Raw genomic sequence first — 113,977 nt, 5'->3', positions numbered from 1 at the left:
TTCCATTGCATCTCCGGGAGAGACATGAGCATCGAGAGGCGGCCGTACCATAAGAATTGCAAGTGCGCTCTGCACAAGGATAATAGGGTTAAACACTGCACACACGCATCTCCAACCAATAGCGTCTCCTTTCCGATTAGGAGGACGTGGAGCGAGAGTTTGAATGCCTCCTCTCCGACTACCTTCGCCTCCGCCGCTGCGCAGGGGAATTTCACAAGGACGCGTACGCATTTGGATTTGGTGCTCTACCAGGACGTTGATGATGATCACGAGGTCGATTAGTTTTTCTTTTTCTTTTTTTCTTTTCTTAACATTTTAGGGATAAATTGTCCACAAAATACTGCTATTATTATTATTATTCCATATTTAACCTCTTTTTAGTAGGAGTATGGTGAAAGAAATTGTTTGATTCAGCTACTGATATAATTTTGAATTGATCATATATTTAAGATCGTCTATTGTTTTTAGCATTTTCAATCTTATTTTAGATTTTAATTTACTCCACAACCATGGTTAAAGATCGATCTTTTCAGCTAACAGTTAGCCTAATAGTTGGCTAAATTAAAGTTTTTACCTCTGGCAATTCAAGTTTTTTATTCACTTATTAAAATTAGGATTCGGAGCTTCACTTTTTATAAATCATTTGTCCAACAAAAGTAAAGAATTCAAGAACGAGACAAGTTTTAGTGTGAAATATAAATTTTAATTGAAATTGATAAAAATATGTAAAAGATGGAAATAAAAAAACTAATTATATTATTATTAATGGAAAATAAAATTCTCTGCTCATAAAAAAAACTTATCAAAATGAAATACGTATGACTAACTTTAAAGGGAACTATTAATTCATATGAAAAAAACTTGTATGTAACTCATACTGTTTCAATACTAGTATTAGTACTTAACTTTTATTGTCAATTCGTGATTGGTTAAGGGTTTTGATCACATTATATTTATTACGGAGCAGATCATTGTGGTATATGCATTTTTTTAAACCGATTTCTTTTTAGGGATAAATAATGAATTAAAGTTGATTACGGACTCATAATAAGCCAGATATAAAAGAGCTACGAGAAAATCAAGAGATTAACAAATAATGTATTTGATCTTCCCACATTAGTTTTGAGAGCATCACTAAAATATGTACGTACTTAATAGACTTAATTATTCCATGTAATAATTAAAATGAACAAAGAGGGGTCGCAGAGCTCACACGCGCACTGCCCTCCCTACCTCGCCAAGGCCGACGTTGTGTGCACCCCGTGCCCCGGGGGCGGGGTCGTACCTCGTGCGTCTTGCGGCTTGGACTTGGACTTGGACTTAGCAATTGAGATTTATCCGAGTCAAATTTAAACCTTTTAGACCACCAACCCAATCTAAGCCAACATTACGTGACGAAGCAAACATGGATGACACGTTGGATGTCCACATCCATAGACGAACATGGACCTGAGGCATGTCCAAATACATCTGTCCAGGTTCAACCTTTAGCTCCAGCGCTGCCACATATGTAACCCCTCGGCAGTTACACTCCAACAATAATAACAAAATTAATGTTTGCGTTGAGTCTAACCCTACTCCACTAACAAGTAACATGCATTCTATATGCATCATAAGCTTTTTCTCTCAACTTTGTTTTTTATATTAAAGTCGTCATCATTCAGTTTGTCGAAGCTTTGCTGCTAGCAGTGTTGCTACTTTAAAAACGAAATCATTACAGTTTTAGGGACGACACGTCATTCCGAGAGCACTATTGGGACGTATCTCGTCTTGTCAAAATAAGATTCATCAACTCAGTTTGTTTCATTACGTTCAATTTGTATTTCAATTTCAGATTACTTTCTATACTCAGCCCCTTATTTTGGATTGTATTAAATCCTGCTAATTTTTTTTTTTTTGTACTGGAGTAATTTTTTACAACAAATTTCATCTGAAATCAAAAATTTTCAGCTAAGGTCCACATTTATGATTCATTGCTATTCGCTAAGGTCCACACTTGCTCGAGAATCTTGTTTTCAAGCTTCTATACACCAATATATGCGGCATTTATTATGAAATAAACCAAACAAATATCTATCATCCAAAAGTGTCGACATTAACTTTTTGTTACTTCTATATTAAATTAACATCATTTTACTTCAAAATTTCACCTTTTGAATTATTTTCCATTAGCCTTCGAATTTAAAATGCATGATTCGTTGACTGCAAAAGTTAAAAACTAGCGCAATCAAGGGAGATCGATCCAAAAAATGGGGATGTACATTCATTCATATCACAATCATGAACCTATTTTATTAATTTATTAACTAATTCTGTGGTGGGAACTTTTGGGAGGGGAGATGTTACCCTCTACAAACAAAATGTTGTATCGAATTAGTTAATAAATAATAAAATATGGAATTCTAAGATAGAATTCTAAGCTCATACCTAATTACAATATATTTGTAACAACAAATACTAATAAAACAGAAAATATGGCATCCAACGAGTAAGATTTTGGACTCATTTTATAATGAGTTAAAATGACACAAATTTTGGTGCTGATTTCTTATACATGTAGCCATTTTTCAAGTATAATAAGATCCAGAAATCTTAACTTTACGTACATAAGTGATCATGATTGAATTAAAAATAGAAAATTTATTATGGCAAGAAGAATCTTGAGAGATGGCGAACATGGGCCTCGCCTATTTTCTCATGTGCTAGTCACGTAATTATTCTAATTTTAGCCGTAATTATTTGTTCTTATGTCGGCAACCATGATTAGTAACAATTCCATATTTATCTTAAGAATGTGATGATTCCAACTTAGTGGTAGGTTTAGATCGTGACGATAGTTATCCTTGTCGCCCGGTCATAGGCATTTTAATTTGTGGAGTAGTAGTAATAACTAAACTAATAGGCTGTGATATGTTTATGTCTATATTTTTGTAAGTGAGAACTATTGAAAAGGTTGTTACACAATTGGATTGTAACGTTTTCGATCATTAGACAATTTTATTAATACCGTTAGTCCTTGGACATATAGATATAGTAGTAAAATCAGTTGGAAGGACTTTTGCACTATTCCCGGGCATTTTTACCCTTTTAGCTACTGTTTGAGTTGATGGCAAAGTTGTGCGTGACTACATACTAACATACCCATTAATATGTACAACTAAAATAGTAACTGAAACGATATTAAATACTTTATCGGATATACCTTCTTTATGATATTTGTTTATGTTATTTTTTACCTTTTTTTTCTTATTTTTTCTCCCTTTTATCATTGTTTCTTAAAAATATGAATTTGAAATCAAATTAATTTTAATGATAATAAAATATCAATCGTGGTAAATCCAAATATACGATTGTGCTATTATTATTTTATATACCTATGAATCTAATATAGTATAAAACAAACGGGTGAGTATTTGATCGATAAAATACTCAATAAATAATTATATCATATTAACAATGATATCATAATAAAAATAAATGTAAAAAGTACTTTCAACACAATTAAAATCCATGCATAAAATAAAAGGACATGAATTAATTAGTGTCGGTTCACTTATTTATTAGTCATCATTTTTAGTTAAATCATGCCTTTCTATTTTTCATGTATAGATTTTACTTGCGTTGATAAATATTTTTTATATTTACTTTTATTATGATATTATTGTCAGATACAATTATTTTTGAGTATTTTATTAATATATTGAAACTTCAAAATAATTTTTTGTACAAATCAAATAGTTTAGGATTTAATTTAATAATCACTTGCTTATTTGTATTTGGGCTGGGCCGAGCCAGGCCTAGCAAAATTAATAAAAAGTTCAGCCCAGCCAGTCTGCCTCAGGCATGAGATTGAGCCGGGCTGGGCCTCAGCCCACTCGAGAACTCTATCCGTAATTGTGCAAGTAAACAAAAATGAAATCTAACAAAAGATGAGGATGAGAAAAAACATTGACGTTGGATGTGAGAGGATAAACATGGATGTGAAGAATGAGAGAGAAAAACAAGAGAGAAAGTTGAAAAAAGAAAGTTTTTTTTTTTAATTATCAAGGGTATTCGTTAGCGAACGTAGGGACTATTCCCCATACTAATTTGTACGCATCTCAATAGATGACTCAAGGAATTAAAGCTACTCTATAAAAGAAGTTTTTAATGCCAGTGAAAAGTTCATTTGGAAGAAGATAAATCGATAATAAAAGAAATAATATTATGGGACGGAATAGTATATTTATATTAATGTGAGAGGGAGCTTTTTCTTAAAAAGGAAATGTGACATCTTTTTGTGGGACAAACTAAAAAGGAAAGTGTGACTTATATTATGGGATGGAGGGAGTATTATTTCATACTTCCTCTGTCCATAAAAAATAGAATAATTGATGTATGGCCAGTGGCGGAGCCAGGAATTTTATCATGGGGGGGTCCAAAATTAAACTAAAAAAAATTATAAATTAAATTGTAAGGTTTAAAATGTAAAAGTTAAATGTAATCACATCATAACATTTGTCTTCTATTCTTCATCTTCTGAAATCGGTGCATAATAATTTTATTAGTAATTAACTTTAACAAACACATCTTTTTCGATGTAAGGAACTAAGCAATCATTCAATAGTTGGTCTCTCATGCTATTACGTAAAGAAGTCTTTATGATCTTCATTGCTGAAAATGCTCTTTCTACTGATGCAATGGCAACAGGTAAGATCAATGACAACTTAACTAATAAATAAACCATTGAAAAATATTTGATATTTCTATACTAAGAATAGCAAAATATAAATTATACACAAAAAGGATAAAGTTCATATTATATACTTCACAACTAAAACAATAAAGAGTAACCAAAATATACAGTCTGCTCAAATCTAAAAAGTTGCAGTTACGAACAATAATTAATAAAAATAGTATAAAACTATTAACACATACACATCAAATAAAGAATTGGGGTTAAAGAATTCCAACGACAGAACCGCCATAGCCATTGAATTACATAAGCTTATCTTCTTTCTCCTTCTTTGAATTTTATGTGTACCGATTTAGAGCTTGAAATATGATTATTTAGGCCTCAATTTACATAATTATTGCCGTCGAACAAAGAAACAACATATGCAGCTAGAAAAATCAATTGAATTATATTTAGATTTGAAATATACCTAGTTCTAGATAATCAGATTTCAGATTACAGACTTATAGAATGGCAAAAGGAGAATTCAGATTACACATAAAACGGCAAAAGGAGAAAAGCTAAATTAAAAGGAAATGATTCATATAAATTTTATTGAGAGGAAACCGTTATACAAATTTTGCTGAAACATATATTTAATAATATATATATTATAAATTATAATTAATGTGAAATTACTAAAATACCCCTAGCTTTTTTTAAGATTGGTGGGGGGACCATGAGCCCCCTGGCCCCACCCTCCCTCCGCCCGTGTGTATGGCACGGGTTTTAATGTGAATTGGTAAGTAAGAGAAAAGGGAAAAAACTAAGAGAGAAAGAGAACAAGTAAGTGACTAGTACTTTTAGTGGAATGATGTGTAGGGTTATTATTTGTTGAAAACTTTATAAATAAATGTGTTCTATTTTTTGTGGACGTTCTATTTTTTATGGACGGATGGAGTAAAAAAAATAAAAGAAGAACCGAAGTGACTGACGTTGAATAACAAATCTCATTTATTTGGAAAAAAAAATCAAATTTACCCGTCATATAACGGCTGACGCTCTGCAAAAAAAAATTCACCCTTATTACATAATAGCAAAAAAATGGTCATAATTTGTGATGTTCATGTGTTTTGATGTAAAATTTGATTTTCTAGACATGGATACTAGTTAGTTCATAATAGTAAAAAAATTGTCCTAATTAGTTCACTCTAAAAATAAATAAAGTCATTTTACTACTTCTTTAATTTTATTAACAAATTCATAATGACATTGTTATCAAAGTCCCTTTTATATATGTACAGATAATATGGATTTGAACAATTGTACAAAAATGTATATTTGAACAAAATGTTCCACTCATTTTTATAAACATAAAAGTTTTTGTAATTGAGTCACACAATATTACTTGGTAGATGCGTAACCTAAATACAATCCACACGTATTTTACAAATTTACATGTAGGGAGACATGGCGGGAAACTCAGGTCAAGCCTTCCCAGTTGGAAAACAGAGCAGCAGCAGGCATATATATGCAAGCATCCCCCTTTTCCTCTGTCTCTGCACCAAACCTCCATCCCTCTCTGCAACATACTTAGCCATATATTCCACCACACCCTACCAAAACATAACCATTCCATAAATTAGTACTCCTATATCTATATCTATATCATGACACAACATAACAACCATAACATACCTGCGCCCCCGATTCCGTGATCTTCATCGGTGGAACTTGAAGAGGCGTTTGATCAGCGCGCAGGTTCCTCAACCTCGACAACAATCTAAAGGAATCCGGCAAAACTCTTATTTGATTGTCGCAGATGTCGAGATCCTCCAGCATCTTTAGATTCCCAATGGATTCGGGGAGTGCTCTTAGGTCTGCGAAGTTCTTCCCCACATTCAGTTTTTCCAGGCTGACCGCATCACACAGCGCCTCGGGTATCATCTCAAGTTCGTTGAAGCTTGCATCCAGCTCCTTCAAACAGGTGAGACTTCCCATTGTCGATGGCAATCTCCTTACATGGTTAAAGTGCAGAGTTAGAATCTCAAGGCGCTCAAGCTTCCCAATCCCTTCCGGAAGAGCTTTCAGCTTGTTGAAATCCAATCTCAGCTCCACTAGAGACGAGCATGACCCGATTGTGTAGGGAAGCTCCTCGAGGTCGTTTGTTTCCACATTTAGCTTCTGTAAAGAGCACAGATCGCCAACGATAGTGGGCAGCTTTGAGAAGCGGTTTAAACTCAGATCGAGATTGATCAAGAGCTTCAAGTTCCCGAAAGAGTCGGGCAGAGACTTCAGCAGGTTGCCGGAGAGGTCAAGATCCGTCAGGCTGTGCATTTCACCGAACAAACATGGGAGGTTTATGAGCTGGTTTCCGTGGACATCGAGCTTCGTTAAGGTCTTGAGAGTGGCTATGGAATTTGGAAGGGCCATGATTCTGTTTTCAGATATGTTTAACTCAGAGAGAGTTGATAGCTTCCCTAGAGTGAAAGGAAGCCATTCGACCTTGTCCATCAGTTTTCCTTGAAGATCTAAGACGGTCGCCCCTGTTTTGGAGGAGTCCTCGATGGCTGCAGCGACGTCCATCAGATTCAGCTTCTCTGATCCTCCATCTCTAGGGAATGCAGCTGAAACACAAGCAGATCGCTCAAACTCAAATGCTAAATATCATGCATTCAACATACTATGTTCGAAGCTCATCACACAAGTTGAGACCTGAATTTATTTTGAGTTAAAACTTTCAGCGAAATAGGCATTTTTCCTTCCAAAACTAGCTTTACCAATAGGGTGGGTCGGTACAGTACCGAGAACGTCATACCATATACCGTACTGCGGTATGACAAAATATCATATCGATACCACATTGAATTATCAGTATACCGCAATCTGATATACCGAAGATTCGCTATGGTTAATTTTTGATACATTTACCTTACTGTTATTGGTATGCTGAAGTACCGTTATGCAAAAAAATTCTATTTTATACACAAAATATTTAAAAATATGATTTTTGGATTTTTTTAAAATTCTATTTTATATATAAATATATTAAATATAAGAAGTGATATAGGACAACCATTACTTAAATGCATAACAAGAGAACACAAATTTAGTTCAGTATAAGAGCGATTTAGTTCACAACACGAATTTGAAAACACGGAGTGAACCAAAACATCATTATCATTCATAGTGGACTAAATATTTCACGGTGTAAATACTTCACTATAAATTCTAATGAACTAAATTGTTTTTATAGTGAACTAAAATCGGTCTTATAGTGAATTATATTTGTGTTCTCTAGTTATACATTTAAGATTAGTTATATTTTGATCATCTTCTTATTAAATATAATAATATTTATATAATATTTCAACATATAACGATTTTTCGGTATGTTTGGTATACCACGGTATATGAAAATTGATATCGTTAACGTACCGGAATCTCATACCGTACCGAAAAATCGATATTTTTTATATTTTTTCGGTACTATAATAGCATTATTTCAATATCCCCCCCCCCCAGAGTTGTCAGTATGAATTTTGAAAATAGCAAGAAATAACAAGGTCCCGACCAAATTAGACACCACGTATTGGCAACAATTGACTCTTGGTCTTATCCAAAATAGATAGGTATTCCACATAATAAAATCGGAAAGAGTAAACAATCATAGAAAAAGTCTACAACAATACTGCTAGTGCTATCAATAAGATAAAATCATAATAAAATCGAAATTGAATAAGTTTGAAACATATTAGGCGAATAAATGATTGAATTGAAGAAAAGCAAGCAAGGATTGAACGCAAACCTGCAGCTAGAGCAACAATTTTTGAAGAAGGAGCAGTAATTGGATATATACTACGGCTGGGCACATCATCATCGTCGTCATCATCATCATCAGTAGAATCCACACTCTTTTCCTCAACGATCTCGCCCTCTCCACAGTCATCACCATCATCACCATCTTTTCCATCTCCCTCCAGAAAGGGGCAGCCAGAGACTAGCGATGAAGCCTTCCGAATCAATTCATCAAACACCTGGAGAATCCGATCGAGCTCCACAAGCTCCGCCGCCTCTTTGCGCTGCTGGTGGCTCCGGAATGACACCGTCGCCTTCTTCACCTCCTGCAGCACGGAGAAGAGCTCCGGCGGCACGCCCTGCGGCTGCGGCTGCTTCGAGATCTCCTCTAGCTGGAGGCGCTGCTCGGTTTCCACGGTCTGGAGCACGGAATTCGCCGCCGCGACTTGCTCGATGGACGGCCGCGGCGGCAGGGATTTGTAGATTGAGGTGATTTCCTCCACTGCTGCGGCGTAGCTTGCTGCCATGGCGGAGGGGTAGATGGGATTCGGTGGGCGAATTGTGACCTTTTATAAAACTAAGTTCATTTCAAATCAACGATTACGTTGCTAACTTTTCTTTTCTCTTCTTTCGGCTTATAGTAGTATTGAATAATATCATCAATAGTGACTATTAACACTCTTTATTGTATTAATGACTTCACGAGAGAGTTAATTATTAGACCAAAGAGATTAATATAGGAAATATGATTCTTATTAGAATGGTTCCTTTCTGTATATTCAACCGTCAACTATATTTTACTATCTCCTTTATGCTTTATAGAAAGATGCTACTAGACTAAGTTCTATGTGGTGGTATTATGGAAAAATGACAATCTAATTTAATCAGATATTCCCTTCCTCCAATACGGCTTAATGATGTGTGACTTTCGTTATACGGCATTGACCAGTGATTAATAAAAGAAATACATTATCAAAATTCAGTTTCTTTTGTAATTAAGAATCAAATTCTTCCTTCGGAATAAAAGGCAAGAGCAATTGAAATTACTTAAAGATAAATGCAATAGATGAGCCATATCAGTCAACCGTTTGTGGATGAAATCCTCCAAGAAGAGTTAGAATGGCAGTTCCTGCTCCTTGGGAGGTCTCAAACAAATGACTACTTGAATCAGGGTTTTGAGCATAAAGATTCCACTGACCTGAAAAAAGTGGGTCTAACCCTTGGGGTGCCTAGGTATCCACCGTAAGCCTTTCCTCGTTTGAACCTCGCCCTTAGAAATTAGAAATAAGGCTATGTCATCCTAAGGTGCTGCTAAATGGATGGATCTTATCAACGTCCATGAATGATAAATCATAGATCGAACCGCCGAATCGGAAAAATTGGGTTTAGGTTTTTTAGACTAGGGTTAATACCTTTCTATCATAATGCTATATAGACTACGATTCCATACCTTACAAATTCTCATAATTCTTTCCGGCTTTAGAGTATTATACTTTTCTTATGATACTCTTAGAGCATCTCCAACCATTTGCACTAAACTCAAACTTGTTTTAGTGTGAATGTCACGTCAAATATGATTTTACTCCAACAATTTACACTAAACTCAAACTTAAAAGAATATTCTCTATATTATATCTTTTTTATTCATAAAATTTGAAAAACTTTTAAATTTTGGTTTAGTGTAAATTAAAAGATAGATATTGTAATGTATCATGAAAATACTACTACTACAAGTGTAATATATAGTACACGCATATTTTTTCTATACAGATACATTGAATGAATATAAACATTTCGCTGTAGAACAATTAATATTCCTAGCAAAGGAACATGGAGTATAATATATGAAAATTCAATTAGTTTCAACAATGTTTTTATTTATCATTTCTAGTTGCATATTATTTAGAACTATTTCACTTACCTCCAAAGCAATTGTTTACATTTTCTCGTTTAACTCATCGGTAAAATCATACTCCACAACCAACTCGCTAGATCTTGAAGTAACACTTGATTGCGTCTCCATCAAGCCAAATATGACATCGATATCACCCTGAAAGGCTAAGAAACAAAGAGTTTCCGTGGAACACTTAAAAGAGAAGAGATCTATCCCAAGTCTATTAGTATAAGACATTAACAATAAAGACTTGATTTTCAATTTCATTTTTCCTTAGTCATATCGAGCTTAAATTACTTAAAAAAACATAAAACAAAAATAACCTAAAATACTAAATTTTATTAGAAAATTATTGTGTTTATATGCAATTCAGATTCTTAAACAATATTGTACATTTTGCTACAACCAGGGATCCACGTCTTTAGCAATTTGGCTTTTGGACATTCCCACCACATTGTATATTGTAGTACTCCCTCTGTTCCCGATTAAGAGTCACACTTTGACTGGGCACGAGTTTTAAGAAATGTAAAGAAAAGTTGATTGAAAAAGTTAGTGAAATGTGAAACCACTTTTTTATATTGGTTTTATAATAAAATGTGAGTGAAGTGAGTTAGTGGAATGAGAGATCTACTTACCATTTATGGTAAAAATGAAGTGTGACTCTTATTTGAGGACGGACTGAAATGGATAAGTGTGACTCTTATCGGGGACGGAGGGAGTAATATTCATTGCTTATTTTATCTTTAACAATTTCGTGTAACGCATGGGATATATGTTATACTCCTTTTAACAATTTCATGTAACGCATGGGATCTAATATAGTATACGTAGTCCGCCGGCCAACCCTTTTATGCATTTACAAGTGTAAAGCATGATTATCTTAATCTCATCGAGGTTATCGTCACATGATGTTGTGTTCTAACTCGACTATATTAATTATTTGATTATATCAAATAAAATTGAAAAAAAATATTAAACTATAACAAATAAATTATAGAGAAAGTAATGAATTTAGGGTGCTAGGTCATAGACTACTAATCTACTATGTAGATTTTCCTTCTCTCAAGTCTCTCCTGTGAATAAAAAACGTCTTGAGTTCAGCACGATCATTTCAATGCAGGTTTATTGTGGCCAACATATAGAATGTTTGTTTGTGGAAGAAAATATTAAATACGAAAAATCAATTTAGAAAACATAAGCTTGGTCATGGTCAACTAATTGACAACGTAACACATACACTAAAGATATGTCACACGTCTGTGTGCCACATTATGATCCGGTCACATAAATCTTTTATTCGATCACAAACTTATAATTTACTAAAACGTAAAGTATTTTATTTAATCACTATTATGTTAAAACATACTCCATTCGTTCACCAATAAATGTCATAGTTAACTGACTTGGATTTTAAGAAAATTGTTTAGCTTTGTAAAGAAAAATAGATGTAAAAAGTTAGTGGAAGGTGAATCCTACTTTTATATATTAATTTTAAAATAAAATATTAATGAAATAAGTTATTGAAATATAGATCCACCTACCAAAAATAGTAAAAGTGAATTGAGCATTTATTAATAGATGGATAAAAAAGAAAAAATGGAACATTTAATAGCAGACGGAAGAAGTACTACTTTATGATTATAGATAACAAAAGTTAGACTATCAACTATCAAGTGATATTTAACTACTCTCGTGTCCTCAAAATATAGACAAATTTGTGTATAGCGCGAGTCTCGATGTGCAATTGATAAAGTATGATGGAAGGAGAAAAGGTAGTGGAAAGAGTGTTAGACTGATAGTGGATTATGAGGTCTACATTATTTGTGTTGTGTAATTTGTGAAAAACTTTTCATATTTAAATTTGGTCTAATTTTATAGACCGTCTAGAATGATAAAACTAGTCTATTTATTTGAGGACAAGATGGAGTATTAAATAAATCCTTACCGCTACTTTTTATAATTTTGGATATTTCTTAAAAAATTCAAATTTGGTTAGAAGAGAATAAATCCTTTCTGCTACTTTTATATATTTGGATATTTCTTAATAAATTCAAACTTGGCCAGAAGAGAAGTAGAGAAAGAAGATTTCTCAAGCGCAAAGGGCCCCACTTTTCTTGGGCAGAAAGAGAAGCCTGTGAAATTAGCCGCCTTTAACAAAATATAGGAAACTTCATTCGGGAAATAAGCCATGCAGGTCGTCATCTGTCATTGTTGAGATTACATAGACTTAGAGGAGACTGGGGGTGGCGAAACGGGTTACCCGCGGGTGTTCACACCCGGCATGTCGGGTACCCGTATCTGATTTTGCCAAATTTGTTATCCCAATACCCACCCCGCGACATACCGGGATTACCCGATACCCGTGTCGGGTATTTCGTACCCGACATTGCGGGTACTCGTACTCGACCCGAAATCCTAATAAAAAATTTGAAAACCATAATAACCGTCAATATTCCCTAATTTATTTATAATATCGATGGTAAACTTTGAATAAATTGAGAATAAAAGTGAATGGACACTTTATAGCTAGTTCGATTGAGTTTTCTATTGTATGGTCGTTGGAATATAAAAATGTTTCAAAAGAACTATTATATTATAAAGTACTCCCACTGTTCCGCCTTAACAGAGGTATTTCATTTTCTTCATTAATTTTGGAAAAAAGAACCCTTCTCTACAATATTATCTGTCTTAATTTATTTTTTCTTCATTCTAACTATTTATTTTTAATTTTTCAAAATGAGTGCGTATATGACTATTATTATTTAACTATTTATTTTTTTTCTCCACTTTAACTATTTGAAACGCCTCTTTAATATGGAAGGGGGGTATTAGAAAATGGTATATGACTAATACTAATAATAGCGGGTATTATCGGGACTAACGGGTATACATGCTCGGGTAATAGGTATACCCGCTACCCGCAAAACTCTAAAACACACTACCCGATCCCGCCCCGTTTCCCGTTATCGTTGGGTAACGGGTACCCGATATCCGGTGGGTAGCGGGTCGAGTTGGGAATTACCCATTAGCCGCTACCCATTTTGCCACCCCTAGAGGAGACTGTTGGGCTGGACCAGCCCGGCCCAGCTCGGCACAGGTCTGGCTCATTAGTGAAATAAAACGAGCTTGGGTTGGGCTCATTAGGTGAGATGAGTTTTAATTGGGCCATTTTGTAAACCCAGGCTCGGCCCAGGCCCAGATCCATCCCCAGCGTAGGCTCGGGACCAGCTCAAGACCGGTCCAAGCCCAAGCACATCAGAGGCCCACCTATATAATTAGTTTTTTTTATGTAATTAGGTGATTAATTGCTAATAATAATATATTTCTCTATTTATGCATGTCATCTTGTGCACGAGATATGTTAATTTGTTTATATCATTCCAATTTTTTGGATATCTCCGAACGGACTCAAACAGTATGATATTGATCCATGTAGATTGAGATTCATTAACCCAAGATTTATATCCTTAGATGATGTTTGATCTTTGAATGAACACAAAACACAAAAAGCAACAAAAGGATAGGGTGGATCTAGCCCTCAAAACTAGATCTAAAATGATTTGATGGAAGATGAGAAATGAAGAAGTCTAAATTTGATACTCCCTCCGTCCCGCTTTAGCAGTCCCAGTTACTTTTGAGCACTCGTTTTGTAAAAATAATACTCCCTACGTTGCATAGTAATAGAGTCATTTTGCTATTTTGGTACATTCCATAGTAATAGAGCCATTTTCTTTTTTAATAAAATCAACGCATTTTTTCACATCTACTTTACTCTCTCTTACTTTTTTTTTCTCTTCATCTCTCTGTCTTTTTCATTTTCTACTTTATTTTTCTTTACTTGACTCATCTAACACAATTTTTCTTAATATCTGTGTCGAAAAATAACGCCTCCATTACTATGAAACAGAGAGAGTACATAGTTAAAGTGGAGAAATGGTAAAGTATTCTCTCTCGCACAAGGGCGTCTATATGTAACAAGCGAAACCCGCCATTAATTTTCTTTGCTATTTGCAAAACTCAGATTCATCGATTCATTTCTCCAACCCAAGAAAAAAAAAAGGAAAAAACCTTGATCGATTCCCATTCCGTCGCGGTGAGTTCAAGTTGAAGCATGGAGATCCACCACCGTGCCATTGATCACGAGGAGATGAATCTCCGGCAGCAGGAGAAAGACCCGAGGAGAATTGCTAGAGGGTAACCTTTCTTTTTCCAAATAAATATACTATTTTAGTTTGTTTTTTTTTTTTTAATTTCTGATTAATTTGAATTTCTCAAAATTAATGTCCAGCCCTTACCAAGCTAATGTAATTGATCGAGGACTAGATTGTCCGACGTAGATTACGTAGAAGGGCTAATAAACTGAATGAGAGAATCGGAAATTTGCAGAGAAATTAGTCATTTTGGGGATGAAGAAGACCAAATAGTACTATTATTAGTATAGTTGTATAGCACTACCTTGGCTGTTGACTTTTCCTTACAAAATCAGTAAAACTTTATAAGAAATTATTTATTCTCTAATCAATTAGGTGGATTAAAACATTTTAAGTTTAAAAAATCTCATACATTCGCAAAATTGAATAATGGATGGTTTGTGTTTGTGATTTTTTTTATCATAAAAAATACATTCCGTGTCTCTTAAAAATTATCTTTATGGGGGACAGATTTAATGCGCAGTTGAGAATGTTATCAAATAGAAAAATAGTAGAAATAGTGTTTGAATCAAAATTATTTATATGGCTAATGTTTTACGAAATTTTTTCCAAAAATATAGTAAGTGGCGAATCGTGGTGTATGAATCAAAATGGAATATGAAGAACATATAGTAGAGCCTTGAAAACAATTTTGTAAGGGAAAGTTATAGTTCCGATTATTTTGTTTAGGTCCAACAATTGCTTCGCTTAAGTTGGTCTGGAAACGTACTTTTGATCCTATCTTTGTCATTGTGTGTGAATACGTGAATTTTGTAATCCAAGATTGTTGAGTGGGCCCGAAAGTGGTGTCTTGAGGAGAAAGTCTTTTACTAGGAGTAGTAGATAAGTACTCCATGTGAAGTTGTGTTGTGTTTGACACATAAGAATTGAAAGTATCTTGTAATTAATATTATAGTACTTGGATCAATGCTATTTTAATTAAATTTCAGTTTTTTGGTTTAACAAAATTAAATAATTATATTTTGAATTCATATTTTTTGTTTAGTAAATGAAAAATTAATCAATATTTGATAGTATTAATTTTAGTTGAATATATTTTGTTATTTTTATAGTATAAATTATAGTAGTAGTATAACTTTATATCGTTTTCTATATATTTCATAATTGTGTGTGCGATTGTGTGCAGGATATGTAATTTATCTTTGGGTGATATCCAAATTTATAATCATTTAAAATTTTAAATATTTCTTTTGGCTATAGAACTCAAATCACAAGATTTGGAGAGTACAAACATTTTTGTGGTATTAAAATATTGATTAGAAATTGAAATCTTCAAATTCTTAAATCTAAATGACAATCCACGGCGCCGAACACACTCCAATAGTAATTAAATTTAATAACTTGGGGGTTCTATAAAGTATATGGAAAATAAGTTAATGTATATGGAAAAGAGATTGGACTTTAAGAATAACAAATAATTTATTATTAATTTAAAATAAATTATAATAGATAAAATTACAGTCATATACTTAGAAAATGGTAAATCAAATATAAAAAGAATCTAAATATAGTAAAATGAAATATAATTGTCACTGAAGATGATGGTGTCTTGAATCAAATTCTACTATTGAGTTATTTTTGGACTAAAGTTTATTAAAATTCTAGCTCAGGTGTTAAATGCTTCAGCAAACGTCTTGCCAATTAAAATATGCTTCACGGTCTATTGCTATTATATCAAATTTATAAATATTAAATGAATAACTGATTAAATGATTGCATGCATAATGTAGGTACCAGATGGAACTATGTAAGAAAGCATTAGAGGAAAACATCATCGTGTGTTTGGGAACAGGTGCTGGAAAAACTCATATAGCTGTTCTAGTAATATATGAGATGAGACACCTTTTTAAGAAGCCCCAAGACAGTGTGTGCATTTTTCTTGCACCCATAACTGCTTTGGTTCAACAGGTTTGTTTTCTGCACCACCAAATTTGGTATATATAGTATTGTTAGAAATATAGAGAGAGAAAAAAGTTGCGTAGACAATACTCTATTTATTACGATCAAAGATAGGAACAAAATAAATGAAATAGAAATAAAAATAAAAACAAAATATATAAAACTAATTGTAAGTCAAGTTGAGAAAATCTTCTGTATGCAAGATGAATGACACCTCGGTCGGTGCTCTTGGATGGACTTATTGTCCCACGAGATAAAACAGCCTCCTCCTAGCAGGTAGATGTACCTTAAAACTCGCTAGAGACTAACAAATTTGATGGAGTTTCAAGAATTGCGAAAATAATGTTTTTACATGGTCTAACAATGTAATGGATGCATGTGATGCAAATGTTTGTAAATCTTTGACTAAAGAGATTTGTTGCGCGTAAAAATAATACTATGATGTAAGTTTATCTCGTCGGAAGCTCACAAATATATATAACAACGATGGAGGATTTGAAAAGGCTCAACCATATTGCCCCTGATCAACACATTGACGGTTACAACAGCAGAAAGACCAAAAAGTTCGACAACCAAAAGGCTAAAAGCTATGGACATTTGCAACAAAATTCATTGAAAACCCCCCATATTAAATATGCATATGGAGAATATTAACTCAGTTCTCAAGAAATAATATTGCATTTCGAACGGTAGTTTAAGGTTTTGAGTCTACCTTACTTAATACTACCGAGTAAATTGGTGTCTTGGTGGTCTAACAGACATGTTGCCTTGAACCATTCCCCTCTAGTGTATACTAAGACAATAGCATTGACACAATATTATTTTTAAACCCACCAGTTCTCACGTTTGTGTCAGTTTTGGCAATGAACCACCACGTGGATTCATAACTGACTCACACGTTAATACAAGTCTTACTTCTCTTTCATAAGTATCATGCCATACTTCACCTTTTATAGGTTTCCAATAATCATTAAAGTCAAGATTTCCTCTGACCACGTGTAGCTTACAACAATAAATATTTTCTAACTAAGGATCAAATAGTAAAATCGTTCGAGCATACAACTAGGTTCATAAAAGCTTCATTTCCCCTACTAAAACAAAGCTTATAAATTTCCAATTATCATGATTGAGTTACCACTGTAATTTTAGATGTGATTGTCAACACTTTTTCTTCTAGGAACTTAAATATTTGATCACAACTTAATCCTCGATAAACGAATTTGCCAAATTATCTATTGACCTCATGTAGTTAGTGAGATAACACTGCATGTGATCATTTTCTTACGATATTGCATTACCAACAGATATGTCAAAACTTGCCTTTTACAAGTTATTGTATGCTCTGCATGAGTTGCTTGGCTATCATATTATATCAGTACTGTGTGTACTAACTTCTTCAACAAGGATTTCATAGTGGATCGGGCTATATACATTTGTTTCGTTGACTTACAAGATATAACATTGCCCATTGAACACATACCCAATCGTTTCAAATGAAGGTCACGAATATGAGATCCAATTTATATTATAGTACCCTTAAAGTACTTGGGGATATCGTGTGTAATGCACTCTAAGGTAAAGAATATACTTCAAATATCTCAAAACTATACGCATTACTTTCTAATATTCTTTGCTTGAATTGCTCGTAAACTAGTTCAACTTGTCCACGAGAAACCATCTTCAACATCAACCATCAAACTTATTTTAATCCTTATATATTTTTTAATAATTTTAATCTATATTTTAAAAATAATAATTTTATCCTAAATAATAGTTGTGGGAAGTGAATAAACTTATTATTTACAACTAAAAGTATGACGGTGTTTAGCGGAGGTAGAAGTGTCACATTCGAAATAAGTTGAAATTAGCCCTAAAATAGTAAAGTGTCACCATCTGACTCTTTTAGCATGCCTTTCAACATCTTTGGGATTTAACCTATGTTTTCATATGATTAGAATTAGTGGCTCCATCCACCATTAAATCATTATAACGACCTTCTTGCCTCTTACAAGGATAAACATTATCAAAGAATACAATTTTTTTACTTAGTTGTTGATTTTTTTGTTGAGTGACGTCCACACAGACGCACACTTGGCTAAATGGTTTTGGGAACAACTTCCACTCAAAGACTCAATGGTTCACGGGATTCTCATTCAACAGTGATATGTATGTCTTACCTATGGATTAGGAAACAATAGACATTATTATTGAGTGCATATCCAATAAAAATACAATCTATTGTTTTAGGGCCAAGTTATCTTATTTGGAACACTTCTACCTCCGCTGAACACCATCATACTTTTAGTAGAAATAATAGGTTTATTCACTTCCCACAACTCACATGGAGTTGCATCATTACTTTTTATGTGTGATCTTATTTAGGAAAAAAATTGTTGTTACCCATCAACATGTTTTGGCTAACCGTTAATTAATCAATATAACATTTGTCATCACCTTAAGTGTTCGATTTTTACGTCCATCAACGTCATTCGGCTGGGAGAATAAGGAGTCATGGCCTGGTGAATTATACCAATTACGTAACATAATTTTGCTAACATTGTTGCCTACTTGCCAAATGAAGATATCAATACTTTATGTAATCATCAATATATGTGATGTCATGCTTTTTACCTCCTCTAACATGCAAATTTTTAAATCACAAACATATATGTGGGATTCAACTGGAGCTTTGGTGTTCCACTCTTCACTCTAAAGAGTGAAGCAATAGCTTAGCCATTTAGGCTTCAACATAGATTCCACATCCTTCATGTTCCAAAACACTCTATAGGTGAGGGGTTAGGGATACCAACAATATGTATATATCAAGAATCATAAATCAAGAGATTCGTACATATGACAAGCCCAAAAAAGAAATTAAGGAATATGAGGTTAGTTAAACGTATGAGCCGCTTCTTGAGAGTGCACTATACACCAACGTTCGCTTCCTAAGAACCACTCCTTATCAGTGTCTATGCACCGACGATCACTCTCTATTTTTGCTTTAGTATGAACGATGGTGTGACGTTTAATTGACTAAGGTTAAATTTGCATCATTACATTTGTTTTCCCTTTTCTAGGAGAAATCTTCATTTACATTTTTCAGTAATTATTGGTATGTGCTTATAGTTTTTTTTTTTTTTTTTTTTTTTGTTATTGAATTCACATAGATAATTTTTCTTTCATTTGTTATTTCTCTAACTCCAAAGCAAGCCAAGGTGATAGAAGAATCAATTGATGTCAAAGTCGGGATCTATGGTGGGCGTAGGACTCATGCACGAAGCCATGAAGACTGGGAAAAAGTAATTAAGGAATACGAGGTTAGTTAAAAGTTAAAACCCAAAATTAAAATGATGGTTTAATTAAGATTTTTTAAAATATGATAAGAGTTTAAGTTTTAGTGAAAATTCCACACAAAATGTATTTTGCCCAGCTCTCGAATGGCGGGCGCGGGAATCCATATGGTTTGATGGAAACGTCGATTCAACTCCTCCTTCTTCGCCATTTGACGACAGATTGTGTTTGATTTGCAACAGGTGCTTGTTATGACGCCTGAGCTAATGTTGCACTATCTAGCTCACTGCTTCATCAAGATGGAACAGATTGCTCTCCTCATTTTTGATGAATGCCATCATGCTCAAGGAGATTCCAATCATCAGTATGCTCAAATCATGAAGGTCATTACTTAGAATCATTCGTCGATTAGGTTACTCAATTTCTCCCCCTTCTATGTATCAATTTTTGAATTACTATGTCCAGATCTTCTATCCAGTGGATCTCGTCAAATGCCCTCGTATTTTTGGCATGACTGCATCACCGAAGTTGGGGAAAGGTAATTTCATGTTTTACTGTGCTTTATTTGAGTCTGCTTGGTGCAAAAAGTAAACGGAGTTATAGGCGTGAATCTGATCAACTCGCTCACTTGTACCATGTTTATCATGTGCATCAATTTCCTTATGAGATAATCCTCTTAATGGAGTGCTCACTCCTCTTAACGGAAACTACAAAGTGCTCACTCCTCATGACCTATTTTTATGTGGCTCAAGTGTAAGCAATTATTATATGATACACTTTTGTTCCACACATGGTGTTAAATTCTCCAAATCCCTGTCCCACATCGGCTTGGTGATGATCCTAGCTTCTCTACATAAGTGTGGATAACCCTCCCCCTCATGAAGCCTTTTAAGGGGTGAGTGGCCCATTTCTAATATGGTATCAGAGCGGGCCGAAGTCGATGATGGTTTTCTCTTTATCTCTTATCTACCTCACGAGTGGAAGACCGATGTCCTTTCCGGCCCACATCAATGATGGTTCTCTTATCTCTAGCATTGCCTACCCACGTGATGGAAGACCGATGTCCTTTCCGGCCCACACGTGAGGGGTCCGGCCCACATCAATGATGGTTCTCTTATCTCTAGCATTGCCTACCCACGTGATGGAAGACCGATGTCCTTTCCGGCCCACACGTGAGGGGGCGTGTTAAAACTCTCTAAATTCTGTCCCACATCGACTTGGTGATGATCCAATCTAATCTATATAAGTGTGGATAACCCTCCCCCTTATGAGGCCTGATCCAATCTAATCTATATAAGTGTGGATAACCCTCCCCCTTATGAGGCCTTTTAAGGGGTGAGTGGCCCATTTCTAATACATGGTGAGGTGAAATTTGTGAATCCTTTTGTTCAAGTGTCGTGCTGCCCTGACTCCTAATTAGTAGTGGTTGAGAATATTAACTCGCCATCTCATTGAGGAAAAGAGCTTTTTTTTCACCACATAAAACATTGGCAAGGGGGCGATAATTTGGAGCAAGGGGATTATTGTTACACAATTACTCTACCATTACAGGAACAATTTATATATTGTTTCACCTCCATGTTCCTCCTGTTGGGTTTTCTTGTATTCATCTAATGAGCGCAACGGAAATTGCATACAAGAATACAGATCTAGATTCATAATCATATTGCAAGTTGAGCATGTAAAACACAACGGAACTAAATCTTACTTGTTGTGTTGTTTTCTTCTGCGATTGAATCCTGCAAGTTGAATCCACTACTATCGAGGTCCACGTGCAATCCAATCCGATGCAGGAACTATCCCGGTACAATTGCTCCGTAGAAGAATGCTAGGAATTCTCTCTACAAAGCTTTACGTATTTTCTCTCTAATGTTACGCTATTTCTCATGTCCCACAATGGAGAATAAATAACCATTATATAGATGAAGAGTCACTAGGGTTTCATGATTGTTGGGCTTATGAACTAATATAATTATAGCCCAACTATAATTAATTAATCCATATTAATCTAATTCTAGCCCATTTCCTTTCAATCTCCCACTTGGACTAGCATTAGATATAATACGCAGTTCCAACTTTGTACCCTTGAGCGGATCAAAATACACTTATAGTGTGACCCTTTAGGCCCTCATTATCGACGACGATCTAATCGAAGTCTGCACAAAACTCCTACACTGCGTTGGCAGCGTAGCTCGACATATGAAGGACGTTTACGTGAATTCGGTAAACAAGCCTCTACATAAAGTTTATAGTAATATCCTTTCATTCACGAACCACCCGATTGAGCCTAAGATTTGCTATGTGTCATCCAAATAGCTCAATCACTTTATCTCATCTTTATTAAATGACCCATTCGATCATATTCAATTACTTTAATCGAATATATATTTGCATTGGCCAATGACTTAGTGGTCAAGTAATATAGAGAATTTGAGTGTTCTCTCGAAATTCTAATCGAGGAATGAATCTCATTCTTGGCTCAACTACCATTTTCATTTATCTTATGATATACCCAATACATGTCCGTGTCTCAATCCTCCTTTGGGAGGCAAAGCGTTGGACAAGATCAAAGCACACCACTCAACAAACAAAATGTGTAATGACCTCAGATCCAAGGACTATTACATACTTTATGCACTAATAAACTGTAGACACTTAACAAAACAGTTTAATAGTAGGGTATACCAATACTCTCCAAAGTATACCATGGGTCCATCACGAATATCAAATATCTCATAGCTGTGAGAACAACTACATTCTCGAAGAATGTGATGCAAACCCCATGCTAACCTATAACATATCATCAATATCCCATTCTTGATGATCATTGGTTAGGGCTATTTTAGAATTATACTATATCATTAATATCTCACCCCATTAACGACAGTCACAATTCAAGGGAACAAATATTTAGAATAAAGACAAACATTTAAACAATTATTCCAATAAGTGCACAAAACCCATAGAAAATAAAATTTTCATAGAATGTGATCAAGTAATAATGTCTCAATACAAAATGTTTCTAAGACATATAAAACTTCAACTCCCACTGATTCAAAGCCATCTACCAACATGCTTAACACCTAAGCTCTCAAAGTGCTTGTTGTGTTTTGCTATACATAACGGTTTAGTGAAAGGATCAGCTAAATTATCATCAGTGGGTACTCTTTCTAATTTTATGTCGCCTCTTTCAATTATTTCTCTGATCAGATGATATCTTCTAGGAACATGCTTGTTCCTGTTCGTAGCTCTGGGTTCTTTTGCTTGCGCAACAGCACCAGTGTTGTCACAGTACAAAGGTATTGCACTACTGGCACTCGGAACAACACCCAGTTCCTTAACGAACTCTAACAAAGCAACAGCTTCTTTGGCAGCTTCAGATGCAGCAATATACTCGGCTTCGGTGGTGGAATCGGCAGTTGTACCTTGTTTGGAACTATTCCAACTCACTGCTCCACCATTGAGGATAAAAACATATCCAGACCGAGACTTATAGTCGTCATGGTCTGTTTGGAAACTAGCATCAGTATACCCAGTAACTGATAACTCTGGTTGTCCACCATAGACTAAGAAATATTCTTTAGTCCTTCTAAGGTACTTAAGAATACTCTTAACAGTTTTCCAATGTTCCTCACCGGGATTTTGCTGAAATCTGCCTGTCATGCTAAGCGCATAAGCCACATCTGGCCTAGTAGATATCATGGCATACATAATAGATCCTATAGCCGAAGCATATGGGATCCTTTTCATGTTGTCTCTTTCTTTGTCATTAGAAGGACAATCCTTCTTTGACAACACAATGCCATGTCCCATAGGAAGAAAACCTTTCTTAGAATTCTCCATTGAGAAGCGCCTTAACAACTTGTCTATGTATGTGGATTGTGATAATCCCAACATCCTATTTGGTCTATCTCGATAGATCTTAATTCCAAGGATATAGGAAGCATCACCCAGATCCTTCATCATAAAGGATCTAGACAACCACTCTTTCACGGATTGCATCATGGAACGATCGTTTCCCATAATCAAGATGTCATCAACATATATGATAAGGTATACGACGTTTCCATTTTCGCGTTTACTATAAACACATGGATCCTCTTTGCTTCTGACAAAACCAAACGATTTGATTGTTCTGTCAAAACAAATATTCCAACTCCTCGAAGCTTGCTTAAGTCCATAAATGGACTTCTTTAGCTTGCACACTGCATTCGGCCTTTCTTTCGATACAAAACCTTCGGGTTGTGTCATATAGACATCGCCTTCTAATTCTCCATTGAGAAATGCGGTTTTGACATCCATTTGCCAAATATCAAAATTGTAGTATGCAGCAATTGCAAGTAATATCCTAATGGACTTGATCTTAGCAACTGGCGAAAAGGTTTCATCATAGTCAATGCCTTCGCGCTGACTATAACCCTTTGCCACTAACCTAGCCTTGTAGGTTTGTACTTTGCCATCTGCATCTCTCTTCTTTTTGAAGATCCATTTGCAGCCTATGGGGTAAACCCCATCTGGCAAGTCAACTAGTTCCCAGACTAAGTTGAAGTACATCGAGTCCATTTCAGATATCAAGGCTTCTAGCCACTTCTCTCGATCGGTGTCTGACACCGCCTCAGCATAGGTCTTAGGCTCATCGTCATCTAAATCAACTTCATCATCTTGGTTCTCAACCATTAGATTCAGTCTCTCAGGTGGACGACGAGTCCTTCTAGGCCTATTGAGTTGGTTTTGCTCTGGTTCAGGCTGTTCATTCTGTATGTGAGAAGGTTCAGGAATATCACTATGATCTTCTTGAGGTGGAGGTGATGCAACTATTGCATTATCTTGTCTTTGATGCATCTCATTGTCTTGAGGTGGTCCCTCGAGAGTCTCTCTAAGGTCCTCTCTAAGAGTAATTTCCCCTCCCAATAGATCATCAAAAACTTCCACTGAGTTATTGTCCAATCCAGTGGATAATCCCTCATCCTCAATGTTATCTTGTGGTTCTTGAATTTCTTCAAGATCTACTATATTTTGACCTTGTTCCTTGGAGACGTAACTGTCTTCAAGAAACGTCACATTCCTAGAGATTATCACCTTGTGATCTCCAGGGCAGTAGAACTCATATCCTTTAGTTTCTTTAGGATATCCCACAAAATAACATTTCTCACTTTTAGTTTCCAATTTATCAGTCATCATTTTCTTAACAAAAGCTGGACAACCCCAGGTCCGAATATGGTTAAGACTTGCTTTCTTGCCACACCATAACTCATATGGTGTTTTCTCGACTGATTTAGAAGGAACCCTATTTAGAATGTAAATAGCCGTTAGTAAGGCATGACCCCATAGGAATAAAGGGAGACTGGCAAAGCTCATCATGGATCGAACCATATCTAATAATGTTCGATTTCTCCTTTCAGATACTCCATTCATTTGAGGTGTACCAGGAGGTGTCCAGTCTGACTGGATTCCATGTGACTTCAAGTAATCAAGAAATTCCCGGCTCAAGTATTCCCCTCCTCGATCTGATCGAAGAGTCTTGATACTTTTCCCAAGTTGTTTCTCAACTTCACACTTAAACTCTTTAAATTTCTCGAAGGCCTCAGATTTATGTTTCATAAGATACACATATCCATACCTTGATAAATCATCAGTAAAAGTTATGAAGTACGAATAACCACCTCTTGCTTGAGTTGGAAACGGTCCACACACATCTGTGTGAATTAACTCTAGCAAATCCTTAGCACGCACCCCTTTCCCAGAAAATGGTTTACTTGTCATTTTTCCTTTGAGACAAAATTCACAAGCTCCATATGATTCTAAATCAAATGAAGTGAGATAGTCTAACTTTCTCAATCTTGCTATTCTTTTCTCATTAATATGACCAAGTCTGCAATGCCATAGATAAGTTGCATTATTCGTATTACATAGCTTAGGTCTTTTGTTTTGCACATTGAGGATATTTCGTTTGTATTCAAGCATATATAATCCATTTTCAAGAGCGGCATTTCCATAAAACAATCCATTAAAAGAAAACGAGCATCTGCTGTTTGCAAAATGGAAGGAAAAACCTTCAATGTCTAACATCGGAATGGAAATAATATTCTTAGAAATAACTGGAACGAAATAACAATTGAACAATTCTAGTCTATGTCCTGAGGGAAGATCCAATCTGTAAGTCCCCACGCATTCGGCAGCAACTCTTGCTCCATTCCCAACACGCAAATCAACTTCCCCAGGCCTCACTTTCCTGCAGTCACTTAGACCCTGCACATTATTACAAATGTGTGAGCCACAAGCTGTATCTAATACCCAAGATTGTGATTTATTCATAGACATATTTATCTCAATGACAAACATACCTGAGCTCCCACTTTCTGCACCTTGTGCCTTGAATTTTGGGCAGTCTCTCTTCCAGTGTCCCTTTTCATGACAGAAAAGACACTCATCCTTTGATAACTTCGACTTCTTCTTAGCCCCTCCACTCTTAGGCTTTAGAACAGCATCCTTAGATGCTTTCTTCTTCTGTTGCTGCTTATTCTTCCCTTTGGAAGACTTTGCAGAAGAGCTCACCATGAGCACAGATTTTACCTTAGTAGTGGAAGACTCATAAGTCTTAAGCATGTTGTGCAACTCTGGCAGCCCAACCTTCGTGTTGTTCATGTTGAAATTCACAATGAAATTCTCAAAACTACTAGGAAGAGACTGAAGAATTAGATTTGTTGAGACATTTGCAGGAAGCACCGTTCTAATCGATGCTAACCTCTCAATCAAACCAATCATTTTCAGCACATGCTCAGAAACCTTGCCTCCATCATGAAGCTTGCACTTGAAGAGATCGCGAAGTATCTCATACTCCATAGTTTGAGCTTGTGAAGCATACAAACTCTCCAAGTGTTTAACCATCTCATATGGAAGCATGTGCTCATGTTGTCTTTGAAGTTCCAAACTCATGGATGACAGCATGATGCACTGAGCATCATTTGCATTTTCAACATGTTTCTCATGAGCAGCTGCGTCAAACGTAGCAAACTCAGAAGATTCCTTACTAGGAACGACACCAATTGGTTTGTCCAAGACATAATCAATTTTGTCATGCCTTAGCACCAAGCGCAAACAACGGAGCCAATCCGTGAAATTTGACCCAGTCAACTTGTGTGTTTCCATCAAACACTTGTAAGTCAAGTTTGACATTTTATCTGAACAGAAAAATACAATGAAAAGTAAATTAGAAAAGCATATAAAGATCACATTCGTATCTCTAATCAAACAAGGGTTTATTGTATTGATTAGCTCCCACTAATTTAACATATATTATGTCCCCCAAACATAAAATACGAATTTATATCAAATATAAATTTTAGTGGTCCAAGATCCAAGTCCATATCATCGCAGCCCCTGCTTTGGCTGATCACTACAATAATATTACAAGGTAGGCCTCTAAGCCAATTGCAACAACTATTTTGCAATTCTTGGTTTATTAATCCAATTAATATGCATCCATAAACTATTTAGGTCGCTTTGGCTTTACTAAACAATTTAAGCAAGTCAACCCCATCACATGATGCCAACTATGCATCTATGAATGAGCCTAGACCTTGTGGATTTAGAGTAAACGCTTTGGCGTAAAACTCGTGGTCAAAAAGGCTAGGAACATCAAACAATTATGATGGACGATGCATTTGTTTCAAAAACAAGACTTATATTTTATGGGGATAAGTGTGATACTAGTTATGTGAATATAATATCCAATATTAAATTTCAAACAATTACTGAGCGCCGCCTACCCAGACATAGTATAACACGGACTACAAATACTGGGCGCCGCCTACCCAGACATAGTATAACACGGACTACACATACTGGGCGCCGCCTACCCAGACAATAAAACGGTCTCTAACTACTATAGTTAAAATAAATAAGCATAAATCAAATAGCATGCTTATCACATAGGATATCAAATAATGCTCAATAAATAAAATCAAATTTTATTCTCTAATTAAATGTGGATTTAATAAATTATACTGATTCTAAATTAATATAATATATATTTAGTATTAATTCAAAACTAATATTAAATGCTTATGTACTGTTATCATTACCAAGGTGATAAACGCAGTACGACTTACTAATCAAATTAATAAGCTCATTTATGTAATTGGGATTTTATTACTATTAGTTCTAAACTAATAAAATATTAAAACTTACGGCCCATCGAAATAGGCACAATATTTAAAATTAGGTTATTAGAAAATTGAAATCGTGGCCAAGCCACTTTCGTTATCTTCTTCCACACGTTACCCAGTAACGTAGAGCATCCCTACACTGTCTCACCATCGTGTTACTGCCTAGCAGCAGCGTGCCAGAGGGTTTTTCACTCCCATGTCTCCCAGTAACATCTCCGGGATGCTACTCACGCCGTCACGGTGTTATGCCAAGCAAAATCGGTGTCGGCGCATTTGCGCAGCTAATGAGAATAACCCAACGCCCAGCCATTGAGCGCAGATAAGACGTGTAGAGGAAGTCAGGAAGATGAAGTTTGAATTTTGGATTTTTAAACATAAATTTTCGAGAACACTGAGAAGAGATTTCGGTATCTAAAACTCCCAACAAATTTATGATTTTGAAAAACATTGACAAATCATGGTTTGAAAGGATTTAACATTGATATCTATTTAGACTTTCTTTTCCAAAAAATTCGAAAAATTTGAAATCAAACTCCAAAATCAGTTTGCAATTTTCGGTAATTTTCACAAAATACTTTTGAAGGAATTGAAATCTAATTTCAATTTCCAAACAATTTCGGAACCAGTTTCTTAAAGTTTTGAAATCAAATTTCAAAACAGACCAATCACATAATTCGGATTTCTAAAATTATTCCACGATTAATTAGATTACAAAATTAATTAAGAATCGAGCCCTGGGCTCTGATACCACTGTTGGGTTTTCTTGTATTCATCTAATGAGCGCAGCGGAAATTGCATATAAGAATACAGATCTAGATTCATAATCATATTGGAAGTTGAGCATGTAAAACACAACGGAACTAAATCTTACTTGTTGTGTTGTTTTCTTCTGCGATTGAATCCTGCAAGTTGAATCCACTACTATCGAGGTCCACGTGCAATCCAATCCAATGCAGGAACTATCCCGGTACAATTGCTCCGTAGAAGAATGCTAGGAATTCTCTCTACAAAGCTTTACGTATTTTCTCTCTAATGTTACGCTATTTCTCATGTCCCACAATGGAGAATAAATAACCATTATATAGATGAAGAGTCAATAGGGTTTCATGATTGTTGGGCTTATGAACTAATATAATTATAGCCCAACTATAATTAATTAATCCATATTAATCTAATTCTAGCCCATTTCCTTTCACCTCCAGAGTAGTGGATGCGTGCAGTCCCATAAACTCAAGCTTTATTATACAACCAATCTTTCTGTATGCTATTTCATTTTTTCCACATTTGGTTTTTGTCTGTGATATTATTGTCTTAACATATACTAGCATATATGTCGTCTTGAGATAATTCGGTGGCTGTTGCAATATTATTTCGTCGTATTGATGGACTAATGGTCTTTCTTGTTTCTTTCAGGAGGTTCAGTTGATGGTCTCGAGGCAATAATGCACTCAAAGGTATGTTTGGAGGATGGAATTTGGGACCTATTTATGCTCTAGATATAAAACAATGCTGGATAAATTGGATAAAGCTAGAAAGTGTAGAGTAGTAGTAGGTGATTAAAACGCTAGTTGTCAACATCTCTTTCTGTTAATAGCTATCAACATAGCTTTGTCTACCTATCCTTCATTATTGAATATTTTCTTGTTAACAGGTGTGTACTATTGAAGATAAGGATGATGTGGAACAATTTGTTACATCCCCTAAATCAATTGCGTACGAGTACGGTTCTACTGAGAAGAGCCTCTTGTACCCTTACATGGTTTACACTACAAAACTTGAGGAGATAAAAGACAAGGTATTGTGAAACTGTTTGACTTAATTAATTATTTTTGTTCTACATGAAATGTTATATGAATCCCTCTGTGACATTCTAGTGTATGTTGGCACTTGGGGACACCGAGGTTGATCAGAATACCAGGAAGTTGCTCCAAAAGCTGCATTCGGATGTAATATATTTTCTGAAAAATCTTGGAATTCGAGGAGCATTGCAGGTAAGAATTGTAATATGAACCTCCACAACCATTTGACTTCTTGTAGTTTACTTATATACTGTTGCTTATTTTCCTCTGCTTTGTTGTTTATTTTCTGCTATAATTTTAGACAATTGCTATTTTTCTACATGCTTTGTTATTATTCTTTTTAGTTTTCACCCTTTTGGCTGTTATACACTTGATACAAATCTAGTTGAGGCAGCATATATATTTTAGTATGTTACCAGAAAAAAAGAAGTTTATATTAAGTATTATGAGTCTAAAAAGCTTTGTGCCAGAAAATCATGTACTTTTATTCACCTTTATTTTCTCATCCATTGAAGATATGCTATAAACAACTATTGAGTCACCATGGCTTGTTACTGAATTTCTAAACTGAATTGTTTTTTTCACCCTGAAGGTAACATACATTTCTCTAGCTGGTGACAATAATGAGACTGCTGAACTGGTGGATGCGCAATACAGCTGCAGTGATTGTGACTTACGGAAAAATTATTTGCATGAAGTTTCCTCTATCCTAGATGATTGCATTAGAGGTTCTTAATAAATATGGTCCCTAGAAGCTCCAGTCCATTTTTAATATTTTGCCTTTCCTGCATGTTCCTTGATGTTAAAGCAATATTGATATCCTATATAGCCTAGAACTATAAGGTGGACTATTTCCGTTAATAAGTTGTTCAGTTAAATTTATGAATTCTTAATTGCTTATTTACTTTTCTGTAATTCACACAGGTGGCTTGGAAGCTGATATTACTTGTACTGAGGTTTTAGAGGAGCCGTTTTTCTCAGAAAAGATATTACGGCTTATTGAAATACTCTCCAGATTTAGGTTTGTATCTTGCTTGCTTTTTGAAAATTTTATCGACACTAATTTTCTCATCTCTGTCTTCCTCCTTGGGTGGGGCAGATTCACGAATGAATCTATTTTCCTATCTAGTTTGAGTAACAGTTGAACTTGATATAAACCTATACCTACACAACTTGCCTGTTGCAATGCAAGGTATTAAGTTGGTTTAGGGGTTTATCTTTAGGGTACTTGCATACAGATCAGCTAGCTATCTTTGTACGGCTTATTCGGTTGCAGTCATCAACCATGAACTATACTTATTAATTTTCTTTCTCTCTTTGCCTCTCTGGATATTCAAGTGTAAATCCCCTTTTTTTATTTTTAATCTATTTATCTATGCTTAGTTACAATGTAACCGTATTTATCAATTTATACAGCTAAGGCTAAACCTTATGCCTCATAAATTCTTGCTTGACTTTGCAAGATCCCACCGTTCTTTTTAATAAAAGTTATCCTTTGAGCTTGAACTTTATTTTGAGCTTAGATAACCCTTTGACCTGGAATTTCATTGGGGATCTTTTCATATAAGATCACTTATGGCAGTTCATCACCATTTCTTACATTAGCATGATATGTTTTATTTTTTACAGGTTACAGCCAAATATGAACTGCATAATATTTGTCAATAGAATTGTCACTGCAAGATCCCTCTCTGGGATCCTTCAAAATCTAAAGATTTTATCTTCTTGGAAGTGTGATTTCCTCGTAGGAATTCGCTCAGGACACATGTCACAAAAGCATATGGATATCATTCTTGAGAAGTTCCGTTCTGGTCAGGTAACTCTTTTTACATGGTGATATTTTGTTTATTCATTAATTGGCTATAAAAAGTTGTTTAATTGAACATTTTGTTGTACAACTTGCAACATTCTCTTTCAGAATACAAATCTAACTGTCCTCGAAGAATTATTTTTAAGACTTTTACTATAACTGTTTTATTTATGTTACCCTTATTTATTATTGTGACAGCTAAACCTATTGGTTGCTACCAAAGTGGGTGAAGAGGGACTTGATATTCACACCTGTTCTCTTGTAATACGGTTTGATCTTCCAGAGACACTTGCTAGCTTTATACAATCAAGAGGCCGTGCCCGCATGCCCCAGTCTGAGTATGCATTTTTAGTGGACAGGTGCTTTCACTAAAAGTTTGCTCTAGTGAATCCGTTTTTGTTTTTCCAATTCAGCAGAATTTTATACTATACTAACGTCACTACAGGAGCAACCTTAATGAAGTCAAATTAATTCAGCAGTTTGTGAAAGAGGAAGCTCTGATGAACTTAGAAATTTCCTGCCGACAATCTCGTGTGCAAGTAACCAATTTCAGGGAGAGAACCTATAAAGTGGAAGCCACTGGTGCAACTATCAGTTCTGTAATGAGTGTTCCCTTGCTGCATAGCTATTGCTCATCGCTTCCACATGACGAGTATGGTCCCATTTCTGGTTAATATGTTCTTATTGTGTTGGGGAAAGTGATATAGACCGACCCTAAGTAGGGTGGGGGGTAGCAAATTTGTCCTAAAATCTTTAAAATCATTCAATTTCAGCCGTTTTTGTCCTACTTTCAATCCTTACGATTTTTTCATGCAATTTTTTAATTTAAAAAAAATAAAATTTATCACTTCAATTTTCTCATGAAAAATTGATGGCTTTTTACAATTTCCATAAGAACGTTAGAAATCTCTAAATTTTCAGTTTACCAACCAGGAAAAGTGAAACTAGGTTAAAAAAAGCACTGGCATCACTTAATATATAATGTTTTTTGGAGTAAATTATGACCTATGAGTTATGGCTTAATACTACCCCCATAGTTGTGGAATAAAAAATGCATTTACCTGCTCCATTGTTTCTGCAGTGTACTTACTATAAACTTATCCTTGATGGTATTTTTATCTTTGTTAGGTATTCCAATCCAAAGCTACAGTTCTTCTACCATGATCATCCAGATGGAAATATTTGCACCTTAGTTCTCCCAGCCAATGCTCCATTTCACCAGATTGGCAGCGCACCACAACCTTCAAAGGAGGCAGCTAAGAGAGATGCATGCCTAAAAGCGTGCCAAGCATTGCATGAAGTTGGAGCACTGACTGATTATCTATTGCCAGAGCAAGATGTTAATTATGAGGATCTGGACTTAACTGATTCTGACAATGAGGATTGTCAGTGCACATCACTAGCTGTATATTCACAATCATTACAATAAGAACATTATAGTAAAATTTCAATGTATTGCAGGTGTGGAATCACAGTTTGAACTCCATCAGATGCTTGTTCCTGCTGCACTCAGAGTACCATGGGGACAAGTGGACAATTTCTGTACTTTTAGTTGCTATTACGTAAAGTTCAATCCTATTCCAGCAGATAGGACATACAGAAAGTTTGGTCTTTTTGTGAAAGAGTCACTTCCAGAAGAGGCTGGTAATTTGAGCTTTGATCTTTGTCTGGATAAGGGTAGAACGGTGAAGACACAGCTTATTCCTTCTGGAGGTTCTACATTTGATAAAGCTGAGGTGAAGTTGTCTTTTATTTTATATCCACAGTGGTTCAGAAATTATCTGTCTTCAGAATCTGATGTTTGAACTTAACAGATTGCATTAGCAGAGACATTCCAGAAGCTATTTCTCAAGGTTCTTGTGGACCGGCACGAATTTAAAGAAAAATATGTGTCTCTAGAAGATAATAATGTCCCCGAGTCTAACTTGACAACCTTCTACCTATTGCTTCCTGTTGTGGAGCACGAGAACGAAAGATTTTCCGTAGACTGGACACTGATAAGTAGATGTTTGTCTTCACTGATTTTCAAACATGTGGGAAGTGATGTGAAAGATAATGTCTGTGAAGTTTCAGGTTACTTGCATCTTGCCAGTGGCTCCACAAGTTTCAATGCTACTTTGAGTAGTTTGGTGTATCTGCCATGCAAAGATACATTTTTCTTTGTTTCAGATATCTTGACAGAGAAAAATGCGTATGATTCATATAGTGACTCAGAAAATCATGTGGAGCACTATTCGGCATTGTAAGTTCTTCAGCTACTAGTTCCACATAAAGCCAATCAATGTATGGGCTGGTTTAGAACTGCAGGAATCATAGGTTATGTGTATAAAAAACTCTTAGCTTTTACTGCAGGGATAGGAGTTGTTCTCCCAAAGAAGTCTAACGTTCTTTTATATATTCCAAAAATGGTTTTACAGATGGCAGTAAATTGCAAAAGTGTTCCCACAGTAGCTTCATCATGGTTTATAAAATTCTAACTTCATAAATATGAACATTATAAAAGTTGCAAGATTTTTCTAAAATTTTCAAACAATTAGGTAAAAACTCTTTCCAAGGTTATGGTATGGACAATCTGTTATGTTTTAATTGGAAATTTCCTTTAATCAACTTAGGCGGCAAGCCATGATCTCCAGTTTCTTAGTTACCTGAATTAGGAACTCAAGTTAGGCCTCTTACAACAGGCAATGTAACTTTGTAAATTTTTTCTAGTTAGTTAGTCCAAGTCTTTACCTGTCCGCATGCATTGACTTTCCATGTCTTAATGCTAGTGTTAAATCATGCTAACAGTGAATATGATTTGATATCTTTTAACTCACTTTCTTTTGATATGAAAGTTCCAAGACTTAGTTTTGTATAAATCTTTCTATGTTGCTTTATACATATCAAATGACTTGTTCATGATATGAGAGCATTATGGGGCTGTGATTTCATTTTCAGCTCTTTGTGATAATATTTTTTTTATAGGTATGATATTCATCTAAAGTATCCACATCAACCTCTTTTAAAAGCAAAACCACTTTTTACCTTGAAGAATTTGCTGAGGAAGAAAAATCGATCAGGTATATTTTACTTACAAACATGATTCACCGAGTAGAATCTGTATAGCGAGACAGGGAACTTGTAATCTGGTACATTATTTAATACATTGTAGGAAGCCAGTCAACAATTTCCTTCTTCCTCATAAGCATTCTTCATTTTATTAGCCTGCATAGAGAGATAGTTTCCTTGTAAATGGATACTTCATCTGTTGGGGCTTGCTGATATTTGGTTTAGTTCCTTCTAATCTTCCAATTATATATTAGACAATTAGATTACTTACAAATATTTGTACTTCAGGAGAATGGCGAGAAAAAGAGGAATATGTTGTCCACTTGCCTCCTGAACTTTGTGAGTTGAAAATTGTTGGTTTTTCTAAAGATATCGGAAGCTCATTGTCCCTATTACCATCAATCATGCACCGACTTGAAAGCTTTCTTGTGGCCAATGAACTGAAGGAAAAGTTAAGCGCTTCATTCCCTGAGGGGGCAGAAGTAACTACGGATAGAGTAAGTGCTATCTTAAAATCGGTATGCTGTATGGATTTTATTAGATCTCCTTTGTTCACCATTAAGGTCTTACATTGTATTTGATCCCGTTTTTCATAGTTAAGGTATTGTTAATAGTTCATTTATAATTGGATGCAGATTCTTGAAGCTATAACGAGTGAAGGATGTAATGAGAACTTTTCTCTTGAAAGGCTGGAATTGCTTGGTGATGCATTTCTCAAGTTCGCAGTTGGTAGATATCTTTTTCTTAAGCATGATGCTCTAGATGAGGGCCAGCTAACAAGAAAGCGGTCAAAACTAACAACCAATCATAATTTATTCAAGCTAGCAAAGCTGAAAAATTTACAGGTAAATAGCGTATATCTGTTTTTCATTCTTTTTCCCTAGATGCAAATTATTTTGATGTATTCTGGCATAACCCTTTCCACACATGCATCCTTAGAACGGATGTATATATGAATTTCCTCGCGCAAGCCATAGTGAGAATCAAATGATCATTAATGCTTACCATACGAGCCATAAAGGTGCCCACATACTCATCAACCATCCCAACCTGCTTAGTTTTGGCCAAGGACTCATAAAGGAATTTTCCATGGGATTGTCCCATATTTACGACTAATCATAATTCACTTGTTTCTGCGTCATATATACGTAACAAACACTCTACAATTCATTCTATGATTGATAGCACCAACTGTTATGAGTTGTTATATGGATAGACCATCCTAATTTGACCATGTTCAATAAGATCTAATTTATTATCATCCTTGCGAACAATGATTTCTTGCATCTATTGCATGTTATTGTTATCGAAGATATTAGTTGCATCCTTAGAATGGATGTATATATGAAATTTCCTCGCGCAAGCCATAGTGAGAATCAAATGATCGTCAACGTTTGCCATACGTTTAAGGCTGCAAGGGAAGCCTGGTGGGCCAATTTTCGGTTATAATTTTTTAAATCCTAAAACGTTTCTTTTTTCTTGATTTGGATCAACCCACCGTTTTGGAATGAATTGACTTCCCTAAGAATCATAGTCAATGTGGGTGAAAAAGGAAAAAGAGAAAATGCAATTAAGTATAGCAATCAACATACTTGATCGTTGCACTTGTATGTTGAAGGTGTGGAGAATACCACTAGGCTGCCTGGTCCTTTTATTAAATCTTTTATAAAAATACTTCTTTTCTATACATATAAGATGGCACCTAGGTGCTGTGCTGCCTTCTCGGGTTAATTGCTTTCACCCTTTGACTGCCTTACTAGCACCTAACAATTTTCTGAACATTGCTGTGAATGAAGGAAAAAAATGAAGCAAATAATAAATCTGACACTTTGTTTGAATCCTCAGAGAACTTGGCCTTTCAAAAAAAGCATGACTAGCTACCAAAAAGGAAAATCTAATTATGGCGAAAAATAACTATCTGCCACAAATCATTTAAATAGACATAGACAACTGTCAGAAATCTTCTCTACGTATTTGTTTTTTCGTAGATATTAGCATTGTATTTCATTTCCTAAAGAGTTTATGTCCATCAGAGTGCTTATGCATTCATCAGACTTACTTTTAATACTATGTTTCTATGAAAAAAAATCAAATGTGGTATTACTATTTGAAGTGCATCTTCTAGTAAGTTAATAATTTGACGCTCCTTCTCGAGGTATATTTAAGATACTTATTTACGTTTCCTTTCGGATTCACGCATCATTGGGTTTAAACTGCTCAGGTTTCAGACCAAAAGCTGGATCAAACAAAATGATACAACGTTATTCATGATTTCATCTCCTTATTATCATGGCTTTACGTGCAAGTATTTTATGCACCCAAGCTGCACATTGGATGTATCTTTGTTGTTCTGATGCTGAAATGATTTATTTTGTGCAAAAATGTGGCTCAGGTATATATACGTGATCAAACACTTGAGCCTTGCAATTTTTTTGCATTTGGTCGTCCTTGCCCACTAACTTGCAATAAGAAGACTGAGGAAAGTATACACTGTCAATTTAGTGTCAAGAAAAATGGGGCCAAATTCAAAGTTAGATGCAGCAAATTTCATCACTGGTTGCGTAAGAAGACAATTGCAGATGTTGTTGAGTCACTCACTGGAGCCTTTATCGTTGATAGTGGCTTCAAGGCAGCAATTGCATTTCTTAATTGGATAGGAATAAAAGTAGATCTTTCACCTTCACAAATGGATGCAATCTGCTCTATGAGTAGGGCCTTTCTGCCTCTTGCGAATTTGCGTGATGTCGATGTAATAGAAAAATTTTTGGGACATGAGTTTACCCACAAAGGGCTGCTCATTCAGGCCTTTGTACATCCGTCTTTCAATAATTTTGGAGGTTGCTATCAGGTAAGGACTCATTTGTGCACCAATGTTAAAATTCATTTATTCCAATTTCTTTTTCCAAGACATATTTTACTTTTGATACCAGAGACTTGAATATCTTGGCGATGCCGTGTTGGATTATGTGGTCACATCATACCTGTATACGACATATCCAGAATTGAAACCTGGTCAGTTAACTGATTTGAGATCTATGTCAGTGAGCAACCTTTCCTTCGCTTATGTAGCGGGGCGCCTGTCCATGAACAAATTTGTTATATGCGACTCTAGTGCTCTCCGTGAATCAATGAGTAAATTTGTCAATGAAATTGGGAATTTCTCATCTGAGGCAGAGGATATAGAAGAGAGAACTTACCCAAAGGTAAGCTTTCTGCATTCATGCACAAATTTTCTCTACCCGGCACTGGTTATTTATAATATAAATTTTACCTTCCAGAAAGGAGAAAACTATAAATTCCCTTGGCGCAAATTTTGAAATTGTTATGCTATATTTGTTACTACTCAAACCGAATCTCAAATGAGTGGTCATGTAGATGTAAAGAAATTGTGAATCAAGATATTTTTTTTTGTAAAATTATCATATTTTGATGGTTTAAGTGGTTAATGATTGTGTAAGTAACTACTCATCTTTCTTGTAGCAGCAATGCAAATTTAACTTGTAGTTGTCCTAATCGGTGCAGGTTCTTGGTGACTTGGTGGAGTCCTGTGTGGGTGCAATATTTCTTGACACGGGGTTTGATTTGAACTCTTCGTGGAAGATTGTGTTGTCTCTCCTTGATCCTGTTGTTAACACTTCCAGGATGCAGTTCAATCCCCTTAGGGAACTTATAGATCTTTGTCAATTATATAACTTGGATTTACATTTTTCTAAAGTGAAGAAAAATGGTGAATTCGTGGTTGAAGCTAAAGTTGACAATGCTGAAGTTTCTGAAACTGCTTGTGCATCTAATGTAAGTGGGAAAACAGCAAAGAAAATTGCTGCAAGAGAAATGATAAGACGTTTGAAGGTAAAATTCATACTTAATCCACTGTCATTATTTTGTTTATAGTGTCACCCCTCATCTTAGGAATTTTTTTTATCCAAATCGTGTTTCATCTTGTATTCTATTATTAGTGCCCACATATGCACAATAAGACATAGATATGCACAATAACGACATAGTTGTATGCATAAAATGTACAATAATGACATAGTTATGCACATAAGATGCACAATAATGACATAGTTATGCACATAATATGCACAAATGCGCTGAACTGAGAAATGAAATGTTTTTTGTTTTAATGATAGAGGATGTATAGAAACTGTAAAGGAAGTATGATTTCTTGAGAACTGATTGAGAACGTAGTCATTTTTCTTATAATAAACCATGGTTCTTCAGGCACTTGGTTACAGCTCGAAGTCAAAACCACTGAAAGATGTGGTTAGAGATAGTAGGAGGCTGGAAGCAAAGTTGATTGGATACGATGAAGTTCCTTCAATACCTAAATTGGTGGAAGTGCCTTCAACGCCTAAACTGGTGGAAGTGCCTCTTGCACTGGAGCTTCATCCCCAAGACAAAGGATGCGGCACGGATTCTCCTGCTATCACTGTATATAATGGCTCAGGCAGCACTACTTCATCTGTAAATGCGAGGTCTTATCTCAACAACATATGTGCCGCTAAGCACTGGAGCACCCCTGTTTTTGATTGCATCAAAGAAACAGGACCGCACCATATAAAACAGTAAGTTATCGGATTACCCAGTTATATTTCTTCATGACTTTGATCTTTTATTATTTTCTTCTCGTCTTTTTATTCAACATAAATCTTTCAGGTTTGTGTACAAGGTCCAGCTGCAAATTGTGGGAAAGCTGAACGAAGAGCTTGAGTGTATCGGAGAACCGCGGTTAAAAAAGAAAGATGCCGCTGAGAGCGCAGCAGAAGGGGCCCTGTGGTACCTTAAAAGCAAAGGGCATATACGATAGCTGTAGATGATTAAATGTGTATACATTAGCACAGCCCATTCTTTTGTTGTGGAGTATAAATTTTGTTTTAGACAAATTCGATAATTTAATAGATGTCCTCAATTATAGTTGTAAGAAAAGTTTGCAATGTTTGTGCAAATCTTGTGTGCAGTGAAGCAAGTTAAAGAAGAGAGAAGCAGCAAAGAATGTTTTATAAATGACTTCCATCCAATTCTTTATCATGACATAAAACGAAAGAAACAGATGAATATCTATATCTGGTGTCCGTCACTTCTTCGATCTGTATCGTTTCATAAAGCTGACTCTTCACACAGTATAGTGTTGCTGGATGGTTTCGATGTCCAATCCCTTGAGCTTCACCATTGATTCAACATGTCCCTTGAGAGTGTGGATTTCCCTCAGCCTGTAAAAAAGGAAAGTGATGATGATGAAGGTGACAGGATTGAAGAAATCATATACAGTGATGTGTTCCAGCAACAGGTACCTTGCAACTTCAGCTCTTCTCCTTGCCTGCTCTGCAATTGCAGATATCTCGATGTGATCCTTGTCGCTGTCTGATGCAGTCGACAAGCCACGGAGAGTACGTTGAGCCACGGCCCATTGCGCCTCCCTCTCTCCCTTGCCATAGTCCTTCTTGGTAGTGAAAGCGGTTTTATTCTGAATCATGGAATCCCAAGCTTTGCCGGACAATGCAAGGCCAATGATGAATTTGAGGATGTCGAGTGGGAAATAAGTGATGATGCTGTAGATCCAGATCACTCCAGCCCACCCCCATCCAATGCCTTTGATTCTTGCAAATTCCCAGTTGGCATAAACAGCAATCACCGTGGCCACCTGAATAAACATACATAAATGAATAAAATGATATCACATGCACCAATGAATGAATCACATACAAAACTCACCAACTGTGCTGCGAAGAAAGCAAAAACAAGCAAGAGACCGGGGCGTTCGACGAAAGACCAGCTTCGTGACCTCGTCACGAAGATGAGTGCTTGACTGATGATGCTCACTTGAAGATAGAGAGCAGCTGTAAGCTCATCTGGACTTTCCCTCAAAGACTTCACTTTGAAAATCGCCTTAAACCAATAAAAAAGACGGATCAATGAATGAATGAATCATCATAGTTTTTTGTTGTTGTTTGAGTTGAGTTCATGAGTTGAATTACAGAGAGATAGTCGGTATCAGCTGCGAGGTAGAAGAAGATGGCGGTCATGACAGCCATGTAAGTCCCAAGAACAATGCCGGTGGCGAAAATCTCATTGAGCTTCCATGAGTCGGGCATGGGAGACGGCTTGACTTTGTCCTTGGCGATGGTCATGATGGTTCCGTCGTTGAGGATGGCGATGATGAGAACCATGAAGGGCGAGAAGTCGAACTTCCAGATCAGGGCGATCAGCATGAATCCTAGAACGATACGGATGGTGATTGAAACTGCGTAGATGGTGTAGTTCTTCATCCTCTGGAAGATGGCGCGGCTCGTCAGCACTGCGCTCACGATCACGCTCAGACCCGGCTCCGTCAGCACGATGTCCGATGCGCTCCTCGCAGCATCTGTTGCGTCAGCAACCGCAATGCCGATGTCGGCCTTCTTCAGGGCCGGGGCATCGTTCACTCCATCCCCAGTCATGCCGCATATGTGTTTTCTCTCTTGCAGTTTCTTCACGATCTCGTATTTGTGTTCTGCAAAATCAGTTTTTATTACTGCTTCTGTTTCCTAAAAATAAGAAACTCTCCATTTTAGGAAATGGACCCCACAATCCACTAACATTAGTTCAGCTACTTTTTCTACTTATCACTCTTGTTTTACCAATTTTGCATTAAAACTCTTGTTGTTTCCAAAGATTCTATTTTTGGTTTCGTTACCTGGGAAAACTCCAGCGAATCCATCGGCTTTCTCGATGAGTTCCTCAATGGGAATGGAAGCAATGGACTCATCCTTACTCTGTCCAAGAAGGGATGAAGATGGGTACATGTTGGTGCCCATGCCTAGCCTCCGCCCGGTCTCCTTACCGATGGCAAGCTGATCGCCCGTGATCATCTTGACGTTGACGCCCAGCTCCAGGGCTCTCCTGATGGTCTCTGCGCTGTCATGTCTCGGAGGATCAAACAGAGGCAGCAGTCCCACAAATTCCCATGGCTCACCGCTGCTCTCCTTCGATTTCTCCGAGATTGTCTGTAACATACATAACACCATCACTATAATGCATAATGAGTAAAACAAAAGATATGCATGCATGCATCACCTGTCGTGCAACGCCAAGAGCACGAAGGCCGCGGTTGGCAAAGTTGTCAATGATCTCTTGTGCCTTCTTCAAGGTTTCCCCTTTGAGGCCACAGAGCTCAATAATCTAACATGGTGAAAAGGATGAAGTATTTAAATGGAAACACATGAATGAAGATTGTGAATATATGGTTTAGTATAATTATTACTTGCTCGGGAGCACCCTTGCTAGATCTGTGCCAATCTCCATTAGAGTCATAATAGGTGATTGCAGTGCGCTTTTGGACAGGATTAAATGGCAAGAAATGCACTTCAGTGATCCCGGCTCTCGCCTCCTTAGGGTCAGCGAGCGTGTTGACAATCGAAGCATCGATGGCGTCCTGGTTCTCCACCCTAGAAGCCCGGGCCGCGTGCAACATGAGAGTATCCGGACTCATCTTCTTGGGGAACACCTCAATCAGAGCCTTGTCAACGGTGAGCTTGTTGAGCGTGAGCGTTCCCGTCTTGTCACTGCAGAGAACATCCATGCCGGCCATTTCCTCAATGGCCGTCATCCTCTTGGTGATGGCCCCTTGCTCCGAGAGCCTGTGGGACCCGATAGCCATGGTCACAGACAGCACGGTTGGCATGGCAATCGGAATCCCTCCAATCAGCAGCACGAGCAGGTTGTCGATCCCGTCTCTGTACTTCCTCTGCTGGATGGGGAACATCACAATAATCTCAATGATCATTCCCACACCGATTGAGCAGATGCAGAAGTTGCCAATAGCCGTCAACACCTAACCAAAAACAATCATCAATATTTTCTAAAAAAACAAAAAAACAAAAATGGGGCTGTTACGAACAAGTGTGTGGTATATAGACTAAATGAGCTTTCTCTCCTAACATGCTAGTCTTTTGGACTGAGTTTTCCTGTTTGTTTTGTATCAGACGCATTGCTAGTTACCTTCTGGAAGTGTCCCACATTGTTGGTGCTATCAACAAGATGAGCAGCCTTTCCAAAGAAGGTGTGAACTCCAGTTGCAATGACAACCGCCTCAATCTCGCCTTGCTTGCAGGTGGACCCGGAGAAGACCTCATCACCGGGGTGCCTGGTCACAGGGAGGGACTCACCGGTGAGGGCCGACTGATCGATTTTTAAAGGATCTCCCTCCAAGAGACGAGCATCAGCCGGAATAATATCACCAAGCTTGACACTGATCAAGTCTCCCGGAACAAGGATAGAGGCATCATGCTCGCACCACTTTCCGTCTCTCAAGACCTTGCATTTCGGGGCAAGGCCAGCCATGAGAGCGGAGGCAGCGTTTCCAGCATTGTTCTCCTCGATGAAACTGATGGTCGAGTTGATGATGAGAAGCACCATAATCCCAACAAAGTCCTGCCAGTCCGGAGGCTTCCCCTGTATCATAAAAACGTGATCGTTGGAGTCGAATAACACGAAACACGAAAGGAGGTTATGAAAGGAAACAATGATCATACGCCTCCGTTTGCCAAAGCAATAGCCATGATAGCAGCAAGCTCCATCACCCAAGAAAGAGGATTCCACATGAAGCCTAAAAATTTGAGGAACTTGCTATCCTTCTTCTCCTCCAGCTTATTAGGCCCGAAAATATGGAGGCGCGTTTCGCCCTCGGCTGAGGTCAATCCCTCCCTTGTGCATTTCAACGCTGCGAACACTTCCTCAACGGGGATCTTCTCCTGTTACACAACAACAAGAAACGATATTTATACGATCATTCTTCAACAAAACTTGCAATGCAATACTTACAAGATCAGCTGTTTCATTTCTTATATCTTCTAAGGAAATGCCGGAAGCCATGGTTTATTATTTATGGTTCAAGTGGAAAGAGATAAAAGTTTGTATCTCTTTCCTTATTGCTTAACAGTGTGTGCCTGCCAAGCAATAACTTGATGGTGAGCACAATGAACACACCGTTTTTTGTCACACCTAATGTTCCTTTTATACTAGTTTGTTTTAGCTATGCGAAAACAATGCGCCATCCAACACTTTTTCTCTATCGGTTTCCATAATTAGTTTTTTCAATAGTGAAAGGCTGACTTGCGAGTTTTCACCTTCAAATGTGGACTGCCAATCAAAACAAGTTTCTATATTAGAAGGACTATATTTTATCAAAATATACTCAAAAGAAAATATGAGACAATATTAAATTCAAGTAAGAGATGAGACAAAAATATCATGCATTATCAAATTTCTATAAAACACTTGAATTGAACTATTAAGAGCAAATTGGAATCAGCTAAAATTGACAGTAGATCAATTCACTACTAAATATATGAAAATGAAATATAAGCGCATTGCTAGCAGACGAGAAGTCCATCAGAACCTTAGTATGCACAAGTTTAGAAAAATGAGTTTATGAGAGGTATAAACTCATCCACAAACCATTGTACGTTAGCTGAGTCTTAAACCATTTTTTACTTACAAAACAACACTCACAACTTATCATTCTTTTTTTACACTATTCATAGTCTCACTTTTAATTTTTTATTCAATTATGTATTATGTATTATATTTAAAGTAACTATGCATTTTCATTAAAAATAGAAAATTTATAAAAATTTAAAAATTACTGCTATATAATTTAAATCCTAAAATTACATATTATTAAAACAAAAATTACATAATCTAATCATAGTACTCCACTACTCCCCCGTCTCTAATAATTTGTCACCATTTGATTCAGCACAAGTTTTAAGATATAAATGAGTTGAAAAAGTTAGTAGTATGTGAGTCCTACTTTTATTTATTAGTTTTATAATAAAATGTGAGTGGGAATAAGTTAATGGAATTTGGGGTCCATATCAAAAATAATAAAAATGAATGTGACAAATTTTTAGAGACGAATAAAAATGAAAATAAGTACTAACAAATTATCAGGGAGGAGGGAGGGAGTAATAATTAGCTAGCATTTCGACTGGGTCATGTTCAAGTCGATTGTGGGTAACCACATTAGGATACCTTAGGTATCGTAATGATTGCAATGCACTAGGCTAAGTTGTACCACCCAATTGCAGTTAAATTATAGATCAATAAAAATGCATTAGAGCATTAGCATAGCAGTGGTGACCTTCTCTCCGGAGCTCATCTCAGGGGCCTATCTCCATTTTCTCCTACCTCATCAACAGGCCTATCTCAGAGTCTATCTCTCTGCAATGAGAGCGCATCTTAGAGCTCATCTCATTTCTACATCATTATTATTTTATTTCAATGTCTAAATATTTTAAATTAAAATATACATAATAAATTAATTCTTTGTTGTAGTATTACAATATTGGAAAAAGAATACAACGAGAAGCAAATTTCAACAAAATTAAAAAAGCCAAAATAAAACATCATTAAAAAAACAAGAGAGGAGTACAATTGAGATTGAGATTGCAGAGGGATGAATGTGAATTGAAGGGGAGTGATAAAAGATAAATTAATTTTTTTTAAAAAAGAAAAGAAAAGAGGGAGATCGGTTGAGCCGTTCCATCGGCCTCTGGGAGTAGCCCATGGTGAGTGGCCATCGCCCTTGCTCCACAATGGAGACCTTCCGGAGCCCATGGGGGGTCGATCGCTCAGCCCTTGCGATCGGCTCCCATTGCTAATGCTCATAGTCCATAAGACATTTTTCCCAATGTCGCACACCAAACAATATACAGCTTTTTGGTGATTATTTACGTAGGTCAGAATTCATTGCGTATTATGATTCCATGGTACATATCAAATACTCTCTCTGCTCCTTAAAAATATGTAATGTACTAGTATTTTTTTTAATTTGCCCCTTAAATTATGAAAGTTCTGAATTAGCCCAACTAAACACACTTCTAATAATATGCAGCTCACTATCCACTAAAAGTGATACTATAGATTATGATTATGAAATATATTAAAGAGAAAATAAAAGATTGGTCGAAATTTTAAAAATAAAGTCGCTATAATTATTTATCGTACCCCGAATCAAAAATCCTGGATTCGCATATGCTACATGCATCAGTCATCAAGTTCTACACTTCATGACCGAATCTACCTCCGAAAATTACAACATGTCTCCATGTTACATCTATCGTGTACACATTCTTGTCTATTTTAATCTTATAAAAAAAAACTGCTACGAAAGACCTAACTCAAAATTCAATCTTAATAAGGAGTTCATAGCTAAACTGAAAAAGGATCGACAAATTGCAATTCCATAATTTGTTACGTCCAAATTGATACCAAGAATTCAATTGCATTAAAAATGAGTGCATAATTGAATTGAAAAAGGGTGAACAAACTGGGGTTTTGATTTGATGGTTGTGCGTGTGTGTGTGTGAGTGTATGTGCGTGTGCGCGTGCGTGTGTGTGTGCGTGCGTGCGTGTGTGCCTGTGTCTGTGTGCGCGCGCGTGTGTGTGTTTTCTTGTGTGTGTGTGTGCGCGTGCATGCGCGTGTTGTGTGTGAAGGTAAATGCTTGATTGCGAAACTATGATTTACGAAATTGCGCACTAAGGTAATTTAGGGTTTTCAAGTACGATTTGATGATTTTGATGGACGAATCGAGTATATTTTGAAAAAGGAACGATTAGGTCATGCATGGTTGTTCGATTGGTTTCTTAAAAACTAAATTAGCTTTATACGCGATTGTATTATCAAAGGTGTTGTGCGTAGGTGATTGTGAAAGACCAAGGAATCCGTGAACCAAGCTAATATGGTGGACTTTTGTGAACCAAAACTCTTTTACACTTTCAAATATTGAATATGGTGTTATTTATAAGGGTGGTTTAAATGTTATTTGGCTATCTTAATTGTGTTTTGAATAAGCTAAAGTAGTGAAATCTTATCCCTGTAATTCCTTTGTTTCAACTATTTTCTCAATCAATCTAATCATTGTTTTCATTTAATTGTTTTATTTACTTATCCAATTGCTTTAATTAGTTTATAATACAGCCAAACCCTGTTTTCCCAAATAATATATGAAGGTGGGTATGTGGTAGACGGTCTGTGAAATTATTCCATGTTGCGATACCATGTGCTTACTTTAGTTTATTATTCTGTCTTGTATACTTGCAAGTAGTTCGATACCGAGCTCTATGTAAAGTTCCCCCAGGCCCCTAGTAGACCCAAAGATCTCGTCTTCGCTCCAGGACTTGTTGTGCGACACAAACTCGTAATTGGAGATGAAGGATTCGAGCTTTACTTCTTTGGGTGCCTTTTAGAGTTATTGAAATTGTAGAAATTGTCATTTTGGGCGAAGGCCTTGTCGGGGTTGTCTTCATTGTTGTTGATACGTTGTCTTCGTCATCGTCGTAATCGATGGTGGTGCTTCTGTAAGCGTAGAAATTGGGGTTTTTCATCAGCTTAGGGTTCTGATTTGAGATTGAAGGGAATTGCGGGAAGGGAACAAAATGGAACTCCTGTTGCAGCCACTAGGGGTCATTACAGGGGTGGCAAATCGTGCGTGTTGTGTCGTTATCGTGTCGACACGATAACGACACGACACGATAACAACAAACACGAACACGATCCGCTACCCTCAGACACGAACCCTACACGAACCCATTAATGACACGAACCACTTCGGGTCAACACGACACGATAACAACACATATATGACACGACACAATAATGACACTATAATAATATTATTATAATATATAAATATTATTTCTAATATTAAATTTAATTTTTAATTTTGAAATTTTAAATTTAAAATAATAATAATAATAATATAATATATTAATATTATTTCTTAACATGTAACACAAACACGATACGAAGTTTCCGTGTCGTTGTCGTGTCGACACGATAAGGACACGAACCCAATAAGCTTTGACACATACCCATTAATTTCGTGCGGATTCGTGTCGTGTTATCGTGTTGTGCCAAAAATTGTCACCCCTAGTTGTAATCAGTATTGTAAATGAAATTTGGGTTTGAATTGATCGGATCAGCGAATTGAACAGATTCTTGGAAGAGAAAAAGTGTGGCGACTGAGTGGTGTGTGACATGTGGCAAATATTTTAATAGATATAATTAATACTCTATCCGTTCCATGTTAATAGTGACATATCTTTTCGGTATAGAGATTAAAAAATAAATATTTAATATATGAAGTGAAGAGAATAAAGTAAGACAGAAGATAAAGTAAGAGAGATGAAGAGAGAATAAAGTATAAGAGAGTGTGTATTGTTTTTTTTACCAAATATAGAAATTACTCTATTATGTTGGAACATCCCAAAAAGGAATATGAGTCTATTAATATGGAACGGAGGGAGTATGAAATAGTGATTTGAAATATTAATTGACATGTGGAATAAAATTAAATAAAATATTAAAATTAAACTTCAAATGATATAAAATATGAAGTTTAATATTGATAAGGCTCGTTTCATGCATCTATTTTTGGATGAAATTCTACAATTTTTTGGGAACTAATGAATGAATTTGAGCCAGGTGTGTAGAGAAATCGGCTGAACAGGAACTGCATGAAGGAAATAAGTGGACGACGGATAAATGAGAAAATGGAGCATTTTTACACCTGCTGCGAACTGATCAAGTGAGCGGAGAGTGGAGGCAGCAAAAGGAGAGGAAGCATATTTTAAATATTCTTAGGCGAGGGTCGAAACTGACATTTTGGAAGAGAAGTACCCTAGGGATTAGAGCCTCAAGCCTCCCTATAAATAGGGAAGGGAAGGAAGATTGAGGCAACACTTATCATCGGCTCTCTCCTGAGCTGACTCTCGAGCTCACAGTCACTCTCCATTTCTATCTATCATTGTTCTATACACTTGGCGAAGGGTTTTTCATGGCTGGTGGTGGTAGTTTTTAGTTTCTAGTTAGTTGTATTTATATTTCACCGTCCAAGAAGGGCGAAGATACAATTGTTTAATTTCTGTTGCTACAACTTAATTTCGAAGTTTTCCTTAGTCTAGAACTACGTGTTTTGTGAGGCAACTTTTGAATTAGTAAATCTGCATCTGAAGTTCGAAGTGTTTCACTGTTCTATTCATCTTATGTGTGGCATCTTCGTTTTGAGTTAAATCTGTTGATTTGTCAATGTTTAAGTCATGAATGTTTCAAGGAGTTTGTTGGTTTACATTTCGAACAGCTTTTTTAAAATCTGATTGGATGCTTTTCGCAATTGATAATGTATGAGGTTAAGATCTTAGTAAGTTACGTTCAGATTCCTAGATCTACTTGATTGTGTTTGGATTCCTGGGGATCGATGTTGAATTACGTACATCTAGAGTTGTGTGTTCTGAGTTGCATGGTTTATGGTTTCCGTCGTTCACACTCTGTTTTCAGTTTCAGGTGATCAAGTAGTTTAGAAATATTAGGCATGGTTGAGTTTACTCTTAAGATCCGCATTGCAGTCATTTAATTGTTCTGGATATTCAAGTTTTGAGTTGTGTGCTGGTTTTGGACCGATGCGATGAAGAAGATGGAGTGGTTAGAAATTCAGATCTAGAATTGCAGCTTTATTTCTTTTACCTTCTGCAGCATTTCCGATGCCTATTAGTTAAGGGATTTGGTCCCCACTTTAATGTTATTCTTGTTTAGCCGAATCAGGAAAGTCAATTATGAGTCTCTCAATTTAGGTCATTAGATTTCTAAGTTGATCAGTTGAAAGATAGGAGTAAGTAGTAAGTTCAAGATGCCGTCTAGTTTAAATTGATCTGTTAGATAGTAGTAAGTTCAAGTCATTCAGTCCAGTAGTTTATAAACTTAACCCACTTTGAAGTGTGGCAGCAGCCAAATCCAAATGTCAACAACAAATGTGAAAATCCTTCATCTATGTGGGATCGATCCTTACTTCGCTATACTAGTTCATAGTATTGTGGGTTAAGGTCTTGAAAGAGGAGTGAGTTTCGTTCGTGTGCATTCCCAACGACAAGTTAGATTGGCTAAGAGTTGTCTTGATCAGTCGATCAACATCTCTCAATCAGTCTGTGCTATTCTCTTTTGCTAAAATTGTGTAAACAAATACGAACATTAACACTCAACTCACTTCTGCTTTTCAAATATCCATTTTGAAACAAATTAAAGTTTAGTACTCTTTCTGTCCGCCATTATGAGTCCCAGTTTACCATTTTACCGTCCGCCATTATGAGTCCCGATTTACTTTTACTATAAATGCTAGGTAGACCCAACATTACACTAACTCATTCTACTCACATTCTATTATAAAACTAATGTATATTAAATGAGTCTCACATTCCACTATCGTTTTCCATCCACTTTCCTTTATATTTTTAAATCCCACTTAACTCAAATGGGACCCCTAATCGCGGACGAAGAGAATAACCAATTTGATACAAATATAGTTTAGTGACCAAGGATGTAATCAAATTCAAACTCTAAATTTTGTACAAACTCCAAACTATGATCTTGCACTGTTAGAAAATGTCAACCGATGACAAAATGATATCAACCAAAAATGTCAATATAGTATCAACGGTTGATGTTGTATTGACACTGTGTTGACATTTTCTAACGGTTCATATCATAATTTGTAGTTTGTACGGTATTTAGAGTTTGCATTTTATCACTATCTTTAGTGACCATTTATGAAATTTACATGAACAAACTGCAGCTCCATAATTTGTACCCCAAATTCAATTACTTTAGAAAGGAGTTTATAACTGAATTGAAAAAGGGTCAATATACCCCCTCCATCCACGAAAAATAGTCTCATTTTGTCATTTTGGGATATTCACAAAAAATAGTCCCATTTCTTAAAAATCTCTCTCATACTTTAATTATTTTTTCTTCTCTCTCATACTTTACCTACATTTTCTCTCTTTATATCTTACTTTATCCATTCTTTTTCTTATCTCTCTTACTTTATCAATTTCTCATTAAAACTCGTATCGTTGACAAATGAGACTATTTTTTATAAATTGAGGGAGTATAATTTACTGCGCCACTGAAAATTTGAAAACCAAATAAATCATACTCCCTCCGTCCCAAGGAAGATGACCCCTTTCTTGGGCAGCACGGGATTTTATGCAACTTTATTTTGTGTGTTAAATGGAGAGAGTAAAGTAAGAGAGAGGATAAAGTAGAGATAAAAGGGTTTCCATTTTAAGTAATGAGTCATCTTGATTGGGACAAACCAAAAAGGAAAGTGGGTCATCTTTAATGGGACGGAAGGAGTAAAACCCTAGCTTAGTTTTCTTATTCCGGCCCAGCACCAAAACTGCAACTAAACGATACATAATGGTATTGGGCTTTATAATTGGATCGGGGCCCTTTTCTGGCCCATTGGTGCAGGGCTGTTTGTGTCAAAATGTTTCGAAACTTGTCTGGCAATAGGGAAGTGGGTGTGGCAGTAGCATCCAGCACAACCGTAGCTTCTTCTTCCTCGAAAACCCGAGGCTTCTACATTCACGTCCCCTCTGAAAAACTATATATAATCCCCGTCTACACCCAAACAATCCTCTCCTTAAACCAAACTCATTTTTCATTCAACAATTTACCAAATTCTCAACGAAATTGCGGCAAATATGACTCGCGCCTCCAAGAGAAAATCTGACAATCAAACCTCTTCCCCTATCAAAACTGCCCGCGTCGACTCTGTTCGTTCCGGTATATAATCGGCTGCGCAGTTTTTTCATTGATTATGTATCTATTCTGTGATGATTTCTAATCTATGAAATATCTTTTACTTGCATACTTTTCGGTGGCATTGAATGTATGTTTTCGTTGTTGGTTATAGTCATTCTGTGTGGTTGGGATTGATGAGCAATGCATTTGGTTTTGTATTGATTGGATGATTTATTAGGTTTTTGATTGGATTAAAGTATTAGTCAACAGATTCAATTGACCACCAATTTTGTTTTGAGATATGTTAGGTCCTTTCTTTTGATGATTTGGAATTCAAGTTAGTTAAGTGTATTTTGTTGTTTTGATTTTGTGAGGGGTCCATTGTTCAACTTCCAGGGGATATGCATCCTTTTAAAGAATAAATCAGTTTTTGTCTCTTTTCTGCATGATGTATATGGTTTAATGGATAGCCTTTTCAAGAATCAATTATCAATGTACCAGTGAATATGTGTAGTTACTATGGTCTACACTCTAAAATGCTCCGAATTAGTGAATTTCCTTGTGGGAACATAAGCTGGTGCATTGGCTCATACTTTTTTCGGTTTACCTCAGTATATGTATTGTAAATAGTTATACATGGCACATTCTAAGTAGATATACTAGTTTTCTTTAGAATACATTTTCTATATCGTTTGACTTAATTTTGTTTTGTTCTATTTTCCAGCATCCAGCAGAGCTGGAAAGAAAGTGGACGAACGTATTGATGAACTTTACACAAAATATGTTAATCAGTCATCGTGTGTGATCGAGTGAGTGTTCTTTTGTACTGCCTTTACCCACTTACTTGCATGAAAATGATCAATGCTTTTGTTATACATGCCTTGCGGTTTACTTATACAGTTACATTTGTGTGTGACATTGATTGAACTATTGAAGACACCTTTGTAAAGCACATCATACTCAGTTCAAGTAGGCTAACCTCAGCAATAACCCTTACAATTTGTTAAAATTAGTTTTTTTCTAAGTTCTATCCTATTCATGGAATCTGTGAAAGCTTAATTTGATTGATATTGTCCATGAATGATAATATATATTTATATTTTATAGAAAATTGTACTGCAGTTCATTTATGGTAGCTCATTCCTATATCTATATGTATTGAAAATTAGTTGTGCAGCCTAGTGTGGGATGACATTGTGTTTTAAACTTTTTTGCTGATTAACTTATGATTTTTTTAAAGTAAATTGCTAATGGTTCAATATTTTATTTTCCCTTGTTTTCCTTCCAACAAATTTCAAAAGCGATCTGTGTGCAATTTCTGGGATTTTGAGATTTTGGCTTTGGGGCATTAGTAGATAGATCATTTTGGATGAATTTTAACTACGACTGTATGTAAGCTGTAGAATATCAAGAGAATTTTTCACCTCTATAAATGAAATTGATTGTTGTATTGGTAATTTTGTACACTTCAAGTAGTAGAGATCAACAAAAGAGAGAAACGGTAGCTGGAAATTCCTTACTTGTTGTAGTTTTAATCATGATTGCTATAGTAATTTTCCTTGAGTAACTAAGCTTTTGCACTGCTACTCTCTTTGTTTAGTTTTTAACATATTAATTCTAAGTAAACCTGGATTCATCATGCCTCTTTGAATGACAAGAGTTACTAACAAAATAATGATACCTTATAATGATTTGTTGCACAGTCCAGAAGGGGTTGAAGCATTATGCTCTGATTTAAAGGTGGACTGTACGGATGTTAGGATATTGATGCTAGCTTGGTAAGTTATTTGTTGAAGAAAGATCTCACCAAATTATTTTTTTCTGTAAACATGTAACTTGTATATTCTATTGCCTGAGCCTGGATATGTTTTACTTGTTATAAGGAAAATGGATGCACAGAAGCAGGGATATTTTACTCAGGTGAGCCTCTATTGTTGTTTAATATATCAGTTCTTTCTTTATAGCCTTAACAAAAAAAAAAATATCTCGCATGAGGTTGTTTCCTTTTTCCTTTCCATCCTTTCCCTATTGTGATTAACTAAGAAGCACTAGGATGATGCGAATATGATATTATACGAGGATGAAAATATGTCAATTTCCAAAAACCAAGATTCAATACGTCTAAAGTAGGTTTAAATGTCTGTAAGTTCTAATAATATTTAACACGAAAAAATAGAGAAAATAACTACTAAGCATCCAAGTTCATCTGAGCCGGATGAACTTGGGGTGGACATGGGTTAATCCTAAGAGCAGAGGCGGCGTTTTAGGAACAGAGAAGCAAGTCTTGAACTGATAACTAGTGTGAACAGAGAAGCAGGGGGCTAGAACGTATTGGGCTTGGCTACAACGTATTAAGCTTGGCCTAAAACGTATTCAGGACGTATTTTTTAAATATCAAAATTTATTAATGTATTTTAGGTGTGTATTGAAAAGTATTTTGTAGCATATGCGTCCTAGAACAGCGATGCCAGCCTTCTGCTCGTACCAGTGCTTCTTAGGTGATTGACATACGTATTCTTCTGTTTTCCACTTCCATCATTAACCAGTGTGGTTTACTTGTGGTTTATCCCCTTTCCCTTTTCCCTTTACCCTCTTCCCTTTGGCCATTAATTGGGCCTTCTTGACTTCACCCGAGCCCCGTACACATGATTTCTCTATTTGGTGTTTTTTTGGTGACTATGTGACAGCAAATCATGTTACTTGTTTGAATATTCCTCTTATCTATAGGCCCAATGTTTGAACTTGAGAGTTACATTGGAAAAATTTAGCATTTCACATTTTGCTCATGAAGCGTTATTCTCAATTTTATTGTTTCATGGTGCTTCAGTTTTCATTTCTAGACACCAGCTAACGTTGCTGATAATAAAATGATCTAGTTTCAGCTCTGATTTGAAATATAAAGTAAAACTGTATGCTCACTTTGTGCTACACAATGTTGTCATGTCTGTCAACATTTGTTCATACATTGCGTTTTTTCCTTGGGTTTGATTTTCATTGTGTCCTTGATCCATCAGGATGAGTGGCGAAGAGGCTTGAAAGCTCTTAAGGTTGACACAATACCTAAACTGAAGAAGTCATTGCCAGAACTTGAGAAAGAGGTAGCTAAGCCTCTGTAGCAAATGCTCATTGAATTGATGTTTTAGCCTCTCTGAGAACATAGCACTAACGAATTCATGTTTGTTAATTGGAAGGCCTTGAAGTCAGAGAATTTTGTTAGTTTCTACAGATATGCCTTCCGTTACTGCCTAACAGGTAAGCAATGATGTACAGCTGCAATCTCTGTGCCGATATATGTGTGTTCTCTTTCCAATGTAACTCTGGCCTGTTGATTTGTTGCAGAGGATAATAAAAAGTGTCTAGACATTGAGACCGCATGTGTATTATTACAACTCGTTTTAGGGGTCCAATATCAGGCCCAGGTAGATTCATTCATTACATTTCTTAAGGTAAGTAGTGATTACTATATATGAATATTCATTCCCCTTTAAGCTTTGAAATATAATCCTCTGACTCTAAAATGCTTCGACCTTAAGTAGTCTGATGTTTATGAGTGCTCTATTTAAGTAACATGTACATAAGTGTGACCATTATTTAATAATTCCACTTTCCTGATTGATATGGTAAGTTGTTTTCTCTTCAGAGTCAAAGTGAGTATAAGGTAATAAATATGGATCAGTGGACGAATTTCTTTCGATTTTGCCAAGAGGTATGTACTTCTCAGTTAATTTTTCGATTGTTTCTTGTCTGGCACCATCCTTGTCCGTTTGTAAACTGTTTATTTACTTTGACAGATAAGCTTCCCGGACCTGAATAATTATGATTCAGATGAAGCTTGGCCTTTAATTCTGGATAATTATGTTGACTGGACGAAACGACAAGACAATGTGGCGACGACTGCATAAATCTGGTAATCATGCTTGGAAAATCATACATGTCGTTGATTGGAATTCCTGAATATACTTGACATGTAATGTTGGCTGTATAATACGCCATTCTTTCGAAAAAGTTTACTTCTGCATCTGCTTCTTGTTTTTGTATTTTTTCCTTGTCCTGTTCTGATCAATCATATTTTTACTTATAATGACAAGTTTAGAATCGTCATTTTGGCTTTTATTAATACTGCTTATCTATGATTTAGTTATATGAATTTTCAGACTTGACATATGTGAGCTGCGTTCCAGTTTGATTCTTTAATTATGGTTTGACAGGGGATTTTTTTTTTCTCCTAAGATGGACAAACAAATTAAGCACATATATTCTTCATAGTGATAATACGAAAACAGCGGAGTTTGAAGATGGTTAATCAGTTGTCGTTAATTATCAAGGGACTAAGTAAAAAAGTTGGATTACGACGAAGTTCGTCGATATTTAGTATTTGTAGTTTAACTAATCTTACACTCTGTGTTCAAAAATATCCCAAAATTTGCAATAATTAATGGTCCAATAAATGTGTACTTTGAATAATAAACTTGAGATTTATGAATAGAAAAAGAGTTTATGAACATATAGGTGAAACCAACGGTAGAGGAGTCAAATCTGCATCGTTTGGCCGAAATAACTAAGGTTGACGGTTGCCTTGGCTGGCCTTCCCTCATATACTAGTAGCACCACCGTTGCCTCTTGGTGGACTGGTGACCGACGACGACGTGAAGAAAGTAGGAGAGGGGAGGTATTTCGTTTTATGGCTCAAGTGTGGCGACGCCTCCACACCTGGCCGGATTCACGTATCTCATCCAGCAGCGGTTCATCGACTTCCCGACAAACTGTGTGAAGTTAACCTTTTGTTTTCTAAGTTTCAAAACTAAGGGCTAACTTGGTATGACGGAATAGAATGGTATTTCTACCTCCATTCATTTGCTTAGTATTTTTTTTTCCTTAGAAATCATCATTATATTTGGAGTCACCATTCCCTTTGGAATAATCATTCCTTTCATTTAGTGTCATTCCATTCATTCTACTTTCTTCTTATTTTAGATTAACAAAATCATACAATATATTATATTATATTCCCTCTGTCCCCCATTATGTGTTATAGTTTTCTATTTTGGTACATCCCTAATTGATTGTCTCACTTCACTTTACTACTTTTGATAATGGACCTCACATTCCACTAACTCAATTTCACTCACATTTTATTACCCCATTTGTCCCATAATAAGAGTCTTATTTTGCCATTTCCTTTGTCCAACAATAACAGTCCTATTTACTTTTACCATAAATGGTAAGTAGACCTCATATTCTACCAACTCATTCCAATCACATTTTATTATAAAACTAATATATATATAAGTGAGACTCGCATTTCACTAATTTATTCAACTCACTTTTCTTTACATTTCTTTACCTCCCTTCATTTGTTTGGTATTTTTTTTCCCTTAGAAATCACCATTATATTGGCAATAGCTTCATCGGTTCGACTAGTGATTAAATCGGTCCGACCGGTTAAATCATGAACCGATAGGTCGGGTTTTTAAAACATTAGACTTTTGGGGGAATTTGTCCTCAATGAATGTATTTATAGAGACTTTGAGATGTTTGAATAATAGTCCAAATTTCCGTCATGTTCGAAACCTCAATTTTTTAATTAGTGAACTGATTATTTTGTAGTTAATCAAGTTCTTAGATTGAAAAACAAAGTTACATACGGCCTTGTACGTCATCTACAATATAATGTGATACATTGTATAAGCTGAGATTAATTTTCAAACTTTATAAAATATCACTCAAAATCGAGATTAAAAATACTCCATGCATCCGATAAAAATAGAAACTTTGGGGAAGACACGGTTTTTAATGTGAAATTGGTAAAGTAAGAGAGATGTGAAAAGAAAAGTGATTGAAGTATTGTTAGTGGAGAGATGTGGAAAGAAAAAGTGATTGAAGTATTATTAGTGGAGAATGAAATTCACCTTATAAAAAACTTGCCAAAAATAGAAATGAGTTATTTTTATGAACGGATCAAATAGAAAAAGAAGGTTGTTTTTATACGACGGAAGGAGTAATGAAATAAAAATGGAAGTCAAAAAGATTGATATTAAAATCTGGGTCAATCAAGTTTATGGTCATATTTGTTCACCCTTTATATGGGCTGCGTTTACAATGGTTAAATTAATTTATTTTGGTAATATAGATAAGCTCTATATGAGAAAGGAGATGGGGGGCTAGCTAAATACAGAAAATATACTCCTCCGTTCCATAATAATTGAAGTGTTTCATTTTTGCCACGCGATTTAAGAAAAGTTGTGTTAAGTGGATTAAGTAAAGGAAGAATAAAGTAGAAAGTGAAAAAGGTAGAGAGATGAAGAAAGAATAAAGTAAGTGAGAAGAAATAGACTGACATTTACTAAAACGAGATATGACTATACTATTATGGAACGTACCAAAATAACAAAAATGACTCCACTATTATAGAACGGAGGGAGTATCTGTTAGTACTGCATTGAACTAGAAGGGAGTTTGAAGTGAGAGTGGTTTCGTCAAAATAGATTGCTCTAAATTTTAAACAATGTAATTAAAAAAGCAGGAAACTAACAAATATATATACATAGTAGTTATATATTTATGAATGGGAAATATTGAATCATCCTGGAGGCTGATGCGGAATCAATCATCAATTACAATCCCATGCTGTCGAAGCTGTAAGCAAAAGGTTTACAGACACCATCAGTCTAGCTCTGTGTGCACAGACCTAATTCTGTTTTCAAAATATTACTCCCTCCGTTTTTGAAACTTTTTAATATTTAAAGTAGCCTCATTTATAGACAGAAAAATATTCCAAACAAAAAATGAAAAGAGTTAGTATTTTGAGAAAACGAGTGGAGAATGGAGTAATAAGTAGGAGTATTTGGGTACCTGCTTTAGCAAGTTCCCAGTGGCTATCAAAGCCAAGCGCCCAGAAAAAGTAGCCCCCAAGCCCCTGGGCCTTTGCGAATTTGACCTTGTATTCAACAGAAATAGCATCGTCGTATCCCACCCAATCCGTCCCCGCATACGAGTACGCCGAAACGGTGTCGTTGTCGAAAACCACCGTGGCATTACTCTCCTCATTAAACTCCACTATACCCGAATAATTCATCACTCCAAGAGTCTCCTGCTGCCAGATTCCAGCCGCCGGAGCTCCGATCCCGTGCATCCCCGGATCCTCGAGCGTCCACGCCCTTCCATAAGCCGGCATCCCCATCACTATCTTCTCCGCCGCAACGCCGCTCCCCTTCCACGTGCCGATCCCGTAGCTCGTGCTCACGTTGCTGCTCCCGTCGTAGAGCAACGCGTGGGCCCCGGTGAAGTTCGGCTGCCACGCGCCGGCGTAGTCGTAGCACATGGGGCTCACAAAGTCGACGTACCGTCCGATAGCGTCCGCGGGATACGTCCGCGGGACGTCACCCGGGAGAAAGAAGCTGGACGCGAAGTAGACAGCGCTGGAAATTAGCAGGGGAGGCCTGGCCGAGGCTAGCGAGTCCTGATGGACGGCCTCGCGCCACTCCCGGTAGAGGGACGCGAGGTCGGCCATCTGCCCGGGGTCGGCCGGGTGCTCCCAGTCGAGGTCGAGGCCGTCGAAACTATAGGCTCTTGCTGTGCGGATGGAGGACTGGATGAATGCGGCCCGGTTGTCGGGGCTGCGGGACATGCTGGAGAAGATTCGGGAGTCCGCGGCTTGGCCGCCGATGGAGAGGATGGCCTTGGCGGGGGAGACGGAGGAGGTGAAGGCCGGCATGAGGAGGTGGTCGGGCGGGGTGAGGAGGAGCTGGAAAGTTGTGGGGTCGAGTTGGAGGAAGGCGTAGAATAAGTGGGTGAAGTAGGAAGTGGGTATGGCTGATGGTGGAAGTGGTGAAGATGAAGGCCAGTACGCACCTTTTATGCCGGATGAGGCTGTAGTAGCGGAAGAGATTAGTATGAGAGGTATGCAAAGGGAAAAGATTTTGGGGACACCCATTGTGTGGGGGATTTTCAAGGATTGTGAGAGCTTAAATATGTGCCTGGCCACCAACGAGGAACCTCAGTTTCATCGATGATTTTCTGTTTTTGTTTATACTTAGATCAATGTTTCTGTTTTATTTGTACTGATTTATCTTCGTTTTGCCGACCTTCTGACTATTTTCTTTGTTCTGAGTAATATCGTTCATTATCCCTCATGCCCACCCAAAAATTTCTCAATCGCATCATCTGCCAACCTCACAGTCCTGCTAGAAGCTTTCCAATTTAAGTCATTTTAATAGTTGGTGTTTATTAAATACTCTCTCCATCTCACAATAAAAGTCTTATTTGGTTTACATGAATTTTAAGAAATTTAAAAAAAAAAAATTTAAAAAAAATAGATTGAATAAGTTAGTGGAATGTGAATCTCATTTACGTATATAATAAAATGTGAAGAGATAAATTGGTGGAATGTGGACCTACTTACCATTATGGTGTAAGTGAAATATGACTCTTATTGTGGGACGAACGAAAATGTCGAAATAAGACTCTTATTGAGGAACATGGGAAGTAGTAAAAAATGAAGTGCAATCAGTTGTATATATAGAGTTGAAATAAAAAATTAAAAAACAATAAAATTTTGAAAAATTCTGGACAGCTCCCGCTCGGCGTGCAATAGGGGCCGAGAGAGCGTCGTCCCGCTCCCGGCCATGCCCATCCCGTCGGCGCCCGCGGACCGCCGTCCCATGGCTTAAGGCGCGCAAAAGGAACCGTCGCACCGTTGTCGCACAGTGGTGGAACGACTCCCTATTGTGAATGCTCGTGGACCATGTTTATCGGTTAGATGTAGCAAACTGCTACAATCATATGCTAAGTTTTAAAAAAAATTGAAACCAATGGTCTCTCACTCTTCTCTCGTTCCACTTGAGGGCAACCGACAGACAACCTAATTTTCCTCCACATTTATTACATCAACGAATGAGATTGTGCAAAATGGTATACAGTCTCATTGGTTAATAAATATTTTTTTCTTAATTTTAAGTATCTTTTATATATTATATAATGACATTATAAATATTATACTAAAATTTCTCCCTTTGTTCCTTCATAGTTGAGGCGAAATTTTTCGTCACATAGTTAAAGAAAGGAATGTTGAATGTGTTAAATAAATAAATAAAAAAGTAAGAAAGAGAAAAAAGTAGAGAAAATAAGTAAGAGACTGTAAGGTAAGAAAGAGAAAAAAGTTAATATGGACTTGACTCAACTATGAGGGAACTTCCCGAAATGAAAAAATGATTCAACTATGAGGGAACAGATGGAGTATAATTTTTCATCCTTTATAAATAAAAATAACATTTGCTATAGTTTTGCATAAAAAAATCATCTTTTCTCCTCCTATAGTCCTACTTTTTTTATACAATTTCATACTCCCCCTTGTCCGTAGAAATAAAAAAAAAAATGTGTTAAGTGAGTTAAGTAAATGAAGAATAAAGTAGGAAATGAAAAAGATTAAGAGATGAAGAAATAAAAAAAGGAAAGAGAGAGTAGATTAAATGAGTAAAAATGTGTTTGACTTTTAAAAAAAAGGGAAATGACTCCACCACTATGGAACTTACTAAAATGACAAAATGATTCCACTTTACTATAGTTTTGCACCAATTATATATTCGTATTTTAATTATTATATATTTATTTTTTTATTTGTTTATTTTTATAATATTTAGTTTGTTATTTACTGTATTTTTTTTTATAAATTCTACTACCCCCATCTCCCAAAATTTGCTACATTTTGACCCGACACGGGTTTTAAGAAATGTAATGGAAAGTGAGTTGAAAAAGTTGGTGGGATGTGGGTCCTACTTTTAAAATATTAGTTTTATAATAAAATGTGAGTAGGAATGAGTTAGTGGAATATGAGGTCCACTACCAAAAATGGTAAAAGTGAAGTGTATCAAATTTTTAAGGACGGACCAAAATAGTAAGCTGTATCAAATTTTCAGGGATGGAGATAGTATTGTGTAATAATAAATATTTTTATGTATTACTCCTACTATTATTTTTTTAAACTAGTACCTTTAATGAATTGGGACCCGAGGGCGTGGATTATGTTTCTAGTTACTACCTCTGTCCCTGAAAATTTGATACATATTATCATTTCGGTCCGTCCCTGAAAATTTGATACACTTCACTTTTACCATTTTTGGTAGTGGACCTCATATTCCACTAACTCATTCCTACTCACATTTTATTATAAAACTAATACTTTAAAAGTAGGACCCACATCCTACCAACTTTTTCAACTCACTTTCCATTACATTTCTTAAAATCTGTGTCGGATCAAAGTGTAGCAAATTTTGGGGGACGGAGGTAGTAATCGCTAACAGACTCAATTTTTTTTCGTTAGAAATTTCCTACTTTTTTTTTAGGCAAATTTGTGAGCGACATTTAGTAAACACTGTTTTTTTGGTTAGAAATACATAGACGACGATCTCAGCCATGGCTTCTAGGAGACAAGCCAATCGAGGCGGGAGGAATAATTCTAAGCAGAACTGGACTGTTAAACCCCGTCCAACCTCTTCATCTTCTGCTCAATCCTGCCAAAATCAACCTGATTTTAATTCGCTCCCCAACAACCAACAAAATCAGGGTGTTAACTCAGAATCTCAACTTGCTTCAAATTCTGTCGGTGTGGATGCAAAACAACAGGCTTCTGCATCTGCTGGGAATCAAAGAGCCGTAGAGGGGAATTCGAGTTCCCACAGTGATGAGATTGATGAGGATCTCATTGTTAAACGATTAGAGGAGCTCAGGTTTAGCGCGCAAGAGCCTGAATTGACTGAGGAGCTTCTTAGCATCAATAAACAGCTGCAGGAGGATGAGGTGTTACTTAATTTTCTTCACTTGTTTCCTTCCTCACATGATTTTTTTAGTTTTTCAGTTGTGGTGGCTAATTTAAGTAGTAATTCATTTCAACCATACTTATGATGATTTTTTCATCTTCAATTTTTGACTTAGGAATCGTGTTCATTGGATATATTCAGTAGAATATGTAATTTAAATTAATGTGATTGATCTCTACTTATTGTAATTTTAACTATCAATTTCTTCTCAGTGTTCATAAGTTCAAGTATTGTTTCCATTGGCTGACTATCTCTTGCTGCTATTCAGCTACTAGCTGTGGAATCTATTTATGGAGATAAAATTGTTGTTCTAGAGAACCAGAGTGGCATGAAATGTTTCCAGGTAGTAAAGCAACTGATGATGTTAGTAGCATTATATAGATATACTATGTTAACATTCATTATGCCGTGCAGGCTCTCATTCATGTTGAAGTGCCCAAAGACCTTCGTGTCACTGCAAAGTTTAACTCGTCTGCTTCTCATCAGAACGGAGATGGTAATTCTTCAGATTTTTCATACTCTTTCCAAGTCGAGTATCTGCCGCCAATTGTATTGACATGCTTATTACCTAAGTCGTACCCAAGCGACTGCCCTCCGTACTTTACTATATCTGTGCAGTGGTTGGGATCTGCTAAAATTTCTGATCTTTGCTCCAAGCTTGATTCAATATGGTTAGAGCAGGCTGGACAGGAGGTTATATACCAATGGTTGGAGTGGTTACATGGTTGTACCCTTTCTTATCTTGGTTTTGACAGTGATATCATTCTTGGACCCTACGGTGTAAAAAACAATGGCGATAGGAGGGCGATTTCTGGAAGTGTCTCCCCTGATGTTGATATACCTACAATAAAGAGTTACAATGATGAAGAGTGCCACGAAAATTTCTGCAAAAACTTTCAAGAATGTAGCATCTGTTTAAGCGAGTTTCCTGGTAAGTTTATATATTTATTACATTTAGATTCAATGAACGCTTTCGAATCAAGTGAATGTCTCAAGCATAAGAAACTTGATCTTCAGTTATAAATATTCAAATTTAAAAGTAATAGATGAACTCTGCAAGGAATACTTTAAAATTCATATTTCTAGTGCCTCGACACGAGCTTCCATTGTCGTCATTTCTTTTCACGTTCACTCCACCGATTTATTAGAGAAAAGAAGCGAGTGGAAAAGACAATAGTATTGGCTGAACTCAAATAAAATGGAATATGGAATAGATATTGATAAACAATACTCTAACGACGTCCTTTGGTAAATTACCGTCCTTATACTAAACTCAAGATTCAACATCCCTCTCAAAAAGGGAGTTATTTATAGGTGTCTCAAAAGACTAAGGAAATAAGGATGATATTAAAAGGTAGACTTATAGACTTCTAATGTTTAAAGATGGACTTCTACACTTTTAGCTCTTGATGTGTATCACGAAGGAACTAGATTTGAAATTTTTAAACAGCTAGATTTGTACCAGTAAAGCAGTCAGACAACATTGTATAAGTTGAGTTCCATAAATCTTCTTTGATGTTTCAGTTACAAACCTGAGGATGTGTATCAACATCCTCAGATTTCTGTACTGCTTGGAATTTTTGTTTGACCTTAAAATGATTGGTGTTCTTCTTGTCATTTATTAGGTACAGAGTTCATTAGATTGCCCTGCCAGCACTACTTTTGTGAGAAATGCATTAAAACTTTTTCTGACATGCACATAACCGAAGGAACAGTACTGAAACTTCAGTGCCCAGAAGCAAAATGTGGGGGTATGATCCCACCTGGATTACTGAAACGATTACTAGGAAAAGAAGAGTTTGAACACTGGGAGTCCTTGATGCTAGAGAAAACTCTGGAATCAATGACTGATGTTGTCTACTGCCCGAGGTGTGAAACACCTTGTCTAGAGGATAAAGATGACCATGCACAATGCTCAAAGTGCTACTACAGCTTCTGCACACTATGTAGGGAGAAGCGTCATGTTGGAGTTGAATGTATGTCAGCAGAGATGAAACTAGCTATTTTGCAGGTATTGAATATTTATTGTATGTGAACTTGATCTCTTTCGCTGCTCTGTTTGGAAATTCTTGTTACTTGATTTTTCAACCACGGTTTCACTACCTTATCCAAAAAACCTGCAATTCTTCCTAGGAAAATTTAATATTTGGAGCAGAGAGTGGATAAAGAGGGAATAGTGCGATAACCTAACTTAAACTAATTTCAGGATTTAGTTTGCATAGTGTAGGAATAGAATTATACAGGCTCTTTCATTTATACTTGGTCTTGGAGTGTGGTGTTCTCTGCCTGTGACCAGAATTGGGTTTAAATGGTCAAAAGCAATTTCTTTAAGAGTCTGTGGTTGGCTAGTTTGTAAGCACCTCCAGCAATCCAAATCTTGTTTGCTTTTATAGTCATGATAGTGATTGAAGTCTATTTTCTATAGTTCATAATACTTTGTTTATTATCTTGGAGGAACTTAATATTCATTGTTTTCAATAACTTACACAATTCCACAGAAGCACTAAATGTTGATCACCTGGACTACTTCTCTCTCTATTCCTTTGAATAAATTTGTGTGACAAATTCTGTCAGCTGATATCATCACTTGACAGATATCAGACCTCTTTATATACGCTTGAATTTTTTTTGTCAGATTTACTCGTTGATTATTTGTAAATTGTCTGAACTCTTACTTGGATTATTGATTGTATCATCAGGGTCGCCAAAATTCAACTTCAATGAAAGGAGAACAAAGGCGCCGTGAGGCAGATATGATTAATCAGCTTCTTAGTATGAAGGAGATCAATCGTTTTGCGAAACAATGCCCTTCTTGTAAGATGGCTATATCTCGAACTGAAGGTTGCAATAAGATGGTTTGTGACAATTGTGGGCAATACTTCTGCTACCGGTGTAATCAGGCAATATCTGGATATGAACATTTCAGGTATGCTGTCAGTCTTCTGCTGCGAAAATAATAGTCACATAGTTGTATAATGATAATCTTCTGTTTGTGATAATTTGCTGCATAACATTTTAAATTGGTAAGCTTTTTCAAAATGCAGGTCTGGGACTTGTGAACTTTTCCCTACAGAAGAAATTCAGAGGTGGGAGGCTGAGATGAATGGTCGCCAAATCGTTGGTCAGATTCAAGCACAACTTTTTGCTAATCATGGTCACTCATGCCCTAATTGTGGTCAGCAAAATGTGAAGGTTAGGAATGCATTACTTCATTCTCTTGATAGCAATATCATTGTTAATTTTTACTACGTATATATGTCAGCAGTAACATTTTAACTAATTCCAAAAGAAAAATGGGGGAGCAATAAACAAGGGGAATTCAGTCAAGTTTAAAGGCTAATGCACCCTTCATTCTGGACTCTACAAACATATTTAGAGATACTTTCCTTAATGATTATGGCAGTATTATTATTCTGTTATTATTGTCTGTCCCAAGTTCATTTTGCTGTGTTTTTAGGGGAGCCCAAGATCAGGATTTGTTACTTTTTCTCTGACTTCTCTATTCCTACTAACATTTATAACACTAGTAAAGTGTTAATGCATTGATCAGACAAGTAAGATTCTTTTGGATCACATAATCGATCATGAGGAGAGGAATAGAGAAGTACATATTTCAAGAAAGAGAGAGTAAAGTGTTCTTTTTTTGCTAAAAATGGAAATCAATCACTTGAGTTGGGACAACCCAAAATGGAAGTTGATCACTTGCGATGGGACAGAGGGAGAACAAGTTAGTTAGTTATTTAGTTGTTTAGTTAGTTAGTTAGTTGTTTAGTTGGTTAGTTGGTTAGGTTAGGTTAGGTTAGGTTAGGTTAGGTTAGGTTAGGTTAGGTTAGGTTATCAGGCTCTTGCTGACCAAGAGTTAAGGAACATTTATATGCTTTATTTGGATCAGAAGGTTAGGATTTTCATTGTTAGAACTATCATCCAGTTACCCGCTTTTGTGGGATGATTCAAGCTTAGATAGGTTCTCTTGTAGGTTGTTTTTTCTTCTATTTCAGCACTTCTCCTTATATCGTTTGGTTCATTTATCTTGCATCATCCTTCATTTGGTCCGACCTGCTGATCTCTTACATTACAAGAATGAGAATTGAATCATGTTGCAGCTGTAGAGAAGGTCTGGGGGACCTTCATTCTGAGTTTGCCTCTTAAAAAATACAGCTGGGGATGACAGAAACGATGGTGACAGCCTTCCTTTAGAATAAGTTGGTCAGTTCAGTTGCGGCGCACGCACCTCTATCTTTTGTCGCTTGTGTCTGACAAACTTTTCTACAACTGCCACTTTACCTTTCTAGCTGCTTCCCAAGAAAAATTAAGCAAATGAAAATTCAAAATGCTTAGTGAGTAAAATAAATAAATCAGGTTCCTATTTGCTAACAATAAAAAATAAGCTAGTGAGTAAAATGTAATTCAAATTGCACTAGTTTATGACATAAGATTGTTAAAGTTTTGAACTATATACAAATTGTAACAATGTACAAGTCCAAGGAGCCACCTCAGAAAGGCTCTTTGGACTTATGATCAAATTTGATGACTGTGATGGATTATATTTAAGCTTATAAGAGACTGTTTTTAAGTTCAGTTCTCAATTGCCATTTGGAGCTGCACTATATTGTATTTAAATTATTAATAATATGATTCCACCTCATAGAGGTTCTTTACTTGTGGTTAAGTTTATTATTTTGCTCAACTTGCAACAGACAGTGTTTGCCATTGTGTTCACAATTGGGTAAGGACTATTGGAAAATACATATTATCGTTTCTTGAATTCTTCATGATATGACTCCACGGCTGCACCCCGGGGAAGATCTTTGAACTTGTAGTCATCTTTTGACCATTGTGATTGTGATTGTATTCAAACTTTAACCAAGAGTGTGATATTAAGTACTTAAACATGTGATCATTTGAAGCTACATTTTCTTATGTCTTCAGTTTTGTTTAAAATAACAGTTGGTCATCATAATCATCATTTTCATTATTGTTGGTGCTGCAGCCGATTATATGGTATCACTGTTATTTTTTATATTAGCATATTATTGTTATCTTGCTTCGTGTATCCATCTATACTGTGGCATATCACATTAATGGTAAATTCATCAAATACTGAAACCTGAAATCTAACTGTTCTGTCCTTCGATAGGTGGGGAACAACAATCACGTTTTCTGTTGGGCGTGCCAAAACCATTATTGCTACTTGTGTAGGAAGATGGTACGACGCAGTTCAGAGCACTATGGTCCCAAAGGCTGCAAGCAACACACGGTTGGATAACAGGCCTTACCCTCTTCAGGTTTACTATATTTTCTGGAGTTTTTCGAGTGCATTTTTGGTGGCACACATTCAATGCTCGATGAGAATGTAAGTGTGAGTGTTGCTTGTATCTATGCCCTACTATACAATAAATGACAAGCGATTCTGGTAGTGTAAACACGTGTGTTTCTAAGAAGTGATCGCGGCGTGATGTATACCTTTCATGCACCAAAAGGAGAAATATGTCAATTTATGAGTTGCGAGTCATTTTTGTCAGTTGATCGGTTGTTTCACATCTGGTTTACCTTACGCAGTCGTTGGGTTGTGCAGAGGTGATTGGATCGAAGTTAAGTGTTCCAATCGCCCAACGTCTAACCTAAGCAAGAAAAAGGGTAAGGAGGGTTATTGATCCCAATAGGAGTTGCCCATAAAGATGGACAACGCTGCACCACCTTTTCACTGGATAATGCAATTTCAGGGAGGAAAACAGATTACTGATTTGACAATTGCATCAATATTGCACGGTTGATACACATATACCTGGTGGTATTTTTAAAAAATTATATACTACTACTCCCTCCGTTCCATAGTAATAGGGGCGTTTTTTCATTTTCGTCCGTTCCATAGTAATAGAGTCATTTCCCTTTTTAGTAAAAGTCAACACATTTTTCCACACCCACTTTACTCTCTCTTACTTTTTTTTATCTTCATCTCTCTACCTTTTTCATTTTTCACTTTATTCTCTCTTTACTTAACTTACCCAACACAATTTTTCTTAATCTCCGTGCCGAAAGTTTTGCCTCCATTACTATGGAACGGAGGGAGTACTACTTATATACCTCACAAAACATCATCCTAGATGTATGTATGCCACATTGTAGAAAGAATAAAAGCGTAATGCCATGCTCTAGATAATATAACAACTTTATTTATTCTACTCTTATGGCCAAAATAATGAAGCAAATCATGAAATATGCAACCTTAGCTGACAAATATATCAAAACTTGAGGAAAATAACGCACTGAAAAGTCTGCAAAGGAAATACATTGTAAGTACTATCTAAGATAACTGACTTGAGAAGAAACTGTGTCATAGAACCTCAACCAATGAAGGTAAATAGATTCCTCCTCCTATGCCTTTTTCTTTTTGGGTTTCAGCATCACATATCCAATAAAAATAGAAAGGAAGCAGATCAGAGCAACACCAGCATATACAGGAATGAAAATCGCATATTCTTGAGGCAGGAAGTACTTGTGCACAAAATGGTCACTGTCAACAAAAGGCTGGAAGAAGATAAATGCGTCAATATAATCAGCAAGGAGTTCCAAAAGTATATAAAATGAAAAAGATTAACTAACCAGGATGACAATCCAGAAAGTATAATATGTGAATATGGATAAACTAATGACTGATAAAAGCAACCCAACAGCCCTGTCTGCTAGCTCCATTACAGAGATTGACCTTGCTCCAGACAAAAAAACTGGCAACCTATGCTGAGATGACACCAGAAATAGGAGAAATAAACAAGGGCACAAGCATCTGAATGCTTTAGATCACCATACCTCAGTGAGGACTGAGGAGGTCAAAAAAACTATAGGCCTTGATATATAAAGATAACAAGAAATGCAGGTTGGAGCACAAAAACAGTAGCTTGAGTAACCAAACCAACTATACAATTCAACCATTAGAAAAGTTTGAGTTAGCCTCAATTCAACAAGCGAAACTGATATCATTAGATGTCAAGCATGATGTTTCATTCTAAGCAACAAAAATTAAATTATGAAGTACTAAGAAACCTAATATACATTGTCAATGGCTGTGATTGTAAATAAAATTAAAGAATATGTCACTAAAAGCTTAATATGTGCGCCCAGTTGGTAAAAAAGTACTTTCATATCTCTCTTGTTTTTCCTCTATAGATCATTACATTCACAAATTTTATTAACAGTTAGCTAAAATGTAATCTTTATAGATCTTACATTCACAAATTTTATTAACAGTTAGCTAAAATGTAATTTTTATAACTACTATGTTATTATTTCCACCATAACAACTGTCACAGTCCTTTATGAAACAATCCAATAAAAAGCCGTCTCAATTAAGCTCTTCTTTCAGTGTCATCCAGCCTTGGCAGTCTAGCATTCTTATTGTCTTAATTACACCATAACTATCTCAGTAGATTTGACCATAAAACAAATGGTTTTTACTTGTTAAAAGAGCTTATCACAATCAGTACGCACTAACGTAATGAGTAGAAACAATTAGGATGCTTAAGTGAACTTTATATAATCTAAAAATGACATGACATAAATATATGTAAGACTTAGGTTAGGGCATATCATGGCACAAGAAAGCACTCGGTTCACCAGGACCAACATCTAGGATCTTAAGAATATGTAACTGACTTTTAATTGTTTCCAAGCATTGGTTATATGTATATCTAATTAACATGCTTCATAAACTTTGACACAATGTTTGAAGGTATTACCTTGGTCCAGCAACCAGCAATCAATCTATTGCTGTTTTGAAACTATGATTGGTTATCCTAAATGGCTTAAGGAATATGTAGAATGATGATATCATTGCAAGAGAATGATAAGTGAAAGAAAATATTAAGTAGGGGCCAAGTTATTATCAAAAGAGCTGGTCGATTTATCACTTCAGGGCATCAACATTCATAAAACTTTTCTGAGTTTTGTCATATCTCAACAATTGTATAAGGATTTTTAAGCTGAGGTCTTCTTGTTGAAAATGGCCCTGAAATTATAAGTTCATAAACAAAGCACTCAAGCTATTATTTACTTGTCATTGTTAATCAAGATAACTTCAACAGTTTATTAGATAAAGTTGCTTATAAAACCAACACACCAGAAAATTGGTAGGAAAGTCCTTTTAATGATGAACAACTCTACCTAATTTACATCAATCAAACCATTGATATATCAAGAAAATGCAACTAAAGTTCTTATGTTCATGACATCAACCATTTTGGCAGAGTTTCTTATTGTTGATAGCTTTAATTTCTTAGATTCTCCACTTGAATTTCCCCCACTGAATGTTAAAGCTCATCAAATGTTAGCTGGTTAGAAGCTCCTACCATAAAAAAAATACTTCTAAAAGTTGTCCAAATTGCAGTAAATTGATTATGTTTTAGCACAAATTAGCCGAAACAACCGAACTAATTATCGAAGGCATCTTTCTGGCTACAAAACAACAGCAGGATACTAAACCTAAATAAGAAAAATCAAGGATTCTAAAATAAATGTTCCTACGAATAGTAAAGCCAGATTAGGGTGATACCGAGACAAACATATATAGAGATCTACAAATAACATATATACACAATACGAGGACGATCATTTTAAACAAAATTGTAAGAAGAAAATAATGAAAGAATCTCATTTCAATACGGGTTAATTTCACATCCCCAAAGTTACATCACTGATCAAAACACATTAGATTTAACAATAAAACGTCCTCCAATATCACCAAAGGGGAGAACATAACCACAATTTCACACAATTAGAGAAATATCTTAAAGATCAAATTGAATTAAATCGCATGGTTGGAAATCGGAAACTGAAAATTACCAGAAAATTAGTTGTTGCGGAAAGCGGAACTTGACAGCAGGAGATCAATTCAATGAACAAAGTAAAAGGAAGATTGGTTTTACACAATTAATCCTAAATTTGCCGGTGGTCCGGTTTTGGGCCGGGTGGTATTATAAAGTACTCTTATTTAGGGATGTCAATCGGCTGACCCAATCAATTGTCAAGTTATTTGTATACAGGCTATTCGAATTATGAATTTTTGGATTGTAAATTTTCAATCCTAACCTTAATCCACCGGTTTCGGGCTATTCATGCTAAAAGGCTTTAAAAACAATTTCTAGTAATCAAATTTTTTTTAAAAAAAATAATTCTAAATTTTAGATATTCTTTATTGTTAGTTTTAGATTCATATAAAATTTTTAAATTGTAAGGTTTCAATGTTAGTTGGAGATCCATCTTTCGTCTTGGTTAACAGTTAACACAAAGATAAATCAAAAGTAAAGCAATTAATTTAAATTTTAAAGCTTGTTTTCATGTCTTTATTTTTTCATTAGTCGTAATCAATTCTTTATAAAAATTAGAAATAATATCTTAAATTAATCTTGTTAAAACAAAATATAGGAATTCTGATTTGCTAATTTTAAATTTTGTCTTGATTGGCTTTGGCGGTGATAAGTCAATGGTGGCAAATGTTGGGACGACGGATAAATGGTTCGAGGTGAAACTTGAAAGTGGGTAGTGTGGAGCCGAGTGTAAAACTACAGAATGAACATTGAAAAAGAATAGTGAATTGCATCTCATGAAATTCAAAAATACAAGAATAACCCTAAAAGTTACTCCTTCCGTCCATAAAAAATAGTCTCATTTGTGGACAACACGAGTTTTAATGAAAAAATTGGTAAAGTAAGAGAGATGGGGAAAAAAGTGGGTAAAGTAAGAGAAAAGAGAAAAAATGGGTAAAGTATGAGAGAGAAACTTTCCATTTTAAAAAACAAAACTATTTTTTGTGAACATCTCAATATGGCAAAATAAGACTTTTTTTTGGACGGAGGAAACAATATGTTTTAATTAAAAACTGCAACCCATCGAACCGCCCCGCAACCCGTTCGGGCCAACCCATTTAACCTGCCAACCCTAATGAGCTAACCTGTTTAGCCCATTTTGTATATGGGTTGCGAAGTTACAGTCCTAATCGGCTAATTTTTCTGGCTATTCGGGGCGATCCTCAGGTTTCGGGTTATATTGACATCTCTACTCCTATTTACTAATAACTATGATTTGAAAGACGAGCTACAACATTTTATGGGTGGTTACTAATTACTCGACCGTCCCATTAATTATAGCGTGACAATCAAAAAGGAAAATCAATCACCTGCGATGGGACAAAGAGACAAAAAGAGTACTACTCCCTCCGTCCCAACTAAGTTGAATCAAAACTTTTAAGCACGGAGATTAAGAAATTGTGTTGAAAAGTATGAGATAAGAAAAGATAAAGAGAGTGTAAAGTATGTGATGGAATAAAGTAAGAGTGATTAGATGTTTTGTTTTTAGTCAAAAAAGGAAATAACTCGACTTGTTGGGACATCCCGAAATGGAATACAACTCAACTTAGTTGGGATGGAGAGAGTACTACTTAACTGAGAAATCAATGTCAAAGTGTATAGCTTTACAATTTCCTTCTATTATAGGACTCCCTCCGTCCCTAAAAATAGAAATTATTTCCTTTTTAGCTCGTTTTCTAAAAATATAAACTGTCTATTTTAGGAATTTTATTTCTCTCTAATAAAATGAGACTTATTTTTTACTGACACACTTTTCTTTCTATCCCTCTGCAAAATCAAAACTTGAGTAGTTTCCAAGTCATACATGCATTATATTTTAAATTCCAAAATTAAAAATAAAAATAACTGAAAATTTAAAATAACTAGTGCTAACTTTTTTTAAAAAAAAATCTAGTATTTCTTATTTTTCTTTTATAAAGACCTTCATTTGTGTTCATTTACTCTACACATCTTCATCAAATTCTCTTTTCTTTTCTCCACATTTTCTCCAAATTTTAAATGGATCCAAAATATTCATTAAAATAGTTGCATCTTTTCATTTATGTCTATCCGCGGACCAAAATTAGTCTCATACTAAAAATGAGCTTAGTATTTTATTATTTACTTTTATACCGAATAACTTAAATCTCAGTTAGGTGAGAAATTATCGTTCAGATTTTAGCTATATAAGACCATCTCCAACCATTTACATTAAATTTAAACTCATTTTTAAGTATATGTCAAATCAAAAAATAATTTTACTCCAACCATTTATACCAAATTTAAGATTTGTCTCACAAAATTTTTGCACTAACACTAAATATGGATTTGAGTTTGGTGTATAATTGGAGAAGATTTCTATACCAAAACTTATTTTTGGTGTACGGTTAACTTGAATTTTTTAAAATTTTCTAAGGCTCCGTTTGGGACACGGAATTGGAATTGAATTGGAATTCGAATTCTATGGAATTGAATTGGAAAGAATTGAATTATAATTCAATTCCAAATCCTTTGTTTGGTATAGTTATAGAATTGACACGGAATTGTATTATAATTCCAAATCCTTTGTTTGGTAACTCAAAACAAAGGAATTGGAATTGAACTAGAATTCAATTTAAAATTCAATTTTTTTAAAATAAACTTTTTAGAATAGTTACTTTTTAATAAATAACATATTTTTACTTTTTTTTTTTCATATTCTAAAATTCAAAAGTTTTTATTATATAAGTAAAAAAATAACTAAGCAATGATAATTAATTTCTATTATCAACAATGAAAATCATGTCAATATTGCATCTCTAAACAGTCTAAACAGAAATCACATGTAGAAATAACAACAGCAGTACTAGCAAAGCAATTCAAGAAATGGAGTTTCTCCATCTTCTAGTAGTTGGCAGCCGGGATCCTTTGTCATTGCCGTCTGCCATCTTCGTAAGCTTGTTGAATTTTGTCCATCTGGATGTTCATGCCGACGTCTGCTTGGGCTTGGCCAGCTTGTTGAAGTCACGTTGCAATGTCTCCATGTCGTTCTGAAGCTCCAAATACTTGGTCTTGACAGTCTCCAGCTTGAACTTGAGAGTGTTGATGTCCTTCTTTGCCGTTGTCTATCCTTCTTGAAATGATTGAGGAGTTCCCTTCAAAAATGTCTTCCGGTTTGGCACCATGGGCTGGTACAGTGACTCCCCACCCTCTTTCATGGAAACCGGATTGCTTATCTTAAACTGCTCAGAGAAGAGGACCTGCACCACCACTCTCAGAGAGAGACCCTCACTCTGTGCAGTGTGCGCATACACTCATCAACGAACAACTTCTGGCACTCCATCACGCAGCACGGCCTCTTCCTCTCGTGCTCTATCAGCACAAACCAACTTCCATTATTCCATAACTTACTCCTCCTAACATGATTACTACCAAGAACCTCTTCAAGATGATCCACCAGTGGCACTAGTTCTTTGCTGCACGCCGCAAGCTATCATTCAGCAAAACTATAGAAACACATTTATAAGAAAACAACATTATCATTCATTGAAAACCAAATTATACAAGTACTACTATATACAACAAACAAATAGTACCATTGGGATGCTTAAAAATTGACCAGAAATGAGGATCAGATTAGAATACCATATAAGATCAGAATCGATAAACCCAATCTCTGAGAAAGATCCAACACAAATCACAGACAAAAAAAAAAACAGTGTACTGACAACATCTAACTTCGAAATTGAAGTTCCGTAGACCGGATGAATTTACGAAAACTTTAAGATCACAAACGAACAAAAATTAACCAAAATGAAGTGCGGATGGACGATAGTAAGCACTAACCACAACAATGGCAGCAGAAAAAGGAAGGAAAAGCACTTAATAAACGCACAAATTCAAGATAGACAACCAATGCACGAAAAAAATCTAGGGAAACAAGGGTTGGCATTTAGCAACAATTAATCTTAATCGAAGCAAGAATCGGAAGATGAGTAAGTAAAATTAATTCGTAACAACAAAATTTCAAGTAAACTCAAACAAAAAATTAAGAACTTCACTGTGGCTTTCCATCACATACGAAACAAAACTAATCAAATTGATGATAAGGAATTTGATTCTTCACCTGATTATCCATCAATCGATCACACAGATGAAGCGGCTAGGGCACGGCACGGCGCAATTGCAGAGAGGAAGAGCTAGGGCACGCGAAGAGCCGGAGAGAGGAAAAGGACGCGAGGAGAGAGAAACGAAAAAGTGCTGCATATTTCAATTTTTATATGACCCGTTTCTATTTTGACCCGGTTTAGGGTCCGCGTTTTTTTTAATTCCAACCCGTTTTTACATGGAATTTATGGAATTGGAATTAGAATTCTTTTATGATTTCATGGAATTAGAATTGTGGAATTGAAAGATTTGGAATTGCAATTCAATTCCAAATTTAAACATTTTTGTGGTGCCAAACATTGGATTTGGAATTGAAGGCTCCAATTCCAATTCCACACATCCAATTCCATGTTCCCAAACACACCCTAAGTAAAGTAATGTTGTTTTACAATATTTGTACACTTTTCATAGCTAGGTGGTTGGAGTTGTACTGTTGAAGAGAAGTGAGTATAAATATTGAAATGGCCATGATTGGACGCAACAAACAATCACATTATTGGTTACAGAACTGTTGATGGCGGCGTCGTTAAGCGAAACATTTTTCATCTCCCACGGATCGCCGATGCTGTCTGTGGACGACGCTATTCCCGCGCGCCACTTCCTCAAATCATTTGGTCGCACATCGTTGACCGACAAGCCCGCTTCCATTCTCATGGTTTCAGCCCACTGGGAAACCCCCCAACCCGCCGTCAACGCCATCTCCGGCCCTTCCGATACCATCCACGACTTCTACAACTTCCCCAAGCCCTTGTACCAGGTTACCTACCTCCGATTTATTTGAATTAAAAATTTCTACTACATTTTTGTTTAATTCTTCATTCAATTGATATCGCTGCAATCCCTGATCTTCATTGAATTGATATAGAGTTGATTTGATGGATCAGATATTGTTATTCATGATAGTGATCCGGTTTGAGATCATCGAATTTATCATCTCTAGGGGATTAAATCCTGAGTTATTGCCAAGTAAAAAACCTGTTGTGACATAATAGAGTATCTGAGTGATCGAAACAAACAGAAACACAGTGGCTCATCAACGTTATGTTGGCGTCTATAGTATTTTGTGCCCTACTTCTATATGAATAGACACACAAGAACGGGCTACGCCCAATGTGACAATTAGGGCCCAATACCATTGGGCCGTCCGTTTGGCTAGCGGCAGACGATGTAGATTCAAGGCATATTAACAAAACCAATGAGATTATGGAAGTAAATATTCTTGCATTTATTGCTACTGCACTATTCGTTCAAGTTCGTACCGCCTTTCTACTTATCATTTACGTAAAAACAGTCAGTCAAAATGATTAATTCAATTGAATTTTCAAGGGAATTTGTTCAGTGTGTTTAAATATGGAGTAATTGACAGCTGAAGTATCCAGCGCCGGGAGCACCGGAGCTGGCGGATAAGGTGAAGAAATTGCTGGAGGCGGGTGGATTCGAGCATGTGGTCGAGGATAAGGAGCGCGGGCTGGACCATGGGGCATGGGTTCCACTTATGCTCATGTATCCAGATGCTCATATTCCTGTGTGTCAGCTTTCTGTCCAAACACATATGGATGCAACTCATCATTTTAACTTGGGGAGGGCTTTGGCCCCCCTAAAGAAAGAGGGAGTCCTCATAGTTGGTTCTGGTTCCGCCACACATAATTTGAGGACTTTGATTGACCCCAGTGATTCTGTTGCTTCATGGGCTGCTGAGTTTAACAATTGGCTTAGAGACTCCCTCCTCGCCGGAAGGTATGCATGGATTGATCATCAATTATTTTCTTGTTTCTACCATTTGAGATAATGGGTTTAATGATTGGGTTGCATTTTTCGTTGTTCGTGGCAGATATGAAGATGTGAACCAGTATCTGGAGAAGGCTCCATTTGCAAAACAAGCACATCCACGGCCCGAGCATTTGTATCCTTTACATGTAGCTATGGGTGCGGCTGGTGTGAACGCAAAAGCTGAGCTCATCCATGATAGCTGGACCAGTTACACTCTCTCCTATGCCTCCTACAAGTTCTCTGAGTCAACCTAAACAGACAAGCCATCTTCTTCTTTTATGGATGCATTGCAACTGTTTCAATGATTATTTAAGAATTGTTTTCCATTTGCTCTTTGGTATGAAATGGAGCACCCTAGCTAAAATTTAGAGGACTACATATTTCAGTTATAGGTTTGTGTTCAAGTAGTACCATAGATGACGTTTGTGGTGGTGGTTGTTTGTCTTTTCAGTTTTTGTAATTTAAAATGTTAGCTCTTGTCAATATTAGTGGGAATTTGATGTTTGAATAATGTTATTGGTAGCTCTTATTAAGCCATAAAAACTCAAAAAGGCCTAAAATTGCATCCTTTTTACTCACTTGTCTCCTGCTTGGTAGATCTACAAATTGTCTGCAAACCCGGAATAAAAAGTTCGGATCTTCCACAAAATCGTACTGATTTCGGCAAATCCTTTTCTTCGAAATTGTGTGGTATTATTTTTTGCTGAATCTCCGACAAAGTCTGTTTTCTCTTCTTACCGATTTTGCCCTCCAACGACTCGGCGACGCAGACGTTGGTACCCAGAAAGAAGCCAGGAAGGCCCAAATTCGTTGCTCGATAATCACAAATTCCAGCCCCTGCAGGTATTTCAATGTTGTGCAATATGAAATGGCCATTGTTGCAGAAGCTAAAATTTTTAGGGTTGGGAGAGGACAAGGGCCATTGTTGCATCAGAGCGCGTAGGGGGAGGATCTGCAGATTAGGATCATGCACTTGGACGCCTCCACCTTTGATCGGGGCCAATTCAGCCACGTCATCGGGACTCCCTTGATTCCCTCTGGTTCGGTTTGAGCTAGCTCTGGTGCGGCTATTGATGAAGCAATTGGGGTGCTGTTAGGTTGGGGAATGCGAAATCGGAGGGGATTCCGGTGATTAAGGGAAATTGGGGTTTTCCGGATGATGGTTTTTGCAGTTGGAAGGACCCCTAAGGCGATAGAGAAGGGGGGCAAAGAGAGGGAGGGAGAGGCAGAGAAGGGGGGCGAAGAGAGGGAGGGAGAGACAGAGAGGTCACGAGGAAGAAGAGTGGGAGAAGAGAGTCATTTGCCTTCAAAAAGGAAGGACATAAATGGTAACACAATGTTTAGTATGACTTTCCAGTAAATTGACTTTGGCCTACCAAACAATGGTTTAAGCTAAAAAAAGTTTGTACCAAACATCATTAAAGCCAACATTAATAATCTAAAATTGTTGCAATTCACGTTAACTGGGATTCCAGTAAAAGCCAAGATTGCTACCAATCATGCCCGAAGAGTAAAAGAGTAGGTGTCTACAAAAAATAACGTGGTGATAGTGAATCAGTAATCAACCCTTCCTATCAATGGGAAGCAGCAGAACAGGTACTAATGAGTCATTGCCGGAATTTACCCGTTACAACGTCCTCACAAAAATCAATCAACCGTCAAATACCAATACAAGGGAACTAATCTAATATCTACTCACCGCGTGTGCTATTATTCTCCAGCCAAAGACTGGAAAGCACACCCCGGCTCGAGAACCCCCAATGAATTGTTTACCCTGCAAATCTCCCCATTTTGAGGCCTGCACAATTGTTTACCCTGCAAATCGCCCCATTTTGAGGCCTGCACAAAAAATATGATGATGCCTTTACTCTAAACTTGGTTAATTTGTTCGCTGCTCCCCACCGTGGAAACTTGTAAATTTCCCCTGTTGTTAGATTCCAAATCGAGGCAAATGTTGTTAGCAAAGTCAGCTTGTTGAAGTTAATCAGTGGCAGATCATCAGCACTCTGATAAATAATTTAGTTCAACTGCTCCTTGTGCCCGAAAACTGATGGTCCTCTGACTTTAAAGCGCCTAGGCCCTATCTCAATCTGCCGAGGTTCCCTCCTCACTTTCCCCACCTCATTCTCATGCCTTTCATCTCTGTCAAATTCTCCATGCTTACTTACAACTTCGTTTCCCGTTCTCTTAAACTTGATTGAGATAGGAATGGCTCTCGCCTTCAGCGGTTTGTCCCTTGACAGACCAGCTAAGTCTTCTTTTGATTCGGCAGAATTACAATTACTATCAGCAGTAGAACACCACTCATATGATGTTATCTGCTTGCAATGTACTTCTGGTTGGAGCTTCTTGAGACGCTTGAATCCCTGAATACATAAACTAATATTGTAAAAAATAAATGAAATACGAAATGTAATCAGAGATCTCCCATTAAATAGTGCACCAACTGTTTAGTTAGTGTGATCAAGTGTAAAGGTGAAACATGATTTGGTCATTCTCAGATAAATTTGATAAGTCAGGACAACATCACCAGCATCCTCGTTTTATGAAACAAAACCACGTTTGTTTTAGTCAGTAGTGCAAAATACTAACCGTTTTACACCAAAACAATACATTCTAAAGGTGCAACAGAGCTATAAATTGGGTCAGAAAATAACTAAGAGAGCTATTGGTAAATATTTTTATAGAAATGGTTGCAGCTGAATGCTGGAGTGCATTTATCTAGATATTTTTAGTTCCCTCTTTTTCAGCTGATTAAAAGGGAAAAGGCCCTATTTCTCCAAATTTCATGTAGGCTTTTCCTTTGCTATTATAAACATACAAGCAAATAGTAGAATACTATAACAAATAAATGAAACTGACTGTATAAGGATTATAGATGCTCTAAAACAACAAAAATGGCTTAAATTCTCTACCTGTTCTTCAGTATTAACATGGCCAGCGTCACATACAATCTTCAGGTCCACTTTACAAGATCTCCGTTTGACACGGAAAATTTCTGAATCTGAATCATCACTTTCTTCAGTAATGGTACTTCTGGTAGCCAGACAGTGATCAATTGTGCTTTGGGAACCAATATATTCACTACATGAGGCTTTTGAGACTTCCGAGGTATTTCCAACAATGTGTCTGGACAACAGCTGAGACATTTGATTCTTCATGTTGGGCACTTTGTGTTCCTATGATGCCAACAAAAATTCATAGCCATGTAAGTTGACTTCTTGAATACAAAGTCTATATACTTGGTCGTGTGTGTGTATGTGTGTGTGCACGACTATGTGGAACAAACAACTTAAACGAGAATAAATCCGTGTGTGCGTGACTGTGTGGAACAAACAACTTAAACGAGAATGAATCTTACATTGGTGTTACAGTGAGGATTTTCAGTTGACATTAGTGACGATGAACCAAAAGCAGAATCGTAATAACAATATGAAGTTTGAGTCCCAGTTGATCCATTGCCATCACAAAGGGGATGATTTGTAACTTGGGAGGTTTCATGAGAAATTTCGCAGTAAGGTATATAACTATCACTTTCAGCTCCTGAGAATATGCTAGATAGCAAAACAAAGTCCTCACTCTTTCGACAACATTTTTCAACCTCAAGTGACATACTCTCCTCCTGTTCAAACTGCCTCGCCACAGCTTCCATATCCAAGATATCTTCCCTCACAGACAGTGTTAGAATACCTCCACAATTCAAATCAATCGATCTGATATCTGATGTGAAACCAAAAAAATTTCATCATTATCGTATAACAATCTCGGTGAGGATTAGTTAACAATTAACATGGAGTCTGTCATACCATGGCGAAGGCACAAAGGATGCAAGTAACACCGGCAATTGAGATATGCTACATAGCAATCACGTTTGCATAGACTGCAAAGAATTGTTCCATGGGAAAAAGAAGAGACATCAATGCATTCATTCAATTGCATCACACACCAGCGAGCACGATGCTGAAATCGGATCAAATTTACAAAAGAAACCTTAATGTTTTCCTGACATATCAAATCTTGATATGAATATTCTGGGTCTGAAAGCTCCACACTAGCACGAAGCAGCATTGCTTCTTTGCATAGGAGCTCCTCTTGAGGAAGGAGAGGAGTTCTGTTAAGCAAAGCATAGCGCCGGCTAGCTATTGTTCCCAACGGAAACCAATCACCAACAGCAAAGTTGACAGCTTCACCACAATTGAAACCTAAAGCCCCAAAATCAAAAATACTTCACTAATTAGAAAGATCAGGTGACAACATTATCAAAAGGGTACCAAGTTCCAGAGAAAAACTGTAAACCACAAGTTCTTAGAGGAGAAAATTCAAGACATACCATGACTGAATCCGGCATGATAAGCCCTGGGGAAAGTTATAACATATTCACCAGGCTTCTGCACAGCTTTATAAACAGGAATATCATGTTCTAGCAAAACTTTGGGTGGAAACAATGTCGTCTTGCCTAAAAGGACATCAAAAGCTCCATCCTCACCCTTAGATGACAATATTTCTTGAGTATAAACATGCTCCCTGACAACCTTTTCAAAATCAAGAGCTGCAGGACCAGGAATGCCATACCAAGTTTTTGCTGCCCCACAGTGATGATAATTGATGCTGCATATGCAAAAAAAGGCATCAGCTTAGACCTGAAGGAACCAAAATGGTTGTTAATCAAGTAGGAGAGTGCCTACCTGTATAAGTAATGATCTTCCACGTGCCATGCAAACAAGCTAAAAAGCATTCCAATGTAAAGCATCGGTTCAGTGACTCCCTTGGATAGACCAAATATAAATTTAGAACATTCCTTAACTCATATAACATAAAGTGCCAATAAAAGGGATTCAATTTACCGGAACAGAAGTTTCTAGAAGACGCAGTATGGATTTTGGCAACCGCGAGAGTTTCTGAAATCAAATTATACAAGAGTTACTTATATGTCCGCATAAATATCCTGAACAAGCTTAAGAAAAGCTAGATATCACAGAAAGGAGGAAGTGGTGAAAGAGAATGGTTATGCAGTTCTGTAAGAAAATGAAGAATGGTAATTCATGGAGAACATTTTTCTGACACTAGAATGAGCTTTGAAAGGAATGGATATGGAATAAACTCAAGCTCACAAATATCATGACCTGTACATGGGTAACTAGCAGTAAAAAAGAAGGCATATAATTATCTCAAATATGAAAAACTTCCAATAAGGGAAAAGTGGCAAGGTATTAGAAGAAAGCCATAAAGATCATAAATCAGGGTTTCATGGACTACAAAATCATGCGACTCAGAATATGTAAGTCCCTCAGAAGTACATGTTTCTTGGTTCCATTTGCTTGGTAGAATGAGATTCCAAGACCAAAGGTAATTAGAGTATCAGATAAAAACATAATTAAGGGAATTTTTGTTTGGTGGAGTCAAGACCTTCAAGTTCCATCTGCTTTTTCCAAGCGGATCACTGGGAGAAGATGAAAATGCACTACCATCTACATCACATGCATATTCAACACTTTCGGTCTTTCCACAAGCTATTTCATGCCAAAATTCTTTTTCCATGAATGAGGGAGGAAGGCATCCAGCACTATAATATCTACGAGCAAAAATCTTGTTCGCCATTTTCTCGAAGTCACGAAATGTATAGTTTCTGAAAAAGCACACTCGTATCGAAAGGTTTAAAATAAATAAGTAAGAGTATCATATCTCATATTAAAAAAATCAAGTATTCACCTTCCACTCATGAAAAAAGTGACCTTGTCAACGCTGTCCCATTCAGCCAAGCAAAGAGGCTGCACCCTAGTAGTAAATTTGAAACCAGCTTTCTCTTTCATAAGAACTACACCAGCAGGAACAGAAGCACTCACAGGAGATACAATCTTGCAGATACCTGAAGATGAAGTAAAATTTCAGTAGTAGTTTTCAATCCAAGAATCTATAACACCAAACTATTATAAACAATTATTGACGATAAAGTGAATGGAGGAAGACATGTAACACTAAAACACTGGAGTAGGACAAAATGTATCATCATTTAATAGGTCAAACAATATAAGCCTCCGCTCAGTTATGTGATAACCAAACCTAGAAAACTTGAGTAGAACTCAAGCAGAGAGAAAAGATATGGTAAAACCTATTTATCAAAGAGAAAAGGTATAGTAATTGAACAGAAAATATTTGCATGAACCAAGAATGTGAAATTAGCGTACCATATTTTGAGGCTTCTGGAGCTATCTTTTGCAAATAAACTAAAGGATCCTGGAATTCCTCCACACTTGGAGTGTACACCGGACATTCCAGTATTTTCTGAGTCCATTCAAAGTCAGGTGTATCAAACTTTGCAACTTTGCGCTTATAAAATTCAGCTCTTTCATTTAAATTGCTGCTAATATTTGAGGACATAAAGGAGTTTCTATGCATCCTCACACCACATGGTGCGGGTCTTAAAGCTTCCCCACCACTTCTATGCATGATGTTAGTCAAACAGTAGGAATCATCTTCCCTTTCTATTTTCATCTGATCTAGCCTTTCACACTTCAAAAAATCCAGTTTAGATTCTTTTAACACACAACCCTTCCTTCCACCTGCCAAACAAAGCAATAAAATTAAGATGTATGCATGTACTCATACCTTAGTCTAGATTGAAACAAAAACATCTTTACAAGTACAATCTAATAGGCAGTGCACATAATCAAAATATACCTATTTCCATCAATTTGGTAAGCAAACCACGAAAGGGTAACCTGTTTTCACCATTTCACTTTCTTTTGTTTCCTTTATTGGAAAAACTCAAAAATAATTTTTGGGTATCATATCATGGCTCTATCCTTCTCATCAGGAAAAACTACAAAGTAATGTTTCCTTGCCTTATGTAACACATTATAAGCAGTGTGATATGTGATCAAAATCCCAAATTATAGTACTGATTGAAAACAGAGTGCAAAAACAATAGATGCATCATATACATACATATATCTCTCCCGCATAGGCAACGACGACAAAAAAACAATAAAAAATAATGAATAGATCAATTGGATGACAATTGTGAATATTTCAACAATTAGGAGCATTATCATAAGAATGCTTCAGATCCAAACGATCAAAAGTCAGCCATATAAACTACAGAAATTGAAAACGGAAAATAAAAGAAATGATGAGGCACGATTCAATAGACTACAGTTACAACTACTTACCATCTCATAGCGCAAAACTTCAGTATTAGACTCCGTCTTGTCCACATTTTAGCCGGAAACAGAAAAATCAGAACAAATGTCGACTGAAAATTCCCTAGGCAACGATTCAGGGACAAACGAACAACGAAAACTCGATTATACCTCCCACATTCTCCCTTAACCGAGTCAAACTCAGATCAGAGCGTTTCCACCCACCGAGTTACCCAGCCAGCGAAACAGGCGTTGGCGCCTTGCGAGACGGAGTCGGAATCAAAATACCCGGCGGCACTGTTTCGCCGGCGAGAGGGCAATTTTCCGGCGGGTGTAGAGACAAGCAAGCACAATCGCGTTTTGTAAGTACGGAGAGGGGAACAGTAGATGGAATCTTGACAAAAGTGGGTTTTGGAAACCGTAAAAGAAGAGGAAATTATAATTTAATATAATTTCTCTGTAATTCGTCACAATTGAATTGATTAAACAAGCATTAATTACAATTATTTCTGTAATCTTGTTTATGCTTGAGAAAAGGAGCGAAAAAGAAGTGGTCGTTGTTAGTTGGTGCTGCAGCTGGATTGCCCATTTTGCCCCTTAACGGGGTGGATATTTACTGGTGTATTTAGGGAAAGAGATCTTTTCCGTAGGGGTTAAAATGGAATGACGATATTACTAAGGAGTTTGTTAGGAGGTAGTAATAGTTACGTGGGGTGAGGAACAGGTAATGGGTATAGGGACGCAGTATCCTCGGCCGTTGGATTTTCGTATTAACGGTCACGAAACAATATAATATCAGGAACGGAGAAACGGAAATATGGACTAGAGTTTACGACTTTACACATTTGATACACATTGAATCTTTTCTTGACATCATATCCCACTACATACGTTTTAAATCATATTGTATTTTTCGGTTTTTTCTTTTTCTTAGAATCAAAACAACTTGGTAAACATATTACATATCACAAATATTATAACTTTATGGACGAACAGAAACAGCATATGACTTTCAGTTGGTTACACGTAAGACATAATAATAGTAAAATACAATATAAGATTAGTCACAATAAAATTTGTATAGAACTAAAATAGTCATGAGATGAGAGTAAAAGCGACATAGTTAATACTCCCTCCTCTGTATACTTTTCTTTTCATTTGTTTGACAAAAATATATCTCATTTCTGTTTATGGAAATTTCTCTAAACTCATCGCTTATATAAATCAATTTATTTACAACTTATGCCATTTGGTTCATCATTAAACATAGTAATATGGTTCTCATTATTTACTTTAGCTATTACTCTTCATTTTTCTTACTTTATCAATTCTATATCAGTTCTTGTACCATTTCAAATTCACATATTTTTATAGAATAGATAGAGTATTTTATATTAGGACATCCACAATAGTCCACCCCGTAGCATGTTTTATAGCAATTTATAGTTCTCTAAGTTTGAATTCTGTAGTCCTACCAATTCACCTGCATGGCCAGACTATTGCCTGCACTATCTTTTCAACAACTATAGTATTGTACTATTATTATTATTTTTATTTTTATTTTTATTTTCAAATATAATCAAAAAATGAAACATACATAAATTTAAGACCACAATATGAAACTCTTCATTTTATTAAAAAGCCATAAAAGTACAATTGAAAATGCTATAAATAAAACTACAATTTCAATGATTACATGACTAAATTTCTTCGATGGAAAGTGAGTTGGGAAAAGAGATTGGAGGACGTGAAAAATGAATATAAAATATGGTGTATTAATAAAGTGAAAAATAAGAAATAAAATAAAAATTAGAAAAACTCTAAAACGGGCTATAGTCCAGACTCAAATGAGGACTATAAGCTGTACAATGATCGTCTACCCTATACTCGGCTCGGCGGACTAAGTCAAGGGTGTGGGCACTGGGCGCATGCACGTCATCATCTGCCCACCTACAATGACAAACGATGAGACAGATAATGCATAGGTTGGATTATCGTCCAGCCCATTATGGATGCCCTTAGCAGTAATTTCGCAACTTAAAAAAAACCTTTCTTTTAGGAATAGAAAAAAACTTGAAAACCTTAGGTAAAGGAAAAACCGAAAAGTATGAAGCGGCGCCGTTTCAGTCTGGATCCCTTGTTTTGACTTTGAATCGACCCCAATCGTCTACCTACCGACGTTCTCGTCTCTCTCCGGAACGAAGGTTTGCATCTTCTTCTCTTTCGCTCTTCTATTTCGACTTTCCGTCACTTACCGCTTGTTCAATTCCTACTTTTATAAGAAATATTTCATCTTTAAGAGAGTTTGGATGTTTGAATGATGGACGCGTTGGGGGCCGCATGGATGATCAAGTGGCGATATTGGTTCGTTGTTTTTTGTGATATTAGCTGTAGTTGCTGGCTTTGAGAAGTTCTTAAATAATACTACTAACCTAGATCTTAAGAATGATGCTCAGAGATTCTGCTATCATAAACATGAATTGGCTTGTATTTAATAGATTTATGCTTCATCTAGGTTAGATTTTTAATTATGAGTGTAGATTCAGGACTTATGAGAATGAAGTTTACAGAAAAGAACTAAAATCCCCTTTTTTCTGATTTTGACAGCAACATTTTGGTGAATTAATTGATTAATTGGTTGCAATTTGTGTATCGCCTTATTTGTTTGGACATGACCTGAGAAGTGGCTCTGATATGCAGGCTTTCTCCACCTGCTGCGATGGATTTGTTTCTTTGAATCAAAGCTTAAGACTAAGGCATATGCAACTCTTTTCGCTGTACTATTGGCTGTGAATAGGTTGTTAAGCATTGATCAAATTTGGAAAAATGAACACAAAGTTCGAAAAGGTATTGGATAGTGGCAGAAGCGTTGTTGTTGATCTGAAGAGAAAGAGGCCAGAACGATGCATCATCCCTTCAAAAAAGGGAGCTACTCATGTGCCGTTCACTCTGCACTGCCCTCCAGTATCATCAATCAATAAGATCAACAAGCGGAGGAAACTAGATGGATCCGTAAACAAGTATTGCAGTTTTACTTTGCCATCTGGGAAGCGTCTGCTTAATAATTATTCCAACTTTAAGAAAAGTGGGAATTTGCAGCGCTTGATGTATCGTGACAATGATGAGTGGAATGATTTTTCCCTTGACATCATTACACGTGTCAACAGGGATCTTCTTGTTGGCAAGCCTGCAATTGAAGTGGAGTTTAATGGAAACAAGATTCTGCTTGATTTCTTGTATATGATGCAGTTGGACCTGAATACCGGTATGCATCGGCCTATTGCTTGGATTGATGCCTGTGGAAACTGTTTTTTCCCTGAAATATTTAGTGATTATGATGAAACAAATAGTTATGACAATGAATTTTCTGAAGGCAAAGGTGCTATAAACTTGCATTTGGAGATTGCTATAGATGGATTAGATAATGAGTCTAGTGGGGAATCAAATATGATTGTCGAGCAGGTACATGCTCATGAGAGTGCTGCTCCTAGAAATATTGATGATGGAACTGATGATAGTTGCAAAGAGGCATCATATGAGGGTGCCAATGTGAAATTTGAGGACAGTCAGCCAATTGAAGTTCAAGTGGTTAGTCCTGTACCTAGCTCATTGAGAAGTGACACTGTCAAGGAGCTGTTTGTAAAAAGTATTAGCTCAGCTGCTGTGGAGATTGTGGAAATGCATCATTGTACTAGTATTTTGATGAAAAGTCGGTTGGAACTATTTGAGAAACAGGCAGAAATCACAAAAAAGTACCGCGGAGATGCAAATGTTCAGTATGCGTGGCTTCCTTGTTTGAAAGAATCTGTTTCAAGCATACTAAAGTATGGGCTAGGGCATTACAAGCCCTTGAAGATGAAACCCTTCAATGGTATGGGGATACATCTGATCCCTGCAAATGGGACACAGATCAGGTTGGTTTAACTGCTATCTTATATGCATATAATAAAAAATTGTGTGCATGATATAAATATATAAAGAAATGACTCCTTATGTATTAATGTGTCATCCTACTTATATTTCTGATGTTTCATTTGATTTTATTTTGTTCTTCAAAAAACCTGTGCTTTGGAAATTTCTGTTCATGCTGATGATCTAGATTGTCATGTGAGTTCTATTCTGGTTAACATTCTTTATGTCTTATACCACAGATCTGCAATCAGTATTATATAGTTAGGCAGTTCATTGTTTAGGATGAGAATCACCATTAGATTCTGACTGCAAAGAAGTTTATGTAGAATTACATTCTTGTACTATATTTTGGTCTGGACTATTTTTCCGCATGGTTCTATATCCTCTGTTTTTTTCAGTATTGGTTGTTTAGACGTTGATGAAAATGATACACGGCATATGGTATTCTGTCGTGTTATAATGGGAAATATGGAGCTTGTTAGTGGTGGATCAACTCAATTCCATCCCAGTAGTGAGGAATTTGATAGTGGTGTTGACAAACTTCCAAATCCAAATCGTTATGTCGTATGGAACATGAATGTGACTTCTCACATCTACCCTGAATGTGCGATTAGTTTCAAGATGACTTCTGATGTTGAAGGTAATGGTTTAGCCCTTCCTTCAAGTTTCTCATTTGGTTTCATCTTCAAACTTATTTATATTTAGTTAGTTATAGTGTTTCATATCCTAGCATCTTACATGCGGCTGTGTTATTTACTTATTTTCATGCTGTCGTGTACTTTCTGAATACGCCAATACGGTCATGCGGTTCTTCTCAGTGATTTATTACAAGTTGGCTATTTATTAGTAATTTATGCTCTTTCGTTACTAGAGATATAATCTATATTTCTTGGGCTAGGTTTTGGATATACTCAATGAAACCCAAGTATTGGTTACACTCTACTTAGCTTGAACCTTTCAACTACCTGAACATCAATTATTAAGAATGCGAGGGGCTTGTGTATTATAATAAGCTATTTATAAAGAATTTTTTCTCATGTCTAGACTCACTATTCCGTTAAAAGGAAAATGTGTCACTATTTAATTAGCTGTTGAGCTTTTCATTTTGCTCTAAACTTTCAGTGCTTGAGTGCATTTGTTCAATTTCTTCTACAGAACCTGTTTTTGGGAAAGAAAGCATGGTTAATCTTCCTGTCTTCAATACTTGTTTCAAAGGACCTCAAAACCAGGTATGCGTTACCAGTTTGTTGTTCCTGTAGATGTGTGTTCAAGATCATTCGTTTATTCTCTATTTCTCTCTGCCTCTCCCTTCCTTTTATTTATTCATGTGGTGCATTTTAGGTTGTCTTTTTCCTTTTTTCTTACACCTTTACTTATACTTTTTTCCCCCTCGTGACTGGTACTAATGAGATTCATGCATGGAATAGTACTTTCTCTTTGTTCCAAAAACATTGAAGGTATACAAGTATTTTAAATACAACAAGGAATTTAATAATAATGTGTATTATTTCTAATCATGTGGTTACAATCATTATTTGTCTCATGTGTAAGTCCGTATGAAATACTGGAATTCTATGTTGTTGCTGCACATTATGTGGGCTGTTTTTAAAAAAATATTCATAGTTGATGACTGTTTGGATTGTAAGTAGAATCCATTTTCAATCATTCAAGTGCCATGGGAAACTTCAGCTATAAGATATGATCCTAATAATAATTTTCTTTTGGTACAATAAACTCTTTACCTATTAAATGAGATTTTGGTGTGCCTATCTTAATCACATTTTAATTTTGATAAAGTACCCAAGCAAATTACTAGTTGTAGAAGAGAAGAGAAAACCCAGAAAAGGGTGTAGAGACTCTAGATATAAATGGAATTGGAAAACAGCATCGGGAAGAAAAGGGTGTAGAGACTGTAGATATAAATGGAATTGGAAAACAGCATCGGGAAGAACTCTTGTCAGGAACTTTGCGCCAGTCCTGCAAATCTGTCGAAACAACAATTGAAGGGGATTCCATCCCTAATTCTTTACTTCATCCGTATTTGTAGTTTGTACTAAAGGGTTTACAAGTGGATAAAACTAGCTTGAAAGTAAAATATAAGATAGTACTATCGTGTAATCATAAATAGAAATAAAATAAACCAATCCAGAATCCACATGTAGCCTAATCAACTGAACACTACAACTCCAATTGACTAGATACAGAATTAAGGTGATGCAACGTCAACAACTTGATTGCTACTGATGCCCTTTCCATGGGTGCGAGTAAACAAGAGCTCCAATTGTGTGGTTGTCATGAAAACTCTTGTTAAGGACTACTGGAATTAGCAGAAGGTCGGAACAGTTGGTAGAGTTAAATAACAGTGGTAGAGAGAACAAAAACCAGAAAAATGGTAGGAATAATATTTCCATTTGTGTAATTCGAAAACAGTACCAGAATAGTTCCTTTCATCAACAAAGCTAATAAGCTGAAACAAGTCAACTATCCGTAAGTGTTGATATATCCCAACTCCTATGATGCATGTGTGAGCCCTCCGGCGTTAAAGATGGAGACTTGCCGTAGGAGTTTATCTTTTAGTTGTTTTCTAGTTTTGAGTTTGATTTCAATTATTTTGTTTGTGTCAGGGATTGAATTTATTTGCAGCCATTTCGTATTAAGATTAGAAGTTGAGTTTGGATATAACTTTATTTCCTAAGGCCTTATTGTTTATTTTTCATTTTCAATTAGTATTAGGATTTTTTGTTGCTTAAATAAAGGCCTTATTGTTTGTTTGTTTTAGCCTTTTGAGAATTTAATAAACAAGATTTAGAAACTTGATTCTCTATCGGTTGGTTTCGTTTCCCTCACATGTTCGGCCATTCTCGAGAGCGATTTGACATCATCCTTACTTCAGCTTTACTTGGATAAAAATATCTCTCAAGTGCTAAATACTCTAACATGACATAAATACAATTTATAGGTGACTGGTGACATCAGAAAAATTTAGATAAAATTGATTAAATACCTTCCTCCTGTAGCCACATCAATTGGTAGACAAATTCTCTCAAATTAGTGACTCCATAAAGACGATCCCTTGTTACCTTTTCAGTTCTTCATAATAAAATTTATCAAGAGCCTCTCCTATTTTCTAATGAACATAAGATAATGCGGAGTGACTCTAGAATCGTGTTAGAGGAATTGCTTATTGTCTGGATTATATAATATGTTGGGATGTGGCTTTATTGCTGATAGCTGCTATGTCTCAGTGAGGATGTTTGGTTATACAACGCCAGAAGGTGCATGAGTGTTGGTGAACTGTTGAATGTGCTTTGCTGGGTAGACTCAGGTTCCCAACCTGCAATCCACAGCAGTTGGGAGCGAAATGAGATGTTCTTGTGACGCTAAAAACTTTTACCTTAAAGAATCAATAGGATGCAGTCACACAGATCCTCTATTTTCTTCCGAAAGCACGTCATTTCATCTGTTTTAACTTTAGGTTACAGCACCTTAGTTAAGCACTCCATATTTCCACTACTTATTTGCTTTTCTCAGTTTCATGCACTTCCATTTCAATGATACGCTCCCGAGTCTAATTTTTTTGTCAGAGCAACTGTGTTATTAGGCAAGCTATAATTTAACATGGAATGATTTTGGGTGGTCAGTTTCAATAATCATAAAATGTCTTGCTACCAGATGGCAGGAATAAAATTTCAAGCTAGGACCCCTAAGAGTCCTTGGATGCCATTTCCTATGCTTTTAGCTGCCATTTCAAGCAAAATCCCTTCTCAGCACATGGACCTTGTGAAGACCAACTATTTGTTGTTCAGAGTATGCTGGTTGACTCATCAAAATATTATCTAACTGCAATAGTTTTCTGCTATACTAATAGTATTTTGCTGGTTGACAGAATAAAAGTATTAGTCGGGATACGTTTGTGAAGAAATTGAGGACGATTGTTGGTGATAATTTACTGAAGTCAGCAATAACAAGTCTTCAGTGCAAGGTATGGCCCTATTTAGTTGGTATACTCTCTGAATGAATGTCACGGCCAAACAATGAGATGCTATCTTTGGCTTTCTGCAGGTGTCATCGAACTCCAGCGTTGAAACGGTTTGCAGCTAAGCATGAGTGATCAAAAGTTGAATTATCTAATGTCTAAGTGAGTTTGAAGTTTCTGCTAGTATTATTTTGCTATGTTTGTCTCTCTCCAATTACACTTGTTTGTGAGTAAATTGGTTGGAAAAAAACTTACATATGTTTGTTTTGACAGATTTTTTTGATATTTTTCACATATTATAGACGCTCTAAATATAGTTAATTTTGTCTGGTCAACAATGTTGGAAAAAATTGTTTGGTCTTACGGACTTGAGGCGAAAACTGAATAAAGCTTCCCAAAATGAGTTTTTTTTTTTTGGCAAAATCAGTGAAAACGGACTGTGGGTTTAAACCTGCATTTGGCGTATGCAGCTTAGGTAACAATCAACGCAGTTGGTCCGGTTTAAAACCTGCATTCGATAAATGCGGTTTTGTTGAAACTCATCAGAATGTATTCCTTTTTCGCTATCCTGCATGACCACACCACAAGCACATGCGAAAGTCTGAGAAGATTTTTTTTGGCTTGAGGCAACTCTTGTTTGGGTATGAAAATATTTTCCAAAGTGGCAAATAGGTATTTTGTTTACGTTGTACTCCCTCTGTCCATAAAGTGTTGTCCAAGTTTGATTTGACACGGATTTTAAGAAATGTGGGGAAAAGTGAGTGAAAAAAGTTAGTGGAATGTAGCTCTCGCATTTATATGATTTGATTGCCGCACTTTAATTTGGAGAGTGAAAACTAAACTATGAAACATAGGGGTGTATTATATTGCTAATTATTTAAATTACTAACTCTGCTAACTCATTAATATTTTGTATTAAAAATGTCAATACGGTGAAATTAAAATGTCAACACATAATATCAACACATTATATTGAAGTTCAATAAAATTATGTGTTGATATTTAATGCCATCGTGTTGACATTTTTAATACACTGCATTGATGAGTTAGCAAGTTAGCAACTTAAGAAAGTTAACAATTGATCACACCCCAATGAAACATATTATAAAACTTTGTTAAACTCCCGTTGGGAACACACAATTATAAAATTAAGAACAATGACTAAACTTGTCACTAGAAATGAAATTGAATCAAGCAAATTTCTCACCAATATAAAGTTTATCATTGTTTATTTTATTTTATTTTTAAGAAATAAAGTTAGCCCCTAATCCACCTCTCCACTTTTATAGCTACTAGTATCACATCTGTGCTATGCACAGATTAATACTCCTTCCGTCCATAAAAAATAGTCCTATTTATGGACGACACGAGTTTTAATGATAAATTGGTAAAGTAAGAGAGAAGTGAAGAAAAGTAAATAAAGTATGAGAGAGAGGGGAAAAAGTATGAGAGAAGATGAGAAAAAGTAAATAAAGTGGAAGAAAAAGTTTTTATTTTTGAAATGGTACTATTTTACATGGACACCCCAAAATGGCAAAATGAGACTATTTTTTTATGGACGGAGGGATTATATTTTTAAAACATTAATTTTTCAATTTTAAATTAATTAAACAAATTAGAATCAATATTAACAATGAACAATATGAGTAACAATTTTAGTTATACGAGAATAAAAAATCTATACAAATCAACATTGAAGCATTATAAATTTGAAACAAATCACATAATATAATGTTTAAACAATAAATCATGGAGTAGGAAGATAAAAATCTATCACAATATAGAATTAAATACAATGGATAATTACTCATCATTTTTAAAACTTCTTTATACACTACATTAACTTTAAAATTAAAATCAAATCATTACAAACTAAAACCTTCAATTCTTCACAATTTGTGACTCTTCAACAGAACTCGTAGGTAAAGTCGTCTGCCTCGCCTAAAACTACAATTAAATAAAGAACAAAATCAATTTGCAATGCACAAAATCAATAATCAGTATGTATTAAAACGATCATCCGTAGAGAAAAGCATAAGATGCATGAGACCCATGAAAGTACACAATCGAACAATTCACACAACATAATTTTGTGGAGGCTTCCCTAGCCATCCAAATCAAGAAGATAAAACTATAGTGACTACAAATTAACATCAATCAAAGTGACAAATAGAGAATAAAAGTATTTATTTACCAGGGAATAGGAGAGGGAGGTGAATATGTCTACTGGGTGAGAATATATATAGCACAAATGATTCCATGAATGTAACCAACCTGTTAATTTTCAAAACTCAGCCTGTTAATTTCACCTAAATCAAATATAAATATAACAGTAATTATATACTATCAAATTAAAGAAAAGAATATTAATTAGAAAGAGAAATAGAAGTACCCCATAGCCAAAATTGAGGAAAACACCGAGTAGAAGAAGAAGAATAGCCACGATTGCCTGATATGTCAAACTCCAAATGAGTGCAAGAACCATCCGATGCAGGAGTGTGGAGTTCTTGTTAGGTTTGGTATACTGAAAAGCATGTTTCGAGCAAGTTTCGCGCGAATAGAATCTTGCTTGTATACGTAAAACTCTACAATCCACTTTTAACCCGATTCAGTATTATTCGAGCAGTCTCGCACGAATAGAATCACCATTATTATTACATTGTGTTTGCTTGTGCATTTATAAGATATTTTACAAACATTTAAATGCATAAAAAGTAAACAAAGTCTAAGTCTTTTGCTTAGTAGACCGGTTGTGGGCGTCGTCCACTTTAAGGTAACACGGTCAGATCTATGCAATGCTTTGCAAAAGAAAAAGAAGAATTTCACAACCTAGATAGGCTTTGGCTACCTATCGTGAAAGGTTGCAATGTCAGTCCGCATATTTCTAAGCCTTACTGAAATAAGATGACATTGGTGTGGTATAGCACTGAACGGATCTAACAGCAAGACGTGTCTTTATGCTATCTACTGAAAGACTAGGTCTTGATAAAATACTATTTCTTAATCTACATATGTTAGCATTGAGCATACGGTATTGATTATGCACTACTTTGACTTATCAAATGGTGCGGGTTTTTTGCAACCCAATAATCCTGATATATTGGGTAGTGGTGATTAATATCTAGCGGTGCTAGGATTGCTATTATGTTGAAACGTGCGCGAGGTGAGTCTCGTTTGATAATGTCCTCAAGAGGAGCTCGAACAAGGTTTTATTATTCGGAAAACTGCCCAGTTGGAGTTTTATTACTCTATGAATAATAAATAAATGTTTCTTGCTAAGTCCACTCTTGGAATTAATAAGATGTTAATTAATTAAGTCCATAGCAGACATTAATTAATTAATGGACATTTATATCTTAAGTGCGGAAAATAAATAATAATAAATAACGGAAACCCGGATTACTTGTAATTTCGGATTTGGATGGGGAGAGTTCAATATTACTTCTGTAGTGGCTGCTCGTAATATTCCAATATAAGCTTGTATTAAATTGTGGGTTCAATTTAATTAGTAAAAAGCTAATTGGGGGAGCCCATATCCAAAACCTTCCATAGATCCCTGTCTGGGCCCAAAAGGAACTTAATATAAATAGGAGAATAAAGGAGACAAAAATCATTCATTATTATTACTCATATTTTTCGTCTCCCTGTACCTGGATGAGTTCGAATTTCTCTCCTAATTGGAGAAGGATTTCTTCTGTCTTCTTTATTCGAGTCCTAGTATTTTGATAAGATCAGCCCACCCTGATATCGAGATACAGTTCGGGAACCAGAGAGAAGATCCGTGGTCTAGTATTGAAGATCATCGTGGAGAAGGCGCGAGCAATCGACGATTCTTTGGAGAATCAAATCGGTAACTCTAAACCGTAGAATTCATGTTTTAGAATTTACTTTCTTTGAGCATGAATTATTTGCGTTCTAGCATGCAATTATATGTTTAACATGTGAATTGATTAATCGCATAATCGGTCAAATAGATCCGTATCTGATTTATTTGGTTTGTACAAGTCTTCCGCTGTGCAAGGGGCTCCAAACCTCAGCAGTTCTCTCTTTACAGCAATATTTTCCCTTCAACAATCAAGATGCAAAACTATTTAGAAGAAAAATCCTCCAAATTACAATATTTTTTTTAAAACAAAACAGAAGCAAACATAATATACCTGCAGGGATGTTGAGCATCAATAACAGTATTACCATTGGCATGACCATTTGGAGAGCCATTCTCTGTAAAAAAATCCATCTGTCTGGTCATGGAGTACAACACGATACTGCAAAACTACTGCGGTATACGGTGTAGAAATTGTTGCATCATCTTCATTTCAGAGCAATTTATAACTCAGGCCAAACTAATATCTGTGCTAACCTCCCATTCACTCACGTATATATGAAACATGGGAAACTAATCTCCACTAATAAGAAGAAATGCGGGAAACCAACTAAGTAGGATTATATATTTATTAGAATTAAATTCTGAATTTTATATTAATTGCATTTATATCCCTTCGCATAAAATGATTATTCAAAACCACTCAAAACTCCCCTTTTATATATTGTATAGATACGTACTAGAAAACCTAAAAAATTAAAAACTTGAAAAAGTGCCTTTTCGGTGTGAACATGACGGATATTATGTTTTACAATATTCCAACCATTTTCTTAAAAATAGAATTTTTTAAATCCTTTTTTCTAATTCATTTTAGAAAACATTTTAAGATGAGACCCATTTTTCACTTGCTCTTTTTTTTTTCTATTTCTTACGTTGCCAATTTTGCATTAAAACCCGTTTCGTTTCAAAAGACTTATTTTTGGGAAACGGATAGAATATGTTATAGGGCAGCTTGGTAAAATAGATAAATCATTTATTTTGGAGTTATATGACAAAAAGTAATTTAAAATATACTCCCTCTGTCCCATTAGAAATGAAACGTTTGTTTTTACACACGTATTTTGAAAAAATAATAATAAATAGTTAGAGTGAAGAAAAAATAAAGTAAAAAAAAGAATAATATAAAAGGGACTTTCCTCTACATTATTCTCTCTCTTACTTTATTTTTCACTACATTAATTATTTATTATAATTTTTCCAAAACAAGTGCGCAAAAACAAACGTTGCATATTTAATGGGACAGAGGAAGTATATTTTTATTATATTTTGTTTATTTATCTTGTTTATCAAACTGTTTACATTCGTGGTATAATCAAGTGCCCATTAGTTGAGTCCAATGTTTTAAAAACTGGACGGATCGGCTGGTTTAACTGGTTTTCTATTTTTTTTTATCAAAATTTTTTAAAATTTATTGTTGGTAGGGGTTAAACTCATGACCTCTCTTCTACTAGTTAAGAAGATCTCTACCACTCCATCACAAAGGCTCATTGAACAATTTGAACATAATATTTTTATACATTAACCATTAAATATTTATCTACATAAACTAATAATTCATTTAATTTTATATTCTTTAATATAATTGTTAATTATAATATATAACTATCATAGTCTATATTTTAATGATACTTTACTTACCACCTATATTATTATTATCATATAAGATTCATTATTTACTATAAATAAATTTTTTATACATATTTAATTTATATACCCTAGCTATTGACATTAATGAATATTCTTATCTAAACTATGAATATTCTTACCTAAACTAATTAATAATTTGTAACGACCCGCCCTCCTAGGATACAATAAATACGGCGATCGCTACCTAGGCGGACTTAAATACAACAAGAATATAGGCTAGGGTTTCATTTAAAGGGACATGACCAAAGTATTTAATGAACAGTTAAGTAAGAGAAGAATAATGTCTTAACAATGAAATTCAATGATAAGAGCATCTCCAATAGCAATAGACTAGCCACTCTCTCTCCCTGCCACGTCATCAGCACTAAAAATCCACCTGCCACATCATCATTTTAAGCAAATAGGCTAGCCTTAGGCTAGCCGCAATAAAAATAATTCAAAAACAACTACATTTACGGAATAAAATTTACGATTAAATTACAGAATTAAATTTACAAGACATATACGGGAAAAATTCATTCATTTCATTAAAAAAAGGTACATAGATAAAAAAAATACATGATTTTTTTATAAAAAAAAACGGGCTTCCACACTCGAGCCCCGCCGCTCTCTACTCCTCGTCCTCGCCGCCGCCGTCGTCGCCGTCCTCGCCGCCATCACCCAGGGTATCTGAGCCCGCGTCTGAGCCCCCCACCAGTGCCCTCGTGGCATCCAAATCCACCTGCATGTTCTCGAGCATCGATTGAAGGAACCTCTTCTCCGTGGGGCAGTTGCGGCCTTCCACTCTTGGAAGACCTTGTACATCCGTTCCTCCATTTTTTGACGCGAGAATAAGGTGTACGCGCGTGGGAGGGAGGGGGTGCCGAGATGACCTCCTGGGGCGATAGGGGGGATCCTCCCCTCGCTGCCCGTTGCGCCCGCTTTTGGCCAACCGGGCGAGAGCGACGAGTAAAGAATGGAGGGGACGGAAACTCCTCAGCATCTGGGGGGAGGTCGTGGGATCCGCCACTACTGCCGCTGTAATCGTCGGAGTAGTTCAACCTCTGCTTCTTCGGCCACCCAGCGTCGCACCCCACCCGGAACTTCTCGGAGTCCTTCAGCACCAACATAGCATTCCCAGAAGGCGAACTCCTTATAAACCCCCGGCAAGGGGAACTGACTCTCCGCTATCCTCCGGGTGTCCTCCTCATTCTGCCCACTAGTCAGCTGGCGGAGGGCGTTGGTGTACAACCCCGAAAATCGGCCGACCGCGGCCCTGATGCGTTCCCATCCCTTCCGGCACTCCTCCCCGCTGTAGTCCTTTCCGTGCGGGTAGTACCTCCTGTCGCAAATCGACAACCATGCCTTGGCCATGCCGGCGTACTTATCCTCCGTCCACTTCCTCCGCGTGGGGGTGTCGTGAACAGCGGGCTGCGACGACTCGCCGACCACCTTGCCCTTCCCCTTGGTCTTCTTCTTCTTCTGCGCGGCCCGACCCGCTGGAACGGGAGTGTCCGTATCCCTGAGTCGATCCCCATATATGCAATGACAAAAGGTCATCGCCAGTGAACTGCGTCTCCACTTGGGTCAACGTGTGAGACGAAGCCGTCAAAAAATCAAGAGAGGGACGATAGACTGTGTCCTCCTCCGGTGACCCCTGCATCCCGGGATGCATACCGGGCTGCATCCCGGGATGCATACCGGGCTGCATCCCGGCTTGCCATACCGGCATCATCCCCATCATCTGCTGCTGCATGTGGGGCATACCTCCCCACCGCCCGGCATCCCCCCTGCATCCCCCCCTGCGCTCCCGCCAACATCCCCATCAACTGTTGCCAAGGGACGTTAAACCCTGGGCCCATCTGCCCACCCATCTGTTGGGGTTTGGTGCCCCTTGCACAGCGGAAGACTTGTACAAAACAAATAAATCAGACGTAGAATCTATTTGACCGATTATGCGATTAATCAATTCACATGTTAAACAGATAATTGCATGCTAGAAAGCAAATAATTCATGCTCATAGAAAATAAATCCTAAACATGATTTCTACTGTTTAGAGTTACCGATTTGATTCTCCAAAGAATCGTCGAGATTGCTCGCGCCTTCTCCACGTGATGATCTTCAATACTAGACCACGGATCTTCTCTCTGGTTCCCGAACTGTATCTCGATATCAGGGTGGGCTGATCTTATCAAAATACTAGGACTCGAATAAAGAAGACAGAAGAAATCCTTTTGGGAAAAGGAGCAGAACTCAAAATCTCCTTCAGCTGGTAGGGGCCGTAAATTTCGAAAATTTCAAGTATGAAAATTGTGATTATTCTGTCTCCTTTATTCTCCTATTTATATTAAGTTCCTTTTGGGTCCAGACAGGGATCTATGGAAGGTTTTGGATATGGGCTCCCCAAATTAGCTTTTTACTAATTAAATTGAACCCACAATTTAATACAAGCTTATATTGGAATATTACGAGCAGCCACTACAGAAGTAATATTGAACTCTCCCCATCCAAATCCGAAATTACAAGTAATCCGGGTTTCCGTTGTTTATTATTTATTTCCTGCGCTTAAGATATAAATGACCATTAATTAATTAATGTCTGCTATGGACTTAATTAATTAACATCTTATTAATTCCAAGAGTGGACTTAGCAAGAAACACTTATTTATTATTCATAGAGTAATAAAACGTGGCCAGTTTTCCGAATAATAAAACCTTGTTCGAGCTCCTCTTGAGGACATTATCAAACGAGACTCACCTCGCGCACGTTTCAACATAATAGCAATCCTAGCACCGCTAGATATTAATCACCACTACCCAATATATCAGGATTATTGGGTTGCGAAAAACCCGCACCATTTGATAAGTTAAAGTAGTGCATAATCAATACCGTATGCCCAATGCTAACATATGTAGATTAAGAAATAGTATTTTATCAAGACCTAGTCTTTCAGTAGATAGCATAAAGACACGTCTTGCTGTTAGATCCGTTCAGTGCTATACCACACCAATGTCAAATTATTTCAGTAATGCTCAGAAATATGCGGACTGACATTGCAACCTTTCACGATAGGTAGCCAAAGCCTATCTAGGTTGTGAAATTCTTCTTTTTCTTTTGCAAAGCATTGCATAGATCTGACCGTGTTACATTAAAGTGGACGACGCCCACAACCGGTCTACTAAGCAAAAGACTTAGACTTTGTTTACTTCTTATGCATTTAAATATTTGTAAAACATCTTATAAATGCACAAGCAAACACAATGTAATAATAATAGTGATTCTATTCGTGCGAGACTGCTCGAATAATACTGAATCGGGTTAAAAGTGGATTGTAGAGTTTTACGTATACAAGCAAGATTCTATTCGTGCAATGTGTAGATATAGGATTCCTAAGAGAATCTCAACATTCTTTCTAGCATCTTAAAAGGACTTAGATGCTAAGAATGTAATTAGTTTCTCTTAAATCATTTATCTTAAACTGGGTAGACAACCAGTTTCCTACGCTAGATGTCAATCTTAGTTGTTTGCAACTTTTGTAGATTTCATCATCGTAGAGTACCAATAATACCACATTTAATGCACTTTCAACTTCCTAGTGCTTACAGCACTGCAATGGGCAAAAGTCAAATTCCAGACATTTGACATTTTTGATAAAACACATATACTCTGATTTAGATGCTTGCCTAAGACCACGAAGGTCTTTATAAGCTTCCAATCATGCGTTTCTTGCCCTTAATTACATATCCATTAGAATGTTCTAGTAGATGATTTCGTCAAGACTTCTATTTATAGAAGGCTGTCTTGACAATCATAATACATATATTCTAATTTATGTAAGTTCTAATAGACAATAGGATCGAATAAATCCTGGCACAACGATAGCGAGAAGATAATTCTCTTTGGGGATAACCCATTGTCATTGTCTAGCCTTTTGAGATCCATATTTACACTTGCAAATATACTAGCTCCCACTGACTGACACAGCCTATAGGTAGTTTTGCAAGTCTTGTAAAACATGTTGTCTATCTTAGATTGTAGTTTGGAATCTATCACCTTTTCAAGGATGAATATCCAATCGAACCAATACTACATTGTAGTTAAATGGATTATGTTCAAGTTGATCTAAGACTGAGTCTTGCGACACTCTTAGACCCATGAACTTGTTGTGTTCCAGTGGAACGCTCCCACTACGATATGGTTCTTACAATCTTAGGTACTGAAGTTGATTTTATTAGTGCAATAGTTTCTAATGGTATGACTTCTTGGTAATGTGGAAAATCCGATATCTCTCTCTTTATTTTGAGAGTTATCACGCTGTTAGGCTTGTAGTTCATCTCTTGATCTTCATACAAGAATTATATCTTTGAAGATTACAGAACTTATAACCTTACATCATTTGGGACAAACCTTAAAACATGCATCAGTACACAACTCCAATTTCTTGGACACTTTTCCAACACGTGTTGGAACAACATTACACCTTGAGATGTGCTAGACTAGAGACGCTCTAGTCCACAACTCGTGTTTTGTAGAAGGTACTGATGTTGGTAGTTTCTTTAATGTTTATCCCATTAATGATAAGATTTTAATGAGTACAACTCATCTTCTAATCAAACTTGTCTTAGAAAGACTTCGATTCCTTCTTACATAACTATCCCATTCATTAGATGAATGCTTGGATTCGTTAATGGAGATTAGACTCCCACTACTGATCATAACCTTTGCTCGTCTCCTTATGGCATAAACCATTGAGACTTGCTAGTCTTTCTATGTTGCACTTCTATAAGTATTCTGAATCTCTTGAAAAATCAAATGATTCTAACTCAAAGTGCATCAAATAGACTTTCTCAACTCTCAAGCTATTTAACGAAATGTTAAAATCTTGATAGTCTAGATCAGTTCGAACAATTTCTAAGTATTTTCTTGGCCTTAAGGCTAAGAGCCATAAATACTTTATCATTCAATGATTAAGAAGTTGATGTGTTGTTGAATACTCAACCTTGTCGCACTTATATTATTTTAATACTATGATGCCTTAAGCATCAATCATAAAACAATAGTTAAGCATTAATAGCTCCCACTGCAACAAAAACCTAACTGGATCAAGATCTCTTACTTAGAAGTTGCATTGTCATGTAAGTCATTGTCCTTCTATAAAATAGGTCAATCCAACTCACAAAGCATCTTTTCTCGCTTTAAACAAACTTCGATGACAATCCAGGCTCTCGCATTTCCATATCTAGTCTTTTGTTCAAATGAACTAGGACTTAAGAAAAATGCAGCCTTTATGAATTCGTCATCTATCATGTTACTTTCCTCTAATAGTAACACAACGACTATTATTCTGAAGATTTTCTACTTTTCAGTTAAACCTTCTTATAGTCATTTCTTGTTACTTTAGGCGATGACTTGTGTCAGAAACTATTTAAGTGATCAAAAGATCCTCAAAACATTCTGTCACTCTAGGATATTCCAATCGAATCATCTTGACAGATTCTATTGATATCCATCTTTCATCGTCATTAACCAAGACTTGTCGAGCCACTTAAAGGAAAATAGTTTGACCTTATTCCTCAAAGAGCTTGTCAAGTACATGCATAATGCATTCTCGAACATTCTTTGTGGAATTATGTCGAGGAAATGGAGGACATGAATCATTGAGTATAAACTCCAAGCTTTCAGCGATGAGAATTTTATCCATTTTCGTTTCCGGTCTACATAATTTAAGCATTCGAGTTTTCTTTCCTTAAGGATCGCAGACAAATATTAAATGACATAATGAAGATTTGGCAAAGAAACTTATTATCACATTCTCATGCTCAATACATAATCACAAATAACCACAAAACAATTATGTATCTTACAACAACAAAATTAATAAATTGTATCCTCCTTTGGAGGTTAATACGCATTAAAACTTTGACAATTTTACTGGTCACAACACCGACGCATCAATATCTTCCTCCTTTGGAGGTCAACACGCCTAATGCTGCCTAAGCACGACCATCAGATTTAGCATTACAGAATTTTATTTCTACAACACACTCCCATAACAATGTTCATGTGCTGATAACAAAACCAAGCTATCTCATAAATTGTGATTGAACCCTGAAACTCGCAGTTCCTTAGGATTATTGTCCCCACTTTGTAGGTGGCAATAATATTGGGAACCACTTTCTAGTTCATTCTATTTATTATGTGAGAAGTCCGGCCTTATGAACTTGCTGTTTTCGTAGGATTATTGTCCCTGCTTTGTAGGTGGCGATAATATTAGAAAATCAGCTTCACAAAATTTGGCAGTCCGAGCGATGGAGACCGTACACAACGCACTTGTTGTAATCATCACTTAGATATTTTTTTTATATGGTTTTTGCATAATTATCACATAAGCAGATAAAGCAGATAATCCATTTAAAATAGATAAACACCAAATAAACAGATAAATCCATTTAATGCATGGCATTTAAACACACATGATAATTAACGACAATTATTTAATCTAGTCAAGGGAGAATCAATTAAATAATTAAGTTTTATCTCGGATAATGTTTATCCAAAATTCATTTAGGATTTATCAAGATAGTATTGACTATCTAAACCCATATAGGATTATTCTAGATTTTATTTCGATAAAATCAAATCCTACAATTCAAGATAACGTTGATCTAGGATTATCATTATTTAAAACGTATTAGGATATTACTAGATAGGAACATTTCCATCATAATCCTTAACATAAATAAAATCCAATCAACCAAGATTTATACAAATCTTAATTCTATTTAGAATAGACATCATGAATATATCAAACATTACTTAGGATTTCATAGATAAACAAATTTATCTAAATCCAATTAAATAAGGATTTTCTTATATATCATTAACATCCTAATCTATGTAGGACATACATCCAAAAGATTAGGATAACTTGGATTAATACTTATTTTAATCCATCTAAGATTTGTCTTAATAGAATTAAATCTATTCAAATCCATAGGATAAAATAAATTAATATAAATGTTTATCCTAATTCATCTAAGATTTATCTTGGATTAAATCCATATAAATCTATAGAATACGATAATATTATATTATAATTGTTCAAATCTATCCAAGATTTATCTAGGAACCAATCCATACAAATCTATAAGATAAGAATAAAATATTATATTATCACTATCCAAATCCATCTAGAATTTATGTATGAATAAATTCATATAAACTCATAGGATAAGAATAAAATAATATTTTTATTATCTAAATCCAACTATGATTCGTCTAGGGATAAATCCACATTAATCCATAGGATATAGATAAATATTAGATTGTCATTATTCAAATTTAACTAGGATTTTCATCTAGGAATTAAATCCCTACAAATCCATAAAATAAGGATAAAATCTATAATTAATCCATGATTTGATACAAAATCAAATCTTATATAATATATAAAATCCACAAAAAGATATATTCAAATCTTATTTCCAAATTAATCTTGAATTATTTCCGAAATTGAATCCAAGGATTTGGAAATCCTAATCAAAATTTGGAAAGCGAAGTCGTGAGACGAGGCAAAACGACATCACGCATAGGGAAACCCTAATCTTGCGTCGTCGTACTTCCACTGAACCGCAGCCGCTGCTGGGCTCCCACTCGTCTCGCGAGCTCGCCGAGCTTGACGTCTCCGACGCTGCTGCGTCGACGTCGCTCCTCCGGAGCTGCTGTCGCTGCTGCTCCGTCTTTGAGCACAGCTGCTGCTGCCCGGAACTCCACGCACAGCGGCTGCTGCTGGACATCTCCGACGCTGCAACGTCGATATCGCAGCTCCGGCGCTGCACTGCGAGATGCCGTCGCTGCTGTCGCAGCGTCGTCACACCGTCGCTGCCCGAGCCTCGCCGGACTCCAGCCTGCGTGACGACGTCGCTGCAGTTGCTGCCCAAAGCATTGCATAGATCTGACCGTGTTACCTTAAAGTGGACGACGCCCACAACCGGTCTACTAAGCAAAAGACTTAGACTTTGTTTACTTCTTATGCATTTAAATGTTTGTAAAACATCTTATAAATGCACAAGCAAACACAATGTAATAATAATAGTGATTCTATTCGTGCGAGACTGCTCGAATAATACTGAATCGGGTTAAAAGTGGATTGTAGAGTTTTACGTATACAAGCAAGATTCTATTCGCGCGAAACTTGCTCGAAACATGCTTTTCAGTATACCAAACCTAACACCATCTGGCCCCATCCAGATCCCACGGGTACCGTGGGAGTCTGAGATCCGCTCGTCGCCGGACTGGACTCGTTGTTGTGGTCCATCGCTCGATGTTGCTCTTGTACAGAAATTTAGAGAGAGAGAAAACTCGTTAAAACAAGTGGTGCAAATGAAAATGAAACTAAAATCGCGTATATATAGGTTTTCAAAATTTAAAAAAAAAAACGAAAATTGGGCGCTGGCCGATCGGCACGCCACAATGGCGGCCAGCGCCCTCAAATCGGCTAGCCCACGCCGATTTTTTTGCCGATTCGCAGCTGGCCGGTTCCGATGGTTCGGCTAGCCGACCGGCTAGCGACGCGAATCGGCTAGCCGCTATTAGAGATGCTCTAAAAGGGCTATCACAATTAATATTCCAAATGACAAGGTTTCAAGATAATCCAAACCGTATCATGTCTCAATATTCTAACAAAATGAAATAGTTCAAACTCAACCAAGCGATAATAAGTTTCATGTTTCAGCGGAAGCATCCAAGAGAAGGGTGAAGCCATGTATGAAGACACAACTACACTCGAAGTTTCAAAACGACCCTATTATTCAGTTAACTTGCTCAACACCGCCAACCGCTCGTCGCCGCTCAACCTGCACATAGGGAATACACATGCACGGCTGAGTACTATAAACATACTCAGTGGACTTATGCCGAAAATAGTTTTATAAAAAATAATAGTTATCATGCCATTATCAAGTGTCCATTGGGGTTTTATCTTTAGAAATACCCGAGGCACCAAAATATGTCCTTTATCAAAATAACGGTCGCGCAACCATTTTTCACATCGACGTTTACCATATCCTCATTCTACATAACAAGGAATGCGGCCACAATCCAGGTTACTAGACCGGCCAACGCGTACGCTGGCACACAGTCTAACATTGGTGTACACTAACCCAAGTAGAGTTTGCGGCTCCACAAGGATCCGAATTCGATTAAATCAGTAGTGGCATAGCCACAAGGGATAGGCACGACAAAACAAATCAAGACATGATAACACAGATCTCATTCTCATCAATAAAGATTTAGGACGATGTCCTTATTTTAAAAGAAAAGCCCACCTCGACGGCTTCGATCGCAAGTATTCTCTTCCCTTTGCTATCACGCTATGAGCGCGAGTTATCACCTTTAAATTATGTGTATCACAAATCAGTCTCAAACATTGATTCAAAAACCATGCATGTTCTCAACGTTTCCCTTTTCCCATCAATTCGTTTTAATATCACCATTTAAAATCAAGACATGATTATCATATCACTTTTTATTCGCACTACAACTCCAGATCTATCATCAAAACATGTCACGCATGAGTGTTTTACAACACACATCGCACGCACACACACAAATACACATGCACGCACATCGAGGCACGCACACACACACACACGATCCTCACCCACACACACATGCATCTCATTCATCAATTGGTTTCCCCTTTTCACTCGATCTATATGCATGAGGGTTCAAGTACACCATTTAATCGGTTAGATGAGAAAAGATAAATCAAAATACCTCTTCTTGATAAAAACGATCGGTAGAAACAAAGTAGAATCTTGATTCTTCAATAATTCTTGAGGCTTCAACTTGAATCCTTCTCAAAAAATGAAGAATTCCTGGAGAAAAGTAGAAGAAAAATTGAGAGAGAGTGAGGGAGAGGGGGCGTGAATTTCAAGAGTGGGAAGCGTGATTTGTGGTTTTAGGTTTAGGGTTTCTCATGTATTTACAGAGTGCAAGATATAATATCTTTAATTAAATAAATTAAAGATTTGAGAAGATTTGGTGGTAGGAAGTTGGCGTTAACTTTGGGAGAAATAAGGGGAGTATTCGAAATCTAGGCTATTTAATTAGCCTATGATTTTATTTGGTATTTTACGGAGTAGAATAAAATATCACTGAGCAGAATAAAAATAATAATTCTCCCACTAAGAATATGGAATAGGCGACAATTATTCCTCTTCCATAAGGAATTTAAATAATTTCCTAATGAAAATAGGATATGACAAGATCTTCTTAGATATGGTAAGATATGTTAAAGTATTCATATTTATTCATGGAAGAGAATAACTAAGGGATCAAATAATATAATAAAATAATTTCTTCTCCCATAAATAGGAGATTTTCGAAAATCTCCATGTAATAGCATAGGGATCGGTTTTTCTCATGGAGAAATAAGAAATAATTGGATTTTGGATTTAATTTGGATAATTATCCCAAGCAAATAATTAAATCCAAGAAAAATAGGATTTCTTCTCCAATAATAATAGGGGTCGAAAATTCTAATAATATGTGTAGGATATTTATGAAAATCCTATTTAGTCTCACTCATCCTTGGGAAAATAATTCGCCACAATATATTTCACCCCGCATCAAAATATTCACACAATCACGTCACAAAGTCCACCATTTTTAATTTCACCTCATATTCTCAAACATTGACCTTTCAACGGCCATGTCATATATTCCACATCTTTGACTATTCAACAGTCATGTCATATACTCAACATATTTGATTATTCAAATCAATCTCAACTCCAAATCGCAATTAGGTCACAAAGAAAATCATGCAATTAATTCACTCATCAATTAATCCACATACTTCATAGCATTAAAAGCATTTAATTGCAAAAAATTTATGACTCAAAAATTAGGGTTCGAAAAAGAGGGGCGTTACATAATTTGTATTTAATTATAATATTATTTTACCAAATAATTTATTTTAAATTAATATAAATTATCTATATGAATACATGAAATATTAAATTTTTTATCTACACTAACTAATATTAAATTTATATATTTGATTACATTTACTAAATTTAATATTTTTATATTTATATATCACTAATTATCTATAAGGTTTAATATTTTGTGATATATTATTAATTGTATTTTATAATTTATTAAATTTAATATATATTTTTTATTATATATTAATTATATACATATATATTTGTAATAGTAAAACGGTTAGATCAGTGGTTTAATCGGTCGGACCTGCTGAACCATGAATCAGTAGCGTCACCGATTCGCTTGCCGGTCCGGTTTTTAAAACATTGATTGAGTCTATAACTTTATTAGTCCGTAAATATCTCGACTCAATGAATATTATGCGAAAATGCATATTTTATTTAGTATGTATTATTAATTTTCACCATCCTAATAAGCTGCCAAAATTTGAAAATCCATATAATAGTAAAGTGAAAGAATGTAGTACACATTTTCATTATGTTTACTCATCATAATCCGAATTCGCAGTGCCCCCAACTTAAAAGTATACAAAATTGTCATGTTTTTTTTATATGTTTGTTTTTCATTTCTTAAGGCAGCAAGATCTATTAAGTGATTGCAATTGTAATTTTTTATCTTGGAAATTCTTATGGAGCGGCAATTGATAAAATATTATCAGAGCAACTAAGATGAATCAAATTATTTTGAATGCTCTTTAATTAATAGAAGTGTTTTATGTGTGCTATAACAAAATCAATCAGACATTCAGACCTCTGATTGTTGTGACCAGTGGCGGATGCAGGATTTTTATACTGAGGGGTCCAAATTATATTAATGATAGTTGCATATTTTTTAGCGTCGACGATTGTAGAAACAACCCGAGACATTATGAAGTTGCGAGAAAGATGAATAGTTTGAGATGCATTTTTCTCCTCTTATGTGTTGCTTCGTATTTATCAATTACATTTTCTCTTCTCCGATACATTTTATATTCCCTCCGCCCATAAAAAAAGAAGTCTCATCTGTGGATGAAAGTAAGAGAGATGAGAGAAAAAGTAATAAAGTAGAAGAAGGGATGTAAAAAAATAAGAGAGAAAAGGTGAAAAAGTGGATAAAGCATGAAAGAAAGTTTCTATGTTGGAAATGAGATTTTTTTCGTGGATAGAGGGTGTATTTTTATTGAGTGAACTACAAAAATGGTCCCTGGACTATGGGTTTATCTCGCCCATAGTCCCTGAACTAAGGGTTTATCTCGAAATTGGTCCTTTTGGCTTTTTTTGGTACGAAAATACCCTTTGATATTATTTTGGGGGGTTTGGACAATTTGGTCTTTTTACACTTTTAACATTTTAAATCTGATATTATTTTAGTTATGTACTAACTTTGATATTATTTCAAAATTATCATTCTTCTTCCATTTTGTTACCCTTCGCTGAATTTGTTTTTTTATTTCAATATTAGATTTAATTTTATAAAATTAAATTTAATATTTAGATTTTTAAATATCAATAAATTTTTTTAATGAAAACTATTAATTCATGGACACTATAAATATTGATTAAAACTATTAATTTTTGTTATTTAATATAATATTCAATTGAATTGAAGAAGTACAGAAAAATAATATTAATCATGATGGAAAAATAAGAGCTATTCTATTTAGCCTCCGTTCGGTTGTTATAATTGCTTGTGATTAAATATTATGAAGTTGACTAAAAATTTGATCATACTTAAAATTTTATATAGGAGTATTTTTGTTGAAATTTTCTAGTAAATTTTGATTGTTTTCAAATTAATAAACAAAAATTATATTAGTCTTACATTAGATGCATATTTATTTTAGAATAAATTTTGTTATATAATCTATTTATGGTTAAAGCTACTATTAAATATTGATTAAAACTAAGACGTTGTCATACCTTATTGATTACATAGTATACTATACACTATCAAATATTGATTATAACTATTAATTTTTGCTATTTAATAATTTTTATAATTAAAATTTTTTATTGATATTTAAAAATTAAAATTTAAAATTTTGTAAAATTAAATCTAATATTGAAATAAAGAAACAAAGTGAAGGATGACAAAAGGGAAAAATGATGATAAATTTGAAATAATATCAAAGTTAGTACATAACTAAAATAATATCAGATTTAAAATGTTAAAAGTGTAAAAAGACCAAATTGCCCAAACCCCCCAAAATAATATCAAAGGGTATTTTCGTACAAAAAAAAAGCCAAAAGGACCAATTTCGAGATAAACCTTTAGTCCAAGGACTACTGGTGATATTTTTAAAGTCCAGGGACTATGGGCGAGATAAACCCATAGTCCAGAGACCATTTTTGTAGTTCACTCATTTTTAGTTGATTTCTATCATGCTCTTACTTTTTTTTATTTCAGCCTACGTTTTTTGCTTTGGATGTCTAGGTGAAAAAATTGATCACAATTAAAAAGAGAGAAATCAACTAAAGGAGTCATTTTAGAATTCAAAAGAAATACAAGCAAGAGGGATTCGACACACAATCAAGGAGCTCCATGACCAGACCACCAACCGACCGAGCTAACTAAATACTTGAATAATATTTTCTAACTATAGATAATATAGTAAATAGCAAAATGGGTGGAACCCCCATACCCCCACATAGGTCCGCCTCTACATTTCCCAAATTGCTGTTTAGTTCCTCATCTGAATGTATGAACTTCCTGATAAGCCTCTTGCTTTTATTCATGTCATCACACACACTCGACTATATTATACAAACTGAAATGGACGTGACATGGAGTATATATTGTTTGAAAAAACTCAAATTGAAAACGTGTAATATTCGGGGCATATTCGGCATAAAAGTAAAAGTAGAACGCTACGTTGAAATTTTTCTCCGTTTTTACGTATACATTATAAAAAGAAAAGTAAGTGCATGAAAAGAATAAAAAAGTTAATGAAATGAGAGCCATTTACACATTCGAAAGCAAGATTTTAGCTGGTAGGTCACTATTTCCTTATACTTTTTTAATTTATTTTTAATTGTTTTCTTTTCTAATGGAACTATTGTGTTATTAATCTATTGTCTCCCTCTGTCTTAAAATAGATGACATACTTGAAAAATGACATGAGATTTTATAAAATATTATTTTGTAAGTATATATATTTGATGGAGAGAGAAAATAACAGTATATACTCTCTGTCCCATTATAAATGAAACGTTTTTCTTTTTAGTTTATCTTATTAAAAATGAAACATTTTCTAAAATAGAAACATCTCTATCTCTACTTTTTCATCTCTCTTACTTTACTTTCTCTCCATTAACTCACAGAACAACCCTACATAAAAACCTATGCCGATTCCCAAATGTTGCATATTTAATGGAACAAAGAGAGTATATATTAATATGAGAAGGAAAAATGTGACATCTATTATGAAATTGAGGGAGTACAAAATAACACTCAGTACTAATAAAATGAGCATAAAAAATAGCACAACTAATGTTCCACATAATGGATTTAAAAATGAAAGATGTTCCTACCAAGTTTATTTTTCTTAGTTTGATGCATTCTTAAAAAAATAATTCCCTTTGTCCAACATTATTTGTCCCTAGTTTCCTTTTGTTCCGTTCACTGATATTTATCACATTTAATTTTTAGTACTTTTAGTAATAGAGTTCATATTCCACTAACTCATTACACTTATAAAACTACTATTCCCTCCGTCCCGGCTAAGATGACACATTGCTTAGCCGGCATGGAGTTTTAGGAGTTATTGGTTTAAGTGTTTAATTGGAGAGAAAGAAGGTGGGTGTAAGTATTAAAGTAGAGAAAAAAGAAAGATGGATATTTTAATAGGAGTGAGAAAAAGTGGTTGAGTGTATTAATTGGAGAGAGAAAGTTACCAAAAAAGGAAATGTGTCATCTTAGTTAGAACAAACTAAAAAGAAAAACGTGTCATCTTAAGCGGGACGGAGGGAGTAATAAATTTCTACTTACACACTGCTCTACAATATATTTTCCTTAAAATTAATCTACGTTGTGTTATTATATAGGAGTACCCTATTATGATAAGGCCAACTTAACAATTAGGAAGTTTTCTTCTAAAATGAAAATGTAGCCAAATATAGATTTCTGAAAATAATACTACGACATACTTCCTCCGTCCGCGAATAAGAATTTCGTTTATCCATTTTAGTTCGTCCATGAATAGGAGTCTCGGTTAACTTTTACCATAAATAGTAATAGGACCCCACCTTCCACTAACTCATTTCACTCACATTTCATTTAAAACTAAGCGACTCACATTCCTTTTTGGGACGTTTCAAGATAAATGAGTCATTTCTTTTTTTAGTATCTCTCTCTTACTTTTTCTCTCTACTTTATTCACTTTCCTATTCACTCTCTTACTTTATTCACTTTTCACTTTACTAACAAAACCATATTTCCTTAAATCCCGTGCCGAAAAGTTTGTGCTCACTTATCTTGGGACGGAGGGAGTATATACAAGTGGGAGCCCTATTCTACTACATTTTTTCCACTCACTTTTCTTAAGTCCAGAGTTCACCACAGATTTTAAGAAATAGTACTTCCTTCATTCGCCATTAGAAGTCTCATTTTTTAGTGGCACGGACTTTAAGAAATGTTAAGAAAAGTGAGTGGAAAAAAAATTAATGAAATAGGGGTCCCACTTGTATGTAGTACTAAATGAAATATGAGTGAAATAAGTTGGTAGAAGGTAGGACCCCTACTATCATTTATAGTAAAAGCGAACTGAGACTCCTATTCACGGACGGAGGGAGTATAAAGGAAAATGTGTGGAAAAGATAGTGAAATATGAGCCTTATTTTTAAAATATATATGAGTGTAATGAGTTAGTGGAAAGTGGATTCTACATACTACCATTTATAGTAAAGTGAACCGGGACTCCTAATTACAGACGGACTAAAATGGTCTACCGCGATTCTTAATGGCGTACGAAGGAAGTACACTATATTGAGATGCTTTGTTCTTCATTTTTCTCCTCACGGACCACGCCTTCTATTTGTATCTTTTCATCACTGTCACTGTCTGCCATTAAATGTCTCATTTTATCTTTTTCGTTCGTCCGCCAATAAATGTCTAATTTCACTCTTACTATATTTGGTAAGTGGACTCTACGTTCCACAAACTCATTCCACTCACATTTTATTATAAAACAACTATATAAAAGTAGATCTTATATTCCGCTAATTTTTTATAACTATTTTACTTTATAAATTCAGACAGTTTCTTAAAATCCATACCGGTCAAATATAAGACATTTAATCATGAACGGAGAGACTACATTTTAGCTTTCAACACCTTCTTTCTTCGATCCATTTGATTACTACTCTCATCTTATTTAAGATATAGTCTCATTCTTTTAGTTTATCAATTAATATGTCATCCTTTCATATTTAAAATAAAATTAACTTTTTTTTATATATTAAAATATTCAATTACAACATTTTTTTCTCTTAATTAACCACATTTAGCATTTTTGTCTAAAATCTCGTGTCATTTAAAGAAGTTGACATTTTAAATAAGGTGAAAACATTTCTCAATTCTACAATATTCCAATTATTTCAGTTATTTATTTTATTTTTCTATTCAATTTTATTCTTATTCACTTATATTTTTAATTTATTTCTTTTTATTTTTCGGTTTTATTTTATTCTTATTCTCTTAATCGCGTCTACTATCTAATCATTTTTTATATTTTGTGACCAAAATAAAATA

At 35.9% G+C, this 113,977-nt stretch overlaps 10 protein-coding genes, 1 long non-coding RNA gene and 2 pseudogenes across 19 annotated transcripts; 5 read left to right on the top strand and 8 right to left on the bottom strand.

Annotated features, from left to right (window-relative positions):
- Window positions 1-5,992: 5,992 nt before the first annotated feature.
- On the bottom strand, window positions 5,993-9,137 carry LOC125188604 (uncharacterized). The gene is made up of 3 exons (XM_048085550.2): window positions 8,463-9,137; window positions 6,353-7,281; window positions 5,993-6,270 (listed from the first exon to the last, which is right to left on the bottom strand). Exons 1-3 carry the CDS (start codon window positions 8,977-8,979, stop codon window positions 6,142-6,144), a joined length of 1,575 nt encoding a protein of 524 aa, XP_047941507.1. The 5' UTR covers window positions 8,980-9,137; the 3' UTR covers window positions 5,993-6,141.
- A 5,214-nt stretch (window positions 9,138-14,351) lies between these two features.
- Window positions 14,352-39,501, top strand: LOC125188602 (dicer-like protein 4). Of its 4 annotated transcripts, XM_048085547.2 has the most exons (24): window positions 14,352-14,540; window positions 16,288-16,465; window positions 19,663-19,773; window positions 19,990-20,130; window positions 20,213-20,285; window positions 29,329-29,369; window positions 29,567-29,710; window positions 29,790-29,906; window positions 30,307-30,442; window positions 30,639-30,735; window positions 31,344-31,530; window positions 31,723-31,883; window positions 31,970-32,176; window positions 32,653-32,909; window positions 32,986-33,260; window positions 33,339-33,766; window positions 34,489-34,583; window positions 34,861-35,069; window positions 35,208-35,417; window positions 36,965-37,420; window positions 37,503-37,775; window positions 38,095-38,421; window positions 38,797-39,140; window positions 39,232-39,501. In XM_048085547.2, exons 1-24 carry the CDS (start codon window positions 14,458-14,460, stop codon window positions 39,380-39,382), a joined length of 4,701 nt encoding a protein of 1,566 aa, XP_047941504.1. In that variant the 5' UTR covers window positions 14,352-14,457; the 3' UTR covers window positions 39,383-39,501. The 4 variants fall into 4 exon arrangements, with proteins under 4 accessions (XP_047941504.1, XP_088914631.1, XP_088914632.1 ...); XM_089058505.1 differs by lacking the exon at window positions 39,232-39,501 and having other exon boundaries at window positions 38,797-39,144; XM_089058506.1 differs by lacking the exons at window positions 14,352-14,540; window positions 16,288-16,465; window positions 19,663-19,773; window positions 19,990-20,130; window positions 20,213-20,285 and adding an exon at window positions 29,156-29,174.
- LOC148926624 (secreted RxLR effector protein 161 pseudogene) lies at window positions 22,802-23,500 on the bottom strand (annotated as a pseudogene).
- Window positions 26,299-26,925, bottom strand: LOC148926623 (uncharacterized; annotated as a pseudogene).
- Window positions 39,502-39,556: 55 nt separating the features above from the next.
- LOC125188603 (ATPase 8, plasma membrane-type) lies at window positions 39,557-43,513 on the bottom strand. Its single transcript, XM_048085549.2, has 10 exons — window positions 43,375-43,513; window positions 43,086-43,304; window positions 42,553-43,005; window positions 41,816-42,385; window positions 41,629-41,733; window positions 41,249-41,558; window positions 40,551-41,065; window positions 40,288-40,461; window positions 39,867-40,216; window positions 39,557-39,785 (listed from the first exon to the last, which is right to left on the bottom strand). The coding sequence occupies exons 1-10, from the start codon at window positions 43,423-43,425 to the stop codon at window positions 39,689-39,691; spliced, it is 2,844 nt and encodes a 947-aa protein (XP_047941506.1). The 5' UTR covers window positions 43,426-43,513; the 3' UTR covers window positions 39,557-39,688.
- A 7,398-nt stretch (window positions 43,514-50,911) lies between these two features.
- On the top strand, window positions 50,912-55,234 carry LOC125187422 (uncharacterized). Of its 2 annotated transcripts, none has more exons than XM_048084014.2 (9): window positions 50,912-51,175; window positions 51,858-51,942; window positions 52,837-52,911; window positions 53,017-53,053; window positions 54,148-54,231; window positions 54,325-54,385; window positions 54,473-54,552; window positions 54,774-54,839; window positions 54,925-55,234. In XM_048084014.2, exons 1-9 carry the CDS (start codon window positions 51,094-51,096, stop codon window positions 55,033-55,035), a joined length of 681 nt encoding a protein of 226 aa, XP_047939971.1. In that variant the 5' UTR covers window positions 50,912-51,093; the 3' UTR covers window positions 55,036-55,234. The 2 variants fall into 2 exon arrangements, with proteins under 2 accessions (XP_047939971.1, XP_047939970.1); XM_048084013.2 differs by having other exon boundaries at window positions 50,913-51,175; window positions 54,473-54,579.
- A 2,444-nt stretch (window positions 55,235-57,678) lies between these two features.
- Window positions 57,679-59,116, bottom strand: LOC125189535 (class V chitinase CHIT5-like). Its single transcript, XM_048086805.2, has 2 exons — window positions 57,986-59,116; window positions 57,679-57,769 (listed from the first exon to the last, which is right to left on the bottom strand). The coding sequence occupies exons 1-2, from the start codon at window positions 59,064-59,066 to the stop codon at window positions 57,744-57,746; spliced, it is 1,107 nt and encodes a 368-aa protein (XP_047942762.1). The 5' UTR covers window positions 59,067-59,116; the 3' UTR covers window positions 57,679-57,743.
- Window positions 59,117-61,491: 2,375 nt separating this feature from the next.
- On the top strand, window positions 61,492-67,459 carry NHL8 (NDR1/HIN1-like 8). Its single transcript, XM_048087559.2, has 7 exons — window positions 61,492-61,927; window positions 62,216-62,290; window positions 62,362-62,878; window positions 63,573-63,958; window positions 64,647-64,873; window positions 64,992-65,139; window positions 67,085-67,459. The coding sequence occupies exons 1-7, from the start codon at window positions 61,544-61,546 to the stop codon at window positions 67,211-67,213; spliced, it is 1,866 nt and encodes a 621-aa protein (XP_047943516.1). The 5' UTR covers window positions 61,492-61,543; the 3' UTR covers window positions 67,214-67,459.
- A 641-nt stretch (window positions 67,460-68,100) lies between these two features.
- DPMS2 (dolichol phosphate-mannose biosynthesis regulatory protein-like protein) lies at window positions 68,101-70,931 on the bottom strand. Of its 2 annotated transcripts, none has more exons than XM_048084168.2 (3): window positions 70,783-70,931; window positions 68,551-68,685; window positions 68,101-68,475 (listed from the first exon to the last, which is right to left on the bottom strand). In XM_048084168.2, the coding sequence occupies exons 2-3, from the start codon at window positions 68,638-68,640 to the stop codon at window positions 68,323-68,325; spliced, it is 243 nt and encodes an 80-aa protein (XP_047940125.1). In that variant the 5' UTR covers window positions 68,641-68,685; window positions 70,783-70,931; the 3' UTR covers window positions 68,101-68,322. The 2 variants fall into 2 exon arrangements, with proteins under 2 accessions (XP_047940125.1, XP_047940126.1); XM_048084169.2 differs by having other exon boundaries at window positions 68,551-68,680; window positions 70,783-70,902.
- A 2,589-nt stretch (window positions 70,932-73,520) lies between these two features.
- On the bottom strand, window positions 73,521-75,135 carry LOC125187294 (uncharacterized). Its single transcript, XR_007170592.2, has 2 exons — window positions 74,890-75,135; window positions 73,521-74,269 (listed from the first exon to the last, which is right to left on the bottom strand). It is a non-coding gene; the product is annotated as an uncharacterized LOC125187294 (long non-coding RNA).
- A 105-nt stretch (window positions 75,136-75,240) lies between these two features.
- LIGB (catalytic LigB subunit of aromatic ring-opening dioxygenase family) lies at window positions 75,241-77,211 on the top strand. Its single transcript, XM_048083257.2, has 3 exons — window positions 75,241-75,687; window positions 76,297-76,667; window positions 76,762-77,211. Exons 1-3 carry the CDS (start codon window positions 75,445-75,447, stop codon window positions 76,952-76,954), a joined length of 807 nt encoding a protein of 268 aa, XP_047939214.1. The 5' UTR covers window positions 75,241-75,444; the 3' UTR covers window positions 76,955-77,211.
- Window positions 77,212-78,175: 964 nt separating this feature from the next.
- LOC125186442 (lysine-specific demethylase JMJ13-like) lies at window positions 78,176-84,278 on the bottom strand. 3 transcript variants are annotated; one of them, XM_048082809.2, is made up of 12 exons: window positions 83,870-84,278; window positions 82,886-83,260; window positions 82,410-82,566; window positions 82,107-82,326; window positions 81,545-81,598; window positions 81,386-81,465; window positions 81,187-81,308; window positions 81,031-81,096; window positions 80,507-80,902; window positions 80,062-80,420; window positions 79,616-79,879; window positions 78,176-79,066 (listed from the first exon to the last, which is right to left on the bottom strand). In XM_048082809.2, the coding sequence occupies exons 2-12, from the start codon at window positions 83,190-83,192 to the stop codon at window positions 78,719-78,721; spliced, it is 2,373 nt and encodes a 790-aa protein (XP_047938766.1). In that variant the 5' UTR covers window positions 83,193-83,260; window positions 83,870-84,278; the 3' UTR covers window positions 78,176-78,718. The 3 variants fall into 3 exon arrangements, with proteins under 3 accessions (XP_047938766.1, XP_047938765.1, XP_088915745.1); XM_048082808.2 differs by having other exon boundaries at window positions 81,031-81,308; XM_089059619.1 differs by lacking the exons at window positions 82,886-83,260; window positions 83,870-84,278 and having other exon boundaries at window positions 81,031-81,308; window positions 82,107-82,339; window positions 82,410-82,514.
- Window positions 84,279-85,887: 1,609 nt separating this feature from the next.
- Window positions 85,888-92,048, top strand: LOC125188622 (inactive poly [ADP-ribose] polymerase RCD1-like). 2 transcript variants are annotated; one of them, XM_048085574.2, is made up of 7 exons: window positions 85,888-86,043; window positions 86,540-87,753; window positions 88,150-88,391; window positions 88,907-88,980; window positions 91,424-91,558; window positions 91,638-91,733; window positions 91,814-92,048. In XM_048085574.2, the coding sequence occupies exons 2-7, from the start codon at window positions 86,666-86,668 to the stop codon at window positions 91,850-91,852; spliced, it is 1,674 nt and encodes a 557-aa protein (XP_047941531.1). In that variant the 5' UTR covers window positions 85,888-86,043; window positions 86,540-86,665; the 3' UTR covers window positions 91,853-92,048. The 2 variants fall into 2 exon arrangements, with proteins under 2 accessions (XP_047941531.1, XP_047941532.1); XM_048085575.2 differs by lacking the exon at window positions 85,888-86,043 and adding an exon at window positions 86,050-86,203.
- Window positions 92,049-113,977: the final 21,929 nt, after the last annotated feature.

Source organism: Salvia hispanica, chromosome 5 (genome assembly GCF_029641045.1).
Source record: "Salvia hispanica isolate PSC_SH4W2 chromosome 5, Shi_PSC_v1, whole genome shotgun sequence".
Classification (NCBI taxonomy): Eukaryota; Viridiplantae; Streptophyta; class Magnoliopsida; order Lamiales; family Lamiaceae; genus Salvia; species Salvia hispanica.
This window is presented reverse-complemented; position numbering and strand designations above follow the sequence as displayed.

Bases quoted from the DNA above. Each gene is read 5' to 3' on its own strand.
- LOC125188604 (XM_048085550.2), bottom strand. From the start codon at position 8,979: ATGGCAGCAAGCTACGCCGCAGCAGTGGAGGAAATCACCTCAATCTAC. The intron at 7,282-8,462 runs GTTTGCGTTCAA...CTTGTGTTTCAG, and splicing joins AATTGTTGCTCTAGCTGCAG to CTGCATTCCCTAGAGATGGA. The intron at 6,271-6,352 runs GTATGTTATGGT...ATGTTTTGGTAG, and splicing joins TCACGGAATCGGGGGCGCAG to GGTGTGGTGGAATATATGGC.
- LOC125188602 (XM_048085547.2), top strand. From the start codon at position 14,458: ATGGAGATCCACCACCGTGCCATTGATCACGAGGAGATGAATCTCCGG. The intron at 14,541-16,287 runs GTAACCTTTCTT...TGCATAATGTAG, and splicing joins CCGAGGAGAATTGCTAGAGG to GTACCAGATGGAACTATGTA. The intron at 38,422-38,796 runs GTAAAATTCATA...ATGGTTCTTCAG, and splicing joins AAATGATAAGACGTTTGAAG to GCACTTGGTTACAGCTCGAA.
- LOC125188603 (XM_048085549.2), bottom strand. From the start codon at position 43,425: ATGGCTTCCGGCATTTCCTTAGAAGATATAAGAAATGAAACAGCTGAT. The intron at 41,734-41,815 runs GTAATAATTATA...TCACCATGTTAG, and splicing joins GCAAGGGTGCTCCCGAGCAA to ATTATTGAGCTCTGTGGCCT. The intron at 41,066-41,248 runs GTAACGAAACCA...CTGATTTTGCAG, and splicing joins ATTCGCTGGAGTTTTCCCAG to AACACAAATACGAGATCGTG.
- LOC125187422 (XM_048084013.2), top strand. From the start codon at position 51,094: ATGACTCGCGCCTCCAAGAGAAAATCTGACAATCAAACCTCTTCCCCT. The intron at 52,912-53,016 runs GTAAGTTATTTG...ACTTGTTATAAG, and splicing joins AGGATATTGATGCTAGCTTG to GAAAATGGATGCACAGAAGC. The intron at 54,580-54,773 runs GTAAGTAGTGAT...TTTTCTCTTCAG, and splicing joins CATTCATTACATTTCTTAAG to AGTCAAAGTGAGTATAAGGT.
- LOC125189535 (XM_048086805.2), bottom strand. From the start codon at position 59,066: ATGGGTGTCCCCAAAATCTTTTCCCTTTGCATACCTCTCATACTAATC. The intron at 57,770-57,985 runs GTACCCAAATAC...TTTTGCTTACAG, and splicing joins CTGGGAACTTGCTAAAGCAG to CTTCGACAGCATGGGATTGT.
- NHL8 (XM_048087559.2), top strand. From the start codon at position 61,544: ATGGCTTCTAGGAGACAAGCCAATCGAGGCGGGAGGAATAATTCTAAG. The intron at 62,291-62,361 runs GTAGTAAAGCAA...TATGCCGTGCAG, and splicing joins GTGGCATGAAATGTTTCCAG to GCTCTCATTCATGTTGAAGT. The intron at 65,140-67,084 runs GTTAGGAATGCA...GTCCTTCGATAG, and splicing joins GTGGTCAGCAAAATGTGAAG to GTGGGGAACAACAATCACGT.
- DPMS2 (XM_048084168.2), bottom strand. From the start codon at position 68,640: ATGGAGCTAGCAGACAGGGCTGTTGGGTTGCTTTTATCAGTCATTAGT. The intron at 68,476-68,550 runs GTTAGTTAATCT...ATCTTCTTCCAG, and splicing joins CTTTCTGGATTGTCATCCTG to CCTTTTGTTGACAGTGACCA.
- LIGB (XM_048083257.2), top strand. From the start codon at position 75,445: ATGGCGGCGTCGTTAAGCGAAACATTTTTCATCTCCCACGGATCGCCG. The intron at 75,688-76,296 runs GTTACCTACCTC...AGTAATTGACAG, and splicing joins TCCCCAAGCCCTTGTACCAG to CTGAAGTATCCAGCGCCGGG. The intron at 76,668-76,761 runs GTATGCATGGAT...TGTTCGTGGCAG, and splicing joins GACTCCCTCCTCGCCGGAAG to ATATGAAGATGTGAACCAGT.
- LOC125186442 (XM_048082808.2), bottom strand. From the start codon at position 83,192: ATGAAAATAGAAAGGGAAGATGATTCCTACTGTTTGACTAACATCATG. The intron at 81,599-82,106 runs GTCTTGACTCCA...ATTTGATTTCAG, and splicing joins AAAGCAGATGGAACTTGAAG to AAACTCTCGCGGTTGCCAAA. The intron at 80,903-81,030 runs GTATGTCTTGAA...TTGGGGCTTTAG, and splicing joins TCATGCCGGATTCAGTCATG to GTTTCAATTGTGGTGAAGCT.
- LOC125188622 (XM_048085574.2), top strand. From the start codon at position 86,666: ATGAACACAAAGTTCGAAAAGGTATTGGATAGTGGCAGAAGCGTTGTT. The intron at 91,559-91,637 runs GTATGCTGGTTG...GCTGGTTGACAG, and splicing joins CCAACTATTTGTTGTTCAGA to AATAAAAGTATTAGTCGGGA. The intron at 91,734-91,813 runs GTATGGCCCTAT...GGCTTTCTGCAG, and splicing joins TAACAAGTCTTCAGTGCAAG to GTGTCATCGAACTCCAGCGT.